This window comes from Equus quagga, chromosome 8 (assembly GCF_021613505.1).
Source record: "Equus quagga isolate Etosha38 chromosome 8, UCLA_HA_Equagga_1.0, whole genome shotgun sequence".
NCBI classification, from domain to species: domain Eukaryota; kingdom Metazoa; phylum Chordata; class Mammalia; order Perissodactyla; family Equidae; genus Equus; species Equus quagga.
The window spans coordinates 78,111,647-78,255,825 of record NC_060274.1 but is presented as its reverse complement, the minus strand read 5'-3'; the positions used below and the strand labels follow the sequence as shown (position 1 = coordinate 78,255,825).

Sequence of the window (144,179 nt, the reverse complement as noted above, 5' to 3'; positions counted from 1 at the left end):
CTGTTCCACTCCCTGGGAACTGTGTAATCTCAGGTCATTTACTTTACTGCATCAGCCTAGGAGGTCACTCTGAGGGTTATAGTGAAAACTCAGCAGACGTGTGTGAAGGTTTGCCCTATAACGCCTGGCGCCCAGCACTTGCTCAGTAAATATGAATGGACTCTGAGCAACAGGGACTAAGTGGAGCCAAGGGGTTCCTCTCAAGAGGAGAGTAGAAGCCATCCTTGTTTAGTTATCCAGCGAATTTTATTTAATCAAGTAACACCTCAGAACGTCAGCAAAGCAAAGCTGCTGAGCCTAAAGTCACCTGACAAGCTGTTAAACTTAAACTGAGCTGTTAAACAATTAAGAAAGCAAGTCTCTTAGTAAGTTTGATATTATAATACAATTTTGTTGTCTATATTCACTAATAGCAAACTTACTAAGAGACTAGAACTTAATGATTCTAACCACTAAAAAGAAAGGATAATTACGTACCGTGATAGAGGTGCTAATTATTGCTACAATGGCAATCATTAACAATGTATAAGTGTATCAAATGAACATGTACGTCTCACATTTGCAGTGTTATACGTCAGATATATTGCAATTAAAAACATAAACAGAAAGCAAGTCTCTCCCCATAATTGTCTAGATCTCAAACAGTCCTGTGGGAAGAAGTCAACGAAAATACCTAAAGTGACCTTTCCATTCAACATGAATAATTGAGAAACCCAAGAACATTTTTACGGATACACCTGAGAAAATCCCCACGTTCTGTAAATGGTCCAGAGTGGCAGACCTTTCGCCACACTAACAAAGGCTCCCAGCCTGATTAATAGGCTTGAGATTATTGAAAAGAGAGAAATAATATCATTTCCACAAGCAAATTACTAGTAATTATTTCTTTAATTTACTGGAACATATTTAAACCATTTTTATGCCAGAGTGCAGGAGGCTGATCATGAAACACTCGACTGTTCTGTTAGCCCTAGTGTATCATCAACAGGGACCAGGAAATGCATTAGGTCGTATGCGGTAGGAAGGGAAGGGCACGGCGGTGGGCATGTGTCATGGGGATCCACCTGCGTGAATATACTAGCTTGGAAGTAACTTGCTAAAATAATGTCTCATGAAAATTACCAACTGATTTCATCATAAAAATCAGAGTACAATTGGGGCTGGCCCCGTGGCCGAGTGGTTAAGTTCGCGCACTCCGCTGCAGGCGGCCCAGTGTTTCATTGGTTGGAATCCTGGGCGCGGACATGGCACTGCTCATCAAACCATGCTGAGGCAGCGTCCCACATGCCACAACTAGAAGGACCCACAATGAAGAATATACAACTATGTACCAGGGTGCTTTGGGGAGAAAAAGGAAAAAAATAAAATCTTTAAAAAAAAAATCAGAGTACAATGAACTCAGCTAAAAAGCACCAAAATTAACAGCTTATTAAGAAAAAAATATACAATCATTGCAATATTCTGAGCCAATATTGATAACCAGGATACGTTCAGAAAAACCAAAGTTCTTCTTCAACATAAGCATACCAATTAAGTAAACTTTTACTTAATTCATGTTTTGATTTCAAGGAATGCCCAAAGTGAAGGTGCTTCTAGACTCTATCCTAAGGCAAGATAACCAGAAAGGAAAAGGAAGGGGGACTTCAAGGGCAGGTTATTGATGTCTCCACCCCAGATGTGGAGATCGGAGGTCAGCCTTGCTCATTTTCTTTGCAAAACAAATGGGACTCCAAAATACTAAATACCAAAATACAGATACCATGCAAATATATGTCAAGAGCAAATGAATTTTCTATTCCTACATGTTGTGACTGTGCCGGCTGTGGGCAGACAAAGGGATAAATTCAGGATCTTTGGCATTGCTAAAGTAGTGACATCAGCTAAATCTAGCCATGTTATCCAACTCTGGTACTCCAAAAACCTGCCAGGTTTTATAATCACAAGGAAATCAAGACTCTGTGCTACTCAAATGCACCTGAGGATCCCGTGCATGCTGAGTCTCACATTCCTCCACTCAGCTGCTCAGGAGAGCCAAGTCAAGTCCCCCGTGGAGTCCCATTCCATCCACATTCACCGAATGCCCAAGGGCCAGACATCTTGCCAGGCTCTGGGGATGATCCCAGGCTCTTAATCACCATGGTCCTACGTTCCTCCTACTTCTCCACAAGTTAGCAGGACCCACAATGGCTGTGTCCTCTTCCCGTTAACTCCACTGCCCATAGCTGACTAAGTTTGCCGACCATGTCCTTCCAAGGCTAACACACTGCACTTGTACATTTCAAAGAATCGATCATGTGGTCACATGTAAACAGAATAGTGAATAAATTCACATTCATATAAAACAATGAAGATGAGAGCTAAATCTCTCATGTTTTTCTGTACCCAGGCTTCCCCGTTCTTCGCAAACCACTAAAATGAAGCTATTTTTATCCTAGCACTACAGGAATGCTCACAGGTAACTCCCTGGTTACTAACATGCCGACGGTGACAGAAAACAGAAGCAGCTTCAATCTGCAAGCTGCCCCCTATTTTCTTGAGGTTGAAATTATGAAACTATATATATAGCTCTAAAGAATAACAATTAAAAAACATGAGAGACAACACACATGTTAATATGTGGATGGAATGGGATGAAACGAAATGTTCAACTAGACCAAAAAATTATCCAGTGATTCGGGAAAGGCTAAAACACACTAGTTACACGGATACCAGAAAATCAGATCAAAATGAATTAACGTGGAAAGTTCCTTTCCAATATACATAAACAAGAAACAAATCCAGACTGAAGTCCACTGTTCTAATAGAAACAGTTCTAAATATTCTGAACTTCAAAATGAAAAAGCCTAAGTTCTGGTCCCTGATCTACCACTAAGCAGATAAGAGACTGCAGGCAAGTCATTTAATCTCATTCATCCTTGAGAGTATAGACTGGATGCTACCCATTATAGCTGTGACCATTGTTCTTTCCAGATGTAAAATTATAGGATTCTATGAAACGAAAATGCAAAGGTATAATATTACCATGTTATTATAATCAGATGGGTCATAAGTGCTCTGTTTAAAAACTTTAGAGAGTTCCGTAAATTCTTCACTCATCTCATGGATTTGTCCATTTAAAATTGCTCCCTTGGTACCGCCAAATTCAAGTCTTTCCAGCTTTTCAAATTCCAATATGGTGACAAAGATATCCTTTGTAAAAACATAGGACCATAAAGATCTTTCCACCATCTCAAGCAGGAAAAGAACATATTAGTTTCAAAGAACATTTTCAAACATTCAAAATCAGTGAGTTAACTGACACTTACATGACGGAAAATAAAGTGTGATTTAATTAAACAAAGTTACTGCCCATTTTCAAAATCATACTCTGATTTTCATATTTACTGAGAATTTTCTAGCAGTGCAGGAAACATCTACTCTGCAACAGCTAAACACATGACTGCCTAATTTTATATCCTTCTAACCATAAGTCAGATCCCCAGGTACGATCCCAAACTCCTATTTTCAGCCCCTTGCACTGTGCAGTGAATCAGCTCCCTTATTGAAAGAGAATGTAAGGGACTGTCGTGAAAGGGTGACAAGCTGCCTGTAGTTAGGCATTTAGCATTTACACTTGAAGAGGCATTTGGGCTGATTAGATGATGAGAATTTTCAAAACATAAAGCTCTAATTTTTAATAAAATTCAACAAATCTTATATTAACAAAAAAGTCCAAACTTGCTAGAAAGAGCTTTACAAAGAAAATAAGGCAGGGTCACTAGTTAAAACTTTTTCTGAAAACCTTAGCCAGTTGGCTACATACAAATATGTGTTTGAATGTGTGTATATATGTGTTCATTCAATGTTTGGTTTTTAGGTATTAAAACACTTATATAAAGCACATATTTTCATGTTTTTTTATAAATAGTTTTAATATTTTTACACTGTATGTATTTATATGGTAAAATATAGTGTAATATTTTAGATTATCAAATGGATTTTCAGGTATGGAATCCCAACGTCAAACATATAAAGGGAAATTTAAACATATAAAGGGAAAAAGGGATTCCCTTCCAGCTTCCTGATTTACAACTGTCTTCCAGGAGCTTAGTTAGTTGTAAGTCACAGGTCACCAGTACATAAAGAGATTCACTTATGATCAGTATACTAAAAGAATCAAAAATAAATCTTAAGAAGTCAAGCTACAGCTTTTAAAACTTTCTCGATAGCAGCAGCCTTGAGAGCTCCTCACAAGAATTACTAAGAAAGGAGACCTCCCACCTCCCACTCAAATAGAATTGTTCCCTGAATCACAGAAAAAGCTACAGGATTTTTGACCCCACCTACAATATGAATAAATTACAAGTCAAAAAGGAATACCTCTATTTTCATGAAACGGTCAAGAAATTTGTCAAATCTACAAAACACCAGATGAGATTGGAAATCCCAGGGTTTCAGCTCCTTATTTCCTGGAAAATAGCTTGCCAATTCTTTTCTATAGTTGAAAAAAGAATTTTTGAAAGTCTTTAAGATGTTAATGGCCACCTGCACCTTTTCCAGAGAGTCTTCGATTTCTCCTTTCAAAAGGTCTCCAGGTGAAAGGTAAGCTATTGCCTAGGATTTAACGAAAGGAAACACGGATCAAACATATGTTTAATAGGTTTTCTTAAAAACACCTCTGTTTCAATGAATCATTTTATTTTTATTTTTTTTTTCAATGACGCCTTTTTAAATGACAATATCTAGAATTGGGTCAGCAATGCTATGAGACAGAAAGCACAAATTCTACTAATTCAGACACTTGAGCTTCAATGACATACTTGTATATGTTAGAATCAGCTACAGGAGATGCTACAGTTTCTGCATTTATACATTCTAGCAATGACTAAATTTTTGCTAAGCTTCACAGATATGACAACTATGTAATCAAAATTGGTATGGATATGTCTGCTGGCAAATATTCTGCATAACTGTTTTTTCATACAAAGAAATACTACATAAGTCAGGGGGGGAAATCTATCAGACTGTGGATTTTAAAAATATGGTCCCCTTACCTGGCACAGCATCACTTGCAAAGGTGAGAAAGAGCTGATATAGGTGAGCAGACCATTGGCAATTCTTTAGGGTTAGAAAACTTCTCTTTCGGGGGCTTAAGTGCATTATAGGACACAAAATCTAGCTGAGATGTGTCATATGAACTAGTTTTGAATAGAGGAAATAGAAATGAGAGAAGGATTAAAGGAAAAGACAGACCAGCAGATTCATATAGCCCCGACGGTCACAGTAGCATGATTTACGTTCCTTCCAGTCCTTTCCTCTCCATCTTTGTTATGAACATTCAGAATTTCCTCTTTAGGGTCCTCAAGAACCTATACATTCTAAAGGTTCTTTTGTATGCTATTTCATCCTGGTGCATCTTAACCTCATATAAATTTTAGGTTTAAATCATGTGCTTTTAATTTTATAGTTGCTTAGAAAGTTGTTGCAAATCTCAATGGAGAAGGTAATGAAAGTCATTGAGTTCAACATAGCAGACGGAAGGATTTTTTTTTCTAAATGTAGACATATTGTCCTTCTCCCATGAATGGCTAGAGTTTTACATGCAATATAGACTCTGTGCCGTAAATTAGAAAATCCTTTAGTGTCTAAAAACCCTACTGATTAGAATCTTCCAAGTTCTAGCTGTAGATTCCCAGTCTCTGCCCTTATTCCCCACTTAGACTGGATGGAAAACGACCTCTACGTGAAGGCTGCTAACACCACACACAGAACAGGGAAGAGAGCTACGAGTAATCCCTCAGCAGTGTGAGTTATAAACTAGTTTACACTTTGGTATGGGCCAGGGATTCTGTAGACCTTTATCTATACGTGCTCTTCATAATAAATGTGTCCTTTTAGGGAGCTAAAAAATCTATGGTGATGACTCCATTGCCTTCTCTGTTTCAGCAGCCCCCTGTGACCTACTTCCCTACATCTACAGTAACTTCCCTTGGGCAAGCCATCCTCACATTCATTCACCTCTTGGCTGACCCTCACAGAGATGAGACATTCACAGCAATTAACTTTCTGTTCATACAGCCCACTGTTGAATAAGGCCTCCTAAAACAAGGGTATAGTACTAAAGATCCTAGATTAGAAAACTCGGTCTCTATCCTTTTACTAGGCAGCAGGGTATACAAGGGAAAAAGCTTCAGCAGGGGCAAGAGACTGGCCTGTGATCCAATCAGGGGCCACTAACTGCTTTGGTGACACTAGCTAAGTTATCTCAGAGGATCTCAGTTGCCTTATCTGCAAAAGGAGAGAGATGAATCAAGGGTGAACCTCAAGATCCCTTTTGGCTCTTAACCTCTGCATTCTTTTCTGCTTCCTCTAGTTTCTCTGGAGCATACCCAACTATGTCAGCTCTATTTCTCATGCTCAATGGTATCAACACAAACCAACAAAAGGCCATTGGATTTAGGCTGAACTGGTCCCACTTCAGATGCCTTATAAACTAAACTACTGCTAACAAATTAATTTATCAATTAGCCAATTATTAATTAAGCAATTTATCAACTGTATTGTTAGTTTGATGAATGTCTCTCAGCTTCTTCTTCATTTCTCTTTTTCATGCACTTTTATGGACTCTTTCTTTTGCTCAATCCTGACACATCTTTTCCAAGCTCAGCCTCTCAAACTTAACCTCTTCTTCACCTAGGATCTTGTGAATGACAATATCTACAAAGGGGGGATACCAAGCCATGGGAGAGACAGGGTGGTGGGCCTAGAGTGGTAATGATGCACAATGACCAGAGAGTAGAGTCAAGTTACCAGAGAAACCTTAAAAAAAAGACCCATGACCAAAGCTCAAGTGTGCCATCATCCAAGGAAGCCAGATGGTGCCTTTTATCTGTCTGACCTAAATGACTATGGTAATAGTCACTGTTAGAAAACAAGGGAAGAGTACCACACTTGCTTCTAAACTTACAAAGTGTTTCTAACTATGACTAGAATGCCTAGAAGGACCAGGCAGATAATGAAAATGAGTGAAGCAGATCAGGAACAACCGCAAACAGTGGAACTATTTAACCCACGTAAAGGACAGCACAGAACCCATGTAAAGGGACACCTGAAGCTCTAGCAACTGCCTGTGCCAAGAGAAATGGCAGAACCAGTGAAGTGAGATCTCTGACTTTTCAGTGAAGGCTGGAATGCTGGAATTTAAATGAGAACTCCTCAATTTAAATATTGGCAATAATTTTTAATTTTAAAATATTATGCAAAATAAAAACACTGCATTGATTTACGGGACAAATGCAACTGACAGAAAGCCAGCTTGTGACCTCTGATGCATAAGACGGCAAGGGTTCAAATGTTTCATAAACACACTGAGGCATCATGGAAGCAAAGTACGTGAAAGCTACACGAGGAAACATGATTATAAAAAACACATAAACTGTGTAATCACATATATCACACAAAGCACAAATTAAGAAACAACATGGTACCACTACATACCCAATAAATCAACCCCAATTTTTTTAAATGGTAATGCTCAAAGCTGGAAAGTTATAGTAAAACTTTTTACACATTCATAATAGTGATGTAATTGATATAATCTTTCAGAAAAGAATTTGTAAATATTCAATATTGTTCAAGAGCCATGAAAAGACTGTACCCTGTGATCAACATCAGGAATTTATGTTGTCAATTATCCAAGTTAAGGAAAAAGAATTTTTGCATAAAGTTGTTTTCTGTATGTTGTTTACAACAGAGGAAGCTGGAAGCAACCTAAATATCCAGTGACAACAAAATTATCTTCCAAGAAGCTAGTAAAAAGTAAAAATTATATATATGATAAAATGCCTAAATATGTATAAGTTTTGGGAAAAGGAAAAATAAAAAATGCTGAATTTTAGGGTGCTAGAACTGCAGGACTATTTCCATTATTATAAATTTTATGCAATGAGAATATTTTACAATTATCATCAGTATACCACATATTACATTGTAATTCGCAATAAAAACTGTTATTTTAAAATATGGAACACAGCGTAATGGATAAGAACCCCATCACTTACAAGCTGGGTGACCTCTGGGAAAGCTATTTATCTTCTCTGGACTTCCGGGTGTTTGTTACCATAAAATGGATCTACTATGTATGTCAACGTTGCTATGAAGATTAAAACTGAGAATTTATAAAGGGCTTAGAAGAGTTCTTAGCAAATAATAGGCACTATACGGTATTTGTTAAATAAATATACAAAATAAAATTAGACATCGAACAACTTGTGGAGGGCAGGTGGAGTTTAGCTCTTCAGGGAACCAACGTCTGAAAGTTGGCTCATTGCTGATTTTTGATTCCTAACATGTTGGGGCAGATTTACTACCAAGTCCACTTGGAGAATCAAGGAAATCAGGTCAACAGGACCCCTGAACAGAAGCCAGGAATAGTAACCAAGGAAGACAAGAAGCTACATTATTTCCTCGGGAGCTTGGCAAACTCTGATCATTGACACAGACCAGGGGCCAGGGTAATACGTTTACAGGCTTATAGGTAACCTGGACTTCTTACAAGCCACCTGCAACAATGAACGACTCGCTTTGGGGTTTATACATTAACAGGGCTTTGCAGTGAAACAGTTTTGATCACAAAATGAGATGAGGATCCTTCAAAAGGGGTTTGGGAGAAGTGAGGGGGTCTCCCAAACTGCCATAGGGGCTGTACTAGGTGGTCATGGTCCTTCACAGGGAGACGCAAGCCACACTGGATTACGTGCCCTCCAAGCATCTTTCAATCCTCAGATTATGTAATATTCTGATGTTATGGACACAAGAAGAATGAAAGTTCACACAGAAAGGATAAAGAAGTAGTCCAATTTTTTTTTAACATTTTTCAAGTTTACAGTAGAGAATTATAAACAAGAGATTTTTAAAAATCAACAATGAATCAGAATTCTTTCAGTACAATTCTTCTACTGTTTTTTGAGGATGATTTTCTTTTAGCCGGCTTCTCTTAACTTACTTTACTTTCCAGCCAGTGTTCCTGTGGAAACCAAAGGGAAAGCTACAAAGTACTACGTGTATCTGTCTTTTATTAGAAGCTATCTAGAATCTCTTTGAAGAAAAGTAGGATATTAAACAAACAAAATATAGTAACAACCTGTCCTGTGAATGTATCTGACTCATTTCCAGAGCTCCTGTGCCACTTAGGATAAAAAGTCACCTGGCCTTTGTTACCACAGAAGTTCTTTGTGAAAAAAGAGAAAAACGCTGTTCCGACTGTATCCTGGAATTATTTTTCATTGACCTAATAAAACGTACCACACGGCAATGATTCTCATTGTTTCTGTTTTTCAATGTTACATACCTGGTCGATGAAGAGATTACAAAACTCTTGCAACAAAACTATAACTCGAGCAGGAGTATTATAAAACTTGGAATGACTCCAGATCAGACAGATGGTATGAAATAACGGGGCGATTAACACCCGGGTCTGAGGGAATTCCGTCTCCTGGAGACGCTGTATGTGTGTCCTCAGGGGTCTCAGGTAAAGATCCACGTCTCGGGCTTCGCGGAGAGCTGAAGGGAAAGGAAAGCACCATGAATGTGAGGCAGTCTCTCTCTTCTAAATTCACTTTACAAGTTCAAGACAGCAATGCAAAACAACATGGCTGTACTTAAATGTTGCCCTCTTTTTATATCACTTATCTCACAACTGTGACAGGTTTGGATGGCTTTACTCACTGTGTGTCGTGACAACCATTCAAGGCAGGCCCGGTGCAGCTACTCTCAGCGCAAGTAAATCGTGCCTGAAGACTCGGTGAGAAAATACCCTGAGAGTCTGAAGAAATTTACTCAACCCTGTGGAAACTGTGGGGATAAAACATCTCTGCAAAGTTGCCCCTTAATGGTTACGATTCATCGCTAGAATGTTAATTCCTCCCAGGGACTTGGAACTAGCACAATTTAATCATTTATTGTCTCACTCCAGCATCCTATGAGACTAACTCGTGCAAGGACTGGGAAATTTTCTATTATATTATTAATCAAAATATAACTACTAAAATTGCTAAGCATGGGTGATGAAAATATTTTGGAACTAGACAGAGCTGATGGTTGTACATTGTCAATGTACTAAACGTTACTGAATTGTACACTTTAAAAAGTTTTTTTGTGTGACTTTTACCTCAATAAAAAAAAATTAAGATAAAAGCAATATTATTTTAAAAGGCCATATATATGAAGAAAAAATTAAATATTTAACTATTATTAATTGCTGCTTACTCCAAATTTTCTCTTGATTAAAACTGGTCCTTTTAATGTGCCCTAAATGGATCTCCATCAGACTCCATTTTGCTCCTGAGGCTACAAATATCTTTGACTAACGAAGAACAGGCTTTATTTATGAAGGTAGGGCGAGTAAAGTAAATTCCTATTTTCTGGTGTTATCCCAAAAGACTCCTGTCAGGAGAAAAAAAACCGCCAAACTTTGTTTTCGGCCGCCAGTCAGATATACACCCGCCCAAGTCTCTCTACTTGACAGGTAACTGATTATCTAACCACTTAACAGTAAAGACCTGGGAAGAAAGAGAGGGCCCAGGAACCAGTCTCTCCCCGGACGCACTCAAATTTTGAAATGAGTGCAGTTTTATCAGTGTTAATTTCAAAATTAAACAACTGCATCTAACAGGCTAGAGCCCTGAAAATGTGAGGCACATCTGACGACTTCACAGGGCCTCTGGCGTGTCTGTGAGAGGGGCCTGCTATCTCTAAGCGACAATGGCTTTTGGGCCACTCCTCCCACTGAAAAGTGTTTTTTCTAATCTCCAGACCACATGCTCAAAAGGCTCTCAAGACCCTTGGGATCTGTCCATGTAGAAATTTTATCCATAGAAAATGTTCATCTTATACCAACACTGAAGAAAATCGAGCAGCTCCTATTCATCGAGGGCATACTTCATGTGCGCCTAGTACCTTGTAGAGTGCATATTATATCTTCAATCCAGCGGTTCTCAAACAGGGGAGGTTTTGCCCCCAGGGGTCATTGGGCAATGTCTGCAGTCATTCTGGGATGGGGGAGTGGGCAGAGGCCAGGGATGCTGCTAAACATCCTAGAATGCACAGGACGGCCCCCTACGACAACGGATGATCCTGCCCAAAATGTCAAAGGTGATCAGGTTGAGAAATACTGCTCTAAACCTCTCGACAATTCTGCAAGGACAATGTGAGTATCTCAATTTGGCCAATGAAAACCAGAGGCTCAGCAAATTTAAGACGTACTGAGTGGAGCTGGACAGGAATCCAGAACTGACAGAATTCAGGGAGAAAATCCTAAAGAGGTATCCAAATATTTTCAAAGTGGATGTTAAGTATTTCCTAACCTTCTAATTGTTGCATAGAAAAAAACTGTCATTTTCTAATGTTAGAAGCAGAAAAAAAAAAAGCTATTTGTCAATATTATCTTAAAACTCTATCATTTAAAACTTCAGTATCATGTACATCCCTATTTCCTTAAACACGCCTAAAGAAACTTGAACAGAAATCCAGAAACTAGGGAGAGTTGTTACTCTGGGAAGAGGAGAAGGAGAGGCAGGAGATTTTTCACTGAATATCTTTTTATAATTTCTGGTTTTTAACAATATGCATGCATTACTTGCTCAAAATTCAAACAAACCCTCCTCTCTGTGTGTTCAATCTTCACCAAAACTTCAGTGATGGCTGAGTGCTTCTGAGCTAAATAAGTGATGCACGCCAAGCATATGCAGAGATTCTACTGGTACAAAACTGGACTAATTGTAGCCCATCTATTGATTAACATCTCTATGCTGGGCTTCCACTTACTCTCCACTAAATACCAAAAGCCTTCCCCTCCACACACACATTCACATTACAACTCAATCTGGAGCCGCTGTGGTAGGTACATACTACATACATATCCTGAACACAGTTCAATATAGCTGGAGAATGAAGGACAGACATTTAAGGTGAATTTCTCACTAGAAGAGCTAAGTGCGATCATTTCAGTAGCATGCCGATGGCGGAAGGGTAGATGAGGCTGAGCAGTCAGGTAGGGGCCGGAGCAGGAGGCACACTAACGCCTGGCCAAGGAAAAAGGCTCACCATTTTTCACAGCCATGAAAATGTCCTTCAGGGTTGGAAAATAGCTGCTTTGTTTAGTTTTCAGGATCTCCACCATTTTCAGGACAATGGGAGCCCGAAGCTAAATTGAAATAAAAATGTAATAAATATAAGCTAGATTAATGACTAAATAAATGCATTCTGCAATAAAATATTTAAATTATATTCCACCCATGCACAATACAGACAGTATTTAACAGTCAAAAACCTATCTGAAAATAATTTTTAAAGCAACATTTTTATGTGGTGTATATACACACACACACACACCCACACACATGACGAAATACTACTCAGCCATAAAAAAAGACAAAATTGTCCCATTCGCAACAACATGGATGGACCTTGAGGGCATTATGTGAAGCAAAATAAGCCAGACAGAAAGAGACAAACACCATATGATTTCACTCAAAAAGGGTGAAGGGGAGCACGTATATGGCGACGGACAAATAATAACGTACAACGGAAATTTCACAATCTTGTAAGCTATTATGACTTCAATAAAAAATAAGAACATAAAAAAATAACATTTTTTCTTTAGGCTTGTATTTTATTTTACATTTACAGCATTCTTTATAAATGTTGTAAAAGTCTGCCTGTTTACATATTACTATACATATACTAAATTTTACATATAAATTTCTTGCTCTATTTCAGAAACTCTCTAAGTGACATGTGAACAGGTGAATGGATGTCTTAGTTTCTAGAACACTAAACCAAGTAACTTGTCAGGCAAGCACCCAGCAGAGGAACCAAAGCGAGCTCTTCCAAAGCTGCAGCTCTCCACTGGGCAAGAGCCTGCTCCTTCCCCAATCAATTGAATCGACTAGATTAATTAAATCTTACAATTTTCAACGTTTCCCCGGGGAATTATTCTTTTTCTGTACCACAAAGTGTTTCCAATTATCTCAAATGCTGTCAAAATATTCTTTTGACAAAGGCAAAATTACGTTTAATCCCCCTTAATTTTAAAAGTGCATACCATACAGCACTTTAGGATAAGAAAAGAGAGCAGACTATTAAATCATTCGAAGACAGTCTGTTAAACCTTTAAAGTTATTGGAAATCATTGCCCTGGAGACCAAATTCTACAACTGACTTTGCTAATTCGATTTACAAGTAATTTCTAGGACTATCTACTTACTTGATCATAAACGCATGCCAGATTCTCTCTCCTCAGCATCCAGAAATCCAGTTCAGCTTGAGGATTCAACGGAAGACCATTCAGCAAAGGCTGTGCTGAATCTTTTTCTACAACTTCTTGGATTTGATGTGACCATTTAATAACCACTGATTCAAGTGCATGGAGTACTGTCCTTTCACTTGGCTCTAGCCTACAAACATTGAAAAATGATCAATCAAATAACTCAAAAACAAACATTTCATCCAACTAACGATGGGACTTGGATTCTAACAGGTATTTTATGTTTCCAAAGACTAGTTTTCTAAATATAAATACTTCAAAATCAGATCCATCATCTTTATGGCCTCAAGTTGAGTTGCGACGTTGTTATTTTGTCACTGGCATGTCTCTAACATTAGAAAAACATTGCTAAAGAATTATCATATCTTCAAAACCATTTTACCAAAAAAGTATTGTTGACATCATGGCAATTGTTACAACTAGCTTTTTGTCCAGGCTGCTTTTAAAAAGTGTACTTTGAAAGGAAATAAAATACAGCGTGTTTCTGCACAGTATTTTAAAAATATGGTGTAGTTATAATAATTCTCTACTTTGCTAACAGTTTGCTAGGGGTGTGATATTAAATGGGTATGCTGGCTCCCCATTTTAATATCCTGTATATACCATATCATTACGTACTTGGTCTCTGAATATTTCGGATTCAGGTCAATTTTTCCTGCAATAGTGGGAATTGGTAGAAGAGTTCTTCTCGACATTTTTCCCCTAAAAACATGCATTTTGTTTTTCATGACTTCTATATGACGTTCCATGTCTTGTGAAATAAAACAGGGCCAGGATTTATGGTTGTTCTTATTGGAAAGAATTGGCACTAAAATCTAGAGAGAGAAACATTTTTAAAAAGCAGTTAAATTAATTTACAGACAATGTGCTCCTTCAAGGATTTTCTTGTCACACAAAATCGGCAACAAAACCACTGAATTCCGTGAACATCTTCCTATGATATTAAATCTACAAAGAGGGGACAAAGTCCCTGATCCATTTAGATTTAATCAATTAGACATAAATCCTTTCAAAGTGGAAATACTATACTGCTTGTTCATTCATTTACCCATTTATCAAACATTTGTGGAGCTTCCCAATAACTCAAACACTGCATGAAATATGCAAAATCATGTCAAGTAAGTTAAACTTTTCTTAATGCAAACTGAGCACGTGGGCAAATATATTAACAAAAAAAATCTTTTTGAGTCGCATGGAGGCAAGAGCAAATTATCCTTCTCAAGCCCTGGGTGGTAACCCAGTGGATTAACGTTTGATAGTCAGAAAAATGTTGGGGCTGGCCCAGTGGCATAGTGGTTAAGTTCGCACCCTCCACTTTAGAGACCCAGGTTTCGCAGGTTGCAATCCCAGGCGCAGACCTATGCACTGCTCATCAAGCTATGCTGTGGTGGCATCAAACGTACAAAATAGAAGACTGCCATAGATGTTAGCTCATGGGGAGGGAGGGAGGGAGGAAGGAAGATGTTTATTAAATCATACAGACCTTTTCAGAACTCCTTCTACCATTAAATTAGGAACATCAATGAAACCATATATGTGAAAACCCTCAAAAATTATTTTTTGTATTCCCAGAGTCCAGCACATGTTAAGTAATTAATAAGAGTTTGCTGAGTTAATGAAGTTGATTTCTTCTTGCGTTCCCACTCTTTTCCAATACCTAATTTTAAACATTTTTCATTTTGCTGATAAATCTATCTAGTTTATCAGTATTACACTATAAAATTAGCTAAAATGCTCAGAAAATAGTTATTCTATCTTTTTAAAATTTATTTTGACAATATAATCTTCTAGTTAACTAAAAACCAACTGAAAATTCACTTTCGTTTTCTAATGGTATTGAAACAAATCTGTCCAAATTGTATTATTATTATATTGTCCTGCTTCACACTCGCTACATGTTGAACTAGGAATACAGAGATTAATAAGAAAATGTCTGCCTTCAATGAGCTCAGTGGGTTAGGTCCCTCGATGTACGAACTGCCATGGTTAGAGGCCTGTTCAAAATGTAACGTGGAAACAGGAGAAATATCCCTCTCTAGGAGGGAGGGATGTTAGGGAAGACTTGCCAGGAAAGTTGCTACTTGGTTTAAGTCTTTAAGACGAAAGGGCAAGGCAGGCATTCCAGAAAACTGAACACTGACATATAAAATCACTGAGGGCTCCAGGAGTATGATGCTTCTGGGAACCTGCCAGTCTGGCCTGCCCAGAGCTAGACCAGCATCCCTCAGATGAATGGCTGCAGCAAAGGCAGGAGCGGTCCATGAGAGCTTTGGAGACCAGACTGAAGAGTTTAGGCTCATTGAGCTGAACATGGATTGACCCACTGGAAAACTGCTTCATAGATTAAACCCCTAAAAGTCAGGGGCAAGGAATATCCTGGTTATTCAACGTTTCTAATTTACTGGCTACTGTTTCAAACTTTCACTTTATTCACTATTCCGTGATGAGGCCCAATTCTTTTCAAATTCAATATTTGTGTCACAAGCTGTAGACAAAACTGTTAGGAAATTCTAAGCCACATGCTTTGCAGAGCAATTAAGCAAACGGCCGGCGTATCTCTACAAACATCATTTAAAACAATAGACCTAGGACGTGCTTTCTAACCACAATAAGTTCTGTTATCAACAAGCTATATCCAAAGTAATTAATTTTGAGTTTTGTTTTAGTTGGGATTTTTTTGTCTAGTTTTTGTGATTTAGAAGAAAAATCCCAAACTTTCTCTATGAATCAAAATCATTTGGACATGTTTACTAAGGAGATATCTAACTACAGATAAAAGAGCTATAATGCCTTTGCTGTGGTTCTCCTTATCTACCTTCTTTTTTATCCTTTTTTCAACTGGGGAGTTTCTTCTTACAATTCTTTTAAATCAGTAGAGACTATTACCCGAGAAACACTTTCGAAATCCAGGAGCCTGGGCCTCTCCCAGACTTCTTAAATTGGAAAGTCCCAGGATAGGGCTCAGACACTGACTACAAGAACCAAATGATACTTCATTCTGGCTTGGTAAGCATTCACAATTACCGGGTCTTTCAAGATTTGGGTCAACATAATAGATAATTAAAGTCATAACTGCCTGACATTTTAAATACTTTTGCTAAGTATAATTATATAATAGTTTCTTCTTTTTTTTTTTAAAGATTGGCACCTGAGCTAACAACTGTTGCCAATCTTCCTTTTCTTTTCACTCCCTGCTTTTTTTTCTCCCCAAATCCCCCCAGTACATAGTTGTATATTTTAGTTGTGGGTCCTTCTAGTTGTGGCGTGTGGGACGCCGCCTCAACATGGCCTAATGAGCAGTGCCATGTCTGCGCCCAGGATCCGAAACCTGGGCTGCCGAAGTGGAGCGCATGGACTTAACCACTCGGCCACGGGGCTGGCCCCTATAATACAGTTTCAGATAATAATGTATGGGACACAACGTTTAGCGGCAGGTCTGGAATTCAATTTTGGATATGTCGGGTTTGAGAGGGCTATTACACATCAAGTGGCCATGTCCAGGAGGAAGGTGGGTGTCTAAACTTGGAGTTCAAGAAAGAAGTTTGGGGGGCCCAGCACATCAGCATAAATTACGGTTAATTGGTGTATATCTGAGTCAAACTCCAAAGACAATACAACATTGACTGTAAGTGAGAGTACATTAGGTCATTTAAGTGAGACTAACTATGAAGTCATAAATGACTTTCAGTTCAAACACTTGGCCCATCCTTCGCCATTCTCTCCCAGGTAAGACCCCTCACACAGGAAAAGCCCCTTGACACTTTTGAATCTGATCACTAGCTCAGTAACACAGTCCCTCCTTTACTCCTCAGCTGGGTCACCAATCCTTGCATTTAATGTCTTTCTTCTTAATGTACCAGTCACCCAGAAAGTTAAAAGCTGCTTAGCTTGGAATGCAAATCACAGATCACCACTAACATTCCATTTGACTCCAAACTTCCAAATTAAGCCAGCCCTGAGGGGAAAAAAACCAACCCTTCATAGAATATAGATTACCACTACCTTCCAGTAAATACATGGATTGCGGTTTGGCAGTTGACTTGCTGGCAACCACCTGAATGGAAAAGTTCCACGGCTGCTTATTTTCTAATAGCCTCCCCTGCCTTGTTTCTCCCCACCCTCCAGGCCCCGCTCCCCAATCTAGCGACATTAACTTACAACACTTTAAAAAACACAGCCTGCACTTCCTCACCTCTGGGCCTTTGCAGCGCTTCTCCCTCTACTCAGAGGGCCCTTCCTCTGTGTTCTACATCTTGCTACCTCCTCCTCATTTTTCAATACTATGAGGACCAATTAACTTACCATATAACTGCGTATGCTTTTGAGAGGAAAAAGGGAAAAATTACTAGCAGATGTTAACTGAACTTTAACTGGCAGAACCAGGATTGCCAAGCAAACCGAGACCTCTGATCGCCTTATTCAAGATGCCCCATCTCCCCTGCCAACCCTCCACATGTGGGAAGGTGCCACTAGGCTCCCACAGCATGCTGCCACAACCCCAATGGCAGCCCTGCCCACCACGTGGTATCACTGTGGGCTTAGCTGTCTGTCTTCCCAATTAGACTGCATGCTTTCTGAGGGCAGAAACTGCCTCACTCATTGCCAAGTGTGTCCAAACACTGGCACCAAGTAGATATTCAGTAAATATCGATTAAACGAACAAATAACAACCCTGGGCTTATTAGCACAAAACTCCCCAAGTGTCCATTTCCCATAAATGTCAAAAAAGTCATATGGAGATACTAGAGATCATAAGCCAACTGATTTTTCTCTAAAGAAACACCTTGAGGCTTCAGTGTTTTGTTTTTCATAAGAACAGGCTATCAATTAGCCCTTATTTAACCTTCATTCATTTAACAAACATTTTCTGAGCTCCTACTTGGTGTCAGGTAACGTCTTCCGTGTTTGGGACCCATCAGTGAGCCAGACAGAGATTCAGGGCTGGGAGTAGGGGAAGCCAAGTGCAGCCACCTTGGGAGAATATCAGAGGGCCCCAAAAACTCAGCAATCAAGATGGGTAATATTGCTAAATCTTTCTTAACTCAAAATTAATGCAAAACATTTCACAATGAACAAAATATCAACATTTTTCAATAAAGATAGGATTAGTATTACTGAATTTTCTTTGCACCTCCGGCTGCCACATGAGGCATGGCACTGTTAGGGATCCTGTTTTTATTTAATGGTTGATTTTTTTTGCATTAATTTTGATTTTTTTAAAAAAATTTACATTAAAATATTATTTATCTTGATTACTGACTTGTTTTTGTTCCTCCCCGCCCCCTTGGAAATTTTGCTCTTGAAGAGGGTGCCTTACCTGACCTAGTCCCCATCCCACAAATACCCGTGATCTCCTGGAGGACAGCTTCAGTGAAAAGAGATATTTGAGCAAAAAGACTTGAAGGATATGAAGGGGTTGGCTGTGTGGATTCTGGGGAAGATAAAGAAAGAGTAAGAGCAAAGGCCCCAGGGCAACAGTGTGCTTGAGGCAATTAAGGACCAGCAAGGAGGCCATGAGGCAGCAAGTGGGATGAGTTTAGAGAAGTCATGGGGAGGCCAGATCACTGAGATTTTGAACTAGTGTGCTCATCCTGGTCCAGTAGCTCTGGAGTGGGGCCTGACATTCTACAGTTCTAACAAGTCCTGGTACTGCTGATACCGCTGATCTACAGGAAGCAACAATGCAAAGTCTAGACGGCTCAAGCACTCGGGTCCTTATTCGGAGTGAAAGGGGAGCCAGCACAGGGTCTGAGCAGAGAAGTGACATGTTCCGACTCATGTTTCAACAGGGATCACTCCAGCTGCTCTGTTGGGAACAGGTTCTAGATGAAAGCCACACGAGAGGCTAATGCAGGAACACGGGCAAGAGATGATGGTGAACTGGACCGGGGTGATAGCAGTGGAGGGGGGAAGAGGGCTGATTCTGGATATATTTTGAAAGCGGAACTTGCGGGAGTTCCTCACAGAATGGGCACAAGGTGTGAGACAAAGGAAAGAGTCAGGGCTGACTCGGAGGTCTTCTGGCTTGAGCAAGCGGAAGGACGGTGTTCACATCCTCTGTTCTGGGATAACTACAAGTCCCTCAGGTTGGGGAAGATGAGTTCAACCTGGGATGTTAAGCTTGAGATGTCTACTACACATCAAGTGGGAATGTCAGGAAGGCAGGCGGATCTCCAAGTTTGGAATTTGGGAGAAAGCTCTTGCTTGGAGAGAGAAGTTTGGGAGTCTCTCAAACATGAGCATAAACCACTGTTAACCAGCCATGTATGTGGGCTGTAGTGGATACAGAGTAAAGTGAACCCTTGGAAACTTTTAACCTAAAAGTCTATAGCTACACCTTAGGGCCTCATTCATACTGAATTTAAGCCTTGTCCATAAATAAACCCAAGTGACATCGCAAGTGTGATGTCCTCACTTTTTTTTTTCTTCCCAACGTTCATACCCAAGCAAAATTAAAGGAGAATCTTCCAGACTACCTAAGCCCCCAAGGTGCTGGATGTTTATGCCTTCTAAAGATATACTTGAGGACAGCTTACTCTCTTTCATTTAAATCTTTTTCAAAGTGATATACAATCCTGGTACTGAGATAAATTCACAGAAAGAACAGAGAAACTTGAAAGAGCGTTGCATCTTCTGTTGCCAAACACAGATGGCAGAGCAAGAATTTCCATGAAGAGTGCAGCCTTGCTCTTCTGAGCCCCAGCTGTTGGCCGTCTGGATTGGAATGACCAAAAGTCATTCACATATCATGTGAAATACTTTTATCAGATCCAGTTCCACAAAAACTTCTGCTACATACCAGAAACTGTCCCATGCACTGAAGACAGAAAACTGCTTCCTAGTGTCTCCCTGAAATCAGCCAAAACCAAGTAAATTCAACAGCAGGGGAGCAAAACAGAGGCAGGGTATGAAGTTGGGGGTGCGAGACCTTGGCTAGCCAAAGACGGCAAGAAAATACCTCCTTTAAAGAAGATAGCAAAAGAGTCTCAGGAAGCAGAAGAGGTGTGAAAGAGGGAGACTGGCGAAGCATTAGTAATAAATATGCTGGCAATTATTCCTACCCCCAAAGTTTGGGGCAAATGAGAACCACCAGGGGCTCTTTAACAACTACTGCCACCTGGCTCCCACGCCCACATTCTGATGTAATTGGTATGAGTGTGACCTGAGCATGGGTGGGTTAGAAATTTCCCCAGGTGATTCCAATGTTCAGCAAAGTCTGAGAACCACGCTCTGGTTCTCCAGAACCTGCTCATTTGGTACTTTGTTCCTCAAGGCTGGTCGGTGAACAGACAGCATCAGCACGAGGTGAGAAATGTAGAACCTACTGAATCCAGCCCCTTTGACCAAATCCCCAAGTGGTTCCAAAGCACATTCAAGTGCCAGAAACATTGGGTTAGAGAGCATTTCTGATTTAAGGGAAGAAAAAGAGGAATTTTAAGGCAACCATTTCTAACACCTAGTTTCCATTACCTTTTCCCATTCTCTGCTCTGAGTGACACTTAGAAACTAATAGGAATCAGAAAACCTAATAATATCCATTTCCAAAGTGTAAGCTTGTCTCTCCTCTGAAAGTGAAGTTTAAAACCTATAGCTAAGTACAAGAGCCTATTCAATTCAGCTGCTTTTTACCTTCATTATTTAGAAACAAAGAGACCAAAAGGATGATCCTACAAATTACCACCTGTTGTATCTTAGCATCAATATCAGCTTATTTCAGGAACAGTCTAAATGCTATCAGTCTCCATCCACCTGGATGAAGAGATTCCTGGCTTCTACATTCTCTTTAATTGCCAGAGTTGTCCTAATAATTCCAAGTATCACAGAGACAAAGGAAAGATTCAAACAGTAAAGACAGACGAATACCTCATCTAGGAAAGCAGTTACATGTCCAAGAGATGAGGTGGGTAACTCTCCAAATAAAACCGCTTGAGAGAAATCATTTACTCCAATGCTTTCAGTAATCTTCTTGGCAATATAAACAAGTTTATGTTTTGCATCTCTTGGAATCTGCAACAAGAGCAAGATAATTAAAGTTCACGATGTTGTTTCCATATTATCAAGCAGGATTTGCTATATCTAACTTGTAGCTGGTCTGCTGACAGAAGAAACAAAATCTGGCACCTTGCCCATCTTTACAAATAAGGTTGTTCCACTGCTCTTCTCCATTCTGCAAAGTGTATACAGTTTTCTTTGTTCTTTTATAGTGCTAATTTCACAGCATTATTGGTGTGGAAATATCACCTTTCAAAGATACGTTGATTACTCCAGATCATTATATACCATCAAGTCTCATAATTAAAAACAAAAACAAGAAGCAGTTAGAATGTGGCTATCTTAGCAAAGGTTATTCTTTAGTATAATCTTTCCTTGTTTGGAAATAAGCCAAACTGAGATGAAGACCAGGAACAAGAGGTTAAATTGTATTTCTATCCTTAAAGCAAAGAACAGAAATGCTTAACCAAGATATTCTAACATTTCCACAGCTACTGAGTCACTTTTCCAGATGTCATGACTATTTCACTTAGGCCATACTAGAGTTAACTGTTCTATCTTCTTGTCTACTGAGACTTTTTTTTTTTTAAATTAGGTAATTAGGAAAGTAGTAAAACAAAAAATTTGAAAATTCACAAAATCCTAAAGGGAGCTCCCGTTATTCTCTTTCTTCTCTGGGATCCTTTCCCCAACTATTACAATGGCCACATGTAGTGATGACAGTAACACTTTACACTGAGGCAATGTACAACCCTAAAGATTGTAAATCTTGCTCCAAACTTCCCACACTTGAAAAATGCTAAATACAAATGCTGTACTTGTAGGTGATACGTTAACCTTCAAGCAGACGAGCAGTCTAAATTAAAAAAAAAGAGAGAGAGAGAGGAAGGAAGAGGAGGAAAGAAAAAGAGAGGGAAGGAGGAAAGAAGGAAGGAAGGAAAGAACTGCCGCTCCTCTGTGGTTGGTGTGCACAGTGCCCGGGCGCTCCCTTTTTAAGCACTAAGTGTTTTTCTCCAGGATGAAGTGTGGTTGACAGGCAGTCAGACTGAGTACACGACAAGTTATTTGGTCTCTGCCAAACACACTTCTTAAGGACATGGCTCCAGACTGACCCGAGAACAACCGAAAGAGAAGTTATCCGGCAGAGAACCCAGCTTGCTCCTAACGCCCAGGCAGCTGAAAGAAGCGCTGCTTTTCCGGCTTTATCCGGGTCAAGCAGGCTCAAGGGTGACCTTCCAGAAAACTAACCTACAGCGGCTCATCTGCAGAGTGGAAGCACGTGGGGGATTCTGCGGACCCCAAGGCAGGGACTTCAAAGAAAGTTTTCTAAAGCGCGCGAGTGCGTGCGCCACGGGTCCCCAGGGAGTCGCGACTGGCCTGTGCCCGCCGAAGTATCCGCTACGCTGGGCGGGCAGCGTGGCCGAGCCCCTCGCCCGCCGTCGCCCCTTACCTCCCGGGAGGCCGCGAGCTGCCCCGCGGCGGCGACGCTGAACACAAGGCAGGCAGGGCTGGGACTCTCCAGAAACTCCGCCAGGACCTGCCGGTTGTCCTCGCTCTCCAAATGCTGGCTCCATCTCTCCGCCGGGAGCCCCAGCATCTGCTCCAGGCGGCCTCCGAGGAAGCGCACTCGCGCGTCTCGGGCGAAACTCCGCGCTCTTCTGGCCGCCGCCTCCTCCTCCTCCTCCTCGTCTTCCTCCTCCTCCAGCTCCATCACGCCCACCGCCTCCAGGCCGGCGCTCGGGGTTAGGGGAAGGATCGGGACTTCCCGGAAGCCTCCCGCCTCCCGGGCTGCCACCGGGGCTGCCATCGGGCACGTCCGAGGGGACGCGGGGCTGGCCGGCTCCTCGCGCGCGCCCCAGGTGGGCGAGAACACCCCTCCGCACGCTCGCCCTGGGAGGCGCCCACCTCCTCCTGCGATCACCCCAGTCGCGGCGGCGAGCTCGTCCCCCACCTGCTGCTACTTGGCAGCGGGCGTCGGTGCCCAGCGCGAGCCCTACGGACAGAGGCGCCGGCCCGGGATGAGCTGCGCGTCCCGTTTCCCGGGGGACGGTGTCCCCGCCTCTGCCCGCTGGGGGCGGAGCGGGCGCCGAGGGGAGGGGCCTTCGGGCTCTAGGCCCAGAACCGGGCGGGGCAGGGGCGTGCCCTCGGCGGGTCTGAGGCACTGCCCTCCGGCTCCTCGGCCCATCGGACATCTCAGTGGGGCTCCTAGTGAGAGAGAATAACAGCCCAGTATTGATTAATGGCCGTGGATAAGCAGTGTTGTCTTGTGCCGAGTTCCGTGCTAAATCCTTCACCGTGATTGTTTCAATTAACCCTTAAAAAAGGCAGGGCTCTGACTGGTCAGTTTATTTTATGGGCAGGGGAAGCCAGTTATAGAGCGGCTAAGTAACAAGGAGAAGGGGGAACCGGGATTAAAGCTTCGCGCTGAGAGCTTTCCTCACCTTGCAGAGGGTTGTCCTAATATCAGAAAAGAGCCAACCCTGCAATCTAACTTGCCTAGTTGTTGAAGTCCCAGACCTGGGTATTCACAATCCTGATTCCGACACTCACCTGCCACTTCCTGGAATGTTAATACGCCCAATAAGAGAATGCCCGGCGCTCTTTGTAAACTCCAAAGTGCTCTGAAAATACGCAGTATTATCGTTCAATCCAAGAGTAAAAGATCGAGGGAGAAAAATTGCAGATTAATTACAGTCTTCACGATATTGCAACGGGATTTCAGCATGGTCTATCAGTGGCATTCGTGGAGACTATTAAGAAATTCTGGTTACTGAAGTAGCTAGAATTTTGAGGGGAGGAGTCCGCAAACTAAACATTTTTAGTCGATCCCCTTTAATTGTTCATTTCAAAATAAAAACTTCAACCTCCATTCCTCCCATAGGAGCTATGAAGGCGTGTTGCCCTCAATAATCCACATAACAACATTGTTGATAATTGTTTCCATCAGGATCCAGAGCTCGAACAATTTTTCTTTTCAGGATGTTAATTGTCTCTTACAGACCTCTATAAGCTTTTCTAGTTACATGATCAGAATCTCGAATGAACACAGACTCCTAGAAAGCCTTTATAATGCTTCAGGATGTCAAGGCTGCAATCCTTGGCTCCATGGCTTGTAAGCAATTCTGGAAATCACTGCAAACACCTTACAATGCTTCTTAGTCTCTCGTCTCACCCCTATGTTCCAGCTTTGCATCCCCCTACCCCAGAGAAACAGGAATTCTGTATATGACTTGTATTTAATTCAAAGTGAAAAACCACTTTCAGATTCAGCAGAAAAAAATTAGATAATAGTGCTAATATTAAAGTTACATATGTAACTCAAAATATAGAATGGAGATTTATTCAACTCATTATTGAGGAAATCAACAAAGTGCTGAACTTGGTTCCAAGAAGAATTAGAAAAGAGATTTCTAGGCACTGGGGAAAGCCTGTTGGAATAAGTTTGCTAGGTTAAATACAATACTCCTTAATGTCCTCTACGGCAATATAATCTTAACTTTTGGGTTTTTGTGGGGGTTTTGAAATAATTTGTATTTCAGAAAAATTTACATTTGTAATGAACAAAAATCTATAAATAAAAATATAACTTCATAGAATTTCTGTCTGTCATAATAGTCCAAATAGTAGATAATGAGTCCAAAAAGTACATTTCTCTAGATAATTAAGTAATCCGTTGGTGGACCAGTTAAACCATGTTCCAATATGACACTGAAAAGACATTCTGCCTTTCCTTTACCTTATTCCCGCATGTTGGATAATTTTCCTTAGTAATAATAGTTAACATTCATCATGTACCAACCAGTCAAGGGCCGTGTACTGTGCTGAGTTTATTCATTGGCTCCACAAGTATTTATTGAATGCCAACTAAGTGCCAAGTACTGTTCTAGGTGCTAGAAATACAACACAAAAACATCAGACTACATAGTACTGGAGGTTTTGGCCAGAGCACTTACGTAAGAGAAAGGAATAAAAGGAAACCACATAGGGAGTGAAGAAGTGAAACTCTAGCTGTTTGCAGACGACATGATCTTATATACAGAAAACCTAAAAAAATCCATCGGAAAACTAATAGAAATAATTAACAACTACAGTAAAGTTGGGTACAGAATCAACTTACAAAAATCAGTTGCTTTTCTATACTCCAATAACAAACTTACAGAAAGTGAACTCAAGAATACAATTCTATTTGCAATCGCAACTAAAAGAATAAAGTACCTAGGAATAAATTTAACCAAGGAGGTGAAGGACTTATATGATGAAAACTATAAGACATTACTGAAAGAAATTAATAATGACGTAAAGAGATTCCTTGCTCATGGATTGGAAGAATAAACATAGTTAAAATGTCCATACTACCCAAAGCAATCTACAGATTCAATGCAATCCCTATCAGAATCCCAATGACATTCTTCGCAGAAATAGAGCAAAGAATCCTAAAATTCATATAGGGCAACCAAAGACCCCGAATTGCTCAGGCAATCCTGAGAAAAAAGAACAAAGCTGGAGGCATCACAATCCCTGACTTCAAAATGTACTGCAAAGCCATAGTGACCAAAATGGCATGGTACTGGTACAAAAACAGGCACACAGATCAATGGAACAGAACTGAAAGCCCAGAAATAAAACCACACATCTACGGACAGCTAATCTTTGACAAAGTTGCCAAGAACATACAATGGACAAAAGATAGTCTCTTCAATAGATGGTGTTGGGAAAACTGGGCAGCCACATGCAAAAGAATGAAGGTAGACCGCTATCTCACGCCATACACAAAAATAAACTCAAAATGGATCAAAGATTTGAAGATACGTCCTGAAACTATAAAACTCCTGGAAGATAATATCGGTAGTGCATTCTTTGACATTGAACTAAAAAGGATCTTTTCAAATACTGTGTCCTCTCAGACAGGGAAACAAAAGAAAAAATAAACAAGTGAGAATTCATTACCTGAAGAGCTTCTGCAAGGCAAAAGAAACTAGAATCAAAACAAAAAAACAACCCACCAACTGGGAGAAAATATTTGCAAATCATATATCTGACAAGGGGTCAATCTCCGTAATATATAAGGAACTCACACAACTGAATAATAAAAAAACAAACAACCCAATCAAAACATGGGCAGAGGAGATGAACAGACATTTTTCCAAAGCAAATATACAGATGGCCAATAAACACATGAAAAGATGGTCAACATCACTAATCATCAGGGAAATGCAAATCAAAATCACACTAAGATACCACCTTATGCCTGTTAAAATGGCTATAATCACTAAGACTAAAAATAATAAATGTTGGAGAGGGTGTGGGGACAAGGGACGCCTCATACACTGCTTGTGGGAAGGCAAACTGGTGCAGCCACTATGGAAAACAGTACGGAGAGTCCTCAAAAAACTAAAAACAGAACTATCATGTGACCCAGCTATCCCACTACTGGGTATCTACACAAACAATCTGAAATCAACAATCCAAAGTAACATATGCACCCCTATGTTCATTGCAGCACTATTCACAATAGCCAAGACACAGAAGCAACCCAAGTGTCCATCAACTGATGATTGGATAAAGAAGATGTGGTATATATATATACAATGGAATACTACTCAGGCAGAAAAAAAGACAAATTCATCCCATTTGCAATAACATGGAAGGACTGGGAGGGAATTATGCTAAGCGAAATAAGCCAATCTGAGAAAGACAAACACTAGATGATTTCACTCATGTGTGGAATCTAAACAAATATGTGGACAAAGAAAACAGTTCAGTGGTCACCAGGGGAAGGAGAGTGGTGGGTGGGCACAGGGGGTGAAGGGGAGCACTTATGTGGTAACAGTCAAGAAATAACGTACAAGTGAAATCTCACATTGATGTAAACTATTATGAACTCAATGCAAGAAAATAAAATAAATAAATAAATTAAAAACCCATCAGACTAAGTTTCTGCTCTCATGGTACTGGTGCAAGCTAGATTTATACTGGCTAGACTGGTGCTATATCAACTGGGTTTGCATTCCTCTTCTACTAGGTACTAAGTGTATGTGACCTTGGCCAGCTACTTAACTTCTAGGCGCCTTGGTCTCCTCATCTGAAATAGGAATAGTAAAATGGCAGATTGAATTTTTTTCAGTAAATAGTCCCTCTCCACCTTCACGATAAGAGTATAATTTTCTGTTCCCTTTAAGTTGTGCTTGGCCATATGACTTGCTTTGGTCAATGGAATGTTAGCAGACATGACATAAACAAAGGCTTGAAATGTCCTTGCATGGTGGGGCTTGTCTCTTTGTACCTCTGCCATTGCCATGAGAAGAACATCCCCAGCTAGCTTGCTGATACAAGGAACCAACCTGGACCCAACTTGTATCTCAGAGGCAAGTTCAACTAAGTATGATCTAGATCAGTCTACCCTCAATCAACCCACAGATGCATGAACAAGAATAAATGATTATTGTTGTAAGCTACGTAATGGTGGTGAGGCTTTTTATGCGGCACTAACATGGCAATGGTCCATCAGACGGTTGTTGTGAGAATTGATGCAGTTTAAATATATAGAAAGCACGAACACTTAGGTCAGTGCCTGGCCCATTTAAGCATTATAAAGGGTTTATTATTAGTTAGGGAGTGGAAAACTCAAGAAACTAAACAAGCAAAGATAAGGTATGTTTATTATGTTGGGTGATAAATTCTAAGAAGAAAAGCAGAGTAAAGGGTGGGGGAGGGGGATGTTAATTAATATCAATGTTGAAGAAAGCCTCACTTTTGAGGAGAAATCTAAGTGAAAAGAGTGAGCCAGGGATTCTGGGAAAATATTCCAGGCAGATAATAGAGCAAGTAGACCCATAGAGAGGATGCTTGGTTTTGATGAAAGAGCGAGAAGTCCAACAGAGAGAGAACAGCAGGAGAGGAGGACAAAGAAGAAGCATGGGACCAAATCCTGTAGGGCTATCGTAATGGCTGGGGTGCTGTCAAACGAGATGGTGTGGCAGAAACTGCTAACCATCCCCAGTGCCCACTCACTCTTTTTTCCTCTGGGTAATAGAGCACTTGCCCCATTCCAAGTTTTAATGGGACTCAATGGTCACCCAGCTGGAAATTTCATTTCCTGGCTTCTCTTGTAACTAACGGAAAGTGAAAGTAATAAGAAATTGTGTGTCAAGTTCTTAAAAAGAATCTGCCAGCCCTCCATTTCTTCTTGTCTTTCCAGCTTGCTGGCTAGTATATGAACGTGGTATGCTGTGCCACGTTCAGTCATGCACATGGCCTTCACACACAAGAAAAGAAAAGCTCAACCTCCCTCACAAAAGGAAATTACAAATTCAAACTATAGTACAATACTATTTTTTCACTTATTAGCTTTAAGATTGACATCATATTCTTGGCATGGCTAGGAAAACAGGCGCTCACATATCTCACTGCTGGGAATTCCAAATGATACAACCCCAGACAATTTGTCAATTTCTAGAGAAATTACCTATGCACTGGCCCTTTGACCCTGCAATCTTAATAGAGGACTAATAGTAAGAGCAAGAGACCAGAAACAACCCAAATGTCCAGCAACAGGAGACTGACTGAATGAACTAGATAACATCCAAACAATGGAATAATATGCAGCTACAAAAAAGACTGAGAAATACCTCTGAATACTTTAGGGGAATGATTTCCAAGATATATTTTCAAGTTAAAAATAAAAGAGAGAGAAAATGTGTATTCTATGCTACCATTCATCTATGAAAGTGGGCAGGGGGGGAGGGTACCCCCCCACACACACAATCACATAGTATTTGTTTATATTAAAATATAAATACTACAATGGAAGAATAAGCCAAAACTTAAAAAAAAAAAGTTTACACATGAGAAAGGATGGAGAAAACAGGCATAGAAGCTAGCTTCCATAAATATACATTCTTTTCTATAGTTGACTTAAGAATCATGTAAATACCTTACATAATTAAAAAATAAGTTTAAACTTTAAAAAGAACTCTAAAAAGCAAGAGCAAAAGGAACCGAATGAACTTACGTGTCTATTGAGTTAGTGGCATAACCATATAGAGAAGAACTATTTCAAGTGATTTTCAAACAGTAGTTAGACAGTATATGCCTGAAGAGATACAACCTAGGAACCAAAAGAACTGTACGAAATAAAATAAAAATAATATAAACAAATGATTTTAACCTGTTTTCATCAATTCTATTGTTAGTAATAGTAGTGGTAGTGTGATCGTAAGACTGATTACGTATCGTGAGAATAACGCTGTCCTAGGTTGGATTCTCAGATAAACAGATGCTGAGACTCATTTGTGGGATTTGCACGCAGGTCATTCGTTAGCGAGTACTCTCAGGGAAAAAAATACCTGTAAGGGACTGAAGGAAGCAGGCCTGGGCAGAGGGAGAAGTCGAATTGTCAGGCAGTTGCAAGAAAGCCTTGGTTGATCCCATGGGGAGCTCTTAAGCTATGATGACCTTTAGAGACATCTGAAACTGAGGCAAGAGAATCACACCTTCAGAGCCCCATCTTGCACTAGCGCAGGAGGCACGACCTTGGCCAAGGCAGTACCCTTTGGCTGAGGGTAATTGCTGGAGAAGGACTCAGCATGAGGCACCAGCAGGCAACATTTCCAGCAGGTGGGAGAATGAGCACCTTGTTCCTGAAGGGGAAGATCTGAGCAGCACCTCCTCCAAAACCAAAGGAATAACTATGCTGGCGTCCTTGGAAACCAGGAGTTTGGGCACAGTAGAATGCAGAAACGGATGTAAGATAGGTGAGGTTAAGTAAAAACCCTTGCGACCTGATTTTGAAATTAAACTTTCAGTATAAACTCATGATATCTTGTCTCTAATAAAGTATTCACTACTTAGCTCTGGTCACTGAAAAGATTTTAAAACAAGAAATAACCCTTTGCAATGAGCATCCCTAGTGATTAGATGTTCGTCTCTAAATACCATTTCCCACTCAAAGCCACAGGGGAGCTGAGAAATGGCTGACTTCAGCTATTGGTCTTGGAACATTTTGTAATAACAGAAAGCAGAGAAGCTATCAAATGCTCATGAGGGTGTGTCAAAAATTTTCAAGAGCCAACTTGAAGACTCTTCCACTACCTTAAATTTAGAGTAGATACTACTAGAGATGGGTAAGAAACATTGAGCTAAAATTTTTAACAAATGGCTATCCATAGTGTGGCCTGGCTAGACACTACAGAGACTGTTGGGGTCACAGATGCAAGGAGAATTTGTACCCATTCACAGGTTCTTCTCCATGGACATCACAGGATCCTCACTAAAAACGTTTGGTGGGAGCCCTGAGAGAGCCTTCTTTGTGGTTCCAGCCAGAGGAAGGGGCACAAGACCCCGCTTTGATCCTTCTCCCCACTGAGGTTTACTGGAAATGACTGACAAAAGCAAGCAAGCCAGCAAACCGCCACCACAAGAGGAAATCCTCGCCCAGTCCTCGGTGTAATCTCTTCCGGCAACAGCATAACGCGCTAGGCTTTGCATGATAGCGATTTGTGCAGCTTTCTTATTTTTCCTTGTTAGTTACTACGCCCTTTGAAGGCAGGCACTATCAGAATCTGTGTCATTTATTTGTTTGTTTGTTTTTTTTACCCCCTGTAGCCTCTAGAAATACTATTGTTCAAATATTTGTTGAACTGAAACAAGCACTTAAAAAAAAAATGCCAGCAAGAGAAAGATTTCTGTGACCCAAGAAATTTCAGGGCAGGGAAAAAGAGCCTCTGAAGAAAGAAGAGAAAAATAAATCTGTAAAGAGACATTAACTTACAGGTAATCAGAATGAGAAAATTTTCTTTTAGAAGCACTAGTTCCAGAGAAGGAAAATTTAGAGATTAAATAAATTCATCAAAATTAATATGAAAGGGGGGCCAGCCCCAGTAGCCTAGTGGTTAAGTTTGACACACTCCACTTTGGAGGCCCAGGTTTGGTTCCTGGGAGAGGATCTACACTGCCCTGTTAGGGGCCATGCTGGGCTGGCAGCCTACATACTAAAAAATAGAGGAAGATTGACAATGATGTTAGCTCAAGGTAATCTTCCTCAGCAAGAAAAAAAAAAAAAAAAGAATATGAAAGGCAGTTAAGTTGTAGGGGTTATAAGCACAATTATTTCTGAATATCTCCTAAATTGTATTAAACATTATGATTTCTATTCCTGTTTGTTAAACCTTTCCTTGAAATGAGAAATGAAGAGAAACCCTGAGAAAGCGCTCAGAGTTGGGCACAAATGGGAATCGAATGAGGATGAGTGATCCCTCCCAGTGTGGAGGCAGCACACACATGTAATTAAACCTTCCATTTGTCTAGTGCTCAACAGGTTCCAAAGCCCTTTCATATGTGATATTTTATTTAGTGGAGAGAGATTTAAGGAGGTGAGCCGCGTGCTTAGGTCAGGTTGATCTCCCTTCTTCTAGTGACCTCACTGATGTGCCCATTGTAACGCTGCTAAGGTTTCTTCCTACACCAGTAAGCACTGTTTGCATTCTTGCTTTTCTCCCTGTATAGTTATATTCCTAATATGTTGGTAGTGAATTGTTCCAGGCTATAGAATATCACATACAACTGGAATATTCCCAAATCTCCAAGGATTAGCATGCCCTCCTTAATGCCCCAATTCCACCAGCACCAAGAAGCACCCCCGACTTTCCCACAATTCCAGCCCCTCACAGAGAGGGCAGTCCTCTTCGCAACACACAGCCAGGGTTGCTTGGGCTGGGAAAGGTTAGAGTTCAAAAAGCATTCTTTCAGTTCACACCAACCATTCTTTTCCTGCTGCCACTCAAGCCCGTCACTCCCCACATCAACAGAGGATGCAGATAATCTCCTGTGAACCTCAGTAGTTTTGTCCTGAAATGATCAGCAAAACTACGATCGGCAAGATCAAGATCTTAGAGAAGAAAAGGGGTTCGCGGAAAGAGAAAGGAAAGAACAAAAATAGCTCAAAGTGTATTTCGTCAATGCTATGATGCACATTTTTTCACATCTTAACATCTCTGAAATTGGGGTGTGTCTTACATTTGTGGTCTACCAAGAGGCACGTCTGTTGTAGTCTTATTGCCCACACATCTGCAGCAAAACTTGCAGAACAGAATACCCTCAGCACAGAGGAAATTCCTGGAGATAATAGTGGAGCCTTCTTCAAGAAATGCTGCATCCTTCCTGCTCTTAATGGCACAGAAGATGATATTGGTTGAAAACTGATGACTCCACGTATATCAGTTATCTATTGCTGCATACCAAATAACTCGCCAAATGAAGCAGCTTGAAACAGCAAACATTTGTTAGCTCACTCAGTTCCTGTGGGTTGAGAATCTTGCAGAGTCTCTCACGAGGGTGTAGTCAAGATGGTGCCTGAGGCTGCAGTCACCTGAAGGCTTGCCTGGGCTGGAAGATGCACTTCAAGCTCACTTAGGTGGCAATTGTCCAGAGGTCTCCGTTCCTCACCACCTGGGCCTCTCCAGAGAGGCACCTGGACACCGGCTTCCCCTGAAGTGAATAATCCAAGAGAACAACTAAGAGGGAAGCCACCCTGACTTCTGATGTCTTAGTCTCTGAAGTCGCACACGGTCGCATCCACTCTATTATGTTCATTAGACACAAGTCGCAAAGTCCAATCCACCCTCAAGGAGATGGGAATTAGGCTCCTCCTATTGGAGGGAGGAGTAGCAAAGAATCTCTGGATGTAGTTTGAAAACTACCACTCTTGGGCAAAAATGTGACTGAAAAGTTAGTCAGTGAACACGAAGAAATGATTTCATTTACATTTTTAATGTATGTACAGGAATGATACATGAGAAAATATCAAAGTCTACTAGAGCTCCTTCGTAAGTGTAAAACAAAACTTTAAGTGTTACTAAAGCATTGTGTTGTAGTGTAATCGGCAGCGTTTTTTAGTGGTATACAAATTAATATATATAAAATAATCGATCTTGTCTTAGATTCAATAAATACAGTTAACAGGCTTTTAAAAGTCACTGAAAATAAAGGTTCCAAAGCAATCACCTTTGTTGATGTAACCAACCAGCTGTGATAATTAACCCTTTCTCTGATGTGCCTTTTAAAATGGTTTAAGGCATCACAATCTGCTGGAGCTGTATCTTGCACAAATTTTATAAGAATTTTCGAATCTGTCCTGTCTTTAAGTGAAATAAGTTTTCCACTTGCATTTTCCTTTGATTTTTATGAGTCTTAGTAAAATGTTTATATAACTGGGCTTTTTCATAAATTTCCTCAGCAATTAAAGGGATTTTTTGGGACTGGGTTTTTCTATCCATACACTGAATGTTTGGAGTATAAACCCACCTGTCCAGGGTTCACATTCAGCTGGGACACCCATATGGCTACACTGGTTATTAAAATATGGAGATAATTCCATACCAGGAGGTAGACAGCTACTCTGGTTCCCAATCCTCCACGACCACTCCATGACCTCCCCAGGATCCGGCAACTGAAAGAGTAATGCCTGGCACCGGGAGGTGTGGGGGTGGGCTGGGGGTGTGTGTGGGATGCAGGGAGTGCGGGGGTGGGCTTGGGGTGTGTGGGTGCTGGCGTGGGCTGGGGGTGTGTGGGTGCAGGGGGGGTGTGTGTGGCTGCTGGGGGTGTGGGGTTGGAGGGACAGGAAGGGGCTCTGGGACTTTCCTTCAATATTATGTGTAGCATCTCTTCTGATTGATGGATGTTGTGCTGTGTTTAGTAAACATTTTGACTATCACCTCCGTATCTATGATAATGAGAACCAATAATTACTTTCATATTCTTTTGTTTAAGGAGAATGAACTGAATTTCGAATAGGGTAACTCTCAATTTTATATTTAAATATGTCTAAATTTTGATTGCTTGTTGTAGATTCTTGAGAACAAAGCAATGTCCTCTGGATTCACAAGCTGGATGTATTTTAGGCCTAGTTACAGCTTAGCTACAAAAAAAATTAAAGCAGGAGAGTTATTTGATTTTTCTTTAAAGATCATAATTATTTGGGGAGTGTTCTGAACAACACCACAGTTAAAAACATCTTACATTTTTCTTAGTAAAAGAAATCAATACTTAAATCATAAATCTGATCAATATTTCTATTAGAACAAAATTTATAAATTGAAGACAAATATTTTATTTGAATATATTCTCTGGTGATTATCATCTCTTTTCTCATAGCATTAATTCTTTAGAGACAAATGTCAAGATCATAGATTCATATAAGGATAATATTTAAAAGAAAATTAATATTTTAAAAACATTTCATAAATAAGGTAATACTTTCCTAAAAATACAGAACAATATATCTTACTTATATCTACAAAAATGAAAATTCTTTAGGTAGGTTTGCCCTTTTTTAAATTTCCTTTTTTATGTCAAAGTCTACAATTACAAGTGGACACAAGAATGAAAGTATTCCCAGTTGCTAATGGAATTGGTGGACATTCTTACATAGATTTTTAATAAAAATTGGCATCCCCAGTATTTTAAAAAACAAAACAAACGAAGAACTGAGGCTCTTTCCATAGGGCCCCAAGCCCTATTCTAGTCATGATTTACTCCATAAAAATGAGAATTAAAATAAGGTTACATATTATCATCAAAACACGGCTTAATTTTCTAACAATGTTATCTTTCCGTCCACCTAATTACTGAAAGTGAGAGGAAGCAACTACAGTACAAAACCACAGTAACTTATAAATTTAATTCTGACTTATGAGCTGTAATTAGAAATACATATGATGCTTCAACAAACACGCACATGCATATATTTCATACATACGTGTATGAATTTGACAAAGAACAAGACAACATAAAGATAGCTTCAAAGACATAAAACAGTTAAGTTAAAGTTGTAACCATTTATCATATTCCTGAACTGAGCTGGAAGCTTTTTTAAATTAGCTTATTGTTTGCCTTTCAATTGTTTTCCTCAACAGTGGTTTTCAGGCTTGTTGGGTATCCAAACACCAGGAAGCCACGATGCCCTTTACACAGCATCATGAACGACTAATGTGTTTAATCCCAGCATAAAATTATACAAGCTAGGAGAGGTTTTACCAGCAGAAAATATAACTTTATTATGGCTTCCACATCTTGAAAATAATACTACTATCAATAAAATATTTATTAAACCCCATTTCATAGCAGGGTAATAAATAACACAGTTTGAGCCAAGCCAACTGTCTAGAAAGGCGTGATTCAATGACGAACAGATGTTGGAGACAACTGCTCAAGTTTAATTTCCTCTTCTCTGTAATTTGCTTTTGTCTGATCTTAGCTTCCAGGGTCTGACTTTTTGGCTGACTCTGACTTGAAACTTGTCCATCTTAACTTGGCCCAACTTGACCTGAGCCCTGGCTCCTCCCAGTAGATGCGGGCTTCACACACTCCTGTCTCTGCAAGTACTGGCCAGCCCCTCCCTAGGAGTGGGGAAAGGGGATCTTGAGGTGCTCTGGAAATCTAGCCGAGGGAGGGTTGCAAGGAGGAAGGGCTAGTGCAGAAAAGAGGAACAGCATCCCTTGTGCCTGAACCTGGCACACAGTAGGTGCTCTATAAATGTATGGACTGACTGGAAAAAGCATCTCCAAAGTCAACCTGGGAACAAAAAAGGCAAGTGAGAGTTAAGAACAGAATCTGGAGCCAAGATAACATAGTTCAATGGACAAGGTGGTTGGAAGTGCAGAGCAGTTGCTGGCCAGAGGTGCCTGAGCAGGACACTATGCCACTTGGGACAATTTATTTGTTTATATCCTATCTGATTCCACAAATAATCTGTGAAGCTAAATGAAAGTAGCTTAGAGCTCATAAATGGAGAGCATCCTATTTTTCTTTTCTGAACCAAGTCTGAGAGGAAGTCGTCCAGGATCAGAAAACCTTTGGACACCAAACTGCACATTTTCTTTTGTGGCTGCAATTTAGCAGGGAGCTGAAAGCACTGGAGTACTTTCACCCTGTCAGCTCGAGCTCATTTCATTTATTTAACAAATCTCTCTAAACATAGGGAATGATTTTAAATAGAGAAAATTATCCACACACATGTTGAGTGTTGACAAACCGTTAGTGAACGCCACATGAGCGGCTGTTTCTATTTTTCTAATTGGTTTGCTGCTCGTTCGTCTGGTTGTCTACTATCACTTTGAGGTAGGCAAGTGCTAGTTGGAATTAATATTTTAGTATTAGGAAATAACGAAGATCTGAAACTCTAATTTTGCTTAGTACTAGGAAAAGACGATCATCATATAATTTTTATGGAGCACTCTAAACTAGCTCAGATGGGCAGTTTGAGAAAATATGATTAAAACAAGAAATTTCCAGTTTTTCTCCCTGAATTTCTGTCACTGAAATTTCTCCATTTTCCTTTTATGAAATATTGAAAATTAACATTTCAATGTATTGTTGCCCATTTTAAAAAAATCTCAGCATTGGTCCAGCTGGGAAATATTCCATGCCTCCCTACCTTTTGGGTTAATTTATAGTTAACAGTAATAACAACTTCTACCTCTTGAACACTATTGGGTCAGGGGCTTGACAAGAGTTATCTTATTTGATGCTCTTAACAGACCTACGTGGTATTATCCCCATTTTGCAAATGAGGAAAAGAGGGTGCGTAAAGGTTAGCTAATTTGCCCGAATTGTGTGGCTAGTAAGTGGCCAAACCAGGAGTCAAGCCCACACTCCTCTGCCTCCCAGTCAGGGACACCTCTGTAACAGGGCTTTGCTGTTACCAGGGAGATGGACGCTGCCTTCTGAGAGGGCCTTCAGACTCCAACGGCGAGGATTACAGGGTCTGCAGGATGGTGCCGTGCTGCCACCTCTTACCTCGCTGCAGCCATCCTCCTTTTGGCCCCTCTAGACTGTTGTTTCAGCCCCGGTCCCGTCTCGGGGCTCAGCCATTTCGCTGGCTCTCGTCCCCTGGCTGTCCCTCAGACCCTGATTTGCACGGCTTGCTTCCTGCCTTTCCTGATGACCCCCGTACAGATGCAGCCCCAGTGCTCCTCGTCACCTGTAGCCACTGGTTCTCCCTTGACCTGACCACCCTCTCATATGCGTGAACTCTATGAGAGCAGGGACAGGGCTTTTTGTCTTATTCTCCGCCTTTCTGACACCTGCATCGTGCCTGGTATAAAGCAGACACTCAATAGCCGTTCAATGAGTGGAGACTCAAAACTCGAACTTTTTAGTCATTGTGACTGTTAAATTCTGGAGCAAATTAACGTTCAGAAATAGAGGACTCGAGAAAAATGTAGCTCTATGGAAACTACTGATATACGTCTTTATAGAGATTTTATTTTAGGCCAGGTGTGTACACTTAGGCCTATCTGTAATTTGTGGGTTTTCTTTCAGCAGCTTTAACAACAAAATAATTTTATTTTGAAGTTTGAACTTCCTAATCTAACCCAAATGTCATATTGACATATACCTATAAGGTCACACATAGCATATGCATACGTTATCTATATAAATGTACTTGATTTTACAAAAATATAGGGAAGAAAAAACCCTGTGGATTACGTTTCCACTGAACAAAAAATTCAGAGCCACAGCTATGAAAAAGGATTATTGCTAATTGCGAGGAAACACAGCTATTGTTTCCTTGAAGAAAATTTTTATTGTAAAATATTTTTTATGGAACATTTCAAATATCGTAAGCTCATGTGAAACTTTGGCTTCACTGTCACCCAGTTTTTGTGGTTGACTTCACTAGGGAACATCCAGTGTACTTAAGGCTTGAGTATGTGTATTTAACTGCGGGCAGAATAGCGATCCATGATTTATCGCGCAAGTACCTATTCTGTTTAAAGAGAATGGATTTTATGTCAGTACAGTCTAATGTAATACATGTATTACTAATTCAAATCCTTACTGTAAAGAGCTGCTATATATGTACATGCATACATAAATTGCTTTTCTGGGCCAAAGTATTACAAATAGCATATTGATTTTTTCTTTTTATACATGAAAACTTGGAGTATTATTAAAATTCTGAAATCTAGTAATTGGAACATTTTTTCTTTCAGGAGAAATTATCCTAGAATTTGCCAACTATTACCTTAGACAAAAATAAAGGTTTACAAGATCTATCTTCCTTTTCCCTCCTTCTTTCTTCAACTATTTGCACTTGAGATTACCCTCACGTATCTAAAAATAAGTCATTTTATTGCCACCTGCTTCTAAGAACACAACCTAAAGCCTATGCTAATTAGCAAATCCTAAAAGAATGGAAATACAAGCTTTAAAAATCCTGCTACACAATTACAAGTCGGTTGTGTGTATATTAGACATTATTGCTTGGGCAGTAAATACAGTAAAACCATGATTCAGATGTACTGAAGAATAAAGTACTTCACATCTCTTGCACATACCTGCAGTCTCTGCACCCTGTTAACTAAGCATTTGAACTTTTAATAAACAAGCTATGCTATCTTTTTCCCCTAGTTTTTGAAGTTATCATTATGAACAGCATTGTAAACCACACCATATATTAGTGCTGCTCCTAGCACTGCATCAGCTTTCCTAACGTTACACCAACGGTTTTACGTAAACAATTTATGATAAAGTGAAGAGCACTACTTTGATGGTATTTTCATTGATTCAGTCTGGTTCATGGTTACATGGTTGAAGTTCCTACAAGTCCAAGAATCAAAACTCATACTACACCACATTAAAAATTTAAAAAAATAAAAAATTTTAATCTTCTAATTACATTATCCCGTTTTCTACATCATCCTCCTGATGCTTCCAAATGTTAATTTTTCAGGTGACTAAAATATACATCTTTAGTTTTGATACAAATCTTTTGAAAAATTTATTCCTTACTGATTTTGTTGGGCACAGTAGCATGAATTCAACTGTTTCTTGATTCAGTCACTGTTACGAATAGATATTGTTACACTAAGTTGGAACATGACCATGTCTTTCCCTGAGGGCGCTGCCGTACAGGTGATCTACCCACACACTATCGCCCGATGGCGACAGATTTAAAGACTCTTTGGAGTCTTCGTCAGTGGGCCAGTGTACTCTCACTGCCGCCTAACATCGCCCGCCTCTCACTTTGCTATATCTAATCTGGCCTGGGTTTGGAAATCTGATAACTGAAATTGTTCCAATAATGTATTTATTCATCATGTCAGTAAAGTCCTCCATAAGATTGGCAGGGCTCTCTCAAGAGGAAAAGACAACAGCTTTTGCTTATAGACTTTGTGGCATCTACGTGGCATACATGCTTCTTAGTGTTTCTGTGAGCTTAAATAATATTTTAATTATGTTTTCGTTTTTAGCTCTTCCTACAATTTCCTAACATTCGTAGCTGAAAAAATTTAAGTTAAAAAGGTCCCTAAATCAAATTTTAATTTCCATAAATGTCTAGAGCAATGGCTGCAAATTAACATGAAATTTGAATTGGAGTTCTTTGGCAGTATGTTCAGAGAAATGGTGACCAGATCCTAATACCAGGAATTATGAAGAGTTGCCAATACGTTTGCTAGTGAGAAGCATTTACTTTCCAGTGTTCATCGTGATAAGAAGGTTGATAGTTCAAACAATTTATTGCTGCTTTATAGTATACATAATTAAATGAAGAAACATGTTAAACTCAAGGGAATTTTTAATAGGTTACTTGCAATAGTTATTGCAGGCAACAACTTGTACATGATTTTATTTCCAAATCACAAAAAACAAATTTTATACAAATCAGCACTGTAAAAATGTCAATTACAGCCCCAGAGGCTTTGCTGGCAGAATAATTGTCTAAATTCTAGGATATGGGAAACAGCTTTTTTTCCTGGATTCATCTTTTTTTTTTTCATTTTCTTTTTTTTTACAAAAAAAAATTTACAAGTGAAATGTTACTACAAAACTTTTTATAAGGAATTTTTGCAAAACATTTACATTTTACCATCAACTATTTCTGTTTTAAAATCCTTATGTAGATTCAATACCCTATGCTGCACATCAATTTATGTGGGATGACAACTTAGTGACATGCAGAAAAAACACCACAAGGCATTAAAATGAAGACTTAAATACAAATATTGTTTGCAATAAAACAGTTATAAAATTGAAAAATAGGACCTAAACATCATGCTTATCTAAGTTTGACAAATTAACTTTTTCTCCTAGATTACACACTTTTATTACTGCTCTCATGAGAGTGTGATAAATAATGACTTAACATCAAGTTCTAATGTAATCAGCAACACATACACAAACCTAACCAAAGAAAGTATACTGTAAGAAAAAACTATTCTAACACTGGAGTTCTACCATGATAAATACATAGCTTTGCACTGATAATTACAATAAAGAAAAGTTTTATAACAGTGGCAAAGGGAATGAACAGTGAAATGCCATTAAACAAGACTCTACTGCACATCTGTGCCCTATTACTTATAACAGCTATATCCCACTGAGTCAAATAAAGGACACGGAAATTTACGATTCTTATAAGACAGAAAAGTGGATTCAGAATGGTATGCAGAACAGACTGTCAAAATATTTCTAATTTCAGCGGTGAAATGTGCACCTGCTAACACAAATTAATATATTTTATATGCTATAAAGCTATCCAGATTCAGTTTGTTAAATTTATAATAGGCCTCATTGTTGATTAAAAAATAACTTCCATTTCTGATGAGCATACATAAGTATGCATTAAAACTGGTTCACGGAATAATGGTGCAGAGAGCTCATACCTGGTATTAACAACAACAAAAAGTGTCACTCTGAGGAAACATGATTCAAACATTAGGAAAGTTTCTTCGCATAAAAAAATTTATAGCACTGATTGTGTAGCATAATGATAGATAAAATATATATTTGATGTTTCAGCTCCTATATAATAAAATTAAAATTAACACTACCAAATGCTCCTCTGTACCAAACAAAACAACAAACTGAGTCTGATGTTTTAAAGCCAGATACATCAGTTGTTAAGAGTACATTAAATAAAATATACAAAACAATTTACAAAATCCAACTAAAATTTAAAGACTTTGTTACAAGTCTACAAAAGCTTTAAGAAACTTGAAATTTATAACCACAGTGTAAAAATTTTTTTTTCCTTTAATCTCAAAGCTTTTTTATACAAACTGAAAGCACAAAAGACCTTCAGTTTTATATAACGCTACAAAGGGCTGGCCTAAAGTGTACATAGTGTAAACAGTGATCATTACAGTATTTCTCCTTCATCAAAAATACAAGAAACATCACAATTTTGGAAGAGAATTCGCATGAGTAGTACTTTTCCTGAAATAATAGAGAATGCACAAAAAAAAACCATGTACCTATATTCAAACAGTCCCCAAACTAACTGTTGATAAACCGAGCAGTTAAACTTTACTTTTCAAACGATCAATTCCAATTCCATTATGATTCTGTGTAAATATATTTTTAAAATATGAAATATCTTACTAATATTTAAGCTATTGGTATAATCCAAATTTTTTTCATATGAAATGTTTGGCCATCTTTCCTGTAAGTTCCTTGCATAAAAAATGAAATACATTATTTTTCTTTAGTCACTTACATGACTGAAAATTATTCTGATTTTTAAAAAATAACTTTTGCTTCATAATATCATATATGTTATATATTTGTTAGGCTGTCTTTATAGGGTAATTCAGTTATTGACATAACATAAAGACATTACTATGTTATAAATTCTTAATCAGCCTTCTAACGCAATACTAGAAACAAAATGTGATTGGCTCATTTTTAGTAGAGAAGAAAATGAAAATTGCAATGTAGTTAAAAGATAATTTTCTGCTGGCCTTAAAAAAAGTATGATAATTCTTTCTTTGGCTACCAAGTCAAAGCATAAAGAATTCTGCACATTGTCAACATAACTCATATTTACAGAATATGCAACTACAGAACAATTTATACTTTATGCAAATACTTCCAATATAAACATTTTAAATGAATTTTGTGGTTCAACCTAGGGCTAGGAATATAATCAATCCTAACTTCAAAACCTTCCATGTTAAGTTCCCTCATTTTATTTTTCTGAAGCTACTATGAGTTTTGTATTTTCCTAAGGTTTCGATCTAAAATTTAACCTAAGGTTTAGCTCTAAGTTCCGCGTGTCTCCAAATGGAGAAAGTAATTGGACTTCACTGATTGTCTGCATACACACTACTATAATGTAGTGGTAATAATGATCTGAGACGCATCTCAGATTACTTTTTTGGAACTTACCTAATTCAACTGTAGAAGAATTTCTAACATTTAGAAAAGACGGCCAAAACTATTTTCAGTTGACTTTTCAAAAATCAAGCTAAGGAAATAAAGTATTATCCCTATTATGAGTTAACTATCTGTTTTCTGTGCTATAGGAAAAAAAATCCATGTAAATTATTACTGACTGAATTTATAACAAAGTACTTTCAAAGAAAACAGGTCCAATTAAGGTCCAGCCTGCAAACTACTGAGGTCTGTCTTTTTAAACATGTTAACATATGATGTTAAGAGAGGGGAAGATTCTGTTTAAAGATTACGTGATAGATTTCCAAATAACTACAACTTATACTATGGAGGAAATACTTTCTATCTGTTTCCAGTACATCAGTTTGCTTTTTGTATTTTTAAAAATTCAACACTTCACATGTTGACCCAAAATCTTGGAATACTTAAAGAAGCCAAGAATGAACACATGATTTCCTACTCTGTAATCCACTTGACCAGCCCATTTCCAGATTTTCAAAGGTGTGTAAACTTAAGTGCAGCACTAGAGGTCTCTGTTATAAATAACTTTTCAGAATTCTTCCATGTTGGTTGAAACATTGGGAGTTGCTGGGTTTGAATCTTGAGAAATGGCTGCAACTGTGACAATTCTTGGGGAGCCAAGCACCTCTGTAACAGACGAGTCCAGTTCTCCCGAGGTAACAATGGCAAGAGCTGTCCCGCCACCTTTCTTATTCTGGTGCGTTTTGACATGTTTGGAGAGATGATCACTCCGCATGAACCTTTTTGAACATTCTGGGCATTCAAATCTCTTTTCACCTAAACAGAAAAATAGTAAATGAATAGTGACTCTTTTTCTTTAAATGAAATTATAATTTAAAATAATTTCTCTTCTGGTCATACTATACTTTTGTTTAACCTTTGACTAGTTGCAAAATTCTTTGTTTTTATTTTAAGATGCTATCAAACAAGCAGTGCAGTATAGGAGAAAGAGCATTGTGACTGGTGATAAAAGATCTGAGTTAAAATTCTGGTTCTGCTAAGAACTGGAAATAAAAGCTGGAGCAAGTAAAATAACCAGTCTGGGCCTCAGTTTCCCCATCTATGAAATAAGAGTGTTTCTAACAGATTATCCCAAAAATCTTTTCCAGGTGTAACAACATATAATGTTCAAGGTTCATGTTCACTCTTCCTTAAAACACACTGTCTGGGTTTTGGTTATAATACCTACAGGCATGAAATACCTCAGAACTATTTAAAATAAAATCAGTTAACAGTGTACTGAGTTTCTTCACAAGGCAAAAATGAGAGCTGGGAAAATACGACATTTCAAATTTATTAAGTGTTTTTAGGTCTCACAGATGAAGACTGTTAGGTTCTGGTATACAAAGTGATCCTTAAATATGCTCTCTTTAAGATATAAGATAGTTCTACTGGAACTAACTACTTCTATATTTTGGAATAAAAACTAAAGTTGACCAAAAACAAGAAAGCTATTTCATTTTTGTGTATAATGGATAGAGCACATAAAAATTTGGTTAACTGGTATATTTTGATGTTCACAAGCAATCAACTATTAATTTTACAGGGAAAGACTAAAGCTACTACTTAAGAGAATGAAACAATGTGTTCCCTGCCTGACAGAACTTGGATAATAAAATTCAGTTCAGCTCACTTCTATACTTGGCCCTGCTTTTGAATTACCAATAGAAACCTTTAAATTCAAGTTTGTCCATGTCAGATATTTTCCCCTCTTCATGTGTTTGCTTTTATTTTTTAGAAAATTACATTTGCAGAATCTCATTGAACTTTTCTCTTTCAGTCTTGAAAAATTAAATGAAAGGATAAATAAATGGTTTAGAAAACATTATCAAAGACATTAAAAATAAAGAGTTAAGCCTTAGGTAAAGCAGTTTTCACTTTATGAATGCTGATACCTAGAAAAAGGTGAAAAATAATTAAACGATGGTTTAAGTTTAGGATCAACCCTGAACTCCTTTACCTTTCAAGTTTCCCATCTTATTTAAAAAAAGAAAATTTCTCAGTTTACACATTTTAAAGAGAAGAAATCTTAAAGATCTTATTTTACGTTTTCATTTTATAGATGAGTAAGCTGAGGCTCAGAAATTAATTTGCCTGGGAATCATACAACTTAATATCAGAGCAGGATTCAAGGCACCCGATTTCTAGTTTGGGTTTATGTTATGTCACCAGAGTTCAGTCAGACACCTCTTTTCTTTTATAGCAACAATGGCTGAGAATAATCAGAAACAAATTAGGTAGTGATGGCCTGAGATCACTGAGCAAACAACAAATTAACTGGGTGGTCAACCTGTACACAGAGGATGTTTAACAAATATTTGTGGACCATCTGCAATTTGCCAGGCACTGGTGATACGAAAGTGAGCAAGTGAGATTCTCTGACTTTAAGAAGCTTCCATTATCTTGAGACAGTCATTTGCAACCATGTGGAACCAATGAAAAAAGAAATTCAAGTCCCCAGCTACTCAGTGGCAAACTGTAAGATAAATGGGAAATGATAGTGACATGGTTGGTATGTGGACTTTCTCGTCTGTCTACTCCTAAGTGGTGGGGGTGTTCAATTAATTTCAAGTAATAAAAGTTGGCTAGAATCTCAAAATTAGTAAATTATGTTGTACAAGTAAGTAAGGGAATGACATTTCAGTTTATTATCTTTTTCCACACAGAAATGTGTTTTCTGTGGTGCCAATTTCTAAATTCCCAACTCTTGGCAAACATTATCATTATCTTTATCTCAAGGAGGTACAGAATTCTTGTACTAACTATATATACAATATCTTTATTATATTTATAATTATTTTACTTATTTTTATAATTATTCTTAGTAGACTAATATTTTTTATAATTAACGAAACTAATTATCAAAACTGTTGATATTAGTTACGGTAGGCAGAATGGCCCCCCAAAGAAGTCCATGCCCTAATTTCTGGAATTTGTATCTTTTATTACATGGCAAAAGAGATAGAACCAAGGGTATAGAGTCTAATATAGGGAGTTTATTTTGAATTACCTGGGTGGGCCCAATCTAATCACATGAGCTCTTAAAAGCAGACAGCTTTCTTCAGCTGGAGTCAGAAAGATGCAGCAGGAGAAATCACCGAGATAAGAAGTATCAGAGGGACTTGAGCTGCTGTTGCTGGAGGGGGCCACGTGAGAAGTACGAGAAGGAATGTGGGGAGCCTCCAGGAGCAAACACCAGCCCCCAGCCGAGAGCCAGCAAGAAAACAGGGACCTAAGCCCTACAACAGCAAAATCTGAATTTGGCTGACAATGTGAATGAGTCCAGAAGCCGATTCTTCCCCAGAACCTTCCGTAAGGAACACAGCCCAGCTGACACCCTGATTCTGACTTTGTGAGATGCTAAGCAGAGGACTTAGGCAGAGCCTGTTTGAACTTCTGACTTAAAGAAACTGTGATACAATAAATTGTGTCGTTTTAAGTGGCTAAATTTGTGGTAGTTTGTTATGGCAACAACAGAAAACTAATAGTTATACAACATACACCTTGAAAAAAATTAAAGCCTGATAAAATAAATTATAGCTATCTATTATATGGTTCAAGATCTGTGAAGTATCTTCATTAAGAGAATCCAAAGCACGTTAAGGACAAATTCCAAATTTTAGTTCTTTAAGAAAATCTCAAGGACATAACCCAGGGGCTGGCCCTGTGCCTGAGTGGTTAAGTTCATGGCTCCACTTTGGTGGCCCGGGGTTTCGCCGGTTCAAATCCAGGGCACAGACATGGCACCACTCATCAAGATATGCTGAGGCCGCGTCCCACACAGCACAACCAGAAGGACCTACAACTAGAGTACAGAACTACACACTGGGGGGCTTTGGGGAGAAGAAAAACAAAAAAGAAGCTTGGCAACAGATGTTAGCTCAGGTGACAATCTTAAAAAATTATAAAAACAAAAAATAAAAGGAACATAACCCAAACAATTTTAGTTTAAGTAACTGAATACAGAAAAAACAAACGCTTCTTTTGCCTAGATTATTAAGAGAATGCCATGCTGTACTACATGATTATTAAAATATGGTAGTTTTTAAAAGGATTTAAATAGAAGATTCATATGAAGAAACTACATTAGATTACTTCCTAACATGATATTAACAGTAATTTCTCTCAAAAAGAATGCTGAGATTTTCAAATGGAATCACAGATTTGAACAGATGAATGGAATAAATCAGATCTTTATTTATTTGAAGTAGCCATCAAGAGGCAACTATTTAGATGTCATAGTTCTGCCTAGAATCTAGTTTTCAAAATGTTGCCATCAAATAAGCCAATATAATGTACAAAATATACTTTATAAATTACTAATGTTATTTCTAAGCTTGTCATTTGATAAAATACCTCCACATGTAGAGATTAAAATTAATTTCAGGAGCAAACTAAGGATCTGTATTAGTTTCCTAGATTTCTGTAAGAAAATACCATAAGCTAGGTAGCTTAAAACAAGAAATATTTAGTCTCTCGCAATTCTGGAGGCTAGACGCCCAAAGTCTAGCTGTCAGTAGGGCAATGCTCCCAACAAAGGCTCTAGAGGACTCTTCCTTGCCTCATCCTAGGTTCTGGTGACTTATGGCAATCTTTGGCATTCACTGGCTTATGTGGTATCTCTTCAATCTCTGCCTCTGTCTTCACATGGCCTTTTTCCCTGTGTCTCTGTCTTCTCCTCTTCTTATATGGACACCAGTCATTGGATTTAGGGCCCACTAGGTCCTGAATCCTAGGCACTAGGCATAGTATGATCTCATCTTAATTCATTTAATCTACAAAGAACCTATTTCAGAATAAGGTCACATTCACAGATACCGGGGATTAGGACTGAACGTGCTTTCTGGGAGACACAATTCAACCCACTACAGGGACATTTTAAAATGTCTGGCATTTATGGGGTTGTCCTGGAGGTGCAGCAGTTAAGTTCATGTGCTCCACTTCATCAGCCTGGGGTTCACCAGTTCAGATCCCAGGCACAGACCTACACACTGCTCATCAAGCCATGCTGTGGCAGCATCCCACATATGAAGTAGAGGAAGATGGGCACAGATGTTAGCTCAAGGCCAATTTTCCTCAGCAAAGAGAGGAGGACTGGTGGCGGATGTTAGCTCAGGGCTAATCTCCCTCATAAAAAAATTAATTAAACATCTGGCATTTGTTATATAGCTAAAGTAACAAACACACTGTCTGCTCAAGAAATAACTTTCATCAAATGTCCATGAACAGCAGATATACAATTCCTTAGTAAAACTAACCAGACTTTTATATATAACTCACATTACAGAAATCACTTTTTGATTTGTTCTAAGAAATCTAGTTATTCATATTGAATGATTAGTAGTCCTTGGATTCTTCCAACCCTCCCCTGCAATGCCCTCAACCTATCAGTCCATCCTGGACACTCCTTCCTACCTACCCACCCTAGAATATTTAAACAAATCTTTCATAAGTACCCTTAATTCTCCTCTATCATTACCTGTGAATAAAAGTAAATTAAAAGGAGGAGAGAAGACAATTTGGGAGAAGTCATATGGCTTAAATTTTCCTGAAGTAGAAGACTGGGAGTGAGAGGAGGTTGAGTGGAAATGACAAGGGAAATAAGAAGACTTAAGAAGGTTTATATAATTATTAAGGTACTGAGGAAGCTGACAAAAAAGAATAGGATTTGACAGGCTGTTCTGAGAGACTAGCTGAGATTTGAGACCATGAATTTACAGAGACATCAATTTGCATAATGAGTAATTTTTTATTTCCTCCTTCAGCAATTATCTACTCAAATATAGAAGCCCTTTGGTCATTTCATTATAAATGCTTTTTTAAAGGCAATCTTATCTACTCTAATAGTTTTAACTATCATCTATAAATGGATGACTACATCATGATCCAGATTCCTAAACTCAACTGTGAATTCGACATCCCCAAGATGTGCCACAAATAGCAGCATTCAACGTCACAAAAACTCATCAACTCTCTCTCTAATCCTTATAATTCTTCAGAAATACAGGGGGGAACACCCCCCAAACCATGAAAGAAGTAATGCCACCAAAGATTCACTCCAAAAATTGACTCCTCTATGAAAGGAATCAGAAAACCTAGAAAAAAACTATCAAAATCAACCCTTTTAGACTCTGGAAATCAAGGCTTAATCAAGGCTTGCAGTGACTCAGGGAATGCTTAATAAAGAAAAACGGCTGAATCTTGGTATGAACAGCAAGCTTTCTGATGTTTTAGTCTGCCTGGTTCCATTTTTCACTCGCCAGCAGCCTGGCAGCCACCAGAGGGAGCAGAATAGAGCTAGAACTCTTTTAAAACCTCAATCCCAAAGAATTATCATTATTTGATCTGTTAGTGGTTCTTTGGAAGACCCACTTAAAAGACTGTTGTATTTAACCTGACTTGGAGATAGCCCAATGTGAAAAGCATTCTCTGGGGGTGGAGAAGGGCATGTGTTTATCTAAAACAATTATAGGCAAGTGTTTTAACTTCATGGATGCCCGAGTTAACGGACAACACTTGGAACAAACAATAAATAGACTAAACACAAAGCTTAAAAAGAAAAGCTGGGAAGTAAGAAATCCACAGGGGCTTTGAAAAGCTCTGACATACTCCCTGGAATCTAGAAGGCCACATACATGCTTAGGGCTATAAGCCTACTCAGAAAAGGTCTGAGAAGGCCCAAATTCTCACCTGTGCCAACCTTTGAGGCGCTGCATAAGCAGGAAGTGAAAGCTAAGGCAGAGTTTCAACTGTCTGGCTGACTGTTAAAGGGTGCCTGAACATGCACACAAAGCCTCTCAGCAAAGACAGAGAGATGTTGGTCTCAGGTATTTGAAGAAAGAGTATTTGAAGAAATGATGGCTGAAAACCCCAAATTTGATGAAAAACATTCATCTACACATCTAAGAAGCTCAATAAACTCTAAGTAGGTTAAACTCAAAAAGATTCACACTGAGACACATAATAATCAAATTGTTTAAAGTCAAAAACAAAGAGAGAACCTGAAAAGAGGTAAGAGAGAAGTGACTCATCACCTACAAGGAATAGTCAATAAAAATAACAGCTGATTTTCCATCAGAGATCACAGAGGCCAGAAAGCAGTGGGATGATATATTCAAAGATGAAAGAAAGAAACAGTCCACCAAGAATTCTATATACAGCACAACTATCTTTCAAAAATAAGGAGAAATTAAGTTATTCCTAGATTAATAATACCTGAAAGAATCTGTCTCTAGCAGATTTGCACCTATAAGAAATACTAAAGGGAATCCCTCAGGCTGAAATGAAAAGACACTAGGCCATAACCTGAATCCATATGAAGAAATAAAGACCACCAGGTAAGGTGACTACATAGGTAAATATAAAAGATAGCATAAATGCATTTTTAATTTGTGCAATCACTAAGAAAATAACGAAAATTATCTATCTATATCTATCTATCTACCTACCTATCTATATCTCTCTATAGAGAGAGGGGAAAATGACAAGGGAATTAAAATATTCAAATAACACACAATGAGTATTTAACATAAGATGTCAATAATGGAGGAATACAGGAACAAAAAAGATAGAAGATACATAGAAAACAAATGCCAAAATGGCAGAAGTCCTTATCAGTAATTGCATTAAATATGAATGCATTAAACTCTCCAATTAAAAGGCAGAGATTAACAAAATAGATAAAAAACATGATCCAACTATATGCTGTCTAATGTTAGCTGTTACTGTTATTGCACGTCTGAATTCGTTTACTGCTCCCATGGCTCATTCTTAACTAATCACTAATCACTCAACTTGGTAGAAGGAACTAAGTTTGGGGCCTTGGTAAAGAAGTCAGTCAGCCTCTTAAGACTTCAGTTTAGTCTTAATTTATAAAATTATGTGGTTGCACAAAATCATTTTTAGGAGTTCCCTGGCTCTAAGTCCCATTATCCTTGGTAGAGTTAAGAGAAGTGTTGCATGACACCGAGGCACATGTGTGAGGCTGAAGAGAAAATTCTTTTGGATTCTTAAAACAAAAATTAATTACAAAATCTCACTCCCTTTCTATATTGCAATTTCTCAAAGATAAGAGCTTGTCTCACACTTTTAAAAACTTATGATTTAATTTATATACAGTAAAACTGATTCTCTTTAGTACATAGTTCTATGAGTTTTGACAAACGCATCAAGTCATGGAGCCATCACCAAAATAAAAATACAGTCATGCATCACTTAACAACGGGAATATGTTCTGAGAAATGTGCTGTTAGGCGATTTTGTCATTGTGCAAACATAATAGAGTATACTAACAGAAACCTAGATGGCCTAGCCTACTACACACCAAGGCTATATGGTACTAATCTTATAATTAACTTATGACTGTGCATTGCATAATGATGTTTCGGTCAACAACGGACTACGTATATGACACTAGTCCCCTAAGATTATAACAGCTGAAAAATTCATACTGTGACACTGTAGCCATTGCAAGTCATAGCACAGCCCATTACTCACATGTTTGTGGGTGATGCTGGTGTAAACAAACCTACTACACTGGCAGTCATATAAAAGCATAGCTATAGTAGTAGGCTATCCCGTCTATGTTTGTCTAAGTACTCTATGATGTCGGCACAATGACAAAATCATCTGACACAATTCTCAGAACCTTTCCCTGCCATTAACTGACACATGGCTGTAGAAGAGCTGCTATCACTTACAAAAATTTCTTCATGATCCCTCTTTATAGTCAAACTCTCCCTCCTTCCTTACACATCGGAAAACAGTGAACTGTTCTCTCTGCCTCTATAGTTTTGATTTTCCCCTAATGTCATACAAACGGAATCATACAATAGGTAGCTTTTTGATGCTGGCACCTTTCACTTAGCACAACACATCTGAATTTCATCTATGTGGTTGAGTGTATTAATAATCCATTCTTTTATGTTGGGGAGTAGTACTCCAATATTTGGATATACCACAGTATTTTATCCATTCACCAGTTGAAGGACATTTGGGTTGTTTCCTACTTGGGGTGATATAAATAAATCTGCTATATATATTCATAGTTTTCTGTGTGAACATAGCTTTTATTTCTCCAGAGTGAATACTAAGGAGTGGATTACTAGGTCATATGGTAAGATTATGTTTAACTTTAAAAGAAAATTCGAAAATGTTTTCCAAAGGTGCTGTGTCATTTTGCATTCCCACCAACAATGTATCAGAGTTCCAGCTGCTGTGCATTCTTACCACTACTTCTCATTGTCAGATCTGATATTCTAATAAGCGTATACTGGCATTTTGTTGTGGTTTTAATTTGCATTTCCCAAATAACAGATGATGCTGAACATCTTTTCATGTGCTTATTCACCACATCTATCTTCCTTAGTGGAGTGTCCAAATCCTTTGACAATTTTTAAAAACTGGGCTGTTTGTTCACATATTGTTGAGTTTTGAGAGTTTTTTATACAATATATTCTAGATAAAGGTACACTGTCAGATATGCGGTTTTCAAATATTTTCTCCCAGTCTGAGTCTTGTGTTTTCATTTTCTTAACAGGACCTTTCATAGAGCGAGTTTTTAGTTTTTATGAAGTCAAATTTGTCAATTCTTCTTTTATGGATTGTATTTTTCGTGTTTTATTAAAAACTTTAGCCTTATCCAAGGTCACAAAGATTTGGTCCTATATCTTATTCAAAAACTTCCATAGTCTTAAGGTTTTAGATTTAGGTGTGAGTGATTTTGAGTTAGTTTTTGTAAAAGATATGAGGTACGTAGATTGAAGATCTTTTTTTGCACGTGTCTGTCCAATTCTTCCACACCATTTACTGAAAAGACTACCCTTTCTCCACTGAACTGTTTTTGCACCATATGTGTATGGGTCAATTTCTGGACTCTCTAGTCTGTCTGTCTTATTTACGTGTCCTTCTTTTCACCAAAATCTCAGTGTTGATTACTGCAGCTTTACAGGAAAACTTGAAATCATGTAGTGTCAATCAGCCAACTCTGTCATCTTTCAAAATTGTTTTGGATATTCTAATTGCTTTGACTTTTATAAAAATTTTATAATCAGTTTGCTAATATCTACAAAATGGTGCTGCAATTTTCAGAAGGACTGCATTGAATCTGTATATATATTTGGGAGAACTAATATCAAAACAATATCGGCCCATCGAATCTACTAATCTGGTATATCTCTCCATTTGTAGGTCATCTTCAATTTCTCTCACCAATGTTTTTAATTTTCAGTATACATATCTTGCATACACTTTGTTAGATTTATAGCAAGTGTTTCACTCTTTTCATCCTATTATAAATGACACTGTTTATTACACTACTTACATCCAGTTGTTCATTGCTAGTACACAGAAATACAATTCATTGTGTACATTCACCTTGTATCCTGCAATCTTGCCAAACTCATTTATTAGTCCTAACACCTTTTTGGGGTAGAGGCCACAGTTTTCCTAAACAGACAACCAGACTGTCTGCAAATAAAGATAAGATACTTACTTCTTCCATTCGAATCTGTATGTCTTTTATGATGTTTTCCTGGTTTAATGCACTGAGTATGAATTCCAATACTATGGTGAATAAGAATGATAACATCAGACAACTTTGCCTTGTTTCTGATGCTAGGGAGAAGCACTAAGTCCTTCATCAGTAAGTACAATGTTAACTACAAATTTTTTTGTAAATGGCCTTTATCTGGTTCAGGGTGTAATGTTCAATACTTAGTCTGCTGAGAATTTTTATCAAACTGAATGCAAATTTTCCCAAATACTTTTTGTGTAATTATTTAAGTAATCACGTGATTTTTTCATTCTTTTGTTGTTAATATGGTAAATTACATCAACTGATTGATTTTGCAATATTCAATCAGCCTTTCATTCTTGGAATAAACACTTGGAATAAAAAGTTAGTCATGATACATTATTCTCTTTATATATATTTTACTGGACATGGTTTGACAATATTTTGTTGAGGATTTTGACATCTATATTTATGAGGATACTGATTTTTTTTCTTTTTCCCTAGTAATGACTTTACCTGACTTTGGTATTATGGTAATACAGGCCTCGTAAAATAGAAGCGTTCCCTCATTTATTTTCTGAAAGATACTGTGCAGAATAGCTATTATTTCTTTCTTAAATGGTAGAATTTGCCAATGAAACCATGTGAGACTTGGGTTTTCCTTGTCAAAAGTTTTTAGCTAAAAATTCAGTTTCTTTAATAGATATAGGACTATTCATGTTATCTATCTCTTCTTGAGCAATTACTGGTAATTTGCGTCTTTTAAGAAAGTTGGTCCATTTCACCTAAGTTCTCTAACTCACGAGTACAGAGTTATTCACAGCATTCCTTTGTCGTCATATTGTCTGTAGTGGCTCTAGTGATACCCCCTTCCAATTCTGATACTGGTAAATTTTCTTGACCCATCAGACTAGAGACTCATCAATTTTATCTTTTCAAAGAAAGCTATATGTTGGTTTGACTGATTTTCTCTTACATTTATTATTTCCTAACTTCCTGTTTGGGGTTTAATTTGCTCTTTGTTTTCTATTTTCTTAAGGTAGAAGCTTAGAGTGACTTAAGACCTTTCTTTATTACTAATAAAAGCATTTAATGCTGTAGATTTCCTCTAAGCACCGCTTTACCTGCATCCCACAAATCTTAATATGTTGTATTTTCATTCAGTCAAAATATTTTCTAGTTTCCCTAGAGATATCATCATGACCCACAGGTTACTCAGAAATGTGCTGTTTAATTTCCAAATATTTAGAGATTTCCCAGATATTTTTGTTACTTCTAGTTTAATTCCATTATGATCTGAGAACATACTTTGTATTTCTATTCTTTTAATTTGTTAAGGTAAGTCTCATGACCCAGAGTACGGTCTATCTTTGTGAATGTTCCATGTTGTATTGATTAAAATATGCATTCTGCTCCAACTGGCTAGAGTAATAAATGTCAATTAGGGTAAGTTGAATGATCACGTTCTATACCCTTTCTTGTCTTCTGTCTGCTTGTTCTATCAATTACTAAGAAAGGAGTATTAACTCTACAAGAGGAATCATGGGTTGGTCTATTTCTCCTTTCAGTTTTATTATTTTTTGCTTCATATATTTTAGAGCTCTGTTGTTAAATGCATATTACAATTAGAATTGTGATGTCTTCATGTACAGTGACCCATTCATCATCATGGAATGTTCCACTATATCTAGTAATTTTCACTGTTTTATGAAGTATATTTTGCCTATTATTAATATAGCAACTTTAGCTTTCTTTTGATTAATCTTTGCATGGTATATATATATATTTTATCCTTTTTCTTTTAACTTATCCATATGATTATATCTGAAGTGGGTTTTTTGTAGACAGTATATAAATGGGTCTTTTAAAATGCAATCAGACAACCTCTCTCTTCTAATCATTACGTTTAGACCATTTGCATTATACACAGTTATTGATTAGATTTTTTTTTTTTAAAGATTGGCACCAGAGCTAACAACTGTTGCCAATCTTTTTTTTTTCCCTCCTGCTTTTTCCCCCCATCTCCCCAGTATATAGTTGTATATTTTAGTAGTGGGTCCTTCTAATTGTGGTACATGGGATGCTGCCTCAATGTGGCCTGACAAGCAGTGCCATGTCTGCCCAGGATCCAAACCAGCAAAACTGTGGGCTACTGAAGTGGAGCGCATGAACTCAACCACTCAGCCACAGGGCAAGCCCTGATTGGGTTTAAGTTTATCATTTTGTTGTCTGTTTCCTATTTCTGTTCTGTTTTTCATTTTTCTGTTTCCCCTTTCCTTCCTTCTTTTGGATTATTACTGTTTAATATTCTATTTTAACTTATTCCTCTTCCCCCCCCCCCCACCGAATCTCTTTATTTTTAATGCAAGGATACCTTGTTTTATTGCACTTCACACATAACTACATTTTTGTACAAGACCCTCTACCAGCAAACAGATTACGACTCCCTAAAGGCTCAGATAATGGTTAGTACTTTTTAGCAACACAGTATTTTTTAACTAGGGTATACGCTTTTTTTTTTTTTTAGACATAATGCTGTTGCACATTTAATAGAACACAGTATGGCATAAACATAACTTCTACATGCATTGGGAAACCAAAAATTCATGTGATTCACTTTATTGCGATATTTGCTTCATTGTGGTGGTCTAGAGAAGAACGCGCAATATCTCTGAGATACCTGAAGTCGATACACAGATTATAATATATACCTAACTCTTCACAATATACATACCAATCTATTTTCATAGTAAAAAAAGGAAGCTTTTCAACCATATAGGTTTCTTTACTCTCCCCAACTTTATTATATTCACTATATGCTTTACATTCACATACAATGAAAATCCACCAGTGTTAAAATTTTTACTTTAAAAAACAGTCAAACATATTTTTAAAAATTTAAGGAGAGGAATAATAGTTTGCTATATTTACCCAGGTGTTTACTGCTTCTCCCTTCACTATTAAATTCCAAATTTCCCTTGGGTATCATTTCCTTTCAGCCTGAAGAACTTCTTTTAACATTTCTTTTGGAGCAGATAGGATGGCAACAAATTCTCTTAATTTTCCTTCATCCGAAAATCTCTTTATTTTGTTTTTGTTATTGAGAATATTTTCACTGGATATAAAATGCTGAGTTGACAATTCTCTTCTTTTTCTGGCTTCTATAGTTTCTGAAGAAAAATTATCCATCGTTCAAATTTTTATTCCTGTATACATAATGTGTCATTTTCTTCTGGCTCATTTTAAGATTTCTTACCTTTGATTTTCAGCAGATTGATTATGATGTATCTGGGCATGGTTTTCTGTTAGTTCCTGCTTGGGATTCAATAAGCTTCTTAAATCTATAATTTATAGCTAATATAGTAAGTCTCAGCCATTATTTCTTCAAGTACTTTTCTACATCAATCTTTTCTTCCTCCGTTGCTGGGACTTTAATGACATCAATTTTATTATTGTCTCACAGATCTCTGAGACCCAATTCATGTTTTTCCTCCAATCTTTTTTTCTCTGTTCTTCAGACTATAGTTTCTAGCAATCTATCTTCAACTTCACTGACTCTTTGTTCTATGTATCGCTTTATCTCTATTGGCTATTGAGCACACCTAGTGAATTTTTAACTTTAGATATTGCATTTTTTCAGTTGCAAAACTACTGTTTAGTTCTTTATAGTTTATAGAAAACTTCTGCTGTTCCTTTTGTTTCAAGCATGTTTACCTTTACTCCATGGATGATGGTTAGAACAGCTGCTTTAAAGTCTTTGATAATTCCAAAATGTGGATCATCTTGACATAGTCAGATTTACTGGGTTCATAGTATGCTGAGTAATTTTGGATTGTATCCTTGATGTTTTGGATATTATGTTGTGGTGACTCTAAGTTCTGTTAAAAATCCTCTGGAGTAATTTTTCATTTTAGCAGGGAATCAACCCATTTAGGTTCAGATTAAAAGTTCTACCTTGCCTTCTTTGGGCAGTAGTTCCAATGTTAATTCATTTTCAAAGACTGTTACGTTGTTTGCGTCTGCCTAGTAGATGCTGGGAATTGGGTGGTGGTTTACAAGACAGTTCCGTTCTTCAGGCCTTTGCTAGGGTCCTTTGGGTCTGTTCTGTGCATGTGCAGCTCAGGGGTGAGCCCAGAACTTATTTTGTTCCATATACATAATTAGAGATCACCTTTTACATCTCTCTCCAAAATTTCCCTCATATTTCCAACCCCTAGGTCTCCCTTCTCCTGGTTCCTCTGGACAGAAAGCCAGAATTCTTGAGGCCTCCTGTACCATCCCGCACATATACCATAACTGGCATCACCTTCAGGGTGAAATGGAATAGAGAAAAATAATGGTGATTCCCCACACATTCACTGGAAAAAATGAGCCCCACTTCCTGGTTCATCTGGCCAGAGATAAGGGTATTTTCTCAGGTTTTCACATGCCTATGCTGCCACTACTACAGTACAACCTACAAACAGGGCTGGCCTTGGAGCATAGGGGCCCCTTTTCTCAGTTCTCTATCTAGATATACACGGTTTCTCCTAGAGTATTTGCTGCCTACCTGCTATTCAGTGCCCACAGAGTCAAAGCTAGGAAACAAAGGAGGAAAAAAAATCCTTTGAAACTCATTTGTGTTATGCATTAGTATACAAGTTTTGATTGTATCGAATTTCTGCAAACTAGAATAGAGATCATCAAGGAAGACGATATATTCTGGAAAGAGGATCAATTTCTCTTCTGTAGAACCCTAGGACTCAAAATGATGGGAGACATGGAGCATTAAACAGTAAATTAAACTGCCTAGGTGGAATATTAACCCTACTATCAAAAAACTGGGGCAAAATATTTGAGGATTTGTATTTAAAGAAATGTGGTCCCACACTATATTACTGTATTTTGGCAATTAGGTGTCTTCTAATATAACACACAGTGCCCCTACCCTGTTGTCTAAAATGAAAGCCACTAGTTTATAAATCTTTCAGAACCCTTCACTAAAACATATTTATCAATCATCGTCATCATCATCATCATCAACCTGAACAAGAGCCAAGGATCACTGGACAAAGCAGGGAAGCCCACAACATCAGAAAAAGCAAGACACAGACAAAAAAAGTATCCTGGAGGAAATATAAGTATTAAAAAAATTCTAGATGGAAAACTTGGAGACCTTCAGCAAGTTCCTGCATCTATACAATAAAAACAGGATGCAATAAAAAAAGAAACCAAAAAAAAACACTCTTGGAAATTAAAAAACAATTCAATAGAAATACCTGAAGATAAAATTAAGGAATCTCATAGAAAATAAAAGAAGAGAAAAGCTGTAAGATATTTAAAAAAAAGGGGAGGGAGCCCAACATATATTAAGAGTCCAAAAAGAATAGAAAATAAAAAGGAGAGAATGAGAGAAGGGGTGAGTGGTGGGCGGAGGAGGACCCAGAGTTGAAGAGTCTAACCAGTTCACACAATAAATGAAAACCTAATTATGAAATTAACAGAACGTTAAAGGTTAAAAGAAAGCTCTTGCAGGTTAAAAAAAAAAAAAAAGGATGGGGCACGTCAAAAGGACAGAGGAGGAAATCTAAAACAACTTCCAATGGTCAAAGATGGAATAATTTGAGCAAGAAAATAAATAATGACAGTATTAGATTACAACCCAAAAAATAAATACTCATTAGTCCATAGTGATATAAATAAATGACTGAATAAACAAATAATTGGGGAAGAAGGTATAAATCTTCCTTACACAAGAATCACAACTAAAAATTGTAAAGCAATAAGGGAAATAAAAAATGACCTTTAGAACACCATAGTGATAACTGCTGCAGGCAAGATACAATGAGGAATGCTAACGTGAAAAGTTAGTATTTTCTTTAAAAAGAAACAGGATATTTGTGTAGACTCAAAGAACCTCCTCCAAAATATTTACTAATTACTGTGGTTGTTTTCATTTAAGTCCACAAATTCTCTGATACTCCTCCCTCCAGGAGGTGGAGCTTAATTCACCTCCCCTTGAGTGTGACGTGGACTTAGTGATTTAGCGACTTGCTTCCAATAAACAGTACGGAAAGAAAAAATAACTTCACAGTGGAGATACCTAGCACACACTATCTTAACCAATTCATCAAGGTTAACGTGCCCAATAATAAAAAATACCGACAGCATGTAGTCCCTGATATAATGCGATGAAAAGGGCAGTAATGTCTCTGATATGCTTCCCAACAACAAGACTTCAATCTAATCACGAGAAAATATCAGACAAGTTGAGGGATATCCTACAAAATATCTAACCTTCCAAAGTGTCAAAGTAAGAACAGACAAGGAAAGAATGAGGACATTTCACAGACTGCAGAAGACTAAAGAGCCATGACAAAGAAATACAACATGGGATTCTGGAGTGAATCTTGGAATAGAAAAAGCATATTTGTGGGAAAGTCTGTAGTTTAATTAATAGTATTGTACCAATGTTAATTTCTTAGTTTTCCTAACTTATTGTGGTTATGGAAGAGATTAGTATCAGAGGAAGGTGAGTGAAGGGTACATGAGAACTCTATACTATCTTTGCAACTCTTCTGTTAAGTGTAAAATTACCTCAAAATAAAATGTTACAGATAAACAAGCTCTTAAAAGTTCAAGGGGAAAAATTAGGTCACTGACAAAAAACCAAGAAAAGAATAACAAAGGACTATTAGTAAAACAGATGCAACAAGACAAGACAGCAGTGCCATTAACATTTTGAGTGAAGATCATTTTCAACCTAGAATTTTGTATTAGTCAAACTATCAATTAAGTGGAAAAGCAAAACAAAGACATTTTCAGACAAATTTACTTCCCATGCAGTTTTGTAGTAAGGATTTCAGAATGTGTTCCAGTAACCAAGGGAGTAAACTGAAGATATGAGATCTTGAGAACACTAGATCCAAACCACAGAGCAGGGAAGAAAAGTCTCAAGACTACAGCTGTGCAGCAGCCCTAGAGAGGAATCAGGCTGTGTTCAATCAGAAAGCTGGAGACCTCCAGGATCAAGGAGACACTGGATTGAGTTGATACTCTTCTTGAAAAGTCAAAATAACAGAGATGATAAAGTTAGCTCACGCAAGGGGAAAAAAGGCAATTAGAAACTTTAGGAAAAAACAAAAAATATAGTACATTAGGTAGTCATAATATATTATTTACTAATTTTCAATTTTAAGAACTAATAAGCTATTTAAAAAGAAGACAGTGCTTACTGAAGAGAATGTAAGCATTTTAACATCAACAGAGAGAGAGTAGAAGATTAGGTAAGAGAAGTTAGGAGGTGGAAGAGAGAGAAAATGAAGGACAGACACAGTAATATATCAGAGTGGTAAGTCAAGAGACAACGTCTGGCCTGCATACAGTTAAAAAAAGTGAATGTCGTCAGATGATGCAAAATGAGGTAAATTCTTAACTCTCAATGCAAGAAGTCAATAGATAGCGTCTAATACTGACAGATCAATACACAGTATAAGCCTATTATTTAAATATATGGCAGCCATCACAGGAAGAATAAAAATGTAAAAATAGTTAAAAGATTAAATATGGTTTTCTCTGGGGAGTAGAAGTGGGTGAAACAAAGAGTCTCCTTAACATTGTAAGCTCTTCTATATGATTTGATTTTTAAATACCATATGCATGTATCATTTGGAAAAATCTTTTAAAATTTAGTTTACAGAAAAAAAAAGCACTATTTTCAGCAGTGAATAAAAATAACTCATTGATTCATTCATAGTAAGGTACTGACTGGGTTTCTACTTAGTGTAGTGGTGGGCATTAAATAAAACATGATTGTTGCCATGAATGGTCAAGGCTTTCAACTTAACATATTAACTGCTTAATTAATACTTATTTATTTCAAAAGATATTGTTTCACATCCTTTTCAACTTTAATAAACACTCAGAAGTTACTATATTAAATCTTTAAAAGTAACATGGATATGCTGATATACTGATATTAAACTTAACATTTTTCAGAATAACATGTTTATTTTAATTAAACAATTTAGCGTACGATGTATTCAAGATATTTGAGGGTCGGCCCCGTGGCCAAGTGGTTAAGTTCGCCCACTCCACTTTGGTGGCCCAGGCTTTTGCAGGTTTGGATCCTGGGCGCGGACATGACAGAAACATGCTGAGGTGGCATCCCACATACCACAACTAGAAGGACCCACAATTAAAAATACACAGCTATGTACCGGGGGGCTTTGGGGAGAAAGAGGAAAAATAAAATCTTTAAAAAAAAAAAGATATTTGAAACACTGAAAGTAAAGCTTAAAGTACCTATTCAATTCTGAATTATTCAAGCCAATAGAAGACGATAATGGTGTATATCAATGAAAACAAGAATAAAGAAAATTTGCCTGTAAATCATTAATCTTTGGTCTCGAAGTATATGTATACATAAATCATTGGATAAATTTGTGTATCTGTATAAGTGTGAATGTGTGATAGAGAGGGACTTTAGAAACTCATTATTTCTCAAACAAAATGATGAAATCATAACGTGAGGCTCCAAATTAGAGAAAGCAGAAATTTTTGGTTTCCCTAATCTGTCCCCGTTGCTAATCCAGGGTGGAAACAGAACACCCTCTTATATTCACATAAACAGGAAAGTATGTCTCTACAACAGACATCAATGTTGTTATGGGATTAATTTTTAATCACCATATTTGCCAATATGAATGGTGAGATGGCATTAGAAGCCCCAATGCAATACCATACAGAACATGATATAATGTATCCAGAATTTGAAATATGATGTACATCCGAAAAAAATAAAAATTAAAAAAACAAAAAAAAACAAAATAAAAACTTCCTTTTAATTAAAATTCTCAGTTTTAGCATAATGCTAACTCAGAGATTGAGTCAATATACTAAGAGTCATCTGTGCTACTAATTTATGAGCATATCAGACTATCATTTTATTTACGACTTTTAATAGATTTACCAATGATTTTTTCTTCTCTGAGATTATTTTCTACTGTAAAATGGAGTTAATTTCTATCTCACAATGTTGCTATTAGAATCAAATGAGATAAAATATTTGAAGTATCTAATATATAGTAGCTGATCAATAAACATTAGTTCTATTTCCCCTTTGTTCTAGATATACCTTGGTACAAGTTAAAGTTTGAATTCTAATTCAAAAATTCATTCAAATTATTTATTCAATAATTAAACATTGAGTCTCAAATATACATACATGAGACACGTTCTAAATAGAGAGGGTTGGTGTTCCATGCGAAAAAAAGAAAAGAAAATTGCCCAGCATATAACAAGACTTAAATAAAAGCCTCTAGGAATTAAAACAGCATAGTATTGGTGTAGGAACTGACAAATACAATAAATCTTCAAAACAAAGGACTCAGAAATTGAGCCACTCTTAAAGGGGACATTAATATATGAGAAAAATTTCATTACAAATCAATGGAGAAAGAATGGGCTATTCAAGAAACGGCTGTTCACAAAGAAGAAAAATAAAATTATATCTCTATTTCACTCCACCAAAAAAAAATTCTAGACTAATAAAAGACCAAACTTAGAAAAATAAAACCTTAAAGTCATTAGAAGAAAATGTGCTTAAAATTAAAAACTTATGATCTTGGGATAGGAGAGAATTTCATTAAAAAAATGCAGAAGACAAAAGAATGCATTTACATATTCTTATGTTTGACTAAATAAAAATGTAAAATTTGCATATGACAAAAGAAGTGCAAAGATAAAAGACTAGCAATATAGGGGTAAATTGCAATATATAAATCAGTAAGAAAAAGGAAAACAGAAACAAAACTGAGCAAATGAAATAATCAACAGAAAAAGAAATAGAAAAGACCAATAAAATGTACGAAAAGATGTTTAATCTTACTATAAGCAGGAAAAATACAATTTAAAAAATGAGAAGCGATTTTAGATTATCATTAACTTGCAAAGCCTGCCACTACTGAGTACTGGTGAACACACAGCAAAGTGAGAACTCTCAGTCACTGCTAGTGAAGTAGAGATGGTAAAAGCCACTTAGAGACTCTTTAGCAGTTATCTAGCAAAATCAAACATACACATTCTCTGTGATCCAACAATTCTACTTCTCGCACATGTTCACTGTATGTTCACAACAGCAAAGTTTGTGACAGCAAAAAAAACTAGCGATAATCTCAACAGTGTGGGAAATGGATTAATCCAGTGTGGTAGAGTCACGCAATAGAAGTTAAAAGAAATACACACATGTATACATACATATATACAAACTTGGATAGATCTCAAAACATAATGATAAGTGAAATTATGATACTGTAACATATCACTGACATAAAACTCAGTAATACACACAAAACAGTATTTTACACATATATCCATGAACAATGTATGTAACAGTATTAAAACTGTACTAAAAAGTTACACTTTAAATTCATGGTAACTGTTGTCTTTGAGAGGTAGGAGGACTAAGATGATGTCAACTTTATATGACTTGTTTTATAAAAAAATAACAGATAATATAACGTATTAACAGTTCTGAGTGAGAGTTAGGTGGGTATTTGTTACATTATTCTTCATAACTTTAGTCAATTTCCTGGACTGTAAAAACCAAAAACTAGTAAAGGTCACCAATAAGATCATACTCCAATTTTCTTTTCATCTATTTGAATACTGACAAAAAATAATATATGAATTCAACATGCTAAGAATACAAGATAAACAAACGGAATAAATTCTAGAACATGTAATTATACCAATAAAGTTTACATAAAATGGAATAAAATATATCTCAGAAATGAGAAGAATTTTGATCCTAAACATCTTCCACATAATTTTTAAAGTGAATTCTCTTTAATTTGCATATTTCTAATTTGATAGCTAACTATCACCAAAATTTTCACTTACGTACTGAAAAAATAAGTCTCAAGCACAAGTCTTAAAATAACCCAACTAACCTGTATGGGTTCTTCTATGTCTCTGAAGCTCATCACTCCTTGTGAATCTTTTGCCACAAAACATCCAGTTGCATATAAAAGGTCTTTCTCCAGTATGCCAGCGAAGATGTGCTCGTAGGTGAGATGTTTTGCCATAAACTTTTCCACATCCTTCAATATGACAGATATGCTGTTTCTTTTTTCCTGGTTCATTACTGCCTCTAACAAAAACAAAAATCAAACATTTAATTACACTCCCAAATACCAAGCTTATAATTATGGGAAAATAAAAGAGAACAAAGGTAATTAAGTAAGCTTTTCTGAATGAGTTTTTAAAATTATGATGCCATAAGTATAAATTAAAAATCAGAAAAATTTCAATTAAAAAAAAACAAACAAAAGACCAGGGCTACGTACTAAACTCAAAAGCGCTATGAAAACATGTTAATCTCAGAGAGTCTATGTTCTGCCATGGACTTCATGTTCATTTCCTAAGTAGTTTCTTCCCTTGGGGGAAAAAAATCTCTCTAAGCTTTTCAAGACACCCAAAACCCCAGTGAAACTGGTGAAAATTCTAAGAAACAAACAAACAAATATCATTTACAGTCTCTGGAAATGGCCCTATGGAGCATACGGCAAATAAAGAAACATTTATTCACGAAAATCAAACAGAAATCAGTAAGAGAGTGAAAAGTCTGTGATATCTGAACTAAGGCTTACTCCCTCTCTACCTCCTCCTTTCTACCTCCCTTGACATAGAAACACTACCCACTGGTGCAGCCAAGATTAGGGTTCGCTCTCCTCCCACCTTGCTGTTGAAAGGCTATCTCCCCAAGAAGGGCAGAGGATGTCAGCATTTCTCGTTTTACCCCCAGCTACCTGTTGCAGAGGTTAAATTCCAGGTGAGTGTGGCTAACAGCTAGGAAACTCCTTCCACTCATCCTCAACTCCTGAGACACAGGGCTCTACCTTGGATAGAGCATGATAAAAATACTGACATCCAGATCAACCTTGACCCAGCTCATTTGTAGCTCCTAAATCAGAGGTTCCAAGACAAGAGAAGCAAGCCAAGAAAACCTGAGGCTACTGTTGCCTGCCTGCCAGCAAGTGCTGAGCTCCTAGAGTAGAGATGCCAGTCAGAAATGTGCCACTACCTCAACCCCTAGTTCAAGAGCCATGACAAAGAGATTTCGGCCAGAAGGAGAGCACACCATAGAACAGAGGACTCCACATCTTTTCCCAAAGAAGCTGACTTCATTTGCAACAAAATGAGGTTTTCAGGTTTTAGTCTGAGCCTAAGGGCACTCAAATTAAAACCATTAAAACTGTGAAGATTGTTGCAAAAGGCAACTGGGAAGAGACTAATAGATTCAGTGGAGAAACAGGTTAAACTAAAAGTAGGCTGGCTGCGTTGCCAGAGACAAGGAGAAAAGAGGCAGCTGGGAGGAGCCCTCCAAGGGTTAGAATAAATGTCAAACATAGATCTAGTGATCTAACTCCTAAAAAGGAATCTGATTGGATCAGTCTGTGCAGCAATATATGCTTCAGGACATTGTTAAAAACACACAGCAATCAGTTGGCAATTAGTGGAGCTTAACAACTGAGTGTGGCAGGGAAAGAGACAGTCAAAAAGATCCTGCCAAAAGCACTGTTATCCAGGGCCAATGTCAGAATATCCAAGTCTGTACCCACTGAAGAGTAACATGCTTTGTGTGTGAGGAAGGGGGTGATTCCATTAAAATAACCCAGCCAGTCACTAAATAAACAAGCAAACAAAAATAATAAGCTGTGGGGGCCGGGCTGGTGGGGTAGTAGTTAAGTTCGCACATTCCGCTTCGGCAGCCAGGGGTTCACCAGTTCAGCTCCCGGGTGCGGACATGGCACCATTTTGCAAGCCATGCTGTGGTAGGCGTCCTACACATAAAGTAGAGGAAGATGGGCATGGATGTTAGCTCAGGGCCAGTCTTCCTTGGCAAAAAGAGGAGGATTGGTGGCAGATGTTAGCTCAGGGCTCATCTTCCTCAAAAACTAATAATAATAATAATAAGCTGTGGGTGGGAGGAGGGTAGAGGGGCAGTACTAAGAGTTGCTACAATATATTATCTAAACTGTCTAGTTTCCAACAAAAAATTATGAGACATACAAAAAACAAAACAGAAAAAAAGTATGACCCATTACACCAGAAAATAAAGCATGTAAGAGAAACTGTGAGAGCATTCAGATTTAACAAGACTTCAAAGTAGCTATTATAAATATATTCAAAGAACTAAAGGACACCATAATTAAAGCAGCAAAGCAAGATATAATGACAATATCACGTCAAATAAAGAATATCAATAAAGAGTTAGAAATTATTAAAAAAAAACCAACTGGAAATTCTGGAGATGAAAAGTACAACTGAAATGAAAAATTCACTAGAGGGACTCAAGAGAAGGAAGAAATAGCAAAATTGAAGATAGATCAATAGGCATTATGCAATCCAAAAACAGACAACAAAAAGAACAAAGAAAAATGAACAGAACGTCAGAGATGTTGGTTCAACACGAACATACAAATGAGAATACCAGCAGAAGAAGAGTGGTAAGGAGGGGAGGGAAGGCAGGGAGAGCAGGGAGAGGGAGGGGGAGGGAGGGAGAGAGAGAATGGAGCAGAAAAAAGTATTCAAAGAATAAATGGCAGAAAACTGATTGAAAAACATTAATCTACACATGCAGAAAGGTCAACAAACTCCAAGTAGGATAAATGCAGAGATCCACAGACACTTATACTAAAGATCCTGAAACCCAAAGACAAGGACAAAATCTTGAAAGCAGAAAGAGAAAAATGACTTGTCACTTACAAGGGAACCCCAGTAAGATCAAGAGCTGACTTCTCAGCAGAAACAATGGAGATCAGAAGGCAGTGGGAAAACATATTCAAAATACTCAAAGAAAAGAACTCAAACAGGAATCCTATATCCTGCAAAGCTATCTTTCAAAAATGAAGGTGAAATAAATATATTCCAAGAGAAACAGAGAGAAGTTGGTCCTAGCAGACCTGCTTTGCAAGACATTCTAAAGCAAGTTCTTCAAGCTGTAAGCAACTGAACCCAGAAGGTAATGCAAATGCACATGAAGAAACAAAAGAGCACCAGCAAAGGTAATTATGTAATTAAAAAGGACAGCTAGTGTTTCTTTCTTTTCTTAACTTATTCAAAAAGCAATTTTATAAAGTAATATGTTTAAAATGTATTGTCAAGCCTATAACATTATGGAAATGAAATATATGTAACATATTCGCCAATAACAGCAAAGGAGATTTGTGGGAACAAAGCCATACTGGGCTAAGGAAATGACCCCAGATGGCAACCCAAATCCTCCGGAACAAATAAAAAAAACTAAAAGGAGACATAAAACCATATAAAGTAATAACTATAACAACATATTGTTGAATCTGTAACATTTATAATATGTATAACAATAATACCACAAAAATAAGTCAAAGGGATATATAGATCCATATAGTGGTAGTGTTTCCATAACGCACTGAAATTAAGTTATTATAAATCTTAAACTGATCATGATAAGTTAAAATGTATACGGTAAGGCCTAGAGCACCCACTGAGGAAATAACTCAAACTAATACAGTGAAAAAAAATCATTAACAAAATTAAAATGCTATATTATAATCACTTAATGCAGAAGAAAGCAGTAAAGGAGGAATAGAGGAACAAAAAAAGGCATCAGACATGGAAAATAAAAAGTAAAATGGAAGACAAATTCACCCATATCAGTAATAACATCAAATGTGACTAGATTATACAATCCAATCAAAAAATATTTTTTCAGATTGGACTTAAAAAAAAAAATCCAAGCATACACTGTCTACAGGTGACAGATTTTACATTCAAAGATACAAAGAGATTCATGAAAGTAAAAATATAGAAAAAGATACCATGCAAACAACCACCAAAGAAAGCTGGAGTGGCTATACTGATATGAGATCAAATAAAACTTTAAAACAAAAGATATTATTCATGATAAAGAGGAAGATTTGACAAGGATAAGTGGGTTAATCCATCAGGAAGGTATAATGATTATAAACATACATGCACTTAAACAGGAGAGTAACAAGAGAGCACCAAAACAGATGAAGGAAAAACTGAAAGAAATTAAGGGAGAAATAGACAATTCAACAATAATAGTTGGAGATTTCAATACTCTAGTTTCAATGATGTTTTCGTAAAACAACTAGGCAGAAGATCAACAGGAAAAAGAAGACTAACACTATAAACCTATAAATGAACTAGACCTAACAGACGTCCATGGAACACTCCACCCAATAACAGCATCCTTCTCAAGCAGGCATGGAACATTCTCCAGGACAGATCACATGTTAGGCTATGAAACAAATTTCAATAAATTTAAAAGAAATAACAAAGTATGTTTTCTGACCACAGTGGAATGAAAACAGAAATCAATTATAAGAGGAAACTGGAAAATTCACAAACATCTAGAAATTAAACAATGTATTCCTAAGTAACCAATGGTTCTTTCTTCTTTCAAAGAAGAAATTAAAAGGGAAATTACAGAAGACTTTGAGATGAATGAAAATGAAGACACAACATACCAAAACTTAGACGATGCACATAAAGCAGAGTTTAGAGGGAAATTTATAGCTGTAAATGTCTATATTAAAAAAGATCTTAAACCAACAACCTAACCTTCTATCTTAAGACGATGAAAAAGAAGCAAACTAAATCTAAAACAAAGCATGCAGAAATAAATAAAAATAAAAACTATTAGTAGTTTCAGCAAAAACTATTGAAATAGAGAATAGAGAAATAATACACAAAAATCAATGAAACCAAAAGCTGATTCTTTGAAAAGGTCAACAAAATTAACAAGCCTCTAGGTAAACTGAGCAAGAAAATACAGAAGATCCAAACTGCCAGAATCAGAAATGAAAGAGGGGACATCACTACCAACCTTACAGAAATGAAAAGGATTATACAGGAATGCCAAGAAGAATTGTATGCCTATTACTGAAATGACTTTGATGAGATAGACAAATTCCTAGAAAGATACAATGTAGCAAAACTGACTTAAAAACGATCAATCAGAAAAAACCCATAACAAGTAGAGACCGAATTAGCAGTCATGCCCCACATAAGGATGGGTTGCGTATACAACAGTAGTCCCAGAAGATTATAATGGAACTGAAAAGTTCCTATTGCCTAGTGACACCACAGCCATTGTAAAGTCATAGTGTAACACATTACTCAAATGTTTGTGGTGATGCTGATGACAGCACCAGGCATGTTATTGCCCCTGAGGACCTTGCTGTGGGACAAGATGTGGAGGTAGAAGACAGTGATATTGAGGATGCTAACCCTGTGTGGGTCTAGGCTAATGTGTGTTTTTGTATCTTAGTTTTTAACAAAAAAGTTTAAAAGTAAAAAAAATTAAAAATTTTAAACATAGAAAAAAGGGGGCCAGCCCAGTGGCATAGTGGTTAAGTTCACATGCTCCACTTTGGGAGCCCAGGGTTCACAGGTTAGGATCCTGGGTGCAGGCCTACACACTGCTCATCAAGCCATGCTGAGGCAGTGTCCAACATACAAAATAGAGGAAGCTTGGCATACATGTTAGCTCAGGGACAATCTCCTTCACCAAGAAAAAAAAAAAGAAAAGAAAAGAAAAGAAAAACGCTTATAGAATAAGGACATAAAGAAAATATTTTTGTACAGCTATATGTGTTTGTGTTTTAAGCTAAGTGTTACTACAAAAGTCAAAGTTAAAAAAATTAAAAAGTTTATAAAGTAATAAAGTTACAGTAAACTAAGGTTACTTTATTAGTGAAGAAAAAAAAATTTATTTTCCTAAATGTACGGTGTTTCTAAAGTCTACAGTAGTGTCCAGTAACGTCCCAGGCCTTCACATTCACTCACCACTCACTCACTGACTCACCCAGAACAACTTCTAATCTTGCAAGCTCTATTCATGGTAAGTGCCCTATATAGGTACACCATGTTTTATCTTTTATAGTGTATTTTTACTGTACCTTTTCTATGTTTAGATATACAAATACCATTGTGTTACAACTGCCTGCAGTATTCAGTACAGTAACATGCTGTACAGGAGCAACAAGCTAAACCATATAGCAGAAGTGTGTAGTAGGCTACACCATCTAGGTCTGTTTAAGCATACTTTATGATGTTCGCACAATGACAAAATCGCCTAACATCCCACTGCTGAGCGACACATGGCTGTAGTCAAAAAAATATCCACAATAAAAGCCCAGGACCAGATAGCTTCACTAGTGAATTTCACAAAATATTTATTAATACCAGTTCTTCACAAACTCTTTCAAATAATAAAACTAGACGGAACACTTCCCAACTCATTCTATGAGGCCAGTATTACCCTTACCAAAAGCAAAGACATTATAAGAAAAGAAAGCAACAAATATTTCTCATGAGCATAGATGCAAAAATCCTAAACACTAGAAAACCAAATCTAGAAACATCTAAAAGAATTATATACCACGACCAACTTGGATTTAGCCCATGAAAGCAAAAGTACTTTAACATCCAACAGTCCATTAATGTAATGCACCATATTGACAGAATAAAAAACAGGAACTACATGATCATCTCAACAGAGAAAAGCTCCTGACACAATCCAATACCCTTTCACGACAAAAACACTCAACAAAGTAGGACTAGAAGAGAGCTTTCTTAACTTAATTACAGGCATATATGAAAAACCCAGAGCTAATATCATAGTTAATGGTGAAAGACTAGATGCTTTCTCTAAGATCAGGACAAAAACACATTAACTGATATAACACACACACCATACAATTCACTCATTTAAAGTGTACATTTCAATGGTTTTTAATATATTCACAGAGTTATGCATCCATCACCATTAAGTTGTTTAAAATTTTTACATAATAAATGAAAAGAGAAAACCATAAAAAAAAGTATAAGGTACAAAGTAAAGGACCAGTGAAATCCCATTCCTAGAGTAACTCAGTTTAATCTCCTTCATAACAATGCCACATCTTAACTTCCGTGCTGCAAAGCTAGTGATGGTCCAATGATCAAAAGTACGCAGCCAATGGCTTGGTTTTAACTACTATTTGACGCCTTCCAGAGAGAGAGAGCTGGTAAGAGAGCATTTACCTTCCTTCTCCTTCCCTACAATTAGGACAGGAACAGGCAACTCTTCGAAGCCTCTTGCCAGGCTGCACCTCTTGATCAGAAGCTTGCTGGCCTTGCTGCAAATGCACTTGTGTGAGTTGGTCAGGACTAACAGCACCTATCGTTGCATTAGCAATTCCTCCCACTGCTACAGTCACCGGAGCTATCGTAGCTTGCTGGACTTTTACTCCATCTTGTCCTTGCTGCTGACCTAAAAATGGGGGAAGGGAAAAAAGAGTTTTATAATGTATTCTATTCCTAAAGAAAGGATAAAAAAAATTTCCATGTGGACATTTTAAAGCTACCATATTTGTTCTAATAGATAATCTGCATAAAGTACAAAAGTAAAGAGGTTAATGATTTATACTATGCCAATCCTCCTAAAATATAATATTCTTACTTTAGTAGCTCAGGCTGCCTCTATATCTGGTTCGTGGGACTACACATAAATCATTTAACCCACTTGTGGCTTAATTTCTCCATCTGTAAAATGAAGATAATAATACTTGCCACCTACCTACCTCACTGAAGTGCCATGAGGATTCATGAGACTTTATTTGAAAAGCACTTTGAAATCCTCAGATGAAAGACGCTATATAAATACAAAGAATTATCATTTCCACAGTAAGCAACATATCTCATTCACTCCAAGAAAATACAGGAATGAAAAGTAACTAAACAAAGGATTAAGTTTTATGGACACTTCTCATTCCTAATACTTTAAATTAAGCAAATATCTCTTTAGTGATGAGTCTTTTTTCAATTATACACATTAAGTCGTTTTTTAAAATGCAAAACCACCCATGATTATCACACACTGTCACTATCACCAGAAAACAGATGTTTAGGATCTGTTATTACTTTATTCACTCATGTTATATAGCTTAGACCTCACCTCTCAGGCTAGTACATATACCAACTTGGCTTCTTCACCTAGGGAAAAACACAATAAACAGTACATAGTATGACAAAGGACATCTATTTACATGGGTTTAATTGATCTTGAAGTCCACATGGGTACACCTACATATATTCTTTCTTTCAACACAATTCTACTTTCTTCCCATCATGTGTGGGATGGCAAGTATGTGAACGGACAGAAAACAAAATACCAATTTATGAAGGAATGCTCCCACCTCAGAGTGTTGATGTTAAGGATTAAATAAGTGAATTTCTACAAACCCCTTACTACAGTGCCTGGCACAGAATTGTTCACTACATGTTAGCTATTATTACTACCAATCTCCACTGAGTTGGATGGCAATACAAGAACAAAATATGGTAGCAGAAACAAACATGTGAGTATCAAGTATAAAACAGAAGGGCTTATTTTAAAGCTTAATGTGTAGTACTTTAAACATTGTGGAGTAACAAAGAAAAGACACTAAAAATTAGCAAGTGAGAAAATAGAACACATTTTCTCAACAAAATTAAACCTATGACTTTCCCAGCCAAAGTCAATCTCACCCTCCTGTGTATTTACAACACTTTGAAACCTTTGGTAGCATCGATAACATAATACAAATAAAAAATATGTATTTTGTCACAGTTTTAGTACAGATACATATTTTAGTTTTTCTACTAAAGTTTATATTTTTGCTCCTCTTTGAATTCACATGGTATGATAGATAAAGCAATGCAAGTAAAGTCAAAAGTTGTGGATTCATGTCCTGTTTGCTGACTGCACTTGGAGATGCTCCATTTCCCCACCTCCAATAACGCCTACCTCCCTAAAATTCCTGTCCCCTATCTACTTTCAAGAGTTGTTTATGAAAATCAAGTTGATTTCCTAATGGGTAAAGGCTTTGTAAATTGTAAAGCAATACATAAATGTGAAGTATAATCCTGATGCCTCAACGTATCTTTTGAGCACATACAAGTTCACATGTCCAGTAAAACCAGATTCCTTAAGAATGACCTTGGCTAAGAAAACTATTCAAACTACTTGTGTATCTAGAAGCACAGTGATACACATACTCCCTGTTTACTGCAAAAAACATATTTCTGGAAATGGAGGTTCTGTCACAGCCAGCACTATATAATGTCTTCATAGCTTGGTCCCTATGGAGATGCAGGTATTTTAAGCTGGCAAGTATTCTTTATATCCCCTGAAGTCCTGAGATATTTCTGGCCGTAATTTTTCCAGCTACTGTTCATACAACAATTGGTCCTTCCTTTCAGGTTGCAATGATATTTAAGATGCTCGTCATTATATCAAAGAACTGCCCTCCTAATGGCCAAATCCAATGTGCATTTTCTCAAGGAGCATTACACGGTTGCTCTGCTGCATTTGCGTTTGACACCACTGACCACCCTGTCCTTGAAACCTGACTGCCTGAGCTAACTCCCTACATTCTCAGAAACCCCTTCCTCTCTGTTAGCTCTTCTTATCAGCATTTAAATCTAAACTTAAGTCACAATCTTAAAAGATTTCTCTACACTGGTTGCCTTTACTCCTCTTTTCCCATTCTTTCCTCAAACTACTGAAATCAGGTGTCCAACTCATCATTCTGCTAAAATGATGACAGAACTAACAATTTCTTCGTTTGTAAATCCAAAGATACTCTTCCCTTTGATCTTATTTCACCTCTCTGGAGCACCTGGAGCTGCTAATCCCACTCTCTTCTTGAAATGCTCTCCCCCTAGTGCTTCTCTGATACTACTCGCCACTGGGGTTCCTCCTCCTTCCCGAATCACCCCCACATCGATGCCTTTCCTAGGCTGCTCTTCAGGGTTCTGACTTCTCTTCTTCTCTCTCATTAGGTTAGCTCATCACTTTCATAACTTTTACTACTTACTATGTGTAAGCTGATGTCTACTAAATCTGTACCTTTTGCTCAAATACCTCTCAGGAATGTCATACTCTTAGTGTCATCTGCCAGGGAACATTTCCACCCAGATTCTCACGGGCAATGTGTGAGGAATCAGATCTGTAAGTTCTCAATCTGTGAGTTATCCCACTCTCCTAAACTAGCTCTTTCTCACTGTCAAAGAGAAAACCCGAAAGTCATTGTTGACTCCCCTCCATATCCTCCATTCTCCCACAACAATGGCTATCATTTTATACTTACTTACTTTACTGGATGTCTTACATATATTACTTAATCCCTCACATCCTCATGGGTTGAGTATTGCTGCCCCAATTTTAAGCTGAGAAAACTGAGGTTCTGAGAGGTCCATAAAACACCCAAGGTGACGAACTGTCTAAGCAACAGAGCTGGAATTTAAACCCAGGTCTAGTTAACTCCAAAGGCTGTTTTCTTCCCATGATAAATATTACTTATGCTGATCAGTAGTCCGTGTTGACCCTACCCATTCAAAATATCTCAAATTTGTCCATTTTCTCCATCCCTACTGCCTGTTGTCACTGTTATACCAGTTTTGCCCTTTCAAATCTCCATTCTGCATATACAAATCTCGTTCCCCTAAAAGTTAATGGGCCCTCAATGCATTCACAATGAGGTCTACATTTCTCAACAAGTACAGAAAGTTCTTCATAATCTAGCTCTTGCTTACTTTTATAGCTTCATCTTTTGGTACTCCTCCTCCATTCCCACTCTCAGCACCAGCTACACTGAACTCCAATTCCCTCTAATGTTCCATCTTGATTATCTCTGGGCCTTTGAATAAATACAGCTGGAACTCAACACATTCTCCCATGTCAAATCTCCATCTTCCTCGGTCTGACGAAAGCCAATTCATCTTACAGAACTCAGTTCATGTGTAATTCCCTTTGGGAAGTCTTCCTGATAAGTGCCTCTCTGAATCCAGGTCAGATATCACTTCTTCATTTTCCTATAATATCCTATACATAGTTTTATCATATCAGTGAACAAACTATATGGTGAAAGTATACCGTAAATGCTTATTTATTTTGTCTTTCCAACTAGATGGTATATTGTTGTCTTTGAGGAGCTAGGTACACCTCCCTTTGTTTTCCATTCCTAAAAAGGTATTGCCCAGGTATGTTAGACTTATGAACAAATGATTGACCCATATGTTACTGGATGATGTCACTGTGTTGAGCTGATATTAGGAGTACAGGAATTTCTCCTAAAGTGTAACTTTTTTTATAGGATGAGCATGACTTATTAACTAGAGAATAAAATTTGCATTGAGACCATTACTAGTTATAATTCAATCAGGAAAGTTAGGACTATAATAAAAAGTAACCACAGGAAAAAATTGTTACACAGGAAAAACAGTTGGTTTGTTGGAATGACTTTGTGTCCAATTTCTCAAGTAAAAACTGATGATAAAGATGTTAAAAAATATATAAGAAGCTGTACCAATGACAGTGCTGGTGATAATGGGAAGGACGTCATTATAGAAACAAATTATACATTATAGTCATAAAACACCTTCATTATTGAAATATCTGAAGGAAAAAATTTATTAATGCTCTTTTGAAACTCTAGTTTCTAACCTCTCTGTTACCAGTGAAACTGTTTTATAACATAACTTTACAAATCACTCAAAATTTCTTGGTAATGTAACTAAGCATCATGGTGGAACAGACTGAAGGTGACCCTTCTTTTCTCTTCCTTCCATGCTGCCAGAGGTAAAAACATCCCAAGGCTGCTTGAAGCAACCAAGCCATCCTTCTTATTCCTTTCTTTTTTTGTTCTGTTCCCTTTTTTCAAATACAGAAACTCGGCCAAAGGTAAGTGGGGGCAGCTGGTTCGTTAGGTGGCATAATACTAGATTGCTAGATACTCAAGAAAATCTAGAATGGGTATCTGGGAGACACTCTTGGTTTCTTGCACATTTGCCTTTAGCACCAGCTAGAGTGGTCTTTTGTCTCAATACAGTACTAATATCTGAGGCTTGAATTTAAGCTTAGAGGAAGAAGGGAAAGCAGAGTAAGGGAAAACTAGTAAAGGAAGACAGCATCTTCCATACAGACTAACCAGGTTCTCTGAATTTTGAGGCAGGGGGTCTATACCTAAACCAATAAAGTATTACTCAGACTTGCATTTCAGCATACTTAGCTCCCTAAGAGACCTCAGGGGACTCGTTGAGTTAGAATTTGAGTATTCTTGGTTTCTCTAATCAGATAACCATCTCATTCCATCACAATATGAATCACAAATTATTTCTGACAAAAGCTGCTCAGAACAGAGGACCCCTGTGTGGTTTTATGTCCTTTGGCTATCAAAGCTCCCAACACACTGGAAGTACTCAATAAATGTTTCTTAAATAAAGTGAATGGTGGGGCCGGCCCGGTGGCACAGTGGTTAAGTTTGCACGTTCCGCTTTGGTGGCCCAGGGTTCGCCAGTTTGGATCCTGGGTGCAGAGCTACGTACCACTTGGTAAGCCATGCTGTGGTAGCCATCCCACATATAAAGTAGAGGAAGATGGGCACAGACGTTAGCTCAGGGCCAGTCTTCCTTAGCAAAAAAAAGGAGCATTGGCGGCAGATGTTAGCTCAGGACTAATCTTCCTCAAAAAAAAAAAAGTGAATGATAATCTAAAATCCATATAAAAACAGAAGCTTTCTTACAAAAGTAGGCCAGCAGATCACAGGGCTACTAGCTGACACCTAGCTTGCAACAGACATGAAATATCAGTGGCAAGATAGTAAGAAAAAGAGTAAGTGGACATTGACCATAATTCTCTCCTGCTTCATTGATCTGGAATTCAGATCATTTAGGAGTACATCCCAGAGTATAAATCACAACAACCTGCCCCTGAAACCACTGTATCTCTTTTCTCTCTGGTATCAGATTTATCCTGTAATACATTATCCACATTCAGCAAGATCTTTTTTGAAGAGTATTATAAATTAAACTTCAAAAAAGAAATTACAACTAAATTTGCCATTTAATAAGAGAATAGGCTAAGATTTTTCCCTTTCTACTTATTCTGAAGAAGATAAATATAACTAGTATTACAGATATATATACACATATATATATACACGTTTTTTTCTGATTTTAACAACAATGCATGCTCACCAGAGAAAAGTACGAAGGAGGAAATAAAATCATCCATATATTAATTACCCATAGATTATCACTATTATGATTTCAGTGTATTTGCTTCTAATCTTTGTTCTGTGTGTTTTAATGACACAATTCTACATAAACAATTCTGTATTCTGTTCTATTTCTTTAATAATATAAGTGCTTCCAAGTTACTGGCATTCTTTTAAAATAATGTAATGGCTGTACAATACTTCATCACATACATATACTATTAATTTATAAAATCATTACCCAAGTATTAGACATTTAGGTTATTTTGAAACAATTATTACAAGTAACATATAAGCAACATAAATAATGAACCACTTGAACAAAAATATTTTTTCTTATTACTTCCAAGGGACAGAGTCCTAGAAGTGAGATTACCAGGTCAAAGAATATGAAAAACTCATGAGACTTTCTACACAGATTACAAAATTATAGGAGTATATACAGAGAGCTGCATTCATTGATATTTCTGCTAAAAGTATATGAGAGTACACCTGCACTCATGCACAAGAGAAATTCAGTAAGATTTAAAAAAATATTTAAGAGACAAAAAATTGGTATCTTGCTGTGGTTTTTAACAAAAGTCATTCCTACTCTCTCACCTCTAATAGTCTCTATATCCTGAAGGTGTGAGCCAATGCAATAAAATAAAGAAATAAGAGATCTGTATGAGGAAAAAAACTCTAGAAAATCAACAAATTATTAGAACAAATATGACATTTCAGCAAGATGGCCAAATATAAGATCAACACAAAAAATCAACAGTTTCCCCCTATATCAGTAACAATCAATTCAACAAGCAAAAGAAAAAATACTCCATTCACAACAGCAACAATAACCATGAATACCCAAGAATCAATCCAATTAGAAATGTGCAAAGTCTTGAGGAAGAAGATTTACTAAAGGACATAAAACAAGACCTAAATGGACAAATATATGTCCATACATAGAAAAATCCTCATTGTAAATGTGTTGACTTTTCTAAAATTAATCCATATGTAAAGTAAATGCAAGCAGAAATTAAATTAATATTTTCCATTAAACTCTACTAGCTCATTCAACATGTGAAAGATCAGCCAAGACAATTTTGAAAAAGTGGATTAGAAAAAGATCTGTTACAAAGCTATAGCAATTAAAGCAATGAAGTAATGGCTTAGAAACAGGGTAAGAGAACTGAATAGAGGTCTAAAACAGGAACATGTATACAGGAAAATTTAGTACATGGTAGAAACGACGTCTCAAATCAGAGGGAAAGGAAAGACAAGTGTTTCGGCTTGGGACTACTGGCTGGGTCTATATGACTGAGCGTGCTGGTGGGGGTGGGCAAGGAAGTGCAGATCTCAACCTCACATCATTAACAAAAGTAAACTGCAAACAGGTTTAAAAAAAACTAAATGTAAAAACAAAACACAAAACAACAAAAAATATTAGAAGAAAATACAGAACTACCAGGGTCTTTTTAAATGAGACCCCAAAACAAAGGACAAAGGAAAACACTGATAAACTTGACCATTATCAGAATTTTACATGTCTTAAGACTAGTATACAACTGCACTATCAATTGCTTAGATCAAAATCTGTGGAGTACTCCTTATTCTTGATTCCTGTCTTTCTCTCAAACTCTATTACCCTCCCTGCTGACAGCTCTTTCAAAACAGATCCAGGATCCAAGCATTTCTTCACCACCTCCACTGCCTGCAACTTAGCCCAAGTCACCATTTTCTCTTATTTGATTACTACAATAGCTTCCCAACAACTGGTCTCCCTGCCACCACAGCCCTGTTCTCTAAGTTCATTTATAACATAGTTCCCAAAGAATCATTCCAGAGGCCGGCCGAGTGGCGTAGTGGTTAAGTTCACGTGCTCCACTTTGGCAGCCCAGGCTTCGCAGGTTTGGATCCCAGACACGAACCTATGTACTACTCGCCAAGCCACGCTGCGGTGGCATCCCACATATAAAACAGAGAAAGATTGCCACAGATGTTAGCTCAGTAACAATCTTCCTCAAGCAAAAAGAGAAGATTGGCAACAGATGTTAGTTCAGAGCCAATCTTCTTCACCAAAAAAAAAAAAAGAATCATTCTAAAACATAAGTCAGATCATATCACTTCTCGGTTTAAAATCCTACAATGGTGCTCCATTTCATTCAGAATGAAAGCCAAAGACCTTATAATTGCCTACAAGGTTCTAAATAAACTGGCCACCCATCATCTCTCCAATCTCATCCCCTGGCTCACTCAACTTCAGCCATGCTGGCCTCCTTATCGTGCCTTGAACACACTAGGCATAGTCCCAACTTAAGGCCTTTGCACTCTGTTCTGTCTGCCTAGAATGATCTTTCTCCAGAATATATATGTTCAATGTTCTAACTTCCTTCGGGTCCTTGATCTAATACTAGCTTCTCAACGTGTCCTACCTACCCTGATTGCTCTATTTAAAAGTTATGGCCTCCCCTGCCCAGCCATCCCATTCCCCTTACACTCTGCTTAACACTCTTTTTCCATAGACCACAAAAGGACGAATACATTGCAGGAGTGTTTCCAACAGTAAAAAATCAGAAACAACCTAAGTAACCATGAACTGGGGAACAGCTGAATAATTGTAGACTAGTTATACAATAGGAACGTTCTATACTAATTAAAAACAATGAGAGAAATCTTTATATACTAACTGATGACAGACCTCTAATACAGGCGAATGAACCAATCAAAGCTACTGACGTTTGTATTATGTTATGTACCACTACAGGTATTAGATGTTTCCTACAATGACACTCACACGTAATAAATAAATGGGAAAAAGTCTGAAACGATACATAACAAACTTGATTAAGAGTGCTTAGTTCTAAAAAAGGAGTCTGAGATTGGAGTGCAGTCAGCAGGAGGTGACTTGTACTAGTTGCACATTATTTTTTAACAAGGAAAATGTTTCTATGTATTACTAGCATATTAAAGACTAATTTTAAAAGGAAAAAATGTTGGTAATTAATGGGCTCAATATGATATTTGATTATTGCTTTTATCTGCATTTATTTGCTTCCTAATCCAACTGGTCCTTATTTCTTATGGAAAAAGTGATTTGCAAGTTTTTTTCTTGCAGTGAATAAAAGGTAACACTTCCGTGTAGGTAAAACACATCCACAAACTTGAAAAACAAAACCAACTATCTATCTAAAATTAACCAACTACCAATTCACCAAAAATAATCTGTTTAGTAACAGTGAAGCAGGAGGTTGAAAATACTATTTTAGCTACATATGTTTCATAATTTTTTTTTTACACATAGCCAAAGAAATAAGGTTATCTACTTGAATTGATCAGGAAAAACAAAAACTGTTGATTTCCATAATATAAAACTTACCACAGAAGGCTAGGGGAACTTTTTACTGTTCTGAGTAATACTAAAATGATCCTTAACTTGGCCTATTTAGGTTTATTTCCTCTACAAATTAAACTTGGAGTCTGCCTAAACAAATGTCTAAGGGCTTCTGAAGGTATATATAGGAAAAAATATGTTTCCTTACATTGCAAATAATTTTCAATCAATATACCGTGAAATAGGGTTTGGGTTACTCTATAATCTGACTTCAAACAAACAAGGTGGTATATATATACAATGGAATACTACTCAGCCATTAAAAAGACAAAAACGTCCCATTTGCAACAACATGGATGGACCTTGAGGGTATCGTGTTAAGTGAGATAAACCATACAGAAACAGACAAACACTGTAAGATTTCACTCATATGTGGAAGATAAACAAACAAAGGGACAAACAGAACAGTCTAGTGGTCACCAGGGGGAAGAGGTTGTGGGTGGACACAAGGGGTGAAGTGGCGCACCTATATGGTGACTAATAAATAATGTACAACTGAAATTTCACAATGTTGTAAACTATTATGACCTGAATGAAAACAAAAAACCAAGGTGGCTATAAAGTCTTAAACACAAAAAGATATCCAAGTATGTCTAGGGCTGGGGGGATGGGGAGGAGAAATGGGGAGTGACTGCTAATGTGTCTGAGGTTTCTTTATGGAGTTATGAAAATGTCCTAAAATTAGATCATGGTAATGGTTGCACAACTCTGTGAATATACTAAAAGCCACTGAATGTAAACTTTAAATGGCTGTATTGTATGGTATATAAATCATACTTTGATAAAGCTATTCAAAAAAAAGGTAATCAGAAAAAAAATTCTACTTTTGTTGGTTCTAAATCTCTTTAAACTAGTGCTTCTCAACTGGTGGTAATTTTGTCTTCCAGGGAACATTTGGCAATGCCTGGAGACACTTTTGGTTGTCACAACTTAGGGGATTATTACTGGTATTTAGTGCGTGAAAGCCAGGGATGCTGCTAAACATCTTACAATGTACGCAGGACAGGCCCCCAAAACAAAGAATTATCTGGCCTAAAATGTCAATAGTGCTGAGGTTAAAAAACCCTGCTTAAATTTAGCTTCCAAATAACTCACGAATGTTCATGGCTCTTATTTTGTCATATCATTATCAATAACCATAACCAAAATCAAATATATGAAAAATTAAAATATAGTACATTTGCATGATACCTATAAAAACTATAAACTACATGAGTCTCCAGAAAAAAAGAGAAACTACATGCATCTGAATTAAAGTCTACAAAGGGAGTAATATAAACTTGGGAATAGGCTGTGACAACTCTGACAGATACATGACTTGGATGGACTCCACAGTACAGTGGTAGTAAAAACAATAATATCTTGCATTTGGAAATGATGCTTATTAATTACAAAATACTTCTTTACCTTATTCAAGAGCTGTAACTATGTGTTTTTCTAGAGATGAACTATAACCTGAGAATACTAAGAAATAACTTAGTGCTCTCTGCACTTTAAATGAAGGTAAACCATATTAAGCAATGACTTCCAGAACTATTTGCATACCCTGGGTCATATACAATTTGTAAACCAATACTGAGTTACCGAGTAGGCACAACAGTTAAGCAGAGCACACAGATTAAACAGAATTTTGGAGTCAGGCAGATGAGTCTTTGAGTTCTAATTCTCTCCACAGTTTCTTTCTTTGAGGACCTGATGGGAATTATCGGAGATAATGTATGTAACACACTGAGCACAATGTCTGGAATATGATAAACACTCAGGAGGAATGTTAACTCCAATATATCTAAAATTGCATAATTTATTAACTACAAATACTTAACAGCCATTCGGATTTCTATAAGTCTTAGATCTCTGGATGAGAACCTAGTGTACGACTGAGATTTATTCATTCAACAAACATTTCCTGAGAAACCGCTATGTGCTTAACACTGCTGGGGAAACAAAGATGAGTAAGATCTGACCTGAAACTCTCACCTGTGGGGGAGACAAACTCAAACAAATAACTGTACTATGTGCAACAACAAAACCATACATAAGATGCTTAAGTAGTACAGAGGAAAATGATTTGCCATTAAGGAGAAACAATGAAGGCTTCATGGAGGAGATGAAACTGCTGAAAGGTGGGAAGAGTAAAGGCAAAGAGGAAGGCAGTGGGAAGAATATATTTAAAGGCAAAACTGAGACAGCACATTGCTAGGGATTAAAATTCAAGGAAGTGGGGGCTAAAGATAGGGCTGGAGGGATAGATCAGGAAGGGCTTTATTCAATTTCTTAAAGAAGTGACTTTCTGCAGTGGGGGTGGGTCCTTGTTAAAGTATCGTGCCCATACCCCTCAAGCCCAGTCCAGAGAATAGCTGCCATATAATAATCACTTACGTTTACTGAATTTACTAAATGGCCAGAACTGAACTCAATTACTTTACACTTACACTTTGTCATCTAATGCTCTCTCCTAAGGCTCTGAGAGGACATGTAAATTTGCCAAGGTTACACATCTGCTATCAAGTAGCAGAGCCAAGGTGTGAACCTAGGTCAGCCTGAACCCAGAGCCCTGCACTCTTTTCCAGGTGGCTATACCACCTCCCTGGGAACCAAGGATATTATTTGGGCTTTGGAGGCAATAAAGAGTTAGAAATGGTTTTAAGTAGGAAACTAATGGGTTCAAGTTCACATTTTAGATACAACACTGCCAATCACTCTGAATGGAATTGAGTGTGGAAGTTCTATTCATAATTTCTAAATAAGACCTGTAGATCTATCATATCTCCACATTACATTATGGACATGATTAAATCAATGTTCTAATATGACCTTTGGTCAGATTAGACAGCAAAAGTTGCTTTGACCAAAACTATGCATAAATTTAAGATTTAGGTTTTCATTACCTTTTATAAAAACAAACCAAAACACAACTAGGTCAGGCTTGGTTTATAGGCCAAATATCTCTTAAAAATGAATCAGAAGGCCAGCCCCGTGGCCTAGTCATTACGTTCAGTGCACTCCACTTCAGCAGCCCGGGTTTGGTTCCTGGGTGCAGACCTACACCACTCGTTGGCAGCCATGCTGTGGCTGCAGCCCACAAACCAAATAGAGGAAGACTGGCACAGGATGTAAGCTCGGGGCTAATCTTCCTCAGGCAAAAAGAGGAAGACTAGCAACAGATGTTAGCTCAGGGCAAATATCCCTCGGCAAAAAAAAAAAAAAAGGATCAGAAATTCAAGAATGCCTAACAGACACCAGGCTGTATTTCTAGAGCAGTTATCTCAAAGGTTTAGATAAGTAAAACATGCCTATCAGTTTTAATGCTTGAAGGTGCTGCTCTTTTGCACCTCTCTGAATTTGGAAGGAAAGGCAACTCCAGTCACTTAGAATCTGCTATTGATGAGGCATAGTAGGTGAACTTTAAGGTTTTTTCAACCCATTTAAAGTATCAGAGAGGTTGCCATTATTCATGAAGAGCAGACGTGGACCATGAAGAGCAGATGCAGAAAACATTCAAAAAAATGTACTCTAAGCTTCACAAATGGTAAGATAGCTACCAAATTCAAGAAAATGTGAGAAAGAACTAACATAATCCTACAGAATGAATACATTTAGGAGAAGCATCTAAGCAGAATTAAGAAGCAAGCACAGAAAATGCTGATTGTAAGAAAACTAACACCAGAGGCAGGCTCCGGGGCTGAGTGGTTAAGTTCACAGGCTTGGCTTGAGCGGCCCAGGGTTTCCCCGGTTCAGATCCTGGGTGTGGACCTAACAGTGTACATCAGGCCATGCTGAAACAGCGTCCCACATAGCAGAACTAGAAGGACCTACAACTAGAATATACAACTATGTACTGGGGGGGCTTTGGGGAGAAGAAGAAGTAAAAAAAAAAAAAGAAAACTAACACCAGTGTCTCCAAGCTTTCTTTACTATACAAACTTAGTAAAAATATCTTGACTTCATAACTTAATATATTTATTTATAACTTATGACGCATATAACAAATGCATGTCAATACATACATTATAAAACATAACAAGTAGACATTCTAAATTATTTGATCAGAAAAATAAACTCTAATATTTTCTTCCTGCTTTCTGTTTTGGAGACCAATGCCTTTCAAAACAACGCGAATAAGACATAAACACAGAAATATTAAAAAACAAACAAAACCCACCTAGACACAACAGCAAAAGTTTGCCCATGAAAATTGCTAAAACCGCACAGCTAAGTTTGCTCCAAACCCACTGTGTTGATATGGTTTGAGATGGTTATAATTTGATTAGGAGATCTATCTAAAATGCTTTTTTTAAAAAAAAGCAGTGCAGTCATCACAGGGGACTGTACATTTCCCAAGTGTCACACCAAGATTTGAGGACACTGCTAAAAAACATCAGCATGTAAAACAGTTTATGATAAGAAACATGAACTAGATTAAAATAGTAATAGCAAAAGTAATTTTCCCTAGAGAATTTTACATGTAGAATTGTAACTGAAGTTTAATCAAAGATACTCTTCTTAAGGAAATCTAATGACATTTTTTAAGTTGACTATAGAATATGGGGAAAAGTGAATAGTAAGAATTTACCACTATTTATCTAGAACTATAATATTTTAAAAAAGACACTAAATAGAAGGCAACAATATTTTAGTTAATAGAAAGATAAACCCTACAGTAGGGGGTACAGCTTCAATTCCGAGGAAAATCATAACCACCACATCAGGCACCGTGTTAGGCCCTTCCAAATACTTCACACACAATCTAGTGAGATGGGTTATTACTCCAAAAGACTATCTCCTATGCTCTGATTCCATGATCACCAATTAATTTTGATTATTTGGTTTCTCAGGTACCTTAACACCAGGAATAGATTAAGAGCATTTCAGTAATTGGAAAGATTTATCTCTTAGCTTATATTAAACAGAAAAGAACAGTATTCTACTTTGTAAGTCAGTCTCTTGTCAATTCTGATTTTATAAACCAATTTCTCTAGGATCTGAACCTGCAAACCAGTTCTGAAACTGAAAAGCTGGAAACTAAATCATAGATCTATTCTGACTTCATCAAAGAACATTTTAGGAAGCCATACTCTAAAATCGGAAAATTACCTAACTGTCTTATATACAAATAATTACACACACACTTCAATAATGCAATAATAAAAAATAATTTAAAAGCAGGCTGACAACTTTTAGAGTTTTTATATGAGCAAATATAAATAGCTTGCAAATTATGCAAAAACATACAAAATACACATTGAGTCCTAACAATTAATGTGCCTGTATAAGAACTCTGGGAAAACAGTCGTAGACACGCCCAAATTAATGCCCCAGAGACTGGCATTACCTTAGTGTCATGAGGAAGTTAACAGGTTTCCATAAATGCCTAGTTTATGACACTGGCTCTTAAGTAAGTTTAAGTATTTAAGTGTGCCCCACTTATTTTCTAGAACCCAGGCTCCACAGAAAAATTGTGTATATTTTCTTAACTTGAAGCAATCTATTACTAGAATAATGATTTTTTTAATGATGAATATCTGATGTTAGTTTATAATAAAACTTCACATTTTCCTCCAAAATTATTTAGTTGTAGAATATTACTAGACAGTTCTCAGGGTTACAAATTAATAACTGGCAAATAAATCAAAGAACTCACTTTGTATGTATTTTTCCTCCTGATAATTTAGGAGGCTGACACAAATAATCCAATGTATTCAGTGGATCTGGTTCATGCATTCAGTTCAACTTACTACAATAAGCATTTACTGCGTGCCTCCCTGGGTTAGGAACACAGAGATGAATAAGGCAGGTGGGGAGAAAAGCTCAGTCAAAACAAAGACAGACAGGTCTCTTTGATTCCTAGTTATTTCTATTGATTCTGGCCTTTATCCAGATTAAGGGTCAACTCTTCCCAACTCTTTGTCTATATAGGGAAAAGTTTATGTTGTATAAACCCTTCCCAGTAGGCAAACAATTGACCCCAGAAGGATCTGAGTATTTCCTTTAAACAGAACTGCAGTATTAAAAAAACTTCTAATTTTCCCGCATTCCATTCATTATTGAACCATATTCATTTAAGAGGGTGGTGAAAAAAATCAAAGGAAAGCCTGACTATTTCTATGTGGAATTTTAATAGTTTTTAAAAATTTAAAGCTTGTTGCAGTTCTCTAGAGGTAAACGAACTCACCATAGGCAGTCCTGAACTGACAGGTCTCTATCACAAACTTGACCCTACATTAGGCTCTCTTACCTCTTGAAAATGAAATATATTAATGTTTTAATAACTTGAAAAGTCTGCAATTGGAAACCTATGAAGGTTTTGGGGAAGGGAAAAGGAGTGCATAATCAAATCTGGGTTTTAGGAAAACTCTGGAATGTCAAGTATGTGACAGAAGAGCTAGAAGTAGAGAAGCCAGTTAAGAAGGAGCTATTTTACCTCCTAGATGATGAGGCTCCAAAAAAGAACAGTGACAATAGCAAGGAAGAATTGGATATGATGATGATGATGACGATAATAATAATGATGATGATGATGATGATGATAGTTGCTGGCACTTAGTGAAAACTTTTCTGTGTTCTAAGCACTGCGCAAAGCACCTGACGTACATTATCCCACTAAAGTAACCTGATTATTCCCATTTTGAGGACACTCATATCTAGAGAAGCACTTGACCAAGACTGAAGTGTCAAAGCCAAGACTTGAAACAAGGTCTAATTTCAAGAGTTATGCATAAAACTACAAACTTTGGTTAAAATCACTGCTATGAAGATCAAATCAGTCTATAAGAATTCTGTTCTGGGTCACAAAGGGGAGGATGAGCCGACTAACTGAAACAAAGGGGCCCAGGAGGGGAAGCAGGTTTGGAAAGGAAAATCAGTTCTATGCTAAAGGTGTCTCTTACAAGCAGAACCCCAGCTCAAACTCTGTTATCAATTAGAAGTGCTCCACCTCCAAGACATCAAGCTCAGCATGGCCTCTTCTTGGACCACTGTCATTTAACCTTCTGCCATTCTCATTCCCAATACCTCCGAACTTCATCTTCATCCTCTCTTCATTCTCCAGTCATGTGACTAGACACATACTCTCAACCCAGCAACTCTCCTCTGGCTTTATTTCGCATCCTTTGCTAAGTACTTGGCAAATAATAGGCCCTCAATAAATATTTACTAAACGAATAAACATACTCATAGTCTTAAAAAGACCTTCTTTATCAGCCCCCAAGATACTGTCCTCTTCCTGTTTTCATCAAACTTTTTCAAAGTGTGTCCTACACTTGCTAGGTCAATATTTTCACCACTCGCTCTTCCATTTAAATGCCTGTAGTTTTGCTGTAGCATCCCCTAAGCTTTATAAAGTAGTACTGCCCTATAGAATTTTTTGCAATAATGAAAATATTCTATATCAGGGCTGTCCAACATGGCAGCCTCTAGCCACATATGGCTATTGAGATGAGGTTAGAGAACTGAAGAAATGAATTTTGAATTTTAATTAATTTCACCTTTAAAAGTCACATGCGGCTCACGGCTTTTATATAGGAACAACACAGTTCTCAGGTCTTATCAAATGATTCAAACACAAAATCCAATGAACTTTTCTCAACACTCACTCTCCAAGTCATCTTTTCAACATTCTCTGAGATTCCTCTTAGCTACTGACATAACACCCTGTTCTCTTCCTATCTCTCCGACTGCTCTCACTTTTCTTGATTCAATTTTCTCCTTTTGCCCCCCAAAAGATTGAGTGAAACCCTAAGGTGAGTTCTCATCCTTCTGCATTTCAAACTCAAAACTGTCTTCCTCATCAAGTTCACATACTGCCATAACTGCAACCACCATCTATCTCTATGTAGAAGACTTTCATATCTACACTATCAACTCCTATCCCTCTTCTCAGATCCAATCCCCAAATACAAAGTGGTCATCTGCAATGGAATGTACTACTATTAACTCAAACTTAACAAATACCAAAATTCAGTTCACCACCTTCTTTCTCTCAATGTCATTTCTTTTAATGATGCAATCACTCTCATGGTCATCTAGGCTCAAAATCTTAAGAATTACCCTTAAGTTATTTTTCCTCTCTATATTCATGCATCAAATCCTGTCGATTGTTTCCTTAAAGTCTCTTGAATTACACACGTTACACCTAAATTCAGATTTCCCATCACTGATACCTGAACTATTTCTATGTTCCCCAAAGTGGCTTCCCTGTTTCTCCTGTGTCTTCTAGATAATAAAACTTAAACTGTTTATAAATGAAACTTCCCTTTACCTAACCCTCCAAAAGTAGACAGGGTCACACACTCCTTCAATGACTTGTCACCTGTCCTTGATGTGACACTGTCATTCTATAACTAGACTTCTACCAACCTTGCCAACTTCATCTTCTACCATTTCCCTCAAAGTCTCCACTAACTTAAATGGTCTACCAACTCTTTCTTAAATATGTAAAGTATATTCCAGCTTCTTCTCTTTGCACCTGTTGTTTCTTCAGCCTAAATGCCTTCCTTCTTTATTCATGTTTTTTTTGGCTTTCCTTTCCTTCAAGAATCAGTCCAAACCTCCTAGGCTTCATGAAGCCTTTCACTTCTGCCCTGGTTCTCAGTGTCCTTTTCCTGCTCTTAATTTCAATATTACTATCTTTTATCATTCAGTTTGCTTTTGGCATATGCCATTGTGTATTATTTCTATGTACTATCCTCAACTAGAACAGAAGCTTTTAGAAGGCAAGGACTGTGTCTTTTACCATCTTCATTTTCTAGGAAATTAGGCCTTGGCCTACACTTAGTAGAAACTTAAGGAATAATCGCAAAAAACAGCTATGTAGTTGAGAGGTGGTAAGCAATAAGAAAAAGAGAAAATTAGCAACCAGGGACACTAACACTAATTGGGTAAAATAGGAAACAAGAGGGAGAAAAAAGCAATCTGACAGGAGAGCAGAGAATATTGGCAAAGGCAATCACAGAATCAAGCATTAATGTAGTGACCAAGGAAAAACAGCAAAATTTTATAACACTGATCATCAAATGAGTCATCAGGTTTTTCTGTTTTATAGGCAGTTCACCCAAACAAGCAATGCTCAAAATAAATAGGTAAAATGTAGAATTTGTGTTTTAATTATCTTTTACCCCTACAATTTATTTTAATGAAATCTGATACATCAAGGCAAGGTAGGAGCTTGTGCAGATGGGTATGAGGATTCTCAAAACATCAGAATGATAGCCTTAATTGCATAGAAGTTTATAGCGGATCTGTCCAGCCCTGGAAATACAGAACTGGCACTCAGTGCTACGAGGGTACAGTATGCCCTGTCAGTTCTTAGGGTCACAGCTTAAAATAGTTGTGCAGTTCAGGGCCAAAGGAGGCTGGACCAACCCTGTTAGGTTCTCTCACAGATCACTCTAACCCCACAGATGACTATTTTAAGCTACATCTCTAAACAGCAAATTGAGCAACCAGGAAATACTAGCTTTCTACTTTCAAGTGTAGGTGAACTAGCCACAAATTTTCTCTAAAAACTTAGAGGGGATCATTCTAAACATGTAAGAACCATCACACATCCTCTTCCATACAATCGAGACCCATCCTCAGTTACGGAGAACTCAGTTCCAGTCATCTCCATTCAATTCCAACTGAGAAGAGTATGTGCACATCTTTCGGGGAGAAGAGGATTTTTAAGAAATTATACTAACTTTCTTTGACACAAAAAAACCTTTGGCGTATCTGAGGAGAGAGATTAGAAGACAGGCAAAGAAAAGGTTTTATTTGCTTACAAGAATTCATCAACTGATTCTTTTTAAAACCTCATTTACAGAAATAAACCTTAAGAGACAGATAGGAGAACTGTTTGTACATCTGATGGAAGAGACTAACAAATAACTTAAAGATGTGTGCAGACAAGGAAAAGAATGAACTTCACTATAAAATTATAATCAAAGCCTAATAATTCTTTTAACAAATGAACTCTACATTTCCTCTTCAGAATAGTTATAAAAACTCTTAAGTTTAACTATTTTGTCCTTTTAATTTCTTCATCACAATAAAACCCCAAAAGACCATGAGTTTACAATACCTATATTACTATTTTAAAACTAGTGGTTTATTTTCATTAATTGCTTACAGCTAAGATATCTCCAGATTATTTCCACATATGCGCACTTAACCATGATATACAGCAACAGATGGGAAATAAATGATATAAAGTAAAAGAACTAATGAAAAAAACAAACAGTGGATCACCTTCATATCCCTTTCCCCCTTGTCACATTAGGGAGGTCAATTATTATTTTATATTTCTATTTTGCTGTCCCTTGGAAAAACGCAGCTTGGGGAGACAACAATCTATTCATCATCAAAGAATACTCTTGCCTGCTTACCTTTGATGATTCTGAAAAGGAAAGGGAAGTGCAAGTGTTCTTTTTTTAAACATTGGCACCTACGCTAACATCTGTTGCCAATCTTTTTTTTTTCTTCTTCTTCTTCTCCCCAAAGCCCCCAGTACGTAGTTGTATATTCTAGTTGTGAGTGCCTCTGGTTGTGCTGTGTGGGACGCCACCTCAACATGACCTGATGAGCGGTGCCATGTCCACACCCAGGATCCGAACCAGCAAAACCCTGGGCCGCTGAAGCGGAGCACATGGACCTAACCACTCGGCCACGGGGCTGGACCCATGTTCTTATTTCTTGATGTAGTAAATACTATATAAACTTAGAGAATGGCTTGAAAAGAAAAACATAATACTTCTTAGAAAGCCTAAAAAGTTACTAACATAAATTCTTCCAAAGGCTACCGGTAGATTAGTTATCACATAATAATTTTAGTTTTAATTAGCAAACAAAGAATTGTGAATGATTTTAAATTCCTAAACAAAAAAGTATAAAATTTAGCCAGATTTACAGTATCTGGAGTATGGCTGTCAAGGTGAGCATGTAATGTTTTAGTATGAAAAGGACCTATAATACTAAAACACAAGAAAAAATATTAATTGTTTAATGTAACTTTTATTAGCAGTTAGAAAACACAAAGTCAATTAAAACTGATATGTCATTAAACGAGATCAGAAGATTTTTAGTAATACAGAATATTCAGATTGTCATGCTACCATATTAATAAAACGATCACCTTTTACTCAACTAACAAAAAAGGCAAAGCATTCTAAAAGGTAAAATCCAAAGTTTCCGTATGCTTACTACAGCTGAAATAAATACTAGTCCTTGAAATATTTGACAAGTTTTGAAAAATGCCCACATACTTATGGAAAATGCAACCAAATAATTAAATATAAAGCAAATTTTTTCAAGAGAGCTGTATCTACTCAGTCAAATATTTATTAGGCACCAACTATATGCAAGGCACTGTCTGCATAGTGGAAGAAGCCAAGATGATCAGAATGCTATTAGAAGTAGTAGATCATTACTTAGTTAGCTCCCATTTATAGCTGTTTATTTTCCATTACAAATGCTGAAAGCTGTGGCAATAAGAAAATCTCAGGGCCTCTAGCAGACCAGATATGAGAACTGGCAAGAAAAGAGTAGATGGGAAATCTGGCAGGGAATGGAAAATTTTTCTAAAAATCCTTAAGTTCCCAAATGAACCAGATTATTCTGTATCATTCCTCCATGATTTAAGGCTGTACTTTAAAAAAGTTGCAAAGTGCTTTATCCTATAATCAAACAAATACGATTTCTCTTATTTAGAAAATAAGAGGAGCCCTGGGGAGCAGGTGACATGCAGTTCCAGAATAAACTAGGAGGGAGTTGGTATACGAAAGATTTTCATGGGCAGAGATTTAACATCCTTCCTCAATAAGTTATACCCTGTATAATTACTTACATTATTAAGAACGGATCTCTAATTGAACCTAAATTTCTCCTTCCAATGTAATCACATCACATTTTGTTCAGTCTTCTGAGGAAATGGAGAACTATCATTAGTATCTGTACGGAGGACCAATTTAAAGCCACCTCTCAGGCTTCCTTCCTTTCTCTATTTCATCAAATGTGAAAAATCAAACTTGATCCAATATTTACATAAAGACCTAGCAATACAGAACAAAGCAGAGAGCTATTTCACTCCAAATCTTGTCTATTTACCTCTTACCATTATGTAAAACCCACTAAGAAAAATCACTAAAATTCCTAACTCATTTTTTTGGTTTATAATTTCTCCCCATATTATCTTGGTTCACAATATGTGTATTTGATCCAGTCAAATTTATCATACAAGTAAGCACAAATACTAGAAAATGTATACAACAAAGTACCTAGCTTAAAAGTCAACACAAGTTTCTGTTTGTGAATCTAACACCAAAAACAGAATTAAGAAAAAAGAGGTGAGATACAAAATGAGTGAATCTTGGACATAAAATATCTGGATTCTACTATTAAAAATAGTTTATGAAATAAAATTTAAATAACTATATTAAATTTCAGTTTTGCTTGATGAAAAAACTATATCAATTGGAATAACTGCTTAGCAACCAAACCACTGCCACTTGGGGAAGGAGAAAACAAAATTAACTTTAAGACCTTATTCCCTTGAGGAAGAGAAGAAAAACTTGCCTGTAATTTTCTTCCTAATAAAAAAGCTTATGACACTTGCATGTCTAGTTAACCCTCAAGGAGTAAGACCTGGGTTATTCTGGCTTTGCCAACAACTAAAGGTATGATTTGGGTAAACTACATATCCACTTATAAACAAAAAGGGCTGAACTAAAGATGACCTGTAAAGGTAGCTTAAAGATCAGAATTTCTGTCATCTTCCAATGAGGATAAAAAAATTCTTATAAACATACACACATATGTGTGTACGTATACACAAATACATATACATGAACATACATATATATTTACCTACACACAAACATACATATCTCAGTACCATTCTGAATCTCTATTCAAGTTACTCCTAGAAAAAACTTTAAATTTAATAATATTTAATACTATTTCTTAATAATAAGACTCTTTGCCATAGGATTATAAAATAAATCAGTAGCCTGTTACTGATTTTTTAATATACAATGCATTAATAGAAAACTTGAGGCATAGTAAGGCTAACAGATGAGAAGATTGCCTTTGAAAAGATTTTGTAATTCACAGTTCCCAAAAGGAGAGGGTAAGCCATGCCACAGGGGGCCACATAGGGAAGCACCAGGGTCCGTCAGGAGGCAAAGGGAGGGGGAGAAACTATGGGCAAGAGCCTTCATTGTGGTTTCCACAGGAAGGAAAAGGCAAGGCAGGGGAAACAGAGGCAGGCAAAAGAGGTTTAGGACTGACTTGTTTAAATAATTTCAGATGGCTCAGGGGCAGAGGGGCTGCCCCTAGTTGTCTAGTACCTAGCCCTAGGGGGATTAGGGCAGGTAGATGGTGGCCGGAAATGTGAGGGCCTGTAAAGGATGTGGTTGGGCAGTGGGCTCTGACTTGGCTGGTTTGTATTTGAAAAGCGCTCTCAAGGGGGAATTGTTTACCATCTCTAGGAACTGGTTAACCCTGGAAGAGGCAGTCCCTCCAGGGTCAGCAAGGCCCCACATGTCAAAGCATCAGAATATAGAAAATTCAACCCATAGTTAACACACCTAATTAAGCTAAGTAACAGAGAAGTCTCTTTTCTACTGGCTGTTTATTGAATACTCACCATATACTGGCATTGGACTATATATGCTGCAGATTAAAAAAATGACCATGGAATAGAAAACAAGACTGCAAAATTCTAAGCGCGTACACATCTTAATTTAGAAGAAAAGGGTAAGGGTAAATTTATAATAATATTTTACATCTACTTAGTGCTTTGGCATTTACAAGACATTTTCACAAGTTACTCCATTTAATCCTCAAAAAAACCCTGTGTAGTTGGCTGTTTGTTATCTTCACTTTACAGGTGATTATGACTAAGGCTCAAGAAAGCTAAAGGACATCTCCACATCACAGATAGTAACCAGCAGACCAGGGAACTGAGGCAGGTCTTGATTCTTGTCCACGGCTATTTTGACCAGCACCACAACACTGCAACTCCTTCATTTTAAGTTAAATCTATGGTATTATGTGGAAACAGTTAGCTATTCCCAACCACGGAGGATTGATTGCTCAAGGGCCTTGACTGGGACAACTGGGCTAATGTATTGAAAAGTATGTAGGATTCTTAATAACTAATGAAACATAAATTCTTTATTATAGGTACTTGTAAGTGGTATTTGAAGGCACAATTTTTTCTTTTTTTAAATTTTTGTGTAATAGAAGAATGTAACCTTTCTAAGACGTGATCTCCAAAACAGCTCTTTTACTCCTCAGTGTATAATATTTAATTATGCATGGGAAATTAATATATACTTTTAAAAGTGTTTCTATAAATTTTAAATTAACCTACCAAATGAAATCCAAGCAAATATTCTATTAAAAATTGCTTTTGAAATTCCTGTGTTTAAAAAAGAAAAATTCCAGTTTTATCATTATTTAATTCAAAAAGAAATTCTTCACAGAAGTCATTCTACAAATGCGTCTTGACATTAGTGCAATCCAGCATTTAAAGAAGTACTTTCTTCCCAAGGTAGCAGCTGGAATCTGATATTAAACCCCATCTTTGCCAGTAGTTGTGAGGCTGAAAATGGTGTTCTTGCTACCTTAACACCTCTCACAGAAAATTCTAAAGTTCCAGCAGATGAAGATATTACTGCTCTTATGAGACCTCTTTGGACAAAAAATCAGCTGTCATATTCTTCACCTTATAGAGTAAGAGTAAAAAGTTTTCTCCTTTGAAACTGAGGTATTGTACAAAGGTCCACCTAACTCTTCTACTTCTAAATTTCTAGATTTTATATGTTTGTCCCTGGGGTAGACTGACTAGAAACCTAAGTCATGAAGTACTAAGGCAACAGAATGGTTAGGTAGGTTGGGATGGTTACTGTAAAGCTGGAGAGCAAGAAGGCAGCAAGCACCACAGTAAAATCTTTGGTCTCAAGATCAGGAACTAGCTTTTGGAAAGGTTAGGAGGTAATACTGGATAAGAGATCTCTCTTCGAACTTACTATGGCGGTATTTATTCTCACAGGGCTCTCTATGCTGCTTGTTAGCTAGAGAAGCTCAGGCCTAAGCACGCAGCCAGCCTAGCTTAAAGGGCAGCTGCTCTCTGTCCAGGCATCTTCAACATCTATATCCACTAGCAAGGGCATTTTGAGTAGTCAGAAGAGATCCCAGATGGCAATCTGAATACCCAAGGGTTTAGGGTCCTGGCCTTGATCTTTGCTATTGCTGAATGCTGGGCACATGCCTAGTTAAAAGGATGTTGGAGATCATTTTCTAAAAAACTCTGGGGACCCTTAAAAATGACTCACAACAACTGATGACATAAAGACACGGAAAGACATTCCATGCACAGGGACTGGAAGAATAAACAGTTAAAATGTCCACACTACCTAAAGCAATCTACAGATTCAACACTATTCCAATCAGAATCCCAATGACATTCTTCACAGAAATAGAACAAAGAATCCTAAAATTCATATGGGGCAACCAAAGACCCCGAGTTGCTAAAGCAATCCTGAGGAAAAAGAACAAAGCTGGAGGCATCACAATCCTTGACCTCAAAATACACTACAAAGCTATAGTAATCAAAACAGCATGGTACTGGTACAAAAACAGGCACACAGATCAATGGAACAGAATTGAAAGCCCAGAAATAAAACCACACGTCTATGGACAGTTAATCTTCGACAAAGGAGCTGAAAACATACAATGGAGAAAAGAAAGTCTCTTCAACAAACGGTGTTGGGAAAAGTGGACAGCCACATGCAAAAGAATGAAAATTGACCATTCTTTTACATCATTCACAAAAATAAACTCAAAATGGATCAAAGACTTAAAGTAAGACCTGAAACCATAAGACTTCTAGAAGAAAACATAGGCAGTACACACTTTGACATCAGTCTTAAAAAGATCTTTTCAGACACCATGTCTTCTCAGACAAGGGAAACAATAGAAAGAATAAACAAATGGGACTTCATCAGACTAAAGAGCTTCTACAAGGCAAGGGAAAACAGGATTGAAACAAAAACACAACCCACCAACTTGGAAAAAATATTTGCTAATCATATATCTGACAAAGTGTTAATCTCCATAATATATAAAGAACTCACACAACTAACAACAAAAAATCAAACATCCTGATCAAAACGGGCAGGTGATATGAATAGACATTTCTCCAAAGAAGATATATGGATAACCAATAGGCACATGCAAAGATGCTGATCATCACTGATCATCAGGGAAATGCAAATCAAAACTACACTAAGATATCACCTTACACCCATTAGAATGACTAAAATAACCAAAACAAAAAATAACAAATGTTCGAGAGGCTGTGGAGAAAAAGGAACCCTCATACACTGCTGGTGGGAATACAAACTGGTGCAGCCACTATGGAAAACAGTATGGAGATTTCTCAAAAAATTAAAAACAGAAATACCATATGACCCAGCCATCCTACTACTGGGTATCTATCCAAAGAACTTCAAATCAGCAATTCAAAGAGACCCATGCACCGCTATGTTCACTGCAGCATTATTCACAATAGCCAAGATGTGGAAGCAACCTAAGTGCCCAATGACTGATGACTGGATAAAGATACAGTATATATATATATATATACAATGGAATACTACTCAGCCACAAAAAAGGATAAAATTGTCCCATTCACAACAATATGGTTGGACTTTGAGGGTATTATGTTAAGTGAAGTAAGCCAGATAGAGAAAGACAATCTTTGTATGACTCGACTCATATGTGGAAGTTAAACACGTGGACAAAGAGAACAGATTAGTGGTTACCAGGGAAAAGGGGGGAAAGGGGGTGGGCACGAAGGGTGAAGTGCTGTACCTATAATATGACTGACAAATAATAATGTAGAACTGAAATTTCACAAGGTTGTAAATTATCATAACCTCAATAAAAAATAAAACAGAAAAAAAAATGACTCAAACCTAGACAACCAACCTTCTTTAAGGAAAACAGCACTGCATTCAATATTAGATACAGCTTCAAAGATTTGCCAAAACAAAAAACCTCACATCTTTACAAATACTGATATATCGCATTCAGTTTTATTCCCAAAAGTAACTAATTTGATTTAAAAAGTAGATGGGGGCCAGCCCCGTGGCCAAGTGGTTAAGTTCACACATTCTGCTTCTGTGGCCCAAGGTTTCCCTGGTTTGCATCCTGGGCGTGGACATGGCACTGCTCATCAAGCCATGCTGAGGTAGCACCCCACATGTCACAACTAGAAGGACCCACAACTAAAAATATATACAACTACGTACGAGGGGGTTTTGGGGAGAAGAAGGAACAATAAAATCTTAAAAAAAAAAAAAAACTAGAAATACTGTTAAAGGATATTTTTCCTGAGTTTTCCTCTTAGCTCACTGAAATAAAATTTAAGCTCCATTTGGTTTGCGACATTTGTGCTTAAAATTATAGAATTTTAACATTAAATGAACATGTCGCAAATATCTCATTTTACAAAATACACGCACACACAAATATTTCACTGTCACAAAAGGAAAAAACCAAGACCTCCACCACTCCCAAAGGTAACACAACTATTTAAAGGCCAAGACAATCTGCTATCCAGCACAGAGCTCTTTTCTTAAATCCATCAGTTACCCTAGCTCATGACAAACTGCCTATGGAATGAAACATGTTTGCCTTCCAGTTTGAAAACTACACAGTTATCACTACCAGTTCAGATAGCTGCCAAAGAATGCTTTTAAAAGCAGTGAAAGCTGTCTGAATACTTTGATTTCAACCATCAAGTTTTCTTTGTGACTTGGGGTAAGGTGGGGAGTGTGAGGAGGTGTGCTAATTTTTTAGAATTACTTCAAAATAGTTGGTATCCTTAATTACAGGGTAGGGTTGGGAGAACAAGGAAGGCGATGACTAGGTCCACAGATACAGAATATAATCCCCTTAAGCTTTTACTCAATATGCTTATAATGAGTAAATGTGTACACACACACACTTACAGACAAAATGAACTCAATCACCCCTTTTGAAAATACAGACTAAATTACTCCACTCTCATATACTATAAATTTACTCTAGTGTTTCAATCTCTTAAAAAATGTAAATTGGTCTTTAATTTTCTTAGGTACTTTAAAAATAAGAAAAAAAACCTTTTAAAACTTCATGGAAACTGATTTCCTTGGCCCCAAGAATTTTTTTTTTTAATTTTATTTTTCCTTTTTCTCCCCAAAGCCCCCCGTACATAGTTGTGTATTTTTAGTTGTGGGTCCTTTCAGTTGTGGCAAGTGGGATGCCATCTCAGCGTGGCCTGATGAGCGGTGCCATGTCCACCCCCAGGATCCAAACCGGCGAAACCTCGGGCCGCCAAAGCAGAGCACGCAAACTTAACCACTTGGCCATGGGGCAGGCCCCAACCCCAAGAATTTCTGATGAAACAGCAGTAAGAGTTTTGAAGCCAGACGCAATCTGGATTCTTTTCCCAACATCCCCCTGTATTAATTCTGTAACACTGGGCAAATTATTTAACCATTCTGAGCCTTGATTTTCTCATCTATTAAAAACAGCAATAATCTAAGATTGAGATAAAACAAAAGTCACCTAGAACAAAGTATAGGCCCCACGAGTAGAAAACATGTCTGTTTTGTTTTCCCAGCACCTAGGACAAGGTCTGGAATACAGTGGCAGACACTCGAACATTTCTTGTTCATTATTTATCGACTAGACCACAACAAAAAAGTGATAGAAGCATCCCTGTCAACTGAGTTAATGGTACATAAAAATGACATGCAGGATTATCTGAAGAACACAATTCTATGCATATAATTCTTATGGTCTTTGGGTTTTCTTAAAATCATTTCTTAATGATATTTCCTTCAGAAAGTAGATAAATTCATAACTACTGACAAGTCACATCTTTCACCAAGAAGCAAGTCATGAAATACAGGCCTCAGAAATATACACTTTTTTGTATACTTGATAATTTTATTAATTACCTGTTGATTATATTTAATAATATTGCTTAATATAAACACTAATATATTAAATATTAGTATTTTACAAATATTAATGAAAATGAAATACAAGATTCCTCTATGGCTTATATTCTTGGCATCTGTTTTTAAAAACTCATTCATGATTGGTTTAAGGTACACATATATAATAAGGGAAATGTTCTTACTAGTCTCAAATTTCTAATCAACACAGGATACCACAAAGTAGTAAAACCTCTTTTTATTCTCATTCTCTTTGTGGCATATTTGTCCAACGCCCCTAAAGGGAGATAAAGAGTAGAGCGTTCAGCTAAAGATACAGGAAACAGTGCCTTATTGAATACACTACAGTAATTACAATAAGATACTTAAAATAGTATTGCTTAGCTGTAAAGGTAGGTGGTAGTCCTGTTCAACCAGACCAGCTTTACAAAATATTTTTACCTACTAGCTACCCAACATACTGGATGTACAACGTTGGCCAAGATATTAACCTTACAGTCCTGGTTTCCTATTCTGTAAAACATCAGTACTTCTTTATAGGACTGCAAAAATTAAAGGAGTTAATACATATAAAATGCTTGTTTAAGTACAGGGTCTGACACATAACAGACAAACAATAAATTCCACAAATGATCACAGGAAACACACACTGTGTACATATGCAGTATATAGTGAGAGACAGTGAATGGTATAAAGTGCGGGGTTCTAGAGACAGAGTGTGCTTGGATTATGCGGCCTTGAGCAAGTTATTTACCACTCCAGGCCTCAGTTTTTGCACCTGACAACAATACTTGACTTTTAGCGTATTGTGAAGAGTAAATGAGTTCATATATCAAGTGCTACATACTGTATCTGGCATACTATAAACATGCAGTAAATGTGAGCCAAAATATAAAACAAACACAAGGGTTAAAGAAGAACCCTTCTACTTCTTGTTTCCTTCATGAAAGAAAACTGAATGATTTCTTTCCCCATTAGAACATTATGGAAGTGGGAGTTCAGTCCCATGTTATTCAACCTTACGGGGAACACACCAATCCTCACAATGCAGATGCTAAGCACCCACTGGCTGACTGAAGTTACAGATGCAGTCTTCCAGCAGGGACTGCACAAAACGGATGAAAGTCTATCAAGAGGTTACTAAAATCATTTACCTGCCCTATCATTAAAATCAATACAGGTACTCACATCCTACCAATGAGGACAAAGGGTGAGAAAAATTGTGCAAATAAAAATATAGTGTGCTTTAACTTTATACAACTGCATTAATAAAATCACAAATAGGGGGTCGGCCCCGTGGCCTGTGGCCAAGCGGTTAAGTTGGCAAGCTCCACGTCAGCGGCCCGGGGTTTCGCCGGTTCAGATCCCGGGCGCGGACATGGCCCCGCTCATCAGGCCATGCTGAGGCGGCGTCACACATAGTAGAGCCAGAGGCACTCACAACTAGAATATACAACTACGTACTGGGAGGGGGTTGGGGAGGAGGAAGAAAAGAAAAGATGATTGGCAACAAATGTTAGCTCAGGTGCCAATCTTTAAAAAAAAAAAGGAAAAAAATAAAATCACAAATAATCAAATTGCCGTTTCCACAAGCATATTATCATAGTTTGTAGTATTTATACAAATATCTGTCAAATGTTAACGTCTCAAATTGGTTCAGAGATTTAAATATATGGGAAAACGTGGAGAATTTACAAACCACTTTAAGTATAATTATTTCTCCTAATAAATCCAGTTAGTAGTTGTCATCATATGCATCTAGTCTTTTCCTGTCCCTCTTCTCCCTCAACTCCCTGGCGTAGACACTCTCAACTACAACTGAACAAGGATTTTCCACCCCCTCTCTCAACCCCACACCAGGCACAGGTACCACTTACCACAGTACAGATCACTATCTGGTTCCTATACTCCTGTGCAAAAGCAGCTCCGCTTCTGTGAACAAAAAGCTGTGGTGACTTGACTTATCATTTACAGAACTGTACTACACCCTCTCTGACTGGCCACATTATGAGACACCTACATAGTCACTTTGAAGGGACAGAAACAAATTGGAAACTTTAAATACCTGCGATTTCACCTCAAAACTCACCTCTCACTGCTAAGATTCTCACTTGCAACTATCTACAAAAACATATGAAACAATCAGATATAAGTGCCTTTTATTTCATTTTACTAATCACTTTTCCTTTTATGATCACAAACTCTCATTCCTTTTCAAGTATGCATCTGGAATCTATTCAAAGGATCTATGCATCCTATTCACCTATGAAATCAAAGCTCTCCACCTGTGTCCACTCCCCTAGCTCAATATCAGGATTATATGTACGGAGGAATGTTCATCAATGTCTAAGATAAAATATGTATGTATATATACATACACATAAAACAGCCCCGGCCTTTAGAAGTTTTATCACTGAACTTTAATGCATGCTAATATTCCTTAATCCAAGCCTGAATTTTGCAATGTTTATAGACGATGCCTTAACTGAATTTCCAAACGGCATGTAAAATCCAACATAATGTGAAATGGCCCTCCCCATCCTGACCTGGGAAACTTTTAGTCATCCTTTAAGGCCCAGCTCAATTATCACCCTCCCTGAAAACATTCCCAGAACCCTACAAGTAGAACTAGTTTTCCTTTCCTCTGGGCTTCTATAACACTTCACTCAGCCTTTACAAACCAAATGCCACACTGTAATTTAATTAACTATATATTCATCATACTCCATTGAGTCTAAGATGCAAGTAATCATAAGAAAGAAAAAATTCTGCTAATTAAACTAAGACATGCCTTTGATTATAAAGTACATTTCAATTTCAAAGATGTTAAAACGTTAAAAAAAATATGCCTTAGAAGCAAAGAAATATGGTGTGTCTCTGCAACAGATAATGTATTCTGTGAGAGCGGCAAACATGTCTCACTTCACCTTTAGTTTCTCAATGCCTATTAACATGCTTGACACAGAGTAGAGGAAAAGAACCAGCAAACCTGATGTTTTTACCTAATCCCTTACCACTTCTTTCACGTCACTATTCTGCGTACTGACCAGAAGTTCGACAACCTGTTTTTTGTATTAAGCAACTCCACTGCTGTAGCTTTTCTAGAAGCCATTGTGAATTCACAACTAAACTAATCCAACAACATCCTTTTACTGGACTCCTTATTCCTAACCTTTTGACACTTTTCTGTATAGAGAAACACTCTAATATTATTATTTGTATCACAAAACTTTCCACTCAATCCCTTCCATCCACTAGGTTCATATTTTTCAAACATTTTTATTATTACTTTGGCAGAATCTCTTCTTCAAACAAAATGTTAGGAAACAGTCCAATAAACACACAACTTCTGGCTGCAGGAGGGGTGGCAGGCTGTTCATTTGGCGTACCCTGAGCTACTCCGTGAGGCCACTATGCCTCTATGGAGCAGAGACGAGGGAGCATCACTCCTGGTGTCAGCTATAAGCTTCCATGTGAGGGCTTTATGCTTTCCATTTCCATTCAGCTGCTTGGCTCAAGACATCCTCTCTTCACTTCTCTAACCTCAAAGTCTCAAATGTCCACTTTCCTAACCAATCTTCAAGGCCTGTTTCAATCCCTAACTTCAGCACAGAAGGCCTTCCTTGTTTACGCCAGTCCCCTGATCTCACTTGTCTCCGAGCTCTCATCCTCATTTTCCATACCTCAAAACCCAGTACTTAAGTACAAACTCTGATATGCAATTGAAGCTGCCATATAGTTGTTTCATGTTATGTAAGCCTTATCTCCCCAACATAAGCATCCTTTTAAGACAGGTGAGTACTTTCAGAGTCTAACACAGACTGCGCACACAGAAGACATTTAGTTCTTGCTACACTGAAACACACCACTTCTTTTCTACCTGTAGATACACCTCTCCCCCATCCTTGGTTGCACTTCACCAAAGCTTTCTGATATTTCTTTTATATAACACTCTCGTTTACTCCTGATTTTTAACTCAGGCTAATACATCCATATCTCAAACTACTCAATCTCCCACGTTACTACTTCACATTCTCCTAGTGGGTGAAAGTCGCTATGTAGAGATTTTACCAGGTTACCAACTTTCATATAGATCTTTATCTCATCTGATCTTTGCAGATCCATTAGGTAGAGAGGTTAGGAATTAATGCCACAATTTCACAAACGAAAAAAAAGAATGAAACTCCAATTATAGCATGTTTTCCCAGGGTGGAACAGCTAATAGGGAGCAGCATCAGAGTAAAAATGTAAGAGTTCTAATTCTTAGTCCTATTATATCACGAATTTTAAAATGTCATTTTTTTCCTGCTGCCTCAACATCCCTACAAGCAGGCCATGAGGACCCCGCCCAGACAGTCAGGTGCACCAGTGTGATACCGGTGGCTCCTGCCACCAGTTTGCCCTCCCACCTTCCCTTGACTGTGACCTAGTAACATTTAAACACACCAGCAAGTCCCCTCATGCCTTTTCTTGTGTACTCCACCCTGACCCCCCAATAAATGCACTTGCCCGTGGGTCCTTGCTCTCTCTCTGCTCCCCACCTACTTGGTCGAGCCAGCTCCCTTGGCACTGCCTCCCATGTGGCCCCCTCTCGGGGTAAGGTCACTGTCTCTCTAGGACCTATGAATATAATAAGCTTTTTTTTTTCCTGTGCCTCTCCTGTGTCTCCTCTTGGGCCACACCTGATGGACCATCACGTAAAAGAACACAAAATATCTGTGCTCTAAGAAGCCTCTAAGCACAGATGTCTGCAGTAATCAGTAATAATAAACCTACTACTTGAACCACACCTCTGATCAAGCACAGTTCCTACTCCTAACTCTCTTAGCACATCTAAGGAAAACAGAAGCTTTGCATATCTGAATGATCACTTTTTCTATTCAAAAGGGTCTGGAGTCTCAAATATTTTTTTAAAAACACCTATGTGCTAGATATTCTGAACCAAAAAGAAAGGCATACTGGATTTGGTTACTCCACAGGGTAAATTAACAAATTTGAAGCTGTGAGTGCTTCCCAGAGTTTGAACTCCATCAGGATCCTAGATTTGGCACTGCTCTCCAATTCCACTCAAGAAAAAGTAATTACATTGTTCATACTAAAGTGACATTATCAGAAACATGACTTTGGTTAGAGAGCCAGTAAGATAAAATATCCTAACTACAAATTCAAGATTGGGCACTGAAGTGTATGTTTAAAATACTAATGCTTTGGTAGTCACCAAATAAAAGCAGAAATGACATCGAAAAACAGCATCTAAGAGTACAGTCGCTAAGTCTAATAATGAAGAACAGAAATTTATTAATTTATGAATTAAAGTACTCCACTTATTGCTTAATAGAATTCATCTTAATTATACTGCCTTTGTAATAAGAAAAATACTAAATGTGACCCTCAACCGCCGCCTCCAAATCCCTAAATACTTCAGCAATCATGTAAGTTTAACTAAGATTTATGGAGAACTCTCACCAAATGCTGGACGGAAGTACCCAAAATAGGACGGTGTATTCAAATAGTCAAAGAATCTTAAATTTTAGCATCAGAAGACTTGCAGTTTCACTAATCAAACTGTCTATCCAAGAAATTCTTCTACCTTCTATAGTGTCTCTGATAGATGGACCTCCAGCCTCTAATGATAGGAAGATCTCTATTTCATGAGACAAATCACTCCGTTACTGTACAGCACTAGCCCATTTGTGTGTACATATACATACTCTATTGGTTTCCCAAGACCAACAAAACAGAACTATTTCAATCTCAAAAAAAAGCAAGCCCTTCATATATCCAAAGACAGCTATCACACTTTCTTTTCTTTTCTTTTAACAATAAAAACCTCTACTCTTCAGTTGCTGCTAGTAAGAAATCTTTTCCACATTCCTCATCCTGGGAATCCTTGATATGCTTGCCAGTTTGTCAATGTCTCATTCAAAATGTGCCGCGCCTAGTACTGCACACAATATTGCAGCAATGGTCTGACAAGCACAAAGTACAGGAGCTTTACTCTACTTAGTTCATAGTAAGCCAATAAATCGCAATTCATCTTCACATGTCCCGCTGCCAAGCCAGGTTTTTCATCTTGTAGGTACTATAGAAACACCCCCCTTTAAATAGAGGATCTTACCTGTTGTATTTAACTTGCTAATTCTGGCGGCGCATTCCAGCCTATTAAGATCACCTGGAATCTCCATTCTATCCCCTATCATAATTATTAGCAACATCACCCAGCTTTCTCTCATCTTTGATTTCAGTAATGGGTCATCCTTCAGTACACTATTTGAAAAAAGATGTTCAACAGGGATGTATCAAGGATAGAATCCTATGCCATAACACTGGTGATGTCTATTGAGGCAATCAACATTTTTCATATAATTGAACGACCAGGTATGAGCCTTTAAAGAAATCAAGACTATCAACGCTGAAATCAAGATACATTGTGCTGACATTATTTCCTTTGTACACTCATCTGAAGACCCCAAAGAATGAACCTGTGAACTTAGTTGCTTCGTGCACCCATACTGGCTCCCAATGATACCTGAATTCTTTTTCAAATGCTGAGTCCAACTACTTGCTAATTCACTCAAGGACTTTGTTAAGAATGGTTATGGAGCTCATCTGTCTGCAGTGTAGCATGTTTTCAAAAAGTGAGGTGCTTATTCATGCTCAATTGTCCCATGCTGCATAATTTTTAAGTTACTGGTACTGGCCTGAAACTAAATCTGAAAGTTCCTTCTGACCTTAAGATGGCCATTCATCTGCATCATCCTGACTTTCAAAAAGCAGCTAAATGTCCCTTATCGCCTCACTTATCTTGAACAAATATCTCAGAAGGAGTTACAGCTCTGGTCATTTCAGCTGGAACCGCATTTTCCTTGCTGGTTAAGAGAAGCAGAGTGAACAAGCTCTGCTTTTTCTCCCTATTACACCATCTGCTCAAGCAATGAGTGTCTCTTGCTTTGATTTTAAAGCCTTACAAGTTGTTTAAAATAATTTTAAAAGCCTGACTTCCTTATGCATTTCTGCTTTACTGGCATTATTCTTAAAATGTCATGCTGCTTTTTGTTTTCATTCTTAATCCCATGCCCCTCCTTCTATCTTCCACATACAGTATTTTAAATTCTAAGTTTAACATGGAGGTCTCCATGCAGCCACACTAGTTTCTATTCACCATTTCCTTTACTACTTCTGGTCGTAATTGACTGTCAATGCCACAGAATGTTAGAGCTAGAAGAAACCTTAACTGCAAAGTCAATATTTCAATTTTCAAAACTGTTTACCCTTTAAGGGATTTAAGCATACCTCAGATACAAAAGAGTGAAAAACAGCCTTCATCTGTGGACTTACCCTTTTACCTTATGCCTCGTTATCAAAAGCCTCAGAAGCAGAGATGACTTTAAATCACACCTATACCACTTACCAGAGGGCAGCTTTTCTTAATGAAATTAAAGCTCAGCAAGGCTATCTGTAAAATGGGCACAATAATACTGATCTTACAAGGATACTGTGGGTTTTAACAGGATAATATAAATACCCAGTCTGGCACTTTACACACACTAGGTGAACAGTAAACGTTTGTTTTCTTCCTCCACAAGTCTCATTTTTTAAAAAAATCCATTTCTAACTATAGTTTAGGAAAAGATACAATATCCTAATAGCCTGAGGATTTTACCTACATATAGAATTTACTAATATCTTTAGTTCTGAATTTGCTCTTTCAAGAAAGGATGAAATACTACCAAGGTTCCACCATTAAATTCAGTAACACACCTAGAGAATTGTGCTTTTCACCAATATTGTATTCAATATACTAAAGCTGAATATCCAGTGACAAGAGAGACAGTCGACCTGGGAGAAGACAAACTCAAGCTGGATACTCTCCCTCTCTGGTCCCTAAACCGCAGCTACATTGACTCATTTACTAGCAAAAGATTTAGATAACAAAGCCAGAAATACTACACTAGAAAGACAACTGCAGCATGGAAGTCAAGATTCCAGTCCTGAAGTACAAGAAAGTCCATCGACCTTTCTGGGCTTCAGTTTCTTCATTTCTGAAATACACTAAGGAACGAGGGAGGTGGAGAGACGCTCAATTACCTTTAAGTTACCTTAATGAACTACAATGTCATTAAGCCTTTATATCACCACATACTGATATAAGCAATTTGTGCTTCAACAGGTTTCCCTTGCCACAATTTGCTCATGTACTAGGTAGAGAAATGACAAACATTATGAACATCCAACCTTATCTAATACCTAAATCAGAAGAGTACAGAGGAGCCCAGATACACATATGATCTAGTATCAGGCCAGGTTCTCCTTTTTACTGCCAATCCTTACCATGTCATCCACAAGTCCTTAATGCAGCACCGCAGAACCTCTGACCCACATTTCTGCTTTCATTTATAGTACTAAAAACACAAAATTCCTTTATAAATAGACTTTAGCAGCAATACCAAAGGGCTACAACTGGTGAGCAACCACCTCAAAGATCCTTTCAAACTAAAATTCTAGCATTTTGTAAATGTGTTATTTCTACAAGATCTATGTATAGCGCTTTTCCTCTTCCTTCTTGATCAAGTTTTCCTTTTCTCTTCAACTTCCTTTTATGTTTGCTCTAATATTCCTTAAGTATTACTTTCTATATATTCCCTGATTTAGATTTGAAAAGCAGATGATTAAAACTCTATTTTCCCTTGCTCCTCTCTCTATCCTGAAATCCCTTTTAAAGGTGCCCTTTTAAAAATTAATGTGGCTCGGGGCTGGCTCTGTGGCCAAGTGGTTAAGTTCGTGCGCTCCACTGTGGCGGCCCAGGGTTCGCATCCTGGGCACGGACAAGGCACCCCTTGTCAGGCCACGCTGAGGCAGCATCCCACATCCCACAACTAGAAGGACCTGCAACTAAGATATACAACTATGTACGGGGGGCGGGGGCGGGGGATTGGGAAGGTAAAGCAGGGGAAAAAAAAAAAAAGACTGACAACAGTTGTTAGCTCAGGTGCCAATCTTTAAAAAAAAAGCACCTCAATTTAAAAAAAAGAAAAAAATTAATGTGGCTCTACATTAAATACTTTTTCATCTTCCACGAAAATTTAAAGATAAGCAACGATCTTGTTATGTTATCAACAACAAATCATAAAGGTCATGCTATATATCACCTACTGGGGAAAACCAACTTGGTAGTTCAGAACCTAAATCACTGGTACAGGTACAAGGTCTAAGTTCCTCATAATGAGTTCCAATCTATAAGGAACAGTATTAGATTTCAGAGAAATAAAATTACAGGAGTAAACCTGACTTCCCTGAAAAAAGAAATAATCAAACACAGGAGGCATATGTATACACACGGATACGTGGGCGTATTATGTATATGTGTATAACTATGTGTATATGTTATTTTAAGATGCCTACCTAGGGAAATCCAAGTTAAGAAAACATATAAAGAAAAACGCTATTTGTATTAAACTTCATTTGTATTAAATACGTATTTGTATTCATACGTATTTCATTTGTATTCATATGTATTAAACATACTTATATTAAATTTTCTACTTTTAGTAGCTTTGGAAAAAAGTTTGGTATAAGAGGTTGATTGTACTGGATTGAGTTAGGTTTTTAAATTAAATGTCAAGTATTTTCTTTGGTCCCCAGTTTCACCAATAATGAAGAACTGGCCCTCCCATTCCTGGTTCTGTTACATCCCCAAGTTTCATTCTTTAAATCACCAAAGTAGAAAAGGAAAGAAAGAGAGTCAAGTTTTTTAAGGGCCAGCAACATCTTATCCTCAAATCTGCCCTTCCTTTGTGTGAGAATTAGCGTAAAAATGTTAATTTCCACTAAAATCGACAAAGAAATATCCATCCACCAAGCAAAATCATAAACTGTTACTACATGTGATAATTAGAAATAAATCAAATTGCTGGCCAAGGCAAGTTAATTACAGATTTAGACCACAATGGTCCCTACATGTTCTAAATTCAAGGAGATGTAACCCCTGAAGTTCATTTTATCTGGGGCTCTTTGGCTACCAGTGCACATTGTGAAAACAGGTAGTTCTTTTTGAGCAAAACATCTTCTACTTTGCTCACTTAGTTAAAACAAAGGATATTCTTAAACCAGCAGCATGATTAGTTACCTTCTCTCTTAACTTAAAATAGGATTTCTGCTTTTCTTTCAAAGTGAAACTCAAATCTCAACAAGGAAACAAACAGTGAGTATGTAAGGGAATTCTAACTAATGAAATGTTAAATGCTCAGCCTAGAATTCAGGATTTCTAGCTGAGAACAAACCACAGAAACACATTATGCTGAATACATTATCAAGGAAAGACGTTCTCCCTAAGTAACCCCTAAGTTGTCACTAACATTCTCAGTTTATAAAATGAAGTATGAAGCTCCCTACCTTCAAGAACTCGTTTCATTCAACTTACCTTGTACAATTTTTTTCTTTTTCTGTTCATACCATCCACACCCTTGCCATACCTCCTAAGAGTAACATGAGGATGGGTGGTGGAGAACTTAGCCCCTTGTTCTTGAATTTAACTTACCATTACATTCTGTCAAAGTTGACTACTAACAATTTTTTCAAGCCCTGATAATAGCTGTGAATCTTCAGAGCAAATTTTTTCCCATAAATTTGACAAAATTAAACAATACTATTCTCCTTGGGGGGAACATGAAATAAAAAGTACTAAAAGGTGAATGGGACACAAAGTAAAAGATCTGAACTTCCAGGGCTCATTTATAAAAAGAATATACAGGCACTTATTGCTCATTCTCCCCCTTCTAGAGACAGTAACGTACCTGGTGTCCCATTCTTAATGTCTTAAAAACTCAAAGCCAAAAGAAATTAACAGAAATAGAGAAATTTCATTAGCTTCATTAAAACCACTCCAGGGCATTGCTCCCAATTTCAAATTGCCATCTTTTCCATCACTTTCTATACCGTAATTCAGCAAACGTTTGTCAAGAATCTATTATGCTAGGAAATAAGGTAAAATCTGCAAACAACTAGGCCCAGATGAATGCATTAACTTGTAGAAATCAGGGTACATTTTTGGGTTTTGTATCATGGCAATCTTCTTAAAATGAATGGGCACATCTATTAGAACATAAACTCTTCAACAACCACAAAATTTAAAATCTTTGGTTTCATGAGAAAAAAATTCAATTATGTAAAGTTTAAATTTCCTCACACACTTAAGTGCCCCCAAATCATGTAAACTCTTTAAATAAAAAATTATCCCTGAAAATAAGAACTAAACACACCTATTGGGAGTGCTCAGCACACAGCTAGTCGATATATATTTGTGAAACAAAAACTGTACGTTGTATTTGCCATCGAAATACATTCTCTGAGGCACATAAGAACTAGCTTGACACCCATCTGCCTCCATACTTTTGCCTTATGGTTCACTGCTGATGACTAGACCCTTGATTCCCAAATTTCAGCAAGATTTAGAATCACCTGGAAGTTTGTTTGAAAGGCAAATTCCTTGACCACATCCCCCAGGAAATTATAGTTCCAGAAACTGGATCTTGCATTTATAATAATGATTCATTCAAGTGAATGTGAGATGATCATACCCTCAGTAACAGTGGCATACCCTGACAATGGACAAGGGAAAAACTGGGTTGTAACCGACATAAATTAGAGAACAGAAAAATTGACTATTTCTAACCTAAAATACCAATTACTCAATTCTCTTAATCATAATTCACCAACTAATGCTTAATAGACAAGACAAAATATAAGTGAAATAACTTTTGACAATGAAAACTGTTATTCAACCCACCAAAAACAGAAATTCTTCTGAAACACTTAAGATATTGTCACTATTTAGAAAAAGACAAGGAAAAAAAGCAAGTAAAGACTGTTGTAATCCAAAGAAACTTACATATTTATGCTGTAAGAATTTTAGGGGAAAAAGTACCACACTCAAATTACTCTTTGACTAGGTTACTGTTCTGTCAATACAGGAGCCACTAGCAATATGTGGCTATTTAAACTAAAATTAAATAAAATTAAAAATTCAGTTCTTCAATTGCACAAGGCACACTTTAAATGCTCAACAGCCACACATGGCTAGTGACTTATTGGATGGAACAGATATAGAACACTTCCATCATCACAGAAAATTGTATTAGACAGCTCTGGTTTAGAGGTAATGGATATCTAAATAAAACATGTAATCTCTGATCTTCTGAATTAGAGAAGCTCCATCTGGCAATTTCCAATTTTAAATATATACATCTACTTTAGATATTAACTGTAAAACAAGAACCCGAGCATAATTTTTCTGAGACTTGTTCCAAGAAAGGTCATTCAAAAGTGATACACTTATTCATTTCAGAGTATCAAAATAGAAATATTTAACTAAAGAGGTCTGAAAGTATCAAAGGCACTAAAACCACAACGAAGTTTTCACCACATCAGAATCAATGAAAAGTGTTTAATTACTAAAAAACAAAAGGTATTAGGTAAAGTAAGACTGGTCCAGAAAGATTAAAATACTTAAGTCTAGTTTTCCAAATACTTCAGAAGTATCTATTTATATGCATAACAACTGCTCTCTAACTGGTTTCAAAACAACCTTACCACAATTAATTCAAATTAGTGACATTTTACTATCTTCATTTTTAATTGCTTTCCACCAGCTTCACACGAGAAACACCTATAAATAACATAACCACCACCATATTTACTTAAATATAATTTTATAAGTGAAGGTCCATTAACTCAAAATCCTGAACAAAGCCTGGTTTTAGCAGAAAAGTAAACATAAAAGTTAAGCAAACAATTACCAACTTAAAATTCTCCCTCTCAACTGCATCAGCATCTAGGTTAAAACGACGCTGTATAATAAAACGCAAAAGCATGAGCAGCAAGATGCTGAAGCATGAGAACTACCAATTTAAGAAAAAGATAGTCTTCTTACAAAGAAGAATTAAAACTTCAGACTCACAACTACATGCTAATTCAGCTTTGAACCTACCTTCCCTTAAAGATCTAAACATCATTTTGACTAGAGTTCTCTCTGCAGAGCTCAAATGTACTCAAACATGATCTCTAAATTACAGAAGACAATTATGATTCTAATCAGGAAGTTTCGCTCCATGGAAGAATAATTTTATAAAACCATCTATATAACAAATCTAATCTAATACTAAAACATTACAAATGTGAACAGGTTACACTGATGATTACAGGTTAAAGCAGTTAGTATAATATTCCCATGTATTTTAGAGTCCTTATGATTATCCGTTTATTTCAGAGGTCTACGAAAAATCTAAGAGCAAAGAAAAGCAAGAACCAATTGTTAGTAAAAACTGTATAAAAGGATCTTAAAGAGAAAAGATTATAGTAACTTACCTGCAACACTAGTGATTGTAACTGGAACTCCTTGCACTTGAACGCCTGCAGCACCCAGGTTGGCAACACTCACTGTCTGAAGGTTAGGCACTGATGCAAGCTGGGCAGTATTCAAAGTTATTGGGGCACCAGCAACAGCCACAGGAGCAATCTGAGCAAGAGTTGTGCCACCACTTGAAGACACTGGGGTGATGGTTAATTGTTGAGATAACCCAGCATTCTGAACTTGCAGATTTGAAAGACTCTGAATATTCTGAACCTGTACAGTTTGCCAACTGATTTGCCCTGAAGGTGTTAAAGTTGGAGCCCTGATAAGCACCTGAGTCGGATTTACTGCTTGAAGTTGAACATTCTGCAAAGGCTGCTGCTGGATGGTCTGAATTGTCTGCCCTGACTGGAGTTGAAACGACTGTGGTGGAATAGCCTGAATAATCTGCTGCTGAGGCTGTTGGATCTGGATCTGTTGTAAGATAGGCTGGCCTACAATCTGCACCTGCTGAAGAGAATTTGATTGATCTTGTGTATTCTGTATCCCATTAGACTGAAGCTGACTGGAGCTCTGGGCTTCAGACTCAGTAGCAGCAGGTGTTTGAGATTCTTCAATAGTGCGTTCAGAACTACTGGCTGATGTGCTTGCATACTGGCCCGCATCTGCTGAGCTCACTAACGTGTCACTGCTCGTCAGAGATGTTGAAGCAGTGGTTGTGCACGTAGTGGAGGAGGAGGGAGATTCTGGCATAGTACTGGCAGAAGCAGTGGTGGTGGTGGGTGTGGAAACTAACTGACTCCCGTTGGAAGTCCCACTATCAGTAGTAGTAGTAGGCTGGCCAACCTGTCCCGTCCCTCCTCCAGCAGCCACACTGTTTATCACTGGCAAAGCTAAAGTCACTCCTCCAATGTTAATTGGTAGGGTAGTTACAACTTGAGCCTGAGTACCAGGAAGGGTCTGTAATTGCAGTGGTATTGAAACACCAGGTCTAATTTGGACTGGAACCGTCTGATTTGCCAGGTTTTGAGCAAGAATATTCCCAGAAGCTGTCCTGTTAGCAGCCGTGAGTATAGCTTGATTATTACCTGCAGAAATGAGCTGAATTTGACCCTGCAAATCCTGAAGAGATGAAGTACTAGTTGGATTGATTTGAATCTGCTGGCCTTCCACCGTCTGAAGTTGTGGAATCACTTGGTACTGTATACTACCACTTGGATTTTGTACTTGTATGACTTGAAACTGACCGGGGGTGGAAGAATTACCTGATTTAGCTTTTGTAGGAGATGCACTCCCGTTATTACTGCTGGAAGAACTAGATGAACTAGACGCTGGTTGAGAAACGTTATTTTCTTTTGAAGCAGGAGGAGTGGAGGCAACAAGTTGCCAAGCGTTTCCAGCAAGTTGTGTTGTTACCAGTTCTAGCTGTTGTGGCTGATTTTGAAGTTGCACCAATCCTTGGCTCGGATCTATAATAATTTGTTGTTGTCCAGTTGCTTGATTTTCACCAGGAGTCCCTATTTTGCTGCAAGTAGCTGCCAGTAAAGCCAGAGGAGAGGGCTGAGAGTCCTACCCAAAATGGGATGGTAAAGGAAAGGTGGGGAAAAAAAAGTGGGCGGATTTAGTGGAGGCCAGTAGTTGGGAGGGGTTTATTTATTTATTTTGACAGCTCTACATTTCAGAACTCAGGAAGTGGCAGAAATCAAAAAGAAATATTATCAAAAGCAGTAAGATACAGGAATAAGGAAGCAGATCCTGTAATATAAAGTTTAAATAAAAGGAAATTTCTAACAAACTTTCTTAAAGTGTTATTTTCCTAAACTCAAAATACCCTTGGGAAAATACACACCGTTTTCTTAGAGTCTGAGTTCCTGCTGTAATTTTAAACAACGTTACCCCGCAAACATGTGAAATCTTTATGAATTTACAATTTAACTTCCTCACTCCCAGAAAGATGCTTTGAGTGGATAAACATTTTTATTCTGCTCTTCACTGCTGGGCAACTAAAGGGCATAACTCCCTCTCTCCCCTTACGTTTCGTGATGAATTTTTTTATATGTTCGCTTTTACCTGGGAGCCTGAGGTTTTGGGTTTTTTATTGTTATTCTCTGGCTCAGAGGTTTTCCCTCCTTCGGTAGCCATCGCCGCTGCCGCCGCCGCCTCCTCCTCCTCCTCCTTCTTCTGATCTGCAACAAACCCCCCCACACACGCACACACACGACAACAGGTTATTAGGATTATTATTATTCGTCTTCCCCCTCTCGTCTTCTCCCCCTCCCCCCGAACATTAATCTCCATAAACCCGCGATCCACGCACACCGGCAGGGGGTGGGGGAGAAGGAGGGAAGGGAGGAGGGGGATATCACAAAACGTGGTTTGAAACCCGACCCATCGGCTCCAGAGCAACACCCAGAAGGTTGTTCTCTCTCAGACATTAAGACAAAACAGAACCCTCCTTCCCTCCCCCTGATTCCCTCCCTCCCTCTCCTCCTCCCCTTAAAGCATCTCAGCGGCCCCGGGGGAGGGGGGAGAATCGAGCAGGGTCTGAGGAGGGAGGGAGGGAGGGAGGCGGTGAAGGAGACCGAGGGGGGTGGAGAATACGTACCGCTCATCCCGCATTAACAGGACAAACCCTCAGACGGAGACACTGGGATAGAGGTGGGTGGGGGTGGGGGCGAGGCGGGAGGAGAGGCCGGTCCCGCCCGCCCGCGGTGGCTCGGAGGAGGCTGTAGCTGGCACAGGCTCTGCCTCTTTTTCCGCGAATGGCCGCCGCTGGGCTGTGGCGTAGCAGCTCCTCTCTCCGCCCGAGCCCGGCTGACTCGCCCTTGATTGACAGCGGCGGCGCGCGGCGCGGGCGGCAGCGCGGGCCGGGGGCGGGGCCGGGGCGGCGCGAGCCCGGCCGACTCCCCACCCCCCTCGGCCTCTCTCTGCCGGAGCCGCCGACTCTCCACCCCTTCCCCCAGCGGATTGGCCGCCGACCTGCCGGGGGCCGGGGCGCTGGGGCCGCCTCCTCTCCACCCCCTTTCTCGGGGTTATTCCTTCTGCAGCTTTTCCTTGCCTCCCTTGGCTCCTCCGGCGCTCTTTTTCTCGGCGTTCTAGCTCAGGCGCGCTGCTGGTAGGCCCTCCATACAGCCAAACTTGTTGTCTCAGGATATCCCGCCCCCTACTCATTTCCCAGCGCCCTCCCCTCAAAATCCCGCTCCAGCATCCCTCGGAATTGCCACTAAAGAAAAAAATAGGGCTACCGCTCAAGGGAGGCGAGAAGGGCGTATGAGGGAGCGCGCGGAGCACCTACGGCTCGGCGCGCCGGGTGAACTGCCCGCTGCCCCCGCGCAGGGAGCATGGCTTTCCTGAGGCGCATCCGGACCCGGGCGCCCTTTTTCCCTGGCTCGGTCCGCATTGGCTGAGCCCCTGGTGACGCGCGCTGAGTGGTGGGAGAAAGGGGGCGGGGCGCTGCCGCAAAGGCTTTCGGCCCTTGTAGTTTCTGGCGGCCGCGGCGGCCCCCTCCAAGGCACCGCCTTCCCTCCCGCCCCCGACCAAGGCCAGGCTGCCGAGCGGAAAGCTGCCCGAGGGGGCGGTGGCAGCAGGGCGTGGCTGGGGCCGAGTGGGAGTTGAACTGAGCGAGGGGGAGGGGGAATGGGTGTTGTTTGCCTGGGCCTATCCGCCGCGCGGGGCTGCCCAAACCACCTCTGCCACCGCCTCCTCGGCTCCAAGCCGCTCCCCGCGGGGCGAGCTCACACCCGGAGCGCTCGGCGATTGAGCGGGCGGCGGCATGGGGAGGCGGGGTTTGCTGTCCTCCGGGTTTGAATGAACCCGGCTTCTTGGAGCAGCGCCTTCGCCTTTCCTTTCTTTGCTCACCTCCCTCCCTGAGGCCCCCCGCTTCAAATCCGAGGTCTGCTTTCTCACAGAAAAGTATCTTCCATTTTATTTCTGTCTCGGGCTAACTGCTAGAGCAGAGAAATAACCCACCTTCTATGGTTGCATCGTGTTTTGCGGAATAGCCCGCGTGGTTGGCGGATTTAGCACTCTTACTGGTCTCCCAGGATTCTCGAGGCGAAGAAAAGCCCAGCTCCCTTTGGGTCAGCCCCGGACCGTTCAGCATAAGCTTCTGGGCAGGTGGAATTCACGTCTGGCTGCACAAAGCATTTTATTGTCAAATGCACGTGAGCGGTCTCCTGACCCCAGCTTTCCTCAAAGTCCTGAAGTCAGGATGATGCCATGGAATATAATAAGCACCCGATTAAGTGTACCGAAGGTGGAAGTGAATCGCTAAAGTTAACGTTGGTCTTGGGAAGGAGGGGGCCCTTACACACCCCGGCTCGTAGCCATCCACTCCCTTTTTACCTGGGCTCCACACACAGCCTTAAGCGTTTATTGTCTCTTGCCTGAGGCCTGACACGTTGCAAGGGTGAGGAGGTCCCAGGTGCTGCACTTGATTGGCATTTCCTTTGCTTGTTAAAGTAATTGCAACAACAGTTGATGACAAAGCCAGCAGTGCAGCAAGACAAAGCCATTCGAATAAAGAATTGCAAAGTATTGTCTACCCCTTCTTAAAAAATGAGCTTAAGATCCTTAAATAACCTGCTCCCTCCCCCCCATATACAATATGGAAGGCTCAAAAGTGCTTCTTGAATTTATAGATATACTGTGTATCCTCGGGTCTTTTTTTTTTCTGATTCACTATAATGAATGAGGGAAGACATTTTGCAGTCTTATGAATTGGGGCATTCCTTATAGTTTTCTTACCTTACAAAACCTGCTTCAGCGGGGCAGTGTCACTGGCTCTGAACCACAAGTTAAAAAAAGAATGCTTATCCAATTAGTATGGATCTACAAAGTGTCCTAAATATTCTGTGCCCTATAGTTAAGTGACAACAATGGTATTCATGAAATATAGTATAGGGGAGGAAAAATAATTTTTTCTCTACCCTTCTGAATTCTTAGCTAAGACCCTTGTAATCAAAGATTAACAAGAGAAAAACAAGCAAAATATTATTAATATGTATACCTCAAGTATACATGGGAAATACCCAGGGAAAAATGAATAACTCTCCAAGGTGGCTTAGAATTAAGGCTTAAATATCATCTTAATAGGGAAAGGGCAGAGGGGATGTAGGCCTCTTAGGGGAGAGTAAATAATTTTTAGCAAAAATGAATGGGCCCATAGCAAAATAGATGGGAGGTGTGATGTTTGTGACAAAGTTGTCTGGTGCAGTATAAACTTCTAGTCTCCTCTTCTGTGATAAGAGTCAATCATCCCTCGTTGATGAAAGTCTCTGGGAGGGGATTTAGGATGATTGAGTTCCTTTTGGAGGATCAGTCTTTAGGCAGATAAGGGGAATTGAAAGCCTCTCCCTGCATTTGCTGTTTTGCATGTACCCACAGCTCAAAATAATCAATATGCCAAAGTGGCATATTTTGAGCTTGTATTTCCTGCTACCTTTCAGTAGTTAACCATCCTGCTTTTTATGGTGGACCAAAAGCTTCTGGTCGCTGGCTGAGCCATGAGACATGGGCAGGCACCCTAAATTAACCGCTTCTCAGGCACCATCATTTTATCTATGTAATAGAAGGTTTAGCTAGATGAGATAGTTCCAAAATTACAGTCATTCTTACATCACCTTCCTAATTTAAGCTATGTACCACCTATACTATGATTTGCTGAATGTTTTTCTTTAAACCAATTTACTTTGATTCCTAACGTAATTAATTTAAGAAGTTGATACCACCGTAGTAAGTAGAAAGTCAGTATCATTTGCTGTAGAGGTAGGTATAAATATAAATTCAAGAAAATTCTCAGCCTCAGGCCTGCCCAGGTGGTCTCTTTTTGGAGGAAGCAGTTGGTTTAAAAAGGTTCCTTCCTACATTCATATTGCCCATACAACAATGGCTTTCAAATCTTTTTTTAAATCATAACCCTGTCGACAAAAATAATCCATAACCAATCTATAAATGAAAATTTGGGTGAGTTTATTCTGAGCTAAAATCTGAGGACCATGGCCTGGGGCCTTTCTTCCCGAAGGAAGAAAGGGCACCAAAGAAGTGAGGTGTACAGAGTGGTTATATACCCCCAAACAGGATGTTTCACAAAGGATTGAAATGTCCCTCCCACAATAGTCACAAGATTGCCCTGTCAGCACATTGCTTGATGGACACAGCAGGTAGTGGGTCTGCTATCTCAGGCGGGCCCAGCAGGGAGCAAGTCTGTTGTCCGGGTGGTCACAGGTGAGTGCAGCAAACATTTCCTAGCCTAAGGAAAGATGCTTAATCCTTAAGGAAATGCCAATGTTGGGAGGGGGAGGGAAGTTACACCTTTATCTCAAGGGCCTTTGTTCTTGCCATAGGGAATGTCTAAAGCAGATATACAATGCATGCTCAACGGCCAAGGTCAGGCTCTTTTGGAAGAACAAGGTCAGGTGGAATTAGCTTTACACCAAATGGCTTCCTCATATGCTCCAATATCCTATTGCTTGCCATTTCTATTTGTCAACCCACAGGAATAAATATATATCATATCATGACCCAATACACACACACACACACACACATACACACACACACACACACAGAGGACATGAGCACTTTTATTCAAAGTATTTAACAACGACATTGCGCACTGACCACTCAGCTCAAACTCTGCCTCCATGCTCTAACAGTATCCTAAAGGCCGCCTGCCCATGCATCACCCTTGCAGTTGCTGGGTGGAGAGCTCCAGAGGGTAGGGGAACGATGCTGGGTGTGGGGAGGGGACTCAGACACCCATTGTTTGTCCAGGGGTAACAGCTTTTAGAGCCATATCAATATGTATTAGTTGAATATCACCCAGTTATGTTAACTGAAACAAAGCTTCAAGAAAAAATACTTAGTCTTCCTACTCTCCCCTCTTTAAAAAAAATTCTAGTATCAACCCAGAGTTTGAAAAAACATCCTATGGGCTTTTCCTTTTCTCTCTCCCACCTTTGTGGAACAGAAAGTTCATATTTCTAACTACACTGCAGAACAAGTCTAGAATCTCAGGAGACTTCCTGTGCATCACTCTGCATACCTAAATCAACTCTCAGTCTACATTTGGAAAAATGCTGCTGGAATTTTTCACAGGTCTCTTTCAGATAAAAAATATCTACTGGTCCCGGCTTTCTAGGGTCTGGCATTTCTCAATTGACCATTCATTCAATCAACAAGTCTTGAATGTTCACACAATCACACTGAAACCGCCACTCCTTCTTCCCTAGTGATGAGGATTTTTAGGCTGCTTAATTTTAAAATGGTTTATGATGAGGATTTTTAGGCTGGTTACTTTAAAAACTGCAGATGAGAAGCAGGCTCCGAGGACTGGAATTTTGCTTGCCCTTTTGAGAGACATTTGCGTTTGTGAAGGAAGGGGGGAGGACCTTGTAGGGACCTGAAATTGGCCATCCCAGGATGTGTCTTTGGCATCGGGACTGTTTGGGGCTGATTGCTTTTGATAACAGGGACAGGGAAGGAGGCTCTGGGGAATGGAACTTGCCCTTGTTGGGCCACATTTACATTTGTAAGGTAAATCTCTTTCTGTAAAAGGTGCCTCCCTCTCTGTACCAGGAAGAAGAAGAGAGATGACCTTATCCCTAGAAACTCTTAGTGGGGAAGGCAAGAACTTAAGTTGGTTGCTGTCTGGCAATCTCATGTAACTGATTTAGGGTGGTGGCTTCTAACCTTTCTAACCTTTACTTAACCCGATTTGATTCTTGTCTAAAAGTCATGGGATCACCCAATAACCAGACCCCACCTGCACTAGTACCATTTTAACTTTTTTCCATGTTCTTTCCTTTGTCTTGTAAAGAAATGACTCACATACCCATGCCTTATAAAATTAGCCCTAACCCTCAACTCAGGGCAGCAGCAGGAGCTCTGACTGCCCGTGGGTCCTGTCCCCACGCCAGCGGGGGCAGCAGAAGTGGTAGCAGAAGCTCTGACTGCCCATGGGCCCGGTCCCCATGCTATTCCACACTATTCTCTAAATAAAAGAGCACTACTGCCAGATCTTAAGAGTCTTAGAAATCTTTCTTTCGACTCCTCGGCTCACCGACCCCGCATCACCTAGTACTCGCCCTTAGCTCTTTGAGGGCAAAGGCAATGGCTTTTAATCCCCCACAACACTAAGAATACATTTAGTAAGACTTGAATAAATATGCTTGTGGACGAATGTGGTAGAAGCAGCTCCAGAGGAGACTTAACATTATAGGAGAAGAAACTGAGGCCCAGACATGATAGGCGACTTGAATGAAAGAAAGGTGTCAATTTTCGGTGTCTCCCTCAGGAAGCTCTTTGTTGAAATAATTGTTAAACTGCTTCCTTTTGTCTTTGGGAAGCAGAAAGCACAAGGTTTGGAGAGGCCATGAACCAGAGAAAGGCCCAAGTTTAACATCCACCTGTGCTCCCAAGCGCATGCATTAACTGAGTGTATAACCAACCGGGAATTAGACATAGGCTTGGTGAGCGTATTTTGTTTAGAACAAGTGGCTTTGGGCCAGCCCCGGTGGCCTAGGGGTTAAGTTCAGTGCACTCTGCTTCAGCAGCCCAGGTTCCGTTCCCAGGCACAGACCTGTACCACTCGTCTATCAGTGTCCATGCTGTCGCGGTGGCTCACAAAAGAGGAAGATTGGCAACAGAGGTTAGCTCAGGGTGAATCTTCCTCAGCAAAAAAAAAGTAGATTCATTAGTACATCTAGGAGACCATGCATAGTTCCTATCATAATAAAACCCTGATTGTGTACAAAATTACATTAAAAAATAAATTCCTTAAATACCAACAATAATAGTTTTCAGGAAGCAGAGAAAGTTTTAGAAATTTAATTGTAATGTAATTGGCATCGAAATATAGAACATTTATATGGAAATAGGTAAAGAGATGATTATGCATGTGTAGGCCTTTTAAGAGTTATAAACAGCATTTGTAACTGACACTCAAGTAGTGAATAAACAGACCCTCAGACTGCTTGTGTTTCTCCAGGAAGAGTTGACAGCATTGCTGTTCCTCATATGCACTTAGCTCCTTCGTGGATTGTTCATATACAACTTCAGAAGGTTTAATTCGATTTTTAAATGTGTCAAGTTTATGATTTTAACCCAGTGGCATTTATTAATTCACATTAGAACATAACTAATAGCTATTGGCAGCTATTGAACACCTCTTCAATATTTTAAATCAATTTATATGTGTAAAGGAGCATAATGCGGCTCCTGGTTGCCACAAAACAAAAGGTATTTGGTCAGTGTGGAAGTTGAGACATAGGCAAATTCTTGAGATCGTATATAAAATTAGTGATTAAACATCATGAAAATACAGAGCACAAATGCCCAGTGTGTTTGCAATTGTAACTTTCCAAAGCAGGCCAATTCCATATGCTCAGTTTATTATATTTTTTAATTAATAAAGGAATCTTTGATTGGATTTTTGTCCAAAGAGTATAAGCACTGGAATCGAACTACTGGGACGTAGGTTCTGGGCTGCCTGTTACTACAAGTGCAGCCTTGGACCAGCGACTTTAACTCCTCTGAGCCTCATTCTTTCATCTATGAAATGGTCAAGATGATAATGTTACCATCTCAGGGGCTTGTGTCAGGAATCAAATGAGATTAAAATTTCTTAGGATAGCTCTGGCAAGTGGCAAACTGTCATTAAATGTTACCTATTATTTTTATCATCATTATTAATATTATTATGATATATTAGTCCAACAGGCCAAAAACAAAGGTATATAAGTAAAAACCCTCTCTCTTTTCATCCACCTCTATTCCAAACGCTAAGTCCATCAATAATAACTGATTGGCAAATCCTTTCTCACTTTTATCTGGCTGATACAAATTATATATATACATTATATATTATATGTAAAGCTTGTGTGCATATGTGTGATTGTTTAATGTAAAATTTTGTGCGCACATGCATGCAAACATAAAGATGTATGTATGCAAACTTGCTTTTTTTACCTGCTTATAAAATGGCCATATCTCCAAATCAAAAAATGTAAAACTAAGGGGCTGGCCCCGTGGTCGAGTGGTTAAGTTCGCGTGCTCCGCTGCAGGCAGCCCAGAGTTTCATTGGTTCGAATCCTGGGCGTGGACACAGCACTGCTCATCAAAACACGCTGAGGCAGCATCCTACATGCCACAACTAGAAGGACCCACAAAGAAGAATATACAACTATGTACTGGGGGGCTTTGGGGAGAAAAAGGAAAAAAATAAAATCTTTTTAAAAAAATGTAAAACAAAATCACTATTTTCATAGAATATTCTACTATATGGTATGAATATATTTTATTCAATAAAAATACTCCTATTAAGGGGCCCACCCGGTGGTGTAGAAGTTAAGTTCACATGCTCTGCTTCAGCGGCCCCAGGTTTGCAGGTTTGGATCCCAGGTGCTGACCTATGCACTGCTTATCAAGCCATGCTGTGGCAGGCATCCTACATTAAAAAATAGAGGAAGGTGAGCACAGATGTCAACTCAGGGTGAATCTCCCTCAAAAGAAAAAAGAAAACCCTCCTATTGAAAGCTTCTCAAGTTGTTTACTGTTTTTACCCTACCATAAATAATTTGCAATAAACTTACTTATACTGGTACCTGTGAAGATATTCTTTTATGTTCGTATTTTTATTTTAGTGGAAAGACTTCCAGCAGTGGGATTACTGTCACAAAGTATATGCATAATTAAAATTTTAAAACATACAGTAAGATTATTGTACAAAAAAGTTATTTTATTTCACATATTCACCTGGTAAATATGAGAGTGCTCATTTCCCTATAATTTCACCAGCACTGATTACTTCCAGCCTTGTAAATTATTGCAAATCTGATGGGTGAAGAGTGTATTTACCTGACTGCTGGAGAGGTTGAGCCTCTTTGCATTTGCTTAGGAGCCGGGTGCATTTTCCACTGCAGCTAATTGCCCATTCCTACCCTCGCCTCTTTAATTTCCATAGTATTGTTTGTCTTTCTCTTATCAATTTCTAGAAGCTGAATGTGTGCGATAATATAAGCCTTTGCTTGTCATTTGAATTGCTACCATATTTTTCCTAATCTATTGTTTTTGTCTTTTGTCATATATTCAATATAATAGACCTATTTCAGAAAGGCTAATACCAACCTAAACGAATGCTTTTCATAGTTCAGTAAAATATGTTAATACACAGGAATAAGGTACCTTTTGTTCTATTTAGGTAGAATTATTTTCTCCACTAGAGTAGGAATGGATTATTTTCTCCCCACCCTCCCCCTACCCCACCACAGCCCACCCCTGCCCTGTCCCTTACACACATAATCCTAAATGTCTAGAAGAGTGCCTGGACCATTGTAAGCATTCAATACATATTTATCGAGTCAATGAATTTTAAAGTTTTAGTACCTAATCTACACAAATAAAGTCACCCTCTCACAGCAAAATGGCTAGAATTATTTTTTTTATCAAATTTGTAAGATATTTGGAATGATCCGAATTAAAAAATAGACTATGAAATTCACCAGGAGTGAAGGTAGAAGTATGTATACTGAGGGAGCACCTCAAATATTATAAGCAGTTATTCTTCCCAGCAGCTGCAGGTATTGATTTTTAATGATGCTTATGGATTCTCTCAACTATCCCAAGGGCAGCTAGTAATAATAACATTCAGGTCTATTTCCTTATTTATTTTCATTGATAACATTTTTCTTTTGACAAGGACCTGAGTCATATGTAATAAAATAGTGAAATATAAGTTGAAATAAAAAATTAGGCCTGATTTCAAAATATACTGCAAAGCTATGGTAATCAAAACAGCATGGTACTGGCACAAAAACAGACACACAGATCAATGGAATAGAATCAAGAGCTCAGAAATAAACTCACACATTTATGGACAGTTAATTTTTGATGAGAGAGCCAAGAAGATACAATGGAGAAAGGAAAGTCTCTTCAGTAAATGGTATTGGGAAAACTGGACAGCGACATGCAAAAGAATAAAAGTAGACCACTATCTTACACCATACACAAAAATTAACTCAAAATGGATTAAAGACTTGAATGTAAGACCTGAAACTGCAAAACTTCTAGTGGACAACATAGGCAGTATGCTCTTCGACATCAGTCTTAGCAATATCTTTTTGAATACCATGTCTCACCAGGCAAAGGAAACAAAAGAAAAAGATAAACAAATGGGACTATATGAAAGCTAAAAGTTCCTGCGCAGCAGAGGAAACCATCACCAAAACTAAAATAAAACCTAATAACTGGGAGAAGATGTTTGCAAGCCATATATCTGACAAGGTGTTAATATATAAAATATATGAAGAACTTGAAGCTGGGTACCTGAGGGTTACTGTAAATATTCAATAAAAATATGATTACCTTTTGACCTTGTTCCCAACACAGACATAGATGAAGAGAAGATAGTCTTGTTAATTTGCTGTTTTCTTGTTCAATCTGAGAGGTGACTCAAAGATCACAAGGATTTACGAGCTTGTTTTGCAGAAGAAAAAGAATGCCATCGAAGAAGTTACAATCACCAGGTAACCAGCCCCCAGCTGCCATTGACGTCCAGAAATCAGATTGCCCAATGGCTTATCTGGAGTAGAAGAAATACAGATTTCCCCTTTGTTTCTCCAAAACTCCTACTCCCAAGCCCCTTAGCTCTATAAACCCCCCTGCTTTCTTCTTTGTTAAGGTGAATTTGAAAGAACCTATCCTCCCACCTTCTCATTTTGGCCAATTGGAATAAACCATTCTCCATTTCCAAGTACCCAGTGTCTCAGTGATTGGCTTATTGCACATGGGTACATGAATTTGGGATTAAGAGGTTTGGTATCAAACTCATACTACTCAACAACAAAGAAACAAACAATCAATTAAAAAATGGGCAAAGGATTTGAGCAGACATTTTTCTAAAGAAGATATACAGATGGCCAACAGGCACATGAAAAGATGTTCAATATCACTAATTATTAGGGAAATGCAAATAAAACTACAATGAGATATCACCTCATGCCCATCAGAATGGCTACAATTAACAAGACAAAAAATAAGTGTTGGAGAGGATGTGGAGAAAAGGGAATTCTCGTACACTACTGGTGGGAATGTAAACTGGTGTCACCACTACGGAGATTTCTCAAAAGATTTAGACCAGAACTACCATATGATCCAGCTATTCCACTTCTGAGTATTTATCCAAAGAACATGAAAACACGAATGCATAAGGATATTTGCACCCCTATGTTCACTGCAGCATTATTCACAATAGCCAAGACTTGGAAACAACCTAAGTGCCCATCAATGGATAAATGGATAAAGAAGATGTGGTACATATACACAATGGAATACTACTCACCTATAAGAAAAAAAGATGAAATCTGGCCATTTGTGACAACATGGATGGACCTTGAGGGTATTATTCTCAGCCAAATAAGTCAGACAGAGAAAGTCAAATACCATATGATTTCACACATAAGTAGAAGAGAAAAACAACAACAACAACAATGAACAAACACATAGACACAAAGACTATATTGATAGTTACCAGAGGAGAAGGGGAAAGGGAGGAAGATGAAAGAAGTGATAGGGCATATGTGTAAGGTGACAGATGGAAATTAGTCTTTAGGTGGTGAACAAGATGTAGTCTACACAGAAATAAAAAAATGATGTACACGTGAAATTTGTATAATGTTACAAACAAATGTTACCTCAATTAAAAAAAGTTTACTTTGATATATACATAGATGTATGTTATACATTTTAGGAAAAAATTTATTTTTGAAATAGTTATTGAATATAACTTGTATGGGTCCATCAATATAACATAATAAGACTAATTTTTCAGTCATTTTTTTTAAGTAAATGTTTAAAAAAAAGAGGGTCACTGAAAAAGAGAAAATAAATATGACACAAATACGTGTCAACAGATATATTTTATCTGAGCTTTAATTTTGACTGGGAGCTTCCTAGCGGCCAGAGCAAATAAAGAAACATGATTGGTTATATAGTTCTCATTATCAGAAAGAGAAAAATGCAGTTTCTCAGAGAAAGCAAAGTTCTTCCTAACTCCAAAGGCTGTTAGCTATTTTGTATGCTAGGGCTGTGAATTTGCCATTTCAGGTATTTAAAATGCTTGGAAGAATTAATTATTTTAAATTTAAGAATGTGGTTTGAAATATTTAATGAATTTAAATTAATTTCTTGGGGCTGGCCCCAGGGTCTGAGTGGTTAAGTTTGCACGCTCCACTTTGGTGGCCCCGGGTTTTGCCAGTTCAGATCCTGGGCCAGACCCAGTACTGCTCATCAAGCCACGCTGAGGTGGCGTCCCACATAACACAACCAGAGGGACCTACAGCTAGAATATATAGCTATGTACTGGGGGCTTTGGGAAGAAGAAGAAAAAAAGAAGAAGATTGGCAACAGATGTTAGCTCAGGTGCCAATCTTAAAAATAAATTAATTAATAAAAAATTTATTTTAATTTCTTATATGAAGTTATTTAGAAAAATTTTATGTGTTTATTTTGAGAGTAATAGACCATTAATCAAAGATCAGGAAAAAGTAACTTTCTTATTTTATTCAAATACCTCTAGACTTAAAAACTGACCAAGAAGATTTGAAAATTGGACTTGAAGTCTTGAGGAAAAAAATGTGACTTTAAGAAATTGAATATAAATTTAAACCCCAAGAATCCCTAAATTTATTGCTCCAAACTATCCAAAAGTCTCCCTTAGAAATTTAAAAATTCACGTTAACACTGTTAAGATAATTAAATGAATCAACTCAAAACTAGATATCTAAGAAGTTCTGTCGATGCCAAAGATTTTAGATTTTAGATTTTAATTTCAGTCCTTCTGTCTAACATCAGGAACTATTATCTACTGAGGCTACTCTGTTTTGTGATAACACCAAATCCTTAGTCTAAGCATTTTAGCCAAACATGGCTCAGGGGAACAAACAGGCAGTTCATCTAAGAGTGAATTCAAAGTTTAAAGATATGTTCAGCATTGTTTTCTGGTGTGTCAAGCCACGACTCTTCCTGCCTACCCAGCTTCTTGTGGGGCTATGAAAATGCAGATTTATTAAGAACATCGATAACGGAGCTCATGTAGCTTGGCTAATAGCCATTCTACAACGAGCGAGGTCAAGTAGGATGAGCAGTGGCTGCTTTGGAACCTGGCAAGCAAGTGCTCCTGTCTTAGCTCCCAGGCAGGTTACTTCACTGCTCTGAGTTTCCTCATCTATATGTAAACCCATCATCATAATTCCTACCATATAGGTTATTAGGAAGATTACATGGGGTAATCTCCATGGTAGGCACTTAATAATTAACTTGGATTTCTTTCCTTTCTGGTTCACAGTGTTTTTATTATCTTTCACAAAAATTAAGTCTTCATTTTGCTCTTTTCCTAGTTCTAAAATATAGTGAGCAATCTAATGAGTGAAAGGTGCTGTCCATGAACAAATAATTGCTTCTGGGGTTATCAGTGGACTTTTCTGGTCTCAGCATCTATATATTTAATTTTTTTTTTTTTCTGAGGAAGATTAGCCCTGAGCTAACATCCATGCCCATCTTCCTCTACTTTATGTGTGGGATGCCTGCCACAGCATGGCTTGATAAATGTTGTGTAGGTCCACACCTGGGATCCAAACCAATGAACCCAGTCTACCGAAGTGGAGCACACAAACTCAACTGTTACACCACCGGGCCAGCCCCTGTATTTAATTTTTTAAAGCAATTTGCTATAAAGCTCAAAGAAAGCAATTTAAATAAAATTTAATGGGGAAAAATGGTCTCCATTTATCTCCAAAAGATCTGAACTCTGAAGTTTACTAACTTCTCTACCTAAAAAACTGAGTGAGGAATTTGTCCAACAAAAGCAGAAGGCATAAGGGAGACGTGAGGGAGTCTTTGGTATATGGAAGGTGACACGGAAGAAAGCTGGGAGAGAGAAAGGACAAGGAGGGAAGCAAGGCCGAAACCTGAAGGCAGCACGCTGTTCAGCTTCCCTCCAAAGGGCGTAGCACCTGAGTGTGATGTGTTCACTCAGTGTCGGGGATACAGGGGCTTGGGGCACTTCTCGACCTCGATCTCACCAGAGAGGATGATGAGCTTCTAGACAGGACAGAGGGAAAACTGAAAAAACAAACCAGAAGGCACAAGAGTTGAAAGGAATCCATGTAGAAAAGAATATAAATGGCAAATGTGACGAAAAGGGGAAAAAAATCCTAATTATCCTGTTCCACGAACTCTTCTTATAAAGATTTTCTCCAAATGTGATAAGTGGCTTGAGAAAACCTAGATTAAAAGTGTGATCATAGAGAGGGTAATGCCTGCCACGGGGCAGAGACATGGTCATATTATAGGCAAGGACAGTTGTAGGTGTTCTGTCTTCCTGTAGCACGCGTCTGGAATGTGCCAGGAAGCCTTCTTTCTAAGTCCTGCCAAATCCATCTCCTGACAGATCATGTGATGTGAATGATATCACCACAAGAAAAATAGGAAGCATCCCTCAGGACTATGAAGTCTGGAGTAGGAAACAAAATATGGGTACAACATGATTGAGCAAGCTGCAACCCTGGGTCAAGTATCACGGCAATGATAAACTTCCACAGTGATAAATGCAAAGTCTTCAACAAATAAGTATAGCCAGGGATTGCTCTGTTCTCTGGCAATCAGGCCAAATCTGGAATGCTCTTTAAGAAAGACATCAACAACTGGAGTAGAAGGTGGGCCAGGATGGCAAGAGATGAGGTATGGTTGTCAGCATTGACGATGATTTGGGAAAGGGTACAGGAAGAGCCTTCAATTACTCTCAGGTCTATTAAATGAAGAGGGATCAGGTTACTTTATGCAGTTTCAGAGGGCTGAACTAAGATCGATAAGTGGATATTGTCAGGAGGTAGATTTTGGCACAGTATAAAAAGAACTGCTGAAGAATTAGAAGTATCTGAAATGAAACAAACTCCCTGTGGGGTAGTGAGCCACTCTTAATTGGAGATATTCAGGCACAGGGTAAACTACTTCTTATTAGGAATGTTGTGAAAGAGGATTTACATATCTGATGGCAACAGAGACAGGTCCAGATTTTGTGGAGCCCAAAGTTTCTAAAGTTGGGGACCCCCTTTAAGAACAAAGAAGATAACATTATGAATAAAATTAGAGTCTTGAGAGGCACTTTTATAAGTGAAGAGTCCTCGAAACTTAAGCTTCATTAGCTTTGGTGGAAATTCACATCAAGGGAGTCAGTTGATATCAAACAAATGTGAGATTTGAATTTGTTTTTAAATAATGAATAATTCTTCTTAATTTAAAAATAATTATTCTGTTATCTCTGGGACAGCATGGGGGTAGTAGAAAGAGAAAAGAAGTGAAATTAGACTCACCTGGGCTCTTAGCCCGCTTCTGTGTTAGCATAGCTGGGTAACCTTGGGCAAATTATTTAACCTCTCTGAGCCCCATTCCCTTCATCTGTAAAATGCAGGTGATGATCTCTATCTCGAAATATTGTTTGGGAAAAATTAAATAAAATTAAATATGTAAAGCACTGGTATATATAAGTTCTGTAACTAATGACAGCTAAATTAAAGGACTAATAAGATTTGGGCAATCAAAGAAAAGACTTTTTTCTTCTTTTTTAATTTTAATTTTTTTTTGAGAAAGATTAGCCCTGAGCTAACCACTGCCAATCCTCCTCTTTTTGCTGAGGAAGACTGGCCCTGAGCTAACTCCATGCTCATCTTCCTCTTCTTTATACGTGGGATGCCTACCACAGCATGGCTTTTGCCAAGCGATGCCATGCCCCTGAACCCGGGATCCAAACCCCGAACCCCGGCCACCAAGAAGCAGAACGTGCGCACTTAACTGCTGCGCCACAGGGCCGGCCCCAGAAAAGACTTTTTAAAATGTATTTGGAGTTATCATCTGTCACCCTGAAGAAAATGAATGACACTGTTTCACACACCCCCAATATAAGGCATAAGCCTAGAGTTCATGAAATGTCACCAAGCTGTAATATTCACATTAGGCTTATTTCAAACAACTCTAGCTTGTGAATGGACCAGAAAAACCACTCACAGAACTAATTGGCAAAGATAAACACCTTTGTCTCCTTGCCCACTTCTCATTCCTCCAAAGTTTGAGGTCAGAATCAAGGACTGGGACATTCTTGTCACTCCATCCCCAAGAAGAAGTTTGGCCAAGTGCAAGTGTATCCAGATGGGCCACATTATCTAGAGAGTAGTAACTTAGCAAGAGTTCCTGTGCATCACACAACTATAGGTCACCATTCATCTAGAAGACTCTTGCTCCTCTGAGTGAGGACCCTGGCCAGCAGCAATGGCATCACCTGGGAGTTTGTCAGAAATGCAGAATCTCAGGCCTACTCTTGTATTTTAACAGTATCACCAGGTCATTAAACACACAGCAAAGTTTGAGAAGTGCTGTTTAGACCACAATGTAACCGCCTTCCCACTTGCCCCCTTTCCCATGCTGTGCAGTTCTGAGGACCCTCCTTTGGGCTCTCAGAATTCCTTTTCTGGGGCTGCTCTTGCGGCCGAGTGGTTAAATTTGCGAACTCTGCTTGGGCAGCCCAGGGTTTCGCTGGTCAGATCCTGGGTGCAGACATAGCACCGCTCATCAGGCTGTGCTGGAGCAGCATCCCACACAGCACAACCAGAAGAACCTACAGCCAGAATATACAACTATGTACTGGGGGGCTTTGGGGAGAAGATGAAGAAGAAGAAAAAAAAGAAGATTGGCAACAGATGTTAACTCAGGTGCCAATCTTTAAAAAAAATTTAACAAAAAGAATGCATTTTCTTTTATAAGGTTAGAGAGGTGAGAAGGATCGGGAGTATTTGCTATTCCACCTGATTCTCATTGACTTTTCATTCTTTGGATTCTCTTCCTTTCAGGCAACTCATCAGATAAGACAGTTTAAACTTGAGGTGACTGGTTGAACTTGGCAGAAGGTCCAGTCATCTTTCTCTGGCTACCACATTTCTTTCTAAGAGGTGGAGGAGAAAAGATAGGACCAGGGGTTGGCTCCCACTCCAGAAGAGAGGCCCAGTCTCTCTAAACCACTTCTCTCCTTCCCTCTGCCCACTTCTCCTCCCGCTCCTTCTGTGTCAGCTGGGCAAAATAAGCCAGGGGGTGAATTCTTTGGGAATGACTCTGGGAAGACCTAGGTGGCAGGCCCAACCAGCTTACTTATTTACTTATCAACTGGGGCTTGCTCACTCTTAAATCTGTTTCCATCTAATTGATGTGTTCTGGATCCACATTTCTTAGCCTTGACTGTGGCCTTAGAGAAAAGGGAAAAGAGGAAGAGAAACCAATTAGGCCTGTATTACTTCTAAAACTCTAGTCTAGACAAAATGAGTCCTCCATCTGCCCCAGTGCAGCTTCCGGGGGGGTAGGGGGTGTATTGGTATTCAGGAAAGCTCATCTGGTACCACAGGACATGCCTTTGCTGGCACTGACTATGCACATATACTAATAGTAAAGACTTATTTAGCCCTCTCTATGCTACATCTAAGCACTTTATGTCTATCAACTCATTTAATCCTCCAGTAGCCCTCTAAGGTAGGTACTACAGTTGTTCCCATTATACAGATGTGGAATCAGAGGCACTCACGGGTGAAGTAATTTGCCAGGCTGCCCAAAAAATAAGTCGGATTCAACCTAAGCGCTAGAGACTTTGCATTTAACCTGCCTCTGACTCATTTCTCTCAGGAATCTGGTAGGGAGGGGTGTCTGGTTTGGGTGTTCCCCAACCAGTCACGTCCTAATCGCCTTACCATTTCCTACAGAACTCCTTTGTCAAAGCACGGCAACAGATTTGAAACTACAAAGATGTGTACGACTTTGGTGAATGCAGTTGTTTGTGTACTAGGCCAACCAGATTTACAAACAAGAAAAGGAAGCGTATAGTGGGCTAGCGAGACTTTCCACAGCACTAGCTCTTGGAAGAAAAAAATGAAGGCCACTTCAGATAATCAGGATAATCCAATCAAAGGGAAACAAAGAGTTTCTCTTTTCCTGAAGCAAATTTTCTAAGGGTAAGATTTTCAAAACAGAACCAATTAAATTTGTTTCCTGTTCTGAACCACAGTTCCTTGCTTTGAGTAAAGCAAACATGCTGTTTACAAAGTACTTTCACAGATGTTTACTCCCTGATCTTTACAGCATCCCAAAGAGGTGGAATGTCTTGCCTAAAATAACACACTAAGAGGCAGAGTTTACACTGCAGCCTGGTCTCCTGAGGTAAAGACCGAAGCACTCTCGCTTCACTGCCTGCTCTCTGTTCCTTAGTGGTAAAAGTGGAGTGGAAAGAGGTAATGAGAACCTCACATTTCAAATCTGGAAATTTCTAGTCACCCAGAAATAGCAGCTATCAATTGAGAGCTTTATCATGCACCAAATGCTGACCTAAGAATGTCATGTGGTATAACTCATTTAATCCCCACAAATCAATGAGAAGCATGTTATCATAATCTCCATTTTGCAGATGGAGAAACTGAGGTATGGAAAAGTTATATAAGTTGCTCAGACTCACTCTTCTAGCAAGTGGCAAAGCTTGTATTTAAACCAGGACATCTGATTCCAGAAGCTGTTCTCTTATCCACCAAGCTCTCTGGCCTCTGCTGAAAAATTAAGATCATATTGTTCAACAGAGAACCCAACAGCATCAGTTCTTGGAAGCATCTGTAAATGGAAAAGGGAGAGTACACAAAACGTTTATGGTAAGAAAAAATAATAATACAGTACGCTCGTTGTGTTAAATAATCATTTGAAGGTAAACAGAACTATCATCTGGGGTGTTGGCATGGAATATTAATGATTAATAAATCAAAGAGTATCAATTTATATGATCTGAACACCTTCTCTGTGTAAGGGTCTACATCGGGTAATGTGAGGGCTCCAAAGAGTAGGATGGGCAAGAAGTGAAGTGGTAAGAGATGAAGTCAGAGAGCAAACATAGGCAGGCCACAGAGTGAAGGCCATGGTGAAGATACTGGAGTTACTCAGAGGGAGTTGGGAAGCCGCAGGAGAGTTCTGAGTAGAAGAATAACATAATCAGAAATACGTTTGAAACAAATTAACCCAACTGCTGTGTGCAGAATAGACAATGGAAGTAGGAAGATGGGTTCTGGATCATTCTTCCATTCTCTTGAAGAAATTCTGCATCTTTAAGGGCCATGCCACCCATTGTAGCATCTTTTTCACCTGACCATCACCTTCATAACTCTGCTCCCTCCCCATAATTCCCTGAAGACTTTAGCCCTTCTTTCACAGTCTTCTTCTCTCTAAGACTTGCCATCAACCTGGGTAATTTAGTGGATGCTCCATTCAACTCATTGGCTTATCAGTTCATTGACTTCCTTGATTCCAATTACTTGTACATCATTTTCCCAGTTAGCCATTCAGTCTCATTACTAAGTCAAGATCTTATCATCACCCAAGATTGATCTGTTTCTGAAATCATAAAATAGCACATTCCATTCTCAATTCCCAATCTCCTGTCTTTGCATTTTTCTTACTTAGTAACTTGTAGTTTAGCTGGTCCCCAAATTCATGGAAAATACCATTTCGTTTGCTCTTTATTCAATCCTTCCTACTCAATCCTTCTACAGTCGTTATAGCTATTTCAAATGTTCTTTGTACTCTGTAAAACATCTACCTTCTTATTTACCCTCTCACTGACTTTGAAAATAAAATCCATCAAATTCCTGCCACCCTATCCCCCACACTCATCTTTGCTTCTTTCTTCTAATCCCACAGAACAGGCTAAAACCTTCACCTTCTCAGACTCTCCCACATTAAGCATCTTGCTCTACCTGCTCCTGACTCTGGCTTCTTCCCTTCAGCATTTAAACTCACTCACATCTCTCTTATCTTAGAAACACACACACGTAACAACCCCAAACACTCCCCCCAACACACACCCCTTTCTGCCTTATCTTTCCCTCTCTCTTCATAGCCAGGCTTATTGGAGAAATGTTCTATCTGCTTTTGTGTCCACTTCTTCAATTCCCATTCAGTTTCACTCCTGCTTTATTCAGTGAAACTTCTCTGTGTGCGTTCACCAGATTCCCTCTCCAAGCCTCATTTCTCTGCACCCAACCTTACTGAAGGGGCCCACATACAGGCCAAGCTCATGCCTGGGCTACTCTTCCTGCCACTATATTTCTACTCATCCTATTTGTTTCAGGAATTCTTCTGGGCTCAGGAAAGCCATTTCTAACTCCACCCTCTACTCTCCCTTGCCCTCCCAAATTACTGGCTAAGATGCCCTATGTGCTGGCATAGCATCTGGTGCTTAATCTGTATTTATATTCATTACATTGTATGGAAACTTCTTGCTTACTTGTGAGCCTCCCTTGCTAGACCATAAGCTGGTTGAGGTCAAGGTCTATATCTATATCACAATTCCTCATATGTTCAACATATGCTCTTTGGAATTAAATTTACAGAGAAAGCTGAATTATGGGTAACAGTATATAAAATTTGGCTTTTCATTTCTGCACATTAGAGAATAATTGAAATTTGTCAACCAAAGGTGTGACATGATCAAAGGAACAATTTTTGAGTCTCTTTCACTTCCCTATTCTGCTTGTATCTACAAATGTTCTCATTTCATTGAGCTCTGTGAAACTACTATTCTACTGTGTGCAAAACTGAGCTGACTAAATCTTTCTTTCTATTTTCTAAAATAGGGAGTAGAGCATGACAAGCTGGAGGGAGAAAAAGTAATGTTGAGCATTTGAGTTTGGGACAATCAGGTGGAAATGTCTATTGGGCAGCTGAATAATGGGCTATTGCTCAGGGAATGTCTGAACTGAGGACATATATTTTGGACTCAGCAGAATATACATGGCAATTGAAACACGAGAGAGGGCCAGCCCCATGGCCTAGTGGTTAAGTTCAGTGCACTCCACTTCGGTGGCCCATGTTCAGTTCCCAGGTGTGGACCCACACAACATGTTGGCAGCCATGCTGTGGTGGTGACCCACATACAAAATAGAGGAAGACTGGCACAGATGTTAGCTCAGGGCGAATCTTCCTCAAGCAAAAAGAGGAAGATTGGCAACAGATATTAGCTCAGGGCAAATCTTCCTCAGCAAAAACCAAAAAGAAAAAGAAACATGAGAGAGTGTGCACTCAACAAGGGAGAGCATGTAGAGCTGGCATGTGGAGCCCCTGAGAACACAGAGATTTGAAGGATAGACAATGGAAAGATGGTAAGAGAAAAGAGACCACAAAAGAATAGTCAGAGAAGAGAGAAAGAATCCCAGGAAGGACATATGGTGACCAAGGTCTGTACCCCGACCTTTAGTCCCTGCCTTCCAGACTCTGGGCTGAAGAAGTCTGCTGTTATAGGCTTGATGCTCCTACACATGCACACAGTCTAGTTTTAATTGATTTCTTACCACTGGACAGAAATAGCTTTTATGTTTGGCCAATGCCTACCACATTTATCCCAACAGCTATCCTAAGCCTTCCCTCTCCCAAGGACTCTAATCATTCTCTCCTCTCACTTTTTTTCAGTAACAGATTTATTGATATATAACCATGCAATTCACCCATTTAAAGCATATAATTCAATTTTTTAAAAGTATATTCACAGAGTTGTGCAACCATGACTAGAATCCATTTTAGAACATTTTCTCATTGCAAAAAGAAATCCTGTACCCTTTAGTCATCACTACACAAATGTATCTCCAGCCCTGGATGACCACTAATCTATTTTGTATCTCTATAGATTTGCCTGTTCTGGACATTTCATATAAATGAAATCATATAATATGTGGTCTTTTAGGACTGACTTCATTCACTTAGCACAATGTTTTCAAGGTTCATCCCTCTTGTAGCATGAATCAGAACTTGATTCCTTTTTATGAAGACATGTATCTGAATAATATTCTATTATGTGGATATACTACATTTTGTTTATTCATTTGTCAGTTGATAGACATTTGGGTGTTTCTACCTTTTGGCTATTGTGAATAATGCTGCTATGAACATTTGGGTATAACGTTTTTGTGGATATAGGTTTTATTTCTCTTGGGTATATACCTAAGGGTGGAATTGCTAGGTTATAAGGTAACTCTATGTTTAATTGTTTGAGGAACTGCCAGACTATTTTACAAAGTGACTGCTTCATCTTAAATTCCCACCAACAGTGTAGCATATGAGGGTTCCAATCTCTCTACATCCTTGCCAACGCTTGTTTTAGTCTTTTTGATTTTAGCCATCACAGTACATATGAAGTGGTATCTCATTGTGGTTTTGATTTCCCTAATGACTAATGATATTGAACATCTTCTCATGTATTTATTGGCCATTTGTATATCTTCTTTGGAGAAATATCTATTCAGATCATTTGCTCATTTTTATATTGGATTGTTTGTCTTTTTATTACTGAGCTGTGTATTAGTCAGCTCGGGCTGCCATAGAAAAATACCATAGACAGTGTGGCTTAAACAACATAAGTTTATTTTCTTGCAGTTCTGAAGCTTGGAAAGTCCAAGATCAAGGTTCTGGCAGGGTTTGGTTTCTGTGAGAGCTCTCTTGCAAATGACTGCTTTGTAGTCATATGGCCTTTCCTCTGAGGAGAGAAAGAGAGACAGAGAGTTTTCTGGTGTCTCTTCTTATGAGGACACTAATCCTATTGGTTCAGAGCCCCACACTTGTCACCTCATTTAACCTTAATTACATCCTCCAATGCCCCATCTCCTAATACAGCCATACTGGGCATTGGAGCTTCAACTTATGAATTTTGAGGGGACACAGACATTCAGTCTATAACAAGTTGTAGGAGTTCTTTACATTCTAGGTACAAGTCTCCTATCAGATAGTATTTTTTAAACATTTTCTCCCATTCAGTGGGTTGTTTTTTCACTTTCTTGATGATATTCTTTGAAGCACAGGAGTTTTTAATTCTTATAAAGTCCAATTTATCTAGTTGTTTTTGGTTGCTTGTGCTTTTGGTGTCATGTTTGAGAAACCGTTACCCAGTCCCAGGTCATGGAGATTACTCCTTCGCTTTCTTGTGCGTTGTTCCGCTCTCGTATTTTGGTGGTTAGGAGCACCTACTTTGAAGTAATGAAGCTCTGGGGTTGAGCTGTGACTCTTCACTTGCCAGTTGGCTAACCTTAGGCAAATTGTGCTTAACTTTTCCAAGCCTTGTTTCCTCTTCTCTGAAGTGGAATGAGTTAATAAAAGTAACCTACTACGTAGGCAAGTTTTTAGGCTCCAGTGAGTTCGTGTTTGTCAAAGCTCCTAACACAATGTCTGGCACAGCAGCTGCTCTATAACATTAGCTGGTAGAGGCCACCAACTGTAGCTTCTCTCTTTCCTCACCAGCATCTTAAACATCTCTATGGTTTTTCTTTCACTTTATATCATAGCAAGGGTGTAATTGACTTTGAAGTTATTTATTACTAATAATATATAACCACAATTGTATTGTTTAATGTACGTTCTATTATGTAAAACTGTGATTAATACTTTCCACGATCTAAAATTTTGGGTGCATTCCTATATTTGTGTTATGCAGGATGTCACATTATATTGATCACTTTAACGTTACCATACAAGCTGTGTTTTTCATGAAATGTAATTATGGCAATTTTACATTACATTATATAAATCAGAATGTATTACAACTATTAATTTGGATAATAACAACAGCCTATTTATACAGAATAGATGAAAAAGAAAAAACCCACCAAAACATTTTGTTTTCATATAATTATACAGTCCATTCATTTGTGGAATAAATGGCCAGCTAACAGTATAATTTACACTAAAGCCATGATAATTCTTCATGAACTTGGTTGGGAGTTATGCAAGTCTCCTTTGGGAGTTATTCTGAATAACAACTCCATTTTCTTCTGACAGATCAATAATGTGAACCATCATAAAGGGTGTTTCAAGAGTCTAGCTGGTGAACTTCATTTCCAGTCTGCTCTGGATCAATGGGTCTCAAGCTTCAGTTGTATCAGAATTACCTGGAGGGTTTTTTAAAACAGATATGCTGGGCCCTGTCTCCAGAAGTTCTGCTGCAGTCGTCCCGGGTTGAGGGCTCGAGAATCTACATTTCTAAGAGCATTCCAGATGTTGCTGACACTGCAGGTTGGGGTCCACACTTTGAGAACCACTGTTTTAGTACACAGTCAACAAACAGTGAGGATATCTAGTTTACATTTCTAAGTCGGCCAGCATCCAGGGAATTCCACTGGTTTTCCAGACGCCGTCAAATCTATTGGAGCTCCCTAAAGGATGCACGGAACTCTAGACATTTCACAAATCTTTTAGACTTCTAGATAAAGATGGGAACATTTGAAAAGTTTGGAGGATAGCGCTTAAATTTCTAGGAAAGCTTCAGGCTCTTGGAGGCTCTGCTGGCTCTTGAGTCCAGACCATAGGGTTAATCCAGCAGCCTAACTAATTTTGTGTGTGGTTCAGCTGATTTTGTTTTGACTTCTTCTCCTCAGCAGGGCAGACCCTGTAACTGGCTTTTAGCATCCACCCTTGCTCAGTTATTCCTCTGTAATATTACAGCTCTATTATATACACTCCTGAATCTACAGCCATTTTAGTGAATTTTATTATGATTATAATTTGCTTTCTGGTCCTTCTTATACTAACATTTTTGGCGGACTAGGAGTTTTTCTTCTGTTTCTCTTCTTCGGGGGTTGGTGTTTGTTTTTTTCTGTTAACAGAGGCAAGTGTGTGACTGATAGTTGGGCAATTCCCTAGGTCATGCTTTGGAGTTGGAGTACAACTACTCCAAGCAAAAATTAGTGGGGCAAGTTTCTCTTTCCTATGGGCTCACAATGTGGAAAGGTATAACTCTACGGCCACCATTAATCATTACTTTTGCAACATGGAGAAGACGATGCCAACATACAAAAAGAAATAGAACCAAGAGAAGAAAACTTGATGATAGCGTATAAACTTGGATTAAGCCACGTCTGATAACAGAAATACCCTTGTCATTCTGAATTACTTGAGCCAATAAATTTTTATTTTATGTAAGTTAAAGTTGGGTTTCTGTCATTGCTAAAAAGTCTTGACTATACAGTTCCTGAAGTTAACCACCGTGTAGAAAGAAAACACTTCTGTGTTTCTCCTCTACTCTCATTACTACACTTCTGCCCCTTCTGGTCACTAAATATGTGGGGATTTTTCCCCCAATACCAAGAAATTCTCTAGTTTTCTGGACACCAACTGGGTGTTCTACAATTGAACTCAATTCTGACACTATCTACCTGGTGTTAGCATCAGATCCCACAGATTATGGATTCAGTCCCACAATATTGCTCCTTACCCCTACTTCAGATGCCAAATACAAGTCTCGGTTGTCACCTGGGCTTCTGACCTTCCCACTGGCTATAAATCAGAGGTTTCCATGACCCCCTCCTCAAGTTCAAATATTTCCTAGAGTGGCTGACAGAACTCAGGGAAATACTTGCTTACTATTGCCTATTTATTACAACGGATATCTCAAAGGATACAAATAAGCATCCCAATGGAAGAGATGCATAGAGTATGGGGGAATGGGTTAAAAAAGATTCTTTGCTTAACCAAACTTTAGTTAGGCCCTGCTTGAACCCTCTCTCCAACAAGGCCCATCCTGTACTTCCTGATGGAATCCAGTTTCAGCAAGAATCCTGCTAAGTCAGTTTAGAGAGTATTCCCCACCCTTGATGTCCGATCAAACTCTTCACCCCTACAATCCCCCAGGTGATATCTGATCCTCCTGGCCTGCCTTCAGCAAGAATCCTGTTAAGTCAGTTCAGCCAGAATCCCCCAGACTTGTTGTCTCCTCTTAGTAATTTTCCATCCACCAATGCCCCTCCCTCCAGCTTGCTCCTTGGTTATGAATCTCCACATGTTCTGGTTGTATTTGGAATTGAGCCCAGTTCTATACTGGAGTCTCTTTTCTCCCATTGCAAAAGTGTTTTAATAAAACGTGTCTTTACCACTTTAACTTTTGTCTGGCTCTGGTTCTCTTTAACAGGACGCAGAACTCCCATGGCCTCTCCAGGCATGCTACCCTCTCACCACCTCTGAGTGTCCAGCATCCCAGAAGCTCTCTGAACCATCCCTTTGCATTTTTAAGGAGGCTTCATTAGATAGGCTGATTGATTAAGTTTTGGCTATTGAGGATTAATTCAGACTCCAATCCCTCCCCTCTCCAGAGGTTAAAGGGTAGGGCTGAAAGTTCCAACCTTAGGGGATTTCCAAAAGTCACCTTATTAACATAAACTCAGGTGTGGTTGAAAGGGGCTTGTTATGAATAACAAAAGACACTTTCACCTTTATTACTCTGGAGTTATTTCAGAAGCTAGGGCTATTTGAGGACAAAAGACCAAATATTAAAACAAAAGATGCTCCCATTGTTCTAATCACGGAAGGAATTCCAAGGGTTTGGGGAGCTCTGTACCAGGAATGGGGTATGTAGACCAAATATATAGTTCTTATTATAAATCACAACATCACAACTACTAACCAAAGATAACTTTTCATTAAAAAAGGTTAAATTATGTACACATAATACAACCAGATTACATTCATAGTCTTCAAATGAAATATTGGCCACCATATATTGAGACTTACTCAATTACTACTACTCCTAAAAATGTCAAAGAAATCTAAGTAGGGGCCACCCTGTGGCCAAGTGGTTAAGTTCGGGTCCTCTGCTCTGCTGGCCCAGGGTTTTGCCGGTTCGCATCCTGGGTGCGGACATAGCACTGCTCGTCAAGCTATGCTGAGGCGGCATCCCACATGCCACAACTAGAAGGACCCAAAACTAAATATACACAACTATGTACCGGGGCGGCTTTGGGAGAAAAAGGAAAAATAAAATCTTTTTAAAAAAAGAAATCTAAGTAGTCAAGAGTCATGAAGAAGAACCAAAAAATGTTAAGAAGGGCACTGATTTATTGTTAGAATTGTTAGGATAAATATTAATATGATGTTCCTAACATACCACTGACAAATTAATGCCCCAAGATGATGTTTGTAATATGGAATTCCTCATAATTTTTAAAAAAAATGTATATTCCTACAAAGCTCTTGTAGAGGAAGAAGAACTATTCCTCTACCCTCCAGGTCCTTTTGGCTGGTCTAAGAATTAAATTGACATGAGACAGAATAACAGGAGAAAATCAAACAAAGTTCAATAACATGTTTACATGGGAGAAACCCAGGAGAATTGAGTAGCTCACCAAAATGGCTGAAGTCACCACCTTAAATATCATCTTCGGCTAAAGACAAAGGAAGATGTTGGGGGTAGTGTTTTGGGACTTCAAAGGGGAGGAAGGCAATTTACATGGAGATGGAAAAGCAAATGTTTGATAAACAAATGTTGACCACGGCTTATAAGGACAATGAGAGATGGAGACGGCTTTGATTAAAAAGCCCTTTTTGGGTTCCTCCCTGTCTATTACAACTAGTATATTTTATACTATAGTTATCTCATGGTATTAACTCTTTCTGGAATAAGCCTTCTATCTTAAATTCTTTTAGGCAGTTAGGGAGAAGTTCAAATTTTCTTTTAGAGTCTTCTGTTCTTAAAAATAATCAAGCCAAAGAGACACATTTTGGGGTGGCAAATACTGATCCCCCACACTCTAAAATTTATATACCACCATTTAACCAACATAAATCCATACTATTCACAGAAGCGTCATTGGAATACTTATATTTATCTTCACAATAGTTAAATACTTAACTGTATTCTGAAGAAATTAGAGAGAGTTAAGCTACTTGGAACACATGTAACAACAAAATGACAGCTATAGATGGTTCATTTGAGACTGATGATAGCATTTATCTTTGAATTAGACATCTTTGAGAAGTGCTCTTTTATGAACTGGCAATATTGTATCTTACATATCCACATAGTGAAAAAAATCAATCCAGCTGTATAGAATTTAGACCTTAAACTGTTTTTGCTGTATAAGTGAACACTTTCCATTTTGGCTTGCAGGTCCTCTGGTGATACCCAGTGCTGATCTGAACCTAGTCTTAAGCCAGCTGCATACAGAGTCAGCTATGTTTCATCCTCCTCTCTTGAGGCTGCCATAACTCTGCCATTTACCTTGTCCACTCAGCAGCTCTCATCAGTCTGTAGAAAACTTTCCCTGATTCCTGCCCCTGTGGCGCTTCTGCTATTCAAATAGTTACCACAATCTGGCAAAAGATAGGGAGTGGGGTTGGGGATAGGGTGCTTCATAACCCACAGACTGCTCTAACTAATCAGTGATGGGCTTCTATCTAGCTGTTGGAGGAGAAACTGGTTAACCCAATTAGATGAAAGATTATTTGAACTTTAAAAATTCTATTCATACGCCTGTGTTAAATTAATTTAACAAAGAGGCCATTAGACTGTTGTTGTTAGTGCCAACCAGTGGATTCTGACTCAGAGACCCTGTGTACAGCAGAGCAGAATGCTGCCCAGTTTTTTTTTTGTGTGTGCCATCCTCCCTCTCACCTTCTGGTGCTGTATCAGCCAATGCTCCACTGCTATTCCTAGAGTTTCCGTGGTCAAGTTTTTTGGAAGTGGGTGGCCAGGTCCTTCTTCTTACTCTGTTTTTGCCTGGAAGCGCCACTGAATCCTGTCCACCATGGGTGACACTGCCGGTATTTCAAATATTGTTGGCATAGCTTTCAGCATCATAGCAATATGCAGTCATCACACTATGACAACCGACAAATGGGTGGTATGGTTCCTTGACCGGAACCCAGGCTACGGCAGTGAGTACTGAATCTTAACAAGTAGACCACGAAGGCTGGCTCCATTAGACCGAGGTGGTGATAATACCTTAGGAGCCTACATGAACAAACCAAAATCTAAGCCAGTAAATGCCTCAAGGTTAACGAATTAAAAACTAAGACCAACCAATCAATCACAAACAGCCAACTAAGCTTTTCTAAACAAGGCAAAGGCTTAAGCAATAGCCAATCAAATAGTGTCCTTGCTTTGCTTCCACCTTTTCTCTATAAAAGTCTCTCCCCTAGCTCCTCTTGATGGGTCGTTCTTAACCACTTCTAGTCTGGGGCTGCCCAATTCAAATTGATTTTTGCTCAAACAAACTCTTAAAATCTTAATATGCTTCAGTTTATCTTTTAACACTTTATCAGATCTTTCATTAAAATTATGAGTTTTTGTTTCCTTTTTTTTGTTTTTCTGAGGAAGATTAGCCCTGAGCTAACATCTGCCAGCAATCCTCCTCTTTTTGCTAAGGAAGACTGGCTCTGAGCTAACATCCATGCCTATCTTCCTCTACTTTATATGTGGAATGCCTACCACAGCATGGCTTGGTGAGCAGTACCATGTCCGCACCCAAGATCTGAACCAGCAAACCCCGGGCTGCCAAAGCAGAATGTGCGAAT

At 38.3% G+C, this 144,179-nt stretch overlaps 2 protein-coding genes across 8 annotated transcripts in view; both read right to left on the bottom strand.

Moving 5' to 3' along the window:
- Positions 1–23,300, bottom strand: part of DNAH11 (dynein axonemal heavy chain 11) — a 295,116-nt gene extending 271,816 nt beyond the window's left edge. For all 6 annotated transcript variants that reach the window (XR_006889759.1, XM_046669559.1, XM_046669561.1 and 3 more), the window contains exons 1-8: positions 22,746–23,300; positions 21,167–21,310; positions 13,922–14,118; positions 13,244–13,433; positions 12,082–12,181; positions 9,329–9,540; positions 4,360–4,593; positions 3,022–3,189 (exon numbers count right to left, since the gene is read on the bottom strand). Coding sequence is in view for 5 of the 6 variants with exons in the window: in XM_046669559.1 (XP_046525515.1) it covers positions 3,022–3,189; positions 4,360–4,593; positions 9,329–9,540; positions 12,082–12,181; positions 13,244–13,433; positions 13,922–14,118; positions 21,167–21,310; positions 22,746–23,102 (1,602 nt within the window). In the remaining variant the exon portion in view is untranslated. The remainder of the gene's footprint in view (positions 1–3,021; positions 3,190–4,359; positions 4,594–9,328; positions 9,541–12,081; positions 12,182–13,243; positions 13,434–13,921; positions 14,119–21,166; positions 21,311–22,745) is intronic.
- A 16,554-nt stretch (positions 23,301–39,854) lies between these two features.
- On the bottom strand, positions 39,855–115,701 carry SP4 (Sp4 transcription factor). Of its 2 annotated transcripts, none has more exons than XM_046670599.1 (6): positions 115,390–115,701; positions 114,855–114,970; positions 112,799–114,353; positions 71,082–71,310; positions 63,935–64,134; positions 39,855–43,267 (listed from the first exon to the last, which is right to left on the bottom strand). In XM_046670599.1, the coding sequence occupies exons 1-6, from the start codon at positions 115,394–115,396 to the stop codon at positions 43,020–43,022; spliced, it is 2,355 nt and encodes a 784-aa protein (XP_046526555.1). In that variant the 5' UTR covers positions 115,397–115,701; the 3' UTR covers positions 39,855–43,019. The 2 variants fall into 2 exon arrangements, with proteins under 2 accessions (XP_046526555.1, XP_046526556.1); XM_046670600.1 differs by having other exon boundaries at positions 114,855–114,965.
- Between the last annotated feature and the right edge of the window lie 28,478 nt (positions 115,702–144,179).

Coding starts and splice junctions, on each gene's coding strand:
- SP4 (XM_046670599.1), bottom strand. Junction 114,354..114,854: donor CCAAAACCTCAGGCTCCCAG/GTAAAAGCGAAC, acceptor CATTTTGGGTAG/GACTCTCAGCCCTCTCCTCT. Junction 64,135..71,081: donor TGTAGGGAAGGAGAAGGAAG/GTAAATGCTCTC, acceptor TGTTTTTGTTAG/AGGCAGTAATGAACCAGGAA.